The following is a 102,237-nucleotide window of genomic DNA, read 5'->3' on the forward strand; positions in this document are numbered from 1 at the left end:
GCCATAAAATCTGAAGAAAACATCTGATTTTCAAGCATCCCTCTATTTGCGGGCATTATTTCCTGCACTTTAAGAGTGCAAATACGCGGGTGACTGCGCGTTTCCAAAAGAACTTGGCTGCAGTAGGCGCGATGGTACGCCAAGTACCCAGAGGTGGCTACAACACACGCTCTAAGCCAGCCCATGTTACACGCTCGCAGAATGCCTTCTAGTCGCACTCAAGGCAGATTCGTGGGTGCAAAGCCTGTTTTCAGTCGCTCAGAAGACAGAAATGTCAAGTTCTTCAGCTTCTCGGCGCTATCTATTACGCGTCCTGCCGGCGCAAGCAACACACTCCCGTGTTATCACTCTCGACAATCGCTCGTCGCGTTTTCGACAAGCCTGAGTACCGAAATAAGGTATATGTTGTTGCAGGGCCATAAAACGCATCACAAACTTGTCCCACTAAAATTCAATATACGCATAACTAACTCACCACGGCCGGCTTGCTTTTTTGCTAACAGCTTCACAACCACAGGCGCGGCGAGCATGCCTCAAAAGTATCTCAAAAAGTTACGAAATACAGTAATTTTTGGGGTCGGAGAATACGTCACGAACTTCTCCCAGTAAGATTCACTGCACGCGAAGCTAACTGCGGCACACAACCGAGCTGCTTTTCGCTAACTGCGCCTCTATGGCGAGCGCTTGAGGCGAGCGCCACTGTGCTTGAAAAGTACCCCAAAATGTAGCGAAATTAGTTACAATAACGTCTGGGGTCAGAGAACGCGCCAAAACTTGTCCCGGTAAGATTCAGTAGACGCGAAACTGCGTCACACGGCCGAGGCGCTTTTCGTCACAAAGCCAGGTTTGGCGAGCATGCCAAAAAACTACCGAAATAAGTTATAATAATCCTTGGGCTCGTAGAAAGTGTCGCAAACGTCTCCCAGTACGAGTAATTAACTAAAATTAACTAGGCTGGGATGGCGGAGCTGTTTTTCGATAACTGCGTCACTAGATAGGTTCAGCTTTGTGCACTAAGCCTAAATGTGCTTGAAGTGTGTCGCAGACTGTAAAACTAAATTCCGCACCTTGCTATAGTCCAGTAATGCAGCGGTGCTGTGTCGAAATGGAGACGGAACACAAGAGAACACCGGGAGTCCAAAAAACTGGCTAAATCCAAAACAGACGGGTCGCCGCCGAGCATGCGAGCTTCACATGCGCAGCTGGCCTCGCTCGTTCCTACGGCTTGTCTGGCGCAAGACGTATGCACGCCCGTCTGGCGTGCCACTAGCTTGTTGTTAGGCAACGCAAGAAAAGTAAGCTGCAAAGCTCCATACACGCAAAACGTTCTTGGTTTTAGTGGGAAAGAAAAAAAAAACGTTGTCTGTAAGTTCATTTCACATTCTTTTCTTCTGGTGCTCGCGTCAACTAACGGATTGAGTTGAAACTAGGCGTGACGTGTTTCTTGTTGCCAGTTTTTGCCGAGTGTCCACTCTTGTTGAATCTCTGTGCTTAAGCCTAGGATACATGGAGCGGAAAACCGGCGTCCAAGCGACGATATTCGCGCAGCGGCGAATGCTTGCCCCTAGGCGTACGAAAATTTTACTCCCGCCGGCTACCCGGTCCTATAGGATAACCACCGCCCGGCAAAAATCGCCGTTGGAAGCGGCGGGAGCACCTCGCGCGCTCATCAGGCGTCGCGATGACCAATTTCCCTCCAACTTCAGGCAGCTGGTTAGTTTTACAGCCAAGCTGTATACCTCTACCGTCCAAGGAAATTTTCATGTCGTTGTGGTAAGGAAAGCACTCCTCATAAGTGGACCGATCCCGAAGATAGTGCAACGCCGGGCTGACCCGCGGCGCAGGTGAAGCATGCGTTAAGCACTCGCCGTACGTGGGTCGATACCGAAGATGGTTGCAACGCCGGGTGACACACGGCGGAGGTGTAGCTGGTGTTAAGCACTCCCCACGCCTAGGCCAATCCCGAAGATAGTTCTTTTCCGGGCCGACCCGTGGCGGAGGTGAAGCAGGCGTTAAGCACTCCCCATACATGGGCCGATCCCGATGATAGTGCAATACCTGCGCCACCCGCGGGGGAGCTGAAGCAGGCGTTAAGCACTCCCCATACATGGGCCGATCCCGAAGATGGTGCAATGCCGGGCCGGCACACAATGGAGGTGAAGCAGGCGTTAAGCACTCCCCATACATGGGCCGATCCCGATGATAGTGCAATACCGGCGCCACCCGCGGTGGAGGGAAGCAGGCGTTAAGCACTCCCCATACATGGGCCACTCCCAAAGATGGTGCAATGCCGGGCCGACACACAGCGGAGGTGAAGCAGGCGTTAAGCACTCCCCATACGTGGGTCGATCCTGATGATAGTGCAATACCTGCGCCACCCGCGGCGGAGGTGAAGCAGGCGTTAAGCCCTCCCCATACGTGGGTCGATCCTGATGATAGTGCAATACCTGCGCCACCCGAGGGCGGAGGTGAAGCAGGCGTTAAGGACTCCCCCTACGTGGGTCGATCCTGATGATAGTGCAATACCTGCGCCACCCATGGCGGAGGTGAAGCAGGCGTTAAGCACTTCCCATACATGGGCCGATCCCGAAGATGGTGCAATGCCGGGCCGACACACAGCGGAGATGAAGCAGGCGTTAAGCACTCCCCATACGTGGGTCGAGCCTGATGATAGGGCAATACCTGCGAATCAGGCGAATCAAGGACCTCGTACTAGACGCCTTTGGCGGACCCCGTAGGGATGCGTTGCCGGCGCTCGAGTGTCTTGCGCGCGGTTTGGCACTACATTACGTTCTTCCTTTCTTTAGATCACTATCTCTACATTAATGGCCTTCCCTCAGCTCCATTGGTCTCTGGTGTTTGCGATAGCAGAGGCACCCATAATTTTTTCGTCTACAAACCTATCTGAGATGCTCACTGAACATAACAATTATAGGTGCGGTGCAATTTTCTTTCCAACACGATCGAAGAGAGAGAGAGTGTGTGTGGTTGTGAAGAGAAAGATGCGCTATTTTCTGCAGCCCTTGAGGGAGCGTGACTCAGCGCCTAGTCTAAGGTTCCATGGCAGAAAATAGTGTGTGCATTGTACTGATTTTCCTATTGTTTCGTTTTTTGTGGGTGTGGTGGCGCGCACATGGGTTGGGGTATAGGGACGAAACGGTTTCTCGTTCGCGGCGCCCGAAGCTGTCTTTTTTTTTCTTTTCTTATTCGCTGTCGTCACCCGTGCTCATAAAGTTTCGTCTTGTGTTCCTATGGTGAGAAATTATCCCTACTCTACTACAACCAAAAGTCCCTTCTGCTCGAGTGCTTTCAGGGAAAAGTGCGACGATAGATTATAGTTAGAAGCCGAGGATACCTGGTCTTCTGGCTGTTTGCTTCTGTGTGGGCCCAGGTGGCGCACATAATGCCTGGGGCCCATTTCACGCCAAATATCGACAATTATATCCTCTCCGGCTGCAGTTCTAAGTGCTTGTTGTTGGAGGAGGCTTTAAAACAGCAATTGGAACTGAATTGGAACCACAATGAGTTTTCACACAAAGTAAACTAACGTAGCGGTTGGAGAATCACAAAACCCTCTACAACGCCACCGCTTGACGTAGGCTGACGGCGCAATGCCAGCCTGCTAAAAGGCTTACAGCTGTTGCGACCTTGAGGTGGTCCCGTAGCGCTCGTCACCCGTTTCGTGACAGAGCGTTGGTAGCGAAGACTCCGAGTCAGGCGTCGGTGAGATTAACAAAAGGGACTTTATACACTAAATACAGGTCATTATACAGCACAAGATGGGATCGGCACGGGGGCCGAGAGCTAACAGTAAACGCGACTGTTTCCGCACGGCGACGTCCGGTGAGACTCCAACGCGTGACACATCTCACTCCACTCGAGAGCGGCAGTCGGCTCACGGTGGTTTGGTAGATCCGGTTTTCCCGGCGGCGGCGTCGGGGCTTATAAAGCCCCGAGAAACCATTGTCACTCAAACGGCCCAATACAAATACAGCACTCGACGGTCGTCCGAGTGGTCCAACCAGCGACCGCGCTGGCCACCCGCTTCGATTTTGCCGCGCGCAGTGATCTCCAGGGGAAAGGAAATACGGCGCCGGGCTGTCTAGCACTTTGTTGCACGTTTGGACATGTCGTTCGCCGATGCTCGTCCTCAGGACGCCGCTGCCTGGCGGCTGAGCATCTTGACTTGCCAAGGGAGAGTTAGGGCGCTGTGCATTTCGGCACAGCCCCGGGTTTGTCCAAAGGGCGTTCGCAGGATAAATTCTGCATCTTGTAGATTCGGAATCCGGGCTGGATGTAGGGGCACAACACAGCGCAATGAAATGAGCGGGAATCGTTTGTAAGCGCCCCTATGAAACCTTTTTCCGAATTGTTTAGCCATTAACAACCGATATTACAATGAAAAGCCTATTTACTATTTTTTCTTATCCAAAAACACATTTCTAGAGTGTGCAAACACTAACCGATATGCGGCGAGCGCGCGGCGGCATCCGCCTGTGTTTCGCTGAATGTAAGCGATGCCTGCGAACCATCAGCGTCCATCCCGCCGCGTCTACTCGTTCCCGGCGAAGTTCGTCACGATAGTTCGCTCCATGTATCCAGCGGTTTATACTCATAGCCACTCGCCATCGCCCCTAGCCGTGATCCGCGTCCCGCACGCGGTGCCGCCGACTGACCTCAGCAGCCGACGTCACGCACGACCACAGCCGTCCCCACCTCAGGCCACCTTGACAAGCGCAGATGGAGCATGTTATTTACTCTCAGATGGCAAACTTTTTAGTATCCAATAACCTCTTTCACCCAGCTCGACATGGCTTCCGTAAAGGTCTTTCATGTGACACCCAACTAGCTTTATTTTTTCATGATCTAAGCTCTAACCTCGACTTGAACGTACCTGTAGATGCTATTTTCTGAGGCTTTGAAAAGGCATTTGACAAAGTTCCACACCAACGGCTACTCCTAAAACTTTCCCGTCTCAAGATTAATCCATTTGTACTAGACTGGATACGTAGCTTCCTCACTAACCGACAACAGTTTGTATTTGCTAACACACAGTCATCTAAAAGATCTTCTGTCCTTTCGGGCGTACCACAAGGCACAGTTCTCGGACCACTACTCTTTCTAATTTACATTAATGATCTTCCTACTGAGATCTAACATTCGATTGTTCGCAGACGATTGTGTAGTTTATCGACGCATAACTAACACTTCAGACATGCATTTGCTTCAAGATGACCTAAAACGCATTGAATTATGGTGTAACAAATGGTTGATGTCTTAAAATACTAAAAAAACCTCGCTAGTTTCTTTCCATCGCAGACAGCATCACCAATCAGGGAAATACACCATATACGGCACCGAAATCTCATCCGTAGACTCGTATAAATACCTCGGCATAACCTTTTCAACTACCCTAAATTGGTCACATCATGTCATTATGTCATCATGTCACCCTCGGTTTTCTCCGCTGGAATCTAAGACTTGCTCCCCCATCAGTAAAATTGTTAGCTTATGTTACATATGTCCGCCCTAAGTTAGAATATGCATGCTCTGTCTGGGATCCTCATCAACATAACCTATCTAATACACTGGAATCAATTCAAAACCCTGCAGCCCGGTTTATCTACTCTGAATATTCTTATCATGCAAGCGTGTCTGAACTAAAATCCCGTGCCGGTCTTACTAATCTAGAATCGCGACGTCTTATTTCTAGACTGTGTCTTTTTCACAAATTCTATCATTCACCACTCCACATTTCAGCTATATTACCAGCTCATCGTCAGTCCAGCCGCATTAACCACAGCAAAGCAGTGTATCCTCCCCCGGCGCAGACTACCTCTCATCTACGATCATTTTTTGTGAAAACCGCCAGGGACTGGAATGGTCTGTCTGACGACATCACGCACCACTCCGACACTCATCACTTCAAGGCTGCTCTCGAATCACTGTTTTGTTGAAGCCCATCCCTCATGTAATACCCCATCTCTGGTGCCTTTGAGGTATAATAAATAAATAAATAAATAAATAAATAAATAAATAAATAAATAAATAAATAAATAAATAAATGTGACCGCCTGGGCGGCGGTGGACGCTGTGGCTGTCGGCAACTCAGCGCATGCACAGGCGGCTTCCCCCTGCGCTTTCCGCGACGAAAGCTCCTTCATTTCGCGCTGCGCTCCGCGCTCGCTTTCATATTTCGCGGTGCTCGTTCGCAGTGGCGTAGCTAGGTCGTCTGGCACACGGGGCCCATAGGTCTTCTGTCACTGCCCCCCGCCAGGTGTAGTCGTGGAAGGCGAGGATATCGACAATTTTCGGGTTTCAGCACCACAACAGCGGCCTTGGATACCGCTCCCGTCCCCCGGGTTTCCCTCTCCTTCGCTTTCTTTCCCAGAGCTCGCCAATGCAACAGGTACACACGCTGTTTTTTCTGCGCCAAATAACTCGGGGTACTGCACTGATACCTTGTGATAAGTGCATGTGTACATCTTCTGTCAGGCTGAAAGGCTTGGCAGCCAATACAAATGCGGCATCGTGGAAAATATGGCTCACGTTACAAGTAACAAAAAATAACTTTATAAAGTTTCAAGTACCAATTTTAGCGGCAATATCACATTTGCAAAATTGAAGCCCGACTTTCATATCTTGCCTAACTGCAACTACACAAAAATCGTCGTAGTTACTATGGCACGCAGTATTTTGGCTGTGGGCAGCCGTCAACAAAAATGAAAATAAAGTTTTGTATCAGTGACGCTGATCTCCCTACCCTATTAGAAAAACGGAAAACGCCACCTGCCTCCCCGCTGCGTGGGCGTCAATGCTATGACATTTACGAGTTCTCTTCATTCTGATCAATAAAGCCTTGTTTTTATTTGCTGCTATACGGACAAACGTGATTATCCGAGCTGCGGTACCACCACAAGATTGGGAACAGAATAGAGCACGCTTCGCGTCGACTCTTGGCGTCACCATAAAAAAAAAGAAAGAAAAGGGCCGCGATTAAGCCCGTGTCAGCGAAAGCTTGCACTACTGTTGGTCTGCACTCCCAATGGAGAGGATTGAGGGATCAACATCACTGGTCCACTATTTCATAGGTCGAGTCATCGCCAAACTCTTCGGCCGCACCGAGTCTGAAGACGATCCAGAGAGTCGCATTCGCGACTTTTGACGGCCGCACTTATGCAACGTCGCTCTCAACGAACGCTTCGCGTTAAACGCGAGCGCCTGGCGCGCTGGTTGCCCTCTTGCTGCTGTCTCTGTTCGCTGCGCGTTCTGAACAGAAGAGGGACGCAAGAGCCTTACAACGCCTGGCTGTATGTTTAGCGACGCCTGCTCCCACCATGGACGCATGGCACCGAGCGCACCCCACATTAAAGGTTCCGCTAAGGCGAACAGTTTAGCGACAGCTTTGCGAATTAAATTTTTTAGCCCGCACATTCGTGCAATTATTTCGTGGGTTGTTCATAGAGCTGCAGCCTACAATTCTGCGGCGCAACGCATCGGGTACATGAGCTCGGGCTACTGGATACCGGAGCATTCTTTGCCATTTGCGCCCAGCCAAGCCTGGGGAAAGAGGGCTGTCTTCAGACGTATATGACACCCCCGCCTCCCCCACTGGCCCCTTGCACCCGCGGCCCACGTTACACATGCAATCAGATTACACAAGCTTCGGTGACAACCGAACCAACACTAACAGTCGAGAATATTTGAATACGTGCGTTCGCATCCCGCGCCGAGCGATAACATTTGTTAGACCAGGGAAAGCGCTCATGCGAGAAAGACAAGTAGAGGTGTCAACAGTGGCGTAGCCAGCTCGTCTGGTACCGGGGGCCCATAGGTCTTCTGTCACTCCCCCCCCCCCCCCCGCTGGCCCCTTGCACCCGGGGCCCACGGCACCCCCCCCCCCCCCCCTGCTGCTACGCCACTGCGCGTCAATATATATTCAAATTTTCACAGGAACCAGGATAGACATGCTGATGCTGACCTTAGTCCGTGCGTTTATTATTTATTTTATGCTTTTATTGATGAGGCACCTATATGAATTCCCAGCGCGCGCGCCAGATTGAGGTTCAAATAGGCTCGAACGCATTTACCTCAATCAAGCGAGAGCTAACGACATGCTACTTCTGGCAGGCCTTTTAGCGAAGGTTGGCCTCAGCACTGGCCCCAGTCGCCGAGCCTCATTCTCTGCGTAGGCGACCTTGAAAGTACGATGTCTGCACACCTCACGTCTTCGGCCTACTGCGACGTATTTCTCTACTGCCTGGATGTTCGTGACGGTGCTCTGGGTGCAGCGCAACCGCTGCTGCGGCTGCTGGGTGGCTCGTTGTCTTCGGAAACGGCCTGGTTCAGGCACTGGGCGGCCGTGTTCGTGTACCCCGACGGCAAGGCGCTCTTCTGCGACGCAAACCCGGAGCCAGGCAGCGGCTTCCTCGTGGGTGCCGCAGCCTGGAGGACCACGCGACAGCTCGCGCTCATGGATGTGCCCAAGGTGCGTATATCTTGGCTCGCCCCTCATGAGGCAAGAACTGTTGCTTGCGCAGTACTTTCACGTAATGAGATACAATACATTATTTGCAAGACATACTATCTTTGATCGTAAAGTGTCTAATCTGTTATATCAAAGCACCGACTTGGCCGGATCTCGCCAGTCCTTCCTGAAGATGATGATTAATAATAGAGTTTAATGGAAAAAGAGTACAATGACCATAGGAGGCAAAACAACAATGAGCTCACGGTAAAGATAATAAACTTATCATTGGTGTCCGAAAGAGGGATAAATCCAAGAGTCTATGGCACCATGTAAGAATAAGAGAGAAAGCGAGAAATATTTATTTACAGAAAGGCAGAGAGGTTGGCCTGAGTTATCTCTGACCTGGTACTCTCCACGTGGGAAAAGGAACGGGGAGGGAAAGGGCTGATGAATGGTGATGAGGGTATGAGAAAGAAATGCGTATATACAAGTTCGCAGAGTGGTCGCATCTCTAAAGCCGTGCGTCCTGTGTTCTCGCCGCTCTTGCGTGGCAGCGATGGACCGCACGTAAGTCACTTCGCTCGCTGCTGCTGCCACGCTTCCTCAGACCAGCGTTTTGAAAGCGAGTATACGCGTTTATCGAGTGTCATGTGTTCATGATTGCTAGTGCGTGCTGACATCATGCTTGTTCATTCAGTTAGTAAGTGAATGTTTCGAAGTTTATACGACCGGTGGAACTACTGTCCTTGCTTCGTATAGCCGTGAACAAGTTTGCTATTGCAATCGGTGCTTCGCCTTGCGGTTGAAAGTGCGACTTTTGTTCATATGTTGCTAAACTGCAGAGAAAAGATTGCGCAGGTAAATTGTTTTATTTGTTTTTTGTATATTACATTTCTTTTGTACTTTCGAGGGGTTGGGCGGGTAAGGGGGATTTTAAAATCTGTGGTATTATAGACAATTTATTGCGTTTTCGTGATACTAACGATCGGTCAATTTATAGCAACGCTGCCATCTAACCTTTGAGAAAAACACAGCTACGGACTTCACTGTAGTACTTAGGGTCATTTTCTTCTGCCAATTTTGAGAAATGGTTCCCACCCAACTGAACTTCAAGTTCATATGTCAATAAAGTTGACATCTGAAACTGATCTGCAGACGATCACATAAATATACACTGTGGGGATCAAGGTGCCTACATGTGCCTCGTTCCCCTAGCTCGTGCGTTGCGCTTAGCTCGATATCCGGGAACCGCCGCCGTAACGGCAACATTGCGGCCACGGCGAGCGCGCCGGAGCTAATTTCCCCAATTTTCCCGCGCAAATCCTGCTTCTCCCTCCCGGGTCGAATCACCGCGCTAGCAAGTGTCACCTGGACGCGCCCTGATTGGCCTGCCGAGTGTACCCCATGTGCCTTATCGGAGCCACTCCGCTTAGGTGCTGGCACAAACTTGCTCGCCGGCCTCCCTTCGTCACGAGCGCCTTTCTCGGATAAATTCACCGCGTAGCGCGAGCTCGCTCGCTGGCCCTGCTTTGTCCCGTACGCAGTTGGATGTCCGGTGCGCCGCAGCGGAGCCTCCCTGCCTCGCTGTTGTTGCAAACCCGCTCCCTGGCCTCTCCTTGTCTCGAGCGCAGCTTGGTAGGCAATGTCGACCGCGAGCCTCCCGGCTCAATCGACAATGTCGCCGCACTTTCCGACTACCGCTTGCCTCGTGCGCAGCTGAGCGATATTTTCGACGCGCGTGAGCCACCCCGCTCCGCCGTCGATCCATTCGCCCGTGGTGTGAGGCCTTATGCACCTGCCGGAGCGCCAATTCAGCTCTCCTCTGTGCTGTTTCTAGCCCCTCAGGGTCTGGCGTGCATTTGGGAGAACAGGAGCTGGGTGGCCCTTCTCAGACTCGCGCGCCTAGTCCGGAGCAAACGCCGCTGCACACCGCAGCCGCACAGCTTCTCCAAGTCCTGATGGAAGCGGCGCACTCGTAGCCTAGTGGTCTGAAGTCCAGTCCCCTCAGCCAGGCATGCCAAGCGGCCTACGGGTACCTCTTCCGGACTACGGCAGTTATTCGGATTGCATGAGTGCTACGGACTATCTCGAGGCACTACACCGCTATCAATAGGCAATGCGGCTGGACGACAGCTTGATGCTAGGTACTGTATTGCCCGTCGCGCTAACAGCCCACGCAGTACGGTGGTACCGACTTGTCGGACACCAAGCTCGTTCGATGGAGGAGTTTAAGACACTTTTCCGCAGCGAATTCCTCCCTACTGACTATGAGCGCCGCATGCGTCGCGGTATAGAGCTTCGCACCCAACACCCCGACGAATCTCTGCTCGAGTACGTCAGGGCTATGCAGGAGCTCTATGTTCTTGCTGACCCTTTGGCATCTGAAGCCGAGAAGGTGGAGCGGGCCATTCATCATGCCCATCCAACCTTCGCTGCTTACCTTCAGACCGCCCGTTAACGTGACCGAAACAATAGGCCACCGATGCGAAGCGGGTTCAGGACGACATACTGGCAGCGAGAGCCTACCGCCCGCCGCCCGCCGCCAGCGCCGTCTGCCTCTCTCGAGCCTCGTTGTGCGTGGGCTGGTGGTGACACGTCACCCTGTAACTCTCCTAAATACGAGGCAGCTGCGGCCATGAGACAACACCAAGATGCACGTTACCTTTCTGACCGCACTCTAGAACCGTACTCGCACGCTCGCGCACGTTGTTCTTCCCCGCACGGCCAACGAGAACGCGAACGCCGTGCCCTTGTGCACGAGGGGAAATACGATCGCGGTGCCTCTATGGTTAATGAATGGAAGCTAGCTAGCGCCCAAGACGCGCCCAGGCCCCCTCACTCGGACCGAGGCGTTGTCTGCTATTGTTGTCATGAATTCGGCCATATTGCCCGAACATGCAAAGAGCACCGCCCAACGCAAGAGCCTCCTCGCACGTCGGAAAACGACGTGAGCTGCCGGTGAGTTCCCCCTCGCTGGTGACGACAGCAGGAGCGCATGGTAGTCAAACGCCACCTCTGGCTTCAATGGCGTGTCGCACTGGAACTCACTCTTCCCCCACGCCGGCGTCTTTTATCGCCCTTACGATGGCTGGTCGACAGTTTGTGGCACTGCTGGATAGCGGGGCTTCGGTCTCACTGTTCGGCGACGAGGTCATGGCTCCTTCGCGCCGGAGTTCTGTCCGCATTAGAGCCTGAGATACCGCCTTCCACCTCGCCAGTGGCATCGCTACCTCGCGTGGCTCTCTGCCGTTGTGCGCTGAGAGAATCGCGTGTCCCTTCAGCGCTTTGTGCATTTTCCGGGTCTTTCCATGCCCTCGATACTCGAACGCGACTTCCTCGCACGCACGAGTATCATGATTGACATCGCAAGCGGAGGTTACAGGGCAGGCCCTCCTGACCCCCTGCACCCGTGGCATCCGGCGGCCACTCAGAAGCCGGATGCCACGCGAGAGCAGGAGGAGAGGGGACTTAGCGTGCCCCTTGGCCGGCACAGCGGAAAACGGCCGGTGCGAGCCACTTTCTCACGAGCATTGCGCTGCTACGGCGGTCAAGGTGCCGGCTACCCCAGCGACCACCCCGTTAAGCAGCAGCTCGGACCGCTCACTGCCGCCTTTGTATGACAGCTTGTCGGTGTATGAGAAGGCACTCTTGTCGTCGCTGCGGCCTCGTTTCAGCGCGATGTACACTGAACGGCCGGCTTGCACCTCTCTTGCGCGACATCGGATCAACACAGGCGACGCACAGCCGTGGAAATGCAATCCTCGTCCGGTTAGTGTGGCCAAGAGGGAGGCAATCGACCAGGCATTGGATGAGCTTATTGAGACCGGCATTGTCCAACGCTCAAACATTTCCTCGAATTTACCGGTGGCAATGGTCCCCAATAGAGGCGGCTCTTATTCACTCTGTGTAGACTACCGCCGGCTGAACGAGCGCACGAGAAAGGATAATTACCCTGTGCCTAACCTGGACTTAATCGTGGCTAATCTAGGCGATACGTGCTACTTCACCACCCTGGCCGCAGCTACCTGCAGGCTCAGATAGAGCCGGCTGAGGCGAAGGAAACTGCATTCACCTCTCACCGAGGCCTTCACCAGTTTCAATGTTATGCCATTTGGCTGCTCTGGAGCTATAGCAACGTCCCTGAGATTGATTTACCGCATTCTGGATTTACCGCATTTACATCTTAGTTGAAATCAAGAAAAAGAAATGGACATGGACAGGACATGTAATGAGGAGGGAAGATAAGCGATGGTCATTAAGGGTTACGGACTGGATTCCATGGGAATGGAAGCGTAGGAGGGGGCGGCAGAAAGTTAGGTGGGCGGATGAGATTAAGAAGTTTGCAGGGGCAACATGGCCACAATTAGTACTTGACCGGGGTACTTGGGGAAGTATGGGCGAGGCCTTTGCCCTGCAGTGGGTGTAACCAGGCTGATGATGATGAAGTGGCGCTATGCGCTGACATACCTCGATGACGTCGTCATCTTCTCTTGGACGTTTGAGGAGCACTCCGCCATCTGGAGGACGTCCTCGAAAGGGTGCGTGCCGCCTGGTTGAATCTAAACCCGAAGAAAGTCCAAATTGCTGAGACTTGTATTTCCCTATAGGCCTTTACAATCGACAGGGGTCGTTTTCTGCCGTGCGAAGAGAAGGCGCGAGCTATCCTCGAATACCCAACGCCGGCGAACATTCAGGGCCTTAGGTTCTTTTTTGGAAACGTAGAACTACTACAAACCGTTCATCCCGAATTGTACCGCTCTCCAAGCGCCCTTGACCGCACTGCTGAAAATGTCGGCATGATGGAGCTCAGGGCCTGAGCAGGAGGGTGCCTTTCATGCACTATCCCGAGCTCTAGTGGACACAGCCGAACTGAAGCTGCCTGACCTCAACAGGGAGTTGTCCAACAGTTCATTGTTTAAGCTAACACGAGTGACCTGGGCCTTGGAGCTGTACTGCTTCAGGAGCACGACAGCGTTCTCCGACCAGTCGCCATTGCCAGCCGGTCGCCATTGACCGCCGAGCGCAACTACAGCGTGACCGAAAGGAAGTGTCTTGCTATAATTTTTTGCTCCACGGAAGTTCGACTGCTACGTAGACGGAGTGCCGTTTGTGGTGGAGATGGACCACATGGCACTCACCTCGCTTGAGCGCTTGCGCGAGCCCTCAGGCCGCCTCGCGCGCTGGGCATTGACACTGCGGTGGTACAACTTTGTTGTGCGCTACCGAAAAGGGAGTTCGAATGTGGTGGCTGAAGTTCTGTACCACGCCCCCGTTTCGGCGTCTGACCCTTTGGTCCGTCACTCTCATGAGCATTTGCACCAAGTAGAGACCGGAGCCTGTGTCTGCAATGACTTGAACGGCGCGACTCCCGATGGTGAAGCGATCCCCAAATCGCCAGCATCGGGAGAGTGCGTTTACCTGGTTGACCCCGTTACTTCTTCGGGTATCGTCTTCAGCAGGCAAGAACTACTTAAGGCACAGCAGTGCGATCCATTTTGTCGACAAATCGTTGACGGGCTCAAAGAGGAGCGGGGCGGCAAAGCCATCAGGCACACACGGACAGCTGCTATTGCTGCTGGCACAGAGTGCGACGCAGCTGGTACGGTTGCTGGCAAGTTCGATACGTACCTGCTTGACGCCGATGGAGTTTTCCTGCCCTATGTTCCATCTGCGAAGGCTCCCCAGGAGTCTTTTAGGTGGTGATGTCCCGTAGTCTAAGGAAAACCACCTTGAGCTATTTGTACGACTTGCGGTTGGCCGGACATGCGAGTAGCCTTAGGACTTTCCAAAAGATGTGCCGCTCTGATAACTGGCAAGGCCTGAAGCGTGATGCTCTTCACTATGCCCGCTGGAGCCGCGTGTGCCAATGCGTGATGCCTCGCGCAGGCAAACCCCCCGGGCTCATGCAGCCAATCTGACAGCCGCTACCATGGTATGTCGTGGCCTGTGACGATACGGGACCTTTTCCCAGACGATGGCGAGGCTACGTTTTCCTCGTGGCTATCACAGATCGCTTCACGAAATGGGCTGAACTTTTTCTCTTCGGAAGTTAACGGCACGCGCACTCAGAAACAAGTTGACCGAGATCTTTAACCACTTCGGCTTCTCGGCGAAGCTGATAACACACAACGCGTCCTACTTGACGGCCAAGGTGTTTGTGGATGCGTGTGCTGCCTTTGACATTAAGCACCGCAACAGAACCACATATCATCCACAGGCAAAACCGACAGAGCGGATTAACCGCAACCGCAAGCCCTTGCTCGCGATCTTCACCCAGCAACACAGGGATTGGGATGCCTGTCTTAATCAGATAGGCTTCTCTTTGGGGTCCACGGTGAATCGTTCGAGTGGGTACACACCCGCTTTCCTCAACTTCGGGAGAGAGCTGCCAAACCCTGTGCACAGCGTTCTGCGGACCGGCAGCAGGGCATGCGTCACGGAAGCTGGCTTTTCCGGCTACGCGGCGGAACTGCGCTCACGCATGGACGCGGCCCTTGGCCTGGCCCGTTCCAACCTGGAAAAAGCGCGTGCTTGCAAGAAAGCCCAATGCAACCGTGCTCACAGGGACGTGCACTACGGTGTCGGCGTTCTCGTCCCGAGACGCACCCATGTCTTGAGTGACGCTGCCAAAGGCATCTGTGCCTCCCTGTCGGCCAATTGGTCGGGCCCGAACCGAAATTGGTCGAGCCCAAAATTTCCCCTCTCGTATACAAGCTGACTGGCTCCCAAGGGAGACCAGTCGGTGGTCGTCCAGTTCACATCTCGGACCTCATACCTTTCGTTGCCAGAAGCAGCGACTGGGGAGAAGGGCAAGCGGTCAACGAACCGCAGGCAAACTGTGACATGGCTGGCCCCAAGCCACGCCACCGGTAGAACCTGAGGAAACGCACCTAGACAGCTTTTCTCCCACCATATCCTAAGCGGACTTCGTTCCCTACCAGGCAGGTGAACAAAGAAATGCCGCTACAGTGCAAGGGCGCACATCGAAGCGGTGACAGACCCTTGTGGCCTAGTAATCACTCTTATGTGTTGCCCAAGACTCAGCCTGGCAAACGCCCCTTCTTGGGCAACAGCCGGTCGGGCACCTTTCTGGCAAGTCGGCTATGCCGGTAGGCTTTCCTGCCTTTTCCCCAGCTTCGTCGAGTCTTCTTGCTACGGCTGGTTGCTCTGTGCCGCTAGTCTTGCTGAGAACGAGGCCGCTGTCTCTGGTCATTTCGCTGTGACAGACGCCTACTTTGGAGGGGCACGAACTTGTGCAGCCTTGCCTCCTGCTGCCTCGGCCGCTGCTCACTCCGGCTGGTGCTCCCAGTTAAGCGCTAGCGCCTGGCTGAGGGCGGTTTCTCCGGCTGCTGTTGCTATAGCCTGGCCGCCAGTCATCCCGGATGGCGTTCCTGTCAACACGAAATTCGGGGTGCCCACTGATTTTAGTGCTGGCCGCTGCGCCAAAATGGCAGCCACGCCTCCCAGGCAGCTCCTGCCCGGCAGACCTGAAGCGTTGCTGGCTGACCGACGGTGCTGCCCCACCCCGTCCTTCCTTGGCTGGCAATCCTTCCTCATGGCTGTGGGCCCTTCCTGGGGTGTGGAACTTTTGTGACCAAGGCTGCCCCCCCCCTGGCTTCGTATCAACAGAAGCGACACCTTCGCCTCTTCGACTGCTGTGGCACCTTCTCCCTGACGATGACGGCGACACCCTCTTGCACTTTGCCGTGTTGGCTTAGCCCAGTTTGGCTGAGTCAACCTTTCCACTTGGCCTCGGTCAGCTTCCTTTGCAGGCTAGCCTCGGTCTTTAGGAGGGGAGAATGTGGGGATCGAGGTGCCTTCCCGCGCCTCGTTCCCCTAGCTTTTGTGTTGTGCTTAGGTCGATCGGTGGGAACCGCCGCCATAACGGCAACATGGCGGACACGGCGAGAGTACCGTAGCAAATTTCCCCCGAAAACCGTGCTTCTCCCTCCCGGGGTCGAATCACCGCGCGAGCAAGTGTCACCGGGACGCGCCGTGATTCACATCGTGAGTGGCGGCCCCCGGGCGCCCTCTCCACACGAGCTTTCTTCCGGTGAGCGCTTCATTGCCGCGTCAGATGCTCACAGGCCCACAACGAGTCCGCTGCATAGGACCTTTGCTGCCGCGACTCCTCGTTGTCGGGATAGGTGTACCGCTTACCGGTTAGCCCTAGCGCAGTGGGCGCGCGTACTCTATCGGTCTTGCGGTGACGCTTTGCCGGTAAGCGCCATGACTGTCGCACTGTACTGTATCCTTGTTGAATAAACCCGCGTTTTTTTGCCGGTCTGAGTCTGGAGCTTTCTCTGCGCCGTGTCGGAGCGTCGACGAACCCTTCCGTAGCGCCTTTGCGCGTTGGGGAGTGGAAGAGCGTCGTGCCCTTTCCTGACCGTCGCTCGTAGGGTGAGCCTTCCGTAAGTGCATCTCCACAACACCTGGAGTGTTCGAGCCAGTACTGTAGGATGACACCTCATTTCAACAATGGCCATTGTACAGCTCACCACTCCGTGCTAAGCGACGCCGTTCTCCTGAAGGAAAGCAAGCAGTAGATCACCTATGGTCCGTACCTGAAGCGTATCAGCAAGGTAGCTATCCAGGACACACTGCCAACAGTTTTACACCCACACAGACCCTGCAGGGAATCAAAGTTCCAGAAGTAATGGCAGGATATTACGGAATAGAACAATTTTAAAACAGGAATGTTGTGTACGAAAGCTTGTCCCCTGTAATTCTTGAAGGACAGGTCGTCCATCGTGGACCTCCATGTTCAAAAACATGATTTATATTGCACGAACGTTTTGGGATTTCTCTAGCATGAAAACAAAAAGAAAAGAAACGATGCACACTCCTCTTTGTAACTAGCGTCAATATATAGCCGCTGACACTTTTAAAAACAATTTTTTATACAACCTTGCTATGGCATGTTACACAATCATTTATGGAAGCATGTTACCGCATGTCGGTACTAAGTTAACAGCTTCTTCTTTTACACTCCTATCACACCATATTTGCAGGTGTCTCTCGGCAGGCATCGCGTGACCCCGGACGCTGTGTCCGCGGTACTGAAATCGATGTGCGACAGCGGCCACTACCATCTAACCAACAACAACTGCCAGGAGTGGGTGCTTGAACTGCTTCGCCGGCTAGACATCAAGATACCAGAGGACTCACCACCAGCGGCGCGCAGGGTTGTGAGAGAGGCAGCAGGGCCGCTAGCATTGTTTGGTGCGTCGTTGCTGAGTGGTGCCCTCCTGCTCGCCGGCCTCTTGGGCTCCAGTGGCGCAAGAAGGCGCCATGCACAGCTGTGACTGAGAAGGTTTTCACAATGCCTAAAGTCTTTATTCACTAATGATGCATGCCCGCCAAGACAAAGCTCACCCGCTGTGTAGCCCCATGAAGCCGAAATGCTTCTGCTATTTTATCCTCGAAGTTTGCAGAAGTAGCTGCCTGCAAAATTACCAAAAAGTTTCGTTGCGGTGGTGCGTTGCCACATGGCTCCTGGCGCACACTCTGTTGACAAGAATTGTGAGTTGCTAGCATCAGATGCCTTCTAAAGTATGACTCGACTGACCTGCATGGGCAAATGATAAAAGTTCGGCAGGTGTTACACTTTCGTCGCACGAGAAGACGAAAGCCAGCTGGACATTTGTTAATACATGAAGTTATACAATCGTGGTTTAGAGTTCTTTGTAAGACATATTGTTAAGGCTCTTGGCGCACACTGTTTTGACAGAAATTGTGAGTTGCCAGCATTAGATGTCTTTTATAGTATGACTCCAATGATCTGCCATGGGCAAATAATAAACGTTCGGCAGGTGTTACACTTTTGTAGCATAAGTGTTCAATCGGGGCTAGACTTCATGAAAGACATACGAGCTGCAATGTGAAGTACGTGTAGCACTAAGGCGCAGTGGCACGTGCTTCTTCCGCAGTGACATACTTGGGCGGACGTTCTCGCGATACGCAAGAGCGTGCACACTCCTACATCGCTTTCCCACGCTACGATTGCTTAGTGGCTACGGTGTTAAGCTACTAAGCACGAGGTAGCGCGATCAAATCCCGGCCACGGCGGCCGCCTTTCGATTGGGGCAAAATGCGACAACCGCTGTGTGCTTAGATTTAGGTGCACGTTAATGAACCCTACGTATAACAAATTACCGGAGTCCCCCACTACGGCGTGCCTCATAATCAAATAGTAGTTTGATTTCCCTAAAAAAAAAAAACCCTAATTTCAATTTTCCATCGCTAGCCGCCGACAACCAGCGCTATCGCCGAGCCGTCTGTGACTTGATGCGCAGAGCGCTCTTTTCTGCACATAAATACCTGGCGTGACAGCAATTGTTAAACGTATTCCGCAGGCACTTAAGACTGCTTAAGAGTGCGAATTCCAAAGCATTACACGATTTGCAGACCTCGCAACGTCATCAACGCGCCCATGTTCTACACCCATAACGTGGCGCAACCATCTCCGCACCATCACGTGCGCCGCCCAATGACACACACTAGTCAGCAAAATGGCTGTCACCTGACGTGTGCATTCAGGCACGCACTAGGCGCACCTTTAGGGAGCCATATTCGTGGAGCAGCCGTGGCGTCAAAGAAGTGTGCTCGTCTTGCAGCCCGGGGGCCCGGGTTCGATTCCCACGCAGTCCGAAATGGGCCGATTATTCTTTCCGAAGCATATTAACGTATTTGTAGGAACGTACCTACAACGTACCTAACGTGTTTGTAGGAAAGTACGTATTGTAGGAACGTCACGGCAGTTTCGCCGATGTCCCCACCAACACAAACCCCTAAGCCTTTAGCCTTAACATGTGAATGACTTACACGTACATAGCCTTTGAATTTATTTCGCCACAATCGCTAACATTGTTAAGACACACACATACCTTAGTATATGTGATGGCCCTGTGCGCATTTGCCATGGAGGACTTGAGTATAGAATGATATGCTATCATTTACACTCAAAAATAGGACAAGCGAAGGTCCATTGACTACTGCGAAAATCCAAACGACCATTGACTACTGCTTAATGTCGCAGGGGAAGTATAGCAAGCTCGCAATAATTGAAATAGACGAAGAGGGGACGTTCAGCCTCGGAAGTGATCATAAGGGTATTAGTCTACAGCTGGGAGCCCTGCTCAAAAGAGAAATGCAGGGAAGTCAAAAAGAGTACGCAAAATAAAATGACGAACAAATAGCGCAAATAGCGGCAGGCATAGAGGAAGCAATAGAGAAACATCCCATGGAAAAGTGGGATCATAATCAGCTAGAACTACTCATTAGTACTAAAATAAAAGAAGTAAAAGGTGTAAAACGCTGGAGAGGAAGGAGGAAGCCACGAAGTTCGTGTAATAGGAAAATTAGGGAGGCCATCGAACAGCGATGTTCGGCATCACAGGAACACAGAAAAGCAAGCAGGGCGCAGTTATCTAAGAGGAAATAGGCCAAAAATGGGAATCTCATCGACAAATGAAACAGCAAGTGCAGGTCCTCGTCCAGGCTAAAATAAAGCTGTCCTCTGATCACTGGCTGGCTGAAGTTCGCGATGCAACTAAAGGGGGTGAAGAAAATTCTGGAACGATATAAGCTGGCTGGCTAAAGCGAATCACAGAAAGCAGGAACAGATTCACGATGCCGAGAGAAAGTGTTTAGAGGGAGGTGACACTGTGAACTACATCAGTTTATTTATAATTGAGTCATTTAGGAAAGACGATAGGGTAATTGCCCCAAATGAGCGAGCAACACAGGATAGCACAATAGAAAACACCGTAGAACTGACCGATTTTAACTGGAAAAAGGCGAAAGGAAATGTTCCAAAATGCACGTCCGCAGGGATAGGCAAAATTCCAATCAAGTTAGTTAATGAACTTGGCCCAAGAAGCAAGGAAACGCTGATAAAAGCATTGGAGGCAGTCATAACAAATAAGCAAATTCCGCACAGCTGGGAACAGAATAAAATGAATTTCATTGATATAGGGAAAGGCGATAAGACGAACTTGAAATCTATCCGACCAATTACGATAACATTAGTTATATATAAGCTGAAGATGGAGGTGGTGCAATTAAAAAATGTAGTCATGGGTAGAAAGTAATAAAATACTCGGAGAACTTCAGAACGAGTTCAGAAGTGGTTGGTGCTTAGATGATAGCTTGTTCGTGCTTACCCAGTCCACAGAAATGGTTAAGGCGGAAAATAAACCTCTGTATTTAGCCTTCCTGAACATAAGCGGTGCATACCACAACATGTACAGGGTACTCCTGTGGAACATATTAAAAGGTGAAGGTATCGGTCATGAAGTAATTGGTTTCCTACAGGAAATATATCGAGAAAATAATGCTGAAATAACATGGGAAGTAATTAGGAGTACGACAACTGTCGAGGTATACAAAGGATTAAGCAAGGTTTTCTACTATCACTGCGGCTGTTCATGCTTTATATTGTAAGTATGGAAAGAAGGCTACAAGGAAGCAATACAAGGTATAATCTGCCGTACAGATTAAGCGGAAAGGTTCTTGAGCAATGACTATCAGATTTAATGTATGCGGACGATATTGTACTGTTAGCAGATAGCCAGGAAGATTTGCAAACATTGGTTAATTATTGTGGAGACGAAGGACACAGTCTAGGTTTCAGTTTCAGCGCAGCTAAGTCCGGTGGGATGTTTTTCAACAATACAACTCTTCAGGAGCTTACAATGCAAGGCAATGAAATACTCCGAGTGGCCGAATACAAATATCTCGTGGTATGGATAAACAAAGGGCAGATCTACACGGAAAAGCACGAACAGTCTCTCATAGCAAAAGGGCGAACACATGCCGGGATAATGGGATAGGGCATTGTGGGGGTACAACAGGTATGAAGTACTGAGCGGTATTTGGAAAGGAATAACTGTGCCGGGGCTTACTTTCGGGAATGCAGTCCTGTGCTTAAGGGCAGAAGTTAAGCTGAGACTAGAAGTAAATCAGAGAGCTGTTGGAAGATTAACACTAGGTGCACACGAGAAAACCCCAAAGGAGGTAGTACAGGCGGATATCGGCTGGGCATCGTTCGAAGCACGGGAAGCTCAGAGTAAAATCCTATACGAAAAATGCCTGAGTAAATTGAACGATAACAGGTAGGCAGCTCAGGTATTTAAATACCTATACAGAAAGAGCATTGACTCACACTGGCGGAAAAGACCTATGAAGCTAACCAGTAAGTATGCCAACCACGAGGACGGAGAAAGACAGAGCATTAAACGACAGGTTAAGAACGCGGAAGGTAAAAATTGGATAAATTCAACGGAAAAGAAGCATAGTGTTGAACTATATCGATATTGGAAACAGCAGGTCAGGAAGGAAGCGTTTTATGATAACTCAAGAGGCAGTGCCCTACTCTTTGAAGCTAGGTCAGGATGTCTTAGAACGCGCAGCTATAAAAAGAAATTTAACGAAGAAGACACATGTACTGTGTATGGTAAATCTGTAGAAACGATAGAACACCTTATACCAAAATGTGATGGCATCCATCCCGATGTCGATGCGGGCACAGTCGCGCTTTCTGAGGCCCTAGGGTATACAGATGTGAATAAATGTGCGGTGGAAATTAGCAAAAAGCGATAGGAAGATTCGTGGCTCAAAAGCAGAGAGGTGACAAAAGTTTAAAAGTGTAGGAAGACGTATCTTAATAAAACAGCGAATTTTAATAACTTACAACGCAGTTAAACAGAAATAAAAAGCTGAGCATGTTGGCAACTGCCAAAACCCCGTTTCAAAGGGGACGCTCTTACCATCCATCCATCCATGCACTTGACTTGAGCTTTTGGGGCGGCTGGACGTGCTTCTTAGGGCTCCGTGGCAGCAACAAAATTATGTTTTTGTGCATGCTTTGAGTTTTCTTCTGTTTTCGTGTGCGCGGTTGTGTTTCGTGTACATTTTGTTTTGCTGGGTAATCAGAGCGTCCTTTCGCACCACGTACTTCAACACGGGCAACCGGGTGGGAGGTTGTCTTTATAGTCTTTAAATAGTAGCTTGGAAGGGGCAAGAATAATAACTATTAGTGGTTTTACTGTGTGTGTGTTAGTAGGAAAGTGAGAGCGGGACCGCCATGTTGAACACGTGCGAAAACGTGTCACACCTTAAGTCTGTGCTGCATTGATTGCTTACTTTGCGATATCTTGAAGATTTGGATCCTGTGCGTATCGGTTTTTGCTAGAAGGCACGTGCTCTGCATAATTAAAATATTATAGTATTATAGTATTTGCAGTAGAAAAAACTGGACAATACATGGGAAGAAAGCCGGGCAAGCGGGAAATGTGCGCGGGGTCCCTCAAGGAAGATGAGGGGATGGATGAGAATGGAGAGGGAATCGAGTCAATCTGCACACACTGTGATGTTGAGGCGAGGTTGAAGAAAATGGAGGCTTTCCAGGAAGTCAAACAGCTTGAGGGACTCAAGAATGAGCTATATAGGGAGCGTGATGCACGGAAGGTGTTGGAAAAAAGAGTTGAAGCAGCCGAGGAAAAGTTGAACAGGGCCGCCATTGTCTACGAGAATGGTCGTTGCAATGGAACGCAGTCCCCTGACGTGACAGGAGAGGGAGTGCCAGCAAAGTAAGAGGAATGCGGGCTACGTGGTAAGAGGTTAACTGGAAAGAGCGGCGCCTACCTTAAGGCCGCCACGTGTAAAAAAGCAGGAGCGCATGGATCAATGACCCTTGTCAAGTCCGAATCACGCGGAAAATGACAAAGGGAAGCAGGGAGAGGTAGGAGAGAGTGAAATGGCGATTATCGCGGCAGACTCAAACCTGGGTAGGTGCTCAGAAGCAATTGTGGAGAGGGTGAAAGGCGATAAAACAGTGGCGGTAGGGACATTTCCGAGGCGGACGCTAGGTTCTGTCATGGAGCGAGCAAAAGCCAAGTTCGCGAAAAATACCTACGTGCACAACCTTGTCTTAGTGACAGGTGGGCTAAGTGACGTCCTAAACAGGAAAGGGACAGGACTAGCCCAGTACTTGGCGAAGGGGTGGACGACTTGCGTGAGCTGTCCCCTCAGGTGCAGATCCAGGTGTGCACGGTGCCGGAGGTGTCTGTACGTGAGAGTCACGTACAAAGCGCCGTAGTGACTGCTAATGAGGCGATATGGAAAATGAGCCGAGAGAAAGGCTTCGAGGTTGTCGAAGTAAACAGGGAAGTGAGAAGGTGTGGTGATTTTCAACGAGACGGGATCCACTTAAATTACAGGTTTGCACAAGAAGTCGCTGGCGACTTGCAGGTCGCGCTGTTGCTTTTATTGGGGGCCCACTGGCGTTCAGGAGGCCTAAGTGGGAAGTAATGGAAAAGGTTCTCTAAGGGAACCTCAGCATAGCATCGGCGTCAAGACCATCAAGAGCAAGTCGGCTCCGGGCCCCGACAACGTGACCAACAAGATGCTCCGGAACCTGGACGACCAGGCAACGGGCCGCTTGATGGACTACATCAACGAGTGCAGGCATAACGATGGGATACCCGACGAATGGAAGAGGTCCGACGTGATCCTCATCCCCAAGCCGGGTAAATCCTTAGAAATACAGAACATGCGGCCGGTCTCTCTCACTTCCTGCGTTGGTAAAGTGATGAAGTACGCTCGCCTGTGTAGAGCTAACGGCTACCTGGAGTCAAACGACCTGTACCACAGCAACACGATTGGCTTCAGAAGAGAACTCTCTACCCATGACGCCATGATACAACTCACGGAGCAAGTCATACACACCACGGAGAGGGGATTGAGGGCAATACTTGTACTTGATCTAAAGAATTCATTCGACAGGGTCAAGTGGCCATCCTCGACAGAGTCACGCAACTCGGCCTGGGAGAACAAACGTATAATTATATCTGAAATTCCCTTATGGGAAGAACAGACAGAATCAGACTGGACGAGGAGGAAAGCATTCAGGTGGACATCAGCAGCGCTGGCACACCGCAAGGGTCCGTCGGGTCAGCGATGCTCTTCAACCTCGTCATCATCGGACTACCGGAAAGATTGGAGCGAATAGAAGGCGTTAATCACACCGTTTAAAGACATTACGATTTGGACCACGAAGGATGCAAGTGAGGGCGATATGGAGAAGAGACTTGAAGGGGCGATGCAGGTAATCGGAAATTATCTGGAGGGCACCGGACTAGAATGCTCGCCGGAGAATTCGGAACTGCTGCTTTACCGCCCAGGAGGCTAGGTGAACCGTCCAGAGACGTAGGCGAACTACACAAAGTGGGAATCACACTAACCGCGAGAAAAGGCACGAAGGTACGTGTGGTCCAAAAGATCAGAGTCCTGGGTCGCTGGATCGAAGCCAGGGGAACAAACGCGGAAACTAAAACGCGCCTGGAAAAACAAGTCACAGCGACCGCTCTGCTAATACAGAAAGTCTGCAACAACAGGAGGGGCATTAATGAAAGAAAATTCGTACGGCTCGTTCAGGCCTCCAGGATCAGCCACGTAGCGTACGTGGCGGCATTCGTCCACTGGAACAAGGCTGAGAAAGACAAGATACTATCGGGGTAGATAAACACGCTGGAGGAAATCGCGGAAGCACAGAGGATAGCGCAACTCGAAAGACACTCCGGAACTAAAGCGGGCAGAAAAATCATGGAAAAGATCGGCAGAAACTACTACGAAATGAACGGCTCCAAGACGCAGATTAACCCAGACGTCCCAGCCGCAATAAACGCGCAAGGTATCCCGAAGAACATGCACCCCGTGCACAATAACGGCAGAAGAAAATGTTGCACGAAAACCATTCTCAAAAGCCACGGCGCGCGGGAAGGGGTGCACTTCGTAGACGCTGCCTGGTACCCCCGAAACCGGGACGACAATCGTGGTGTCGGCGCTGACAAAGGTAACTCCCTCTTCGCAATAGCGGCCGTATGCACGAAAGGAAAGACCGTGACTGCGGGCACCGTAAGGACCAGATCGTTGGAGGCAGCGAAAGAAACGGCAACCGCATTGGCTGTAATTAACGGTCAGCTACAAGACAGAACTATAATCGGCGACTCCAAGACGGCTAATAGGAACTTCACAAAGGGCTGGGTCTTCACCGAGGCGGCCGAAATCCTGAGCCGCGGAGCAGAAGAGCACAAGAACGGCAAAATCACACCGAAATACCTCAAATGAATCTCGGCACATATGGGAGAAGTAACCACAAATGCCCCTCCCAACCTCAACGAGAAGGCCCACGGAGCCGCGCACCAACTAACCCACCGCGGCTCGGACAGTGCCGGCCCAACACCCCGCAACCCCCGGGCAAGGGGGAAGGACTGCGGCGGAGGCGATGGAGAACACGGAGGAGGCGGCGACGACGAACTAGCAATAAAAGACGACAGGGACAGACTAGCCACGTACCACGACATACTGACACACTATACGAAACAAAAAGCAGCATGACCACAACCCCCCAAACAACTCGACAGGTCTCAAGAAACAGATTCGTGAAGGTTGCGAACCAGGACGTTCCGAAACCCAGTACATTCAAACAGAGTAAATTCAACACAATACCCAGACGTGAGCAGCAAGCTCTGCAAGCACGAACACGCAGGCATGGCACACATCTCATGGAAGTGTACAAAGATCCAATCAATATATAATAGCGGACAACATAAAACCGAACCCTCTCGAGGAGCGATGGCTAAGCGCACTGACTAGCTCGGAAATACACGACCAACTATCGGCTATGCACCGGGCCCGGACAGCGGTGGAAAGGCTATGCCTAACCGCACATAATGCCCACGTGGCCTGAGCCCGGGCTGGCAACCTCGCAGGTCCTTTTCTCATTAGAGTTTTTTACGTCCGTCCGAAGCTTCGTTCTCGCTGCTTCAAACGACGCGCCACACGTAAAGAGAACTGTTCACTTCTTTTCAGCTCTAAAATTTCGTTAAATAGACGGCTATCTGTGTTTCTCCGTGTAAAAAAACTCTGTGACTAACAACACTGAGTTCACCTTTGGCGTTAGATGTACTGCGTCGTTCACCACTGATAATAACAAATATAAGACTTACTTGTTTGATGTGTTTCATTGCGAGTTGAGGCTTCTATTGTTAGCTGGCGAGATAAACCATGTTTAGCCATGTTAGGCTATCGTATACCTGAGCACTGCCTCAAATGGCGGTAAAAAAACACCCGAAACAAGTCAGTGAGAAACATGACCAGTCCGACCAGCCACCAACGCCGACGTCATATTGCCAATTTCGTAATTATGAGTATATTATTCCTGATTTCATCAGCCCCATTCCTCGGTTGCATGTTTCAACTGACGACGCAACCACTACATTTAATTCCGTTGCCCTGTGGAAGTTACACTTTAGATTCTATAGATTGGCTGTAAGTGCTCTATGGTCTTACTGATTCTTAGTCATACACTTTCTTTGGTGGTGGAACCTAGGACATTTCGTTAAATTATTTGCCCTCGATGCAGCTATTCATCCTAACGGAGCAGGGAAGGGTTGTCACATATGTCGCTAAAGCCTAATGTTTAATCACGAGAAGCTCACGCATGTAGGATACATTAAGAAATCCCAAAATATTTATAAAACCAAACAGATGCAACCGAGCGTTGATACCCATGCTGCCTGCAGGAACGTCTATCCAAAGCGTCATGAGTGCCTGATCTTTTTGGGTGAAGGCAACTGGTCAATAAACCTACACATGCTACCTGAAGGCATTGTTGCTAAATTAGAGACCGTCGTTATGTTATGAACGAGAAGAAAGGGAGTTAACCGAGGGGCTAGATTTTTAATAATCATATTGTCACGTTGTAGTGACTGTGAAGAAAGCAGCCAAACTGAGATAAATGAAACGCGTTTTATTGGGCGAACTTGCGCCCTCAAAAACAGGCTACACTCAAAGAACGGCGACAGCGGCTAATACAGTCGGCGATCGTCGAAAATCTGATCAGCGGGTCAAGCGCGTCGGCTTTTATAGATCAATCGTCGAACTTTCCAGAGTAATCGCGGGTCCCCACGTTACTTCCACAAAGTTCTACACCATTCGCGTTGCGCATACATGCAATCAGTTTACACAAGGTTCGGCGACAGGCAGCGGATGGAACTATCGATAACATTCCAGAAACTTCCGAAACACGCAGGCGCGTCTTGCGCTGTGCGATAAGATTTGTTAGGTGGTGAAACGTGTCGCCCGATAAAGACAAGTACACGTGTCAATACCCCCTTCTTAAAAAAGCATCGACCCGATGCAGCAAACAAACGAAAGTAATAAAGAAGCACTCGCAGCAAAGAAAACAACAAAATAAGGAAAGTTCGTCAGCGTCCGTAAAAGGGTTTAAGACGCACCACGTGGACCACTTCAGATCGTGCGCGGCGCCGCTGTGAATGCAAATGCCGTCTGGCACGACCTCATAGTCCAGCACACCAATACGTCGGATGACCTTGTAGGGTCCGAAATAGCGTCGCAATAGTTTATCACTCAGTCCTCATCGGCGTATCGGGGTCCATACCCAAACACAGTCGCCGGGATGGTACTCGACGAAGCGTCGTCGGAGGTTGTAGTGTCGGCTGTCGGTATACGCTACTGGTTCTTGATCCGTAGGCGGGCGAGCTGTCGGGCTTCTTCGGCGCGCTGGAAATATGTAGCGACGTCAAGATTCTCCTCGTCAGTGACGTGCGGCAGCATGGCGTCGAGCGTCGTCGTCGGTTTCCTACCGTAAACCAACTTGAACGGCGTGATCAGCGTTGTTTCCTGCCCCGCCGTCTTTAAGCGAAGGTTACATACCGCAGCACCGCGTCCCACGTCTTGTGCTCGACGTCGACGTACATTGCTAGCAGGTCGGCGAGGGTCCTGTTCAGGCGCTCCGTGAGACCATTCGTTTGCGGATGGTAGGCAGTTGTTTTCATGTGGCTTGTCTGGCTGTATTGGAGAATGGCTTGGGTGAGCTCTGCTGTAAAAGCCATTCCTCTGTCGGTGATGAGGACTTCTGAGGCACCATGTCGCAGCAGGATGTTCTCGACGAAAAATTTCGCCACTTCGGCTGTGCTGCCTTTTGGTACAGCTTTAGTTTTAGCGAAGCGGGTGAGATAGTCCGTCGCCACGACGATCCACTTATTCCCGGATGTTGAGGTCGGAAACGGCCTCAACAAATCCATCCCAATCTGGTGGAATGGTCGGCGAGGAGGTTCGATCGGTTGTAGTAATCCTACTGGCCTTGTCGGTGGTGTCTTGCGTCGCCGACAGTCTCGGCATGTCTTGACGTAACGGGTGAGTCGGCGGTCAGACGCGGCCAGTAATACCTTTCCTGTATCCTCGACAGCGTCCGGGAGAATCCGAGGTGCCCAGCGGTTGGATCGTCGTGGAGGGCGTGCAGTACTTCTGCACGCAGCGCCCACGGTACAACAAGAAGGTAGTTGGCGCGGACCAGCGAGAAGTTCTTCTTCACGAGTAGGTTGTTTTGAAGCGTGAACGAAGACAATCCGCGCTTAAATGCCCTAGGGACAACGTCGGTGTGCCCTTCCAAATAATCGACGAGGCCTTTTAGCTCCGCGTCTGCTCGTTGCTGTTTAGTGAAGTCTTCCGCGCTTATTATTCCAAGGAAGGCGTCGTCGTCCTCGTCGTCTTGAGGCGGGGATCGATGGGCGTGCGTGATAAGCAGTCGGCGTCAGAGTGTTTTTTCCGGACTTGTACATTACGGTGACGTCATATTCTTCCAGTCTGAGGCTCCATCGCGCCAGCCGTCCTAAAGGGTCCTTTAAGTTAGCTCGCCAACAAAAGGCGTGATTTTCGCTGACGACTTTGAATGGCCTGCCATAGAGGTAAGGGCGGAATTTTACTGTAGCCCATATATGATGTCGAGGCATTCTTTTTCAGTCGTAGAATAATTGCCTTCCACTTTTGACAGCGACCGGCTAACATATGATATCACCCATTCAAGTCCGTCTTTCTTCTGGACTAGGACGGCACCGAGGCCTAAGCTACTGGCGTTAGTGTGGATTTCGGTATCGGCGTCCTCGTCGAAGTGTGCAAGTACCGCCGGCGACTGCATGCGTCGTTTCAGTTCTTGAAATGCGTCGGCCTGCGGCGTTTCCCACTTGAACTCGACATCACATTTGGTTAGATGTGTTAGCGGCTCCGCGATGCGTGAAAAGTCCTTGACAAAGCGCCTATAGTAGGCACACATGCCAAGGGATCTGTGCACTGCCTTCTTGTCGATTGGCTGCGGGAACTCTGCGATGGCAGTTGTCTTCTGCGGGTCGGGCCGTACTCCAGATTTGCGGATGATGTGCAGTAGCCCACGAGCCAAGTACATGTGTCAATGCCGTTTAAGGGGGGGGGGGGGGTATTGACACGTGTACTTGTTTTTATCGGGCGACTCGTTTCACCGCCTAACAAATCTTATCGCGCAACGCAGGACGCGCCTGCATGTTTCGGAAGTTTCTGGAATATTATCGAAAGTTCCATCCGCTGTCTGTCGCCGAACCTTGCTTAATCTGATTGCATGTATGTGCAACGCGAATGGTGTAGAACTTTGTGGAAGGAACGCGGGTCCCAGCGATTACTCTGGAACATTCGACGATTGATCTATAAAAGCCGATGCGCTTGACCCGCTGTTCAGATTTTCGACGGTGGCCGACTGTGTTCGCCGCTGTCGCCGTTCTTTGAGTGTAGCCTGCTTTATTGGGCGAACTTGTGCCCTCAATAACAGGCTACACTTCGAAAATCTAATCAGCGGGTCAAGCGCGTCGGCTTTTATAGATCAATCGTCGAACGTTCGAGAGTAATCGCTGGGACCCGCGTTCCACAAAGCTCTACGCCATTCGCGTTGCGCATACATGCAATCAGATTACGTAAGGTTCGGCGACAGACAGCGGATGGAACTATCGATAATATTCCAGAAACTTCCGAAACGTGCAAGCGCGTCCTGCGCTGTGCGACAAGATTTTTTAGGCGGTGAAACGTGTCGCCCGATAAAGACAAGTGCACGTGTCGATATCATAAGTAGTCAACAAACAAAAACACCAAGTACAACATAAGGGACATTACTTGTACTGAATAATTGAATTAAAGAAATCATCAATTATTGGCAACGAAAGTGGATGAAAAAATTGCAGGACGCTTAAGCTTCGCCTTCAAGAGTGGAACGCAAAACGCAAGGGTATTGCGGCATCGTCACACCGGTCCCAGCACGGCCGCAATGCGCTCAAACGAGACGAAGGGGAGAAGTGCGCGAGTGGCGCGCCAGCTGTCGGGGCAGCGTCGTACATTGCGAGGAGGGGGTCTTCTGTGTTTTCGGCAAGATGGCTCTGCATGTGTGCCAAGTGCAGAAGAAATGTAGCGGAAACGTACTTCGCTACTCGTTTAACTGTGACTTCTGTAATTTCCATGCTTATAATTACCGATATAAACCGCAGTATAACTTTCTACGGCACGTTTCTAAGGCAACACCGCATTCACTAGAGCCGCTCTTGTCGCGTTTTGAACCATCAATCTCATGGCTGAGTGGTAGCGTCTCCTTCTCACATTCCGGAGACCCTGGTACGATTCCCACCCAGCCCATCTTGCAAGTTGTTTTTATTTATGAATTGCCTTCCGGGATTTTTCGCGCACGGCCAACGCCACCGACACCGGCTTTTCTGTGACACGAGCTCCTTAACGCTGCGTGTTAAAATCAGTTGCCGCAGGTGGGGAACGATCCCACGTCTTCGCATTACACGTGGGATTCTCGAGCTAATAGAGCTGCCACGGCGCCGTTTCCCGATCTACTTTCTTGGGTATTTATGTGTTACTACTATATCTTAAGTTAGCATGTGTGCGTTTATTGACCAGTCGCCTTCACCCCAAAAAATCACGTACTCTTGACGCCTGCGGTAGAAAGCATGTCCCACATCCGCCGCCAAGGTTTGTGAGGTGGCGCTGGCTGACACTCCCAAGGTTAGTTGCAGTCATCATCAACAGCCTGGTTACGCCCACTGCAGGGCAAAGGCCTCTCCCATACTTCTCCAACTACACTGGTCATGTACTAATTGTGGCCATGTACCTGCAAACTTAATCTCATCCGCCCACCTAACTTTCTGCCGCCCCCTTGCTATGCTTACCTTCCCTTGGAATCCAGTCCAAAACCCTTAATGACCATCGGTTATCGTCCCTTCTGATTACATGTCCTGCCCATGCCCCCCCCCCCCCCCATTTCTTTTTCTTCATCTCAACTAAGATTACATTACCTCGCGTTTCTTCCCTCACCCAATCTGCTCTTTTCTTATCCCTTAACATTACGCCCATCATTATGCACCCATTACACTCATTACACCCATGCAGTAGTAACACATAAATACCCAAGAAGCTGGACGGGGAAACGGCGCCATGGTAGCTCATTTGGTTAGAGCGTCGCACACCTAATGCGAAGACGTGGGATTGTTCCACACCTGTGGCAAGTTGTTTTTTCATCCACTTTCATTGCCATTATTTTTCATTTCATTAATTGGTAAGTACAAGTAATTTCCCCTAAGTTCGGCTTTGGTGTCATTATTTGTTGGCTTCTTATGATCTGATTAATAAAAATTGTGCCCCTCTGTTAACCTCCTTTCTTCTCGCTCATTACATAACGAAGGCCTTGAATCCGGCAACATTCATGTCTTCAGGGAGCACGTGTGGGTTTATTGACCCCTTGCTTTCACCCAAAAAGATAACGTACCCGTGATCGCTGCGATAGAAAAGATGTTCCATATTCGCCGCCAAGGTTTCCGAGTGGTGGCGCGGGTTAACACTTCCAAGGTTAGTTCTAGTAGCAACACATAAATACGCAAGAACGTGGATGGGCAAACGGAGCCGCGGAAGCTCTACTGGTTAGAGCATCGCATGCGTAATGAGAGGACGTGGGATAGTTCCATGCCTGCGGCAAGTTGTTTTTTCATGAGTTTCATTGCCATTATTTTTTATCATTTCTTTAATTCATTTAGTAAGTACACGTAATTTCCCCTATGTTGTCCTTGGTGTCTTTGTTGGCTCCTTATGATATGGTTAATATAAATCGGACCCCTCGGTTAACCCCCTTCCTTCTAGTTCAAAAGGTAGCGATTTCTTTAGGACGGAACGGTGTTGCCATCCGTCACCACGCGGCTTATTCTACCACGTTATATTTTTCACGTAGCAGTTACAGATAACGCAACGTACAGCTGCAAGCAGTGTGCGCGCGATCTTAGGCTTGCTTCCTTTATAACCAATAATCAATCTAAAAGAAGACCACCTAGATAACGCTCAACATTTTGTGCCGACGGAAGAGAAGGTGCAACGAATCTCTACAGTCGCATTGACTTATCGTGACTCAGGCAAACGAGATTAAAAGGACTACGATATGCCTCAAATGGGCAAAATACCGCAATGCATGCCAATCAATGATGTAATTTCTGTTGCATCAGCAAGAGCGCAGCAAACCTTGAGCACAAGCGCTTGTGCGTTGAAAACTCCTGCAGATTCCCAGTGTGACTCTTGCTCGAACAGAAGTCGCCTTCACGAGAGACGTGCGGTGCATTCAGACTATTGTGGCTGTGATGAAACAAACTTGTTAGCACCTCTTTTACGGACACTGCGTGCGCTGACGTGATCGATGCCAGCCACGAGGTGGCACTGGTTCTGCGCTTCACTGCGACAGTGAAGCCAGCCACTGTCTGTTCCACTGTCTGTCCACACGAACAGACAGTGGAGATACAATGCCAAGAAATACCTCGGGTAACAGAATATAAATACCTTGCTCTATGGACAAACGAAGGCAATAGATATATGGAAACACAGGAAAAAACCATAACAGTAAAGGCGAAGAGACATGCAGCTATAACCAAGGTATGTGGAAAGGTGCAATGGTTCCAGGACTTACTTTTGGAAATGCAGTTGTTTGCATTAAATCAGTGGTACAATCAGGACTCGACGGGAGCCAAAGGTCAGTGGGTCGCCTCGCATTAGGCACTCACGGGAAGACAACAAAGAAAGCTATGCAGGGTGACATGGGCTGGACTAGTTTTGAGGTGAGGGAAGCTCGCAGTAAAATTGAGTATGAAGAACGGCTGAGGAATATGGAAGAAAGTTATTGGGCTGGGAGGGTGTTCAGGTATCTGTACAGGAAAACCATTGATTCACAGTGGAGGAGAAGAACTAGGAAGCTTACCAGCAAGTATGCGCCCTGTATGGTGGGCAACAAAGCAACAAAGAAGGTCAAGCGGAAAGTGCGAAAGGCTGAAATAATCTCATGGGTGGCGGCAATGAAAAATACACCTGCCATGAGTAACTACTTGAGAGGAAAAAACGAAATCAGGAACAAAACCATTTATGATAACCCAAAGGGATGCTCATTACTTTTCGAAGCGAGATCGGGATGCCATAAGACACGCACGTATAAAGCGAGATATAAGAAGGAAGAAGAAGCATGTGCTTGCTGCGGTAAAGCTAGGGAAACGACGGAGCATGTTTTATTGGAATGTGAAGACGTCTACCCAGCGGTCGATTTAGGCACCACTGGCCTCCTTGAAGCGCTTGGGTTCAGCGGGAGCAGTGGTAAAGCAGATATGTCCGTAATAGGCATTAGTAAGAGGTGATTGGAGGATTGGTGGAAGAAAAGTAGGGAAACGACAAATGACGGAGACGTACAAAAGCACAGTTTGCAATAGGGGATCAGAAAATTTGGGCGTGGTAGTTCATAGTGTTTTCTTTTTCTTTTTTCATTGTTTAACCTAGGTAGGACATTAGGCAGTATAATAGCAAGAGCTTGCTGGCGCAACACACCGCCCCGTTCCGAAGCGTACGCTCATGACATCCATCCATCCGACTGCTGCTCACGCTCGTAGGTCCTTGTAGAAGGCCAGCGCTTCCACACATCCAACCATGCACCCGAGAAACGCTTCGGGCACGGCTGCACCACTGGCCTCGTGACGTGGCTGCCGGTGGTTCAGCGGCACCGACGTTTCACGCGGTACGAGCCCTAGCTTCGCTCCTATTTTATTTTGTTGCTACGAAAAGTTTGTGCACGAGCACCCAATGTGCTCAGAACCTCTCAACGTTGTCCCGCTGGCAGGGCTCATCGTCGCCCTCTGTCGGCCGCTGCTTTCGTTCGTCAAGGCTGGCGCTGAGCGTCTCAGGCAGCAGGAACGGAGCGCCCACGGCCCACGCTGCCAGCACGACCGCGTATGCCACTGGCAGCTGTCGGCCGAGTGCGACGCGGGCAAACGGCTCCAACGATGCGGCTGCCCAGCAGACGCACTGGAATGTGCTCACGCCCAACGCGCGCACGCATGTCGGGTACGACTCCTGCACGTGCAGCATGCACAGCAGCACCTGGAATAAAAAGGCCAGGCTTTCGATGTGTGTAGCAGGTCTCAACATATGTCGCCAGACTAGCGGATGTCATCACAGCTTTTGTTAGAGCAAGTTCGTCCGCTGCCACCACCATTAGGACTTCTTAAGATTAAGACCGGCAGCTGCATCGTTGTGAATTCATATTTTACGAACAGCACATTCCGCTATGCGCTACATGCAGGGCAGCTAGTATAGTAGTTCTGATATTTATAAACGTGAGGCCGAAAGTCACTGATGGTAATTATCGTCAAAGTGCAAAGCTTGTGCTCGACGGTGAGGCTCTCGTACTAGCGTTTCTTGAACGCCGTTTTGCCGAGGTGCTTGGGCGCGACGCTCTCCGCATACGCCGTTTTCTATTCTGCACATACCACAGAGGAAGGAAATAAAACTCGGAGGGCGTATGACATCACTCAGCCAGCCTCTTCAAGCCAACCTCCTCTGTCTCCGGGGCACCCACCTGCGCGAGGGTTCCCCAGAACAAGGTGGCCGGATAATTCGAGTGACTTATTTCTGTAGTAACATTTAGCATGCTTTTACGAGCTGACAACCGCCAGCTTCGGACCTATCAAGTTCTCATCCTGTACCGTTTTGCCATCGCCAAAAGATACTTGTATTTGCTTTAGATTTGAGTCATGATGCTTCTAGAGCAAAGTATTAGCAACACGTGGACGGGCTTTTCCAGTTCCATGCTTAGTTTTCTTAAGGATTAGGATTAACAAGAGCGGCTGTATCAGCTGGACATGACTGTAAGAGCTTACGGCGCTATGTACGGAAACCAAATCTGAGAGACCATACATTACCAGCACTTGCTTGAGCGATCATCATGATGTTATACATCACCAGCAGCATCAGCAGATCTCTATGCCCCCTGCAGCTTCGAGGCGTCTCCCAGCGATTTCCAATTACCCATCCCATACAAAAATGCATCCTTGCTTTCTTTAGACGTCTTTTCAACTTTCTATTAAATTCATTAACATCCTATGTAGTTGTACTTCCTATTAACGCATGTTACAAGAAAGTTGGTTGGCTTTCTAATTACTTTCGTCTGAAGCAACTTTGTTAAAACAAAGTTTTAAAAAACTTGGTAGGCTTTGTTTTTATATTTTTTTGAAGAACGTGTGTTAAAAGAAAGTTTTGAAAAAGTTCGTTGGCTCTGTTTATACTTTGGTATGAAGAAAGTTTTTACAAGAAAGTTTTGGAGAAGTTGGTACGCTCTGTTTTTACTTTTCTTTGAAGGAAGTTTGCTTCAAGAAAATTTTAAGAAAGCTGGTGGACGCTGTTTTTGCTTTTGTTTCAAGAAAATTATAAGAATTGTATTCCCTTCATTGATTTGTTCACTTAATTGTGGGATAAAGAAGCATAATATGCAAAATTGGTAATGCAATAATTAGTACGAATACCACAGTGGCATAGTGATAATTCCTTCCTGCAGTTTAAAAGAAGGGAATGATAGGGGACTGAATAATGTTTGGCTGCGTATGGGCATATAATCAGTAGAAGCAAAGGTAAAATATTATTGCGATATTATCGGTAGATACCCGAGAGACGGGCCGCCGCGAGAACGACGACGAAGTGGATATGTGCCCTTGGCGCGAGTGACTGTCGGCCTGGCGCTCTGGCTCCAGTCCAGTGTAAATAACCTGTAAATAGCCTCTTTCGTCTGTGTCTTTCTACACGTAACATTCTGGTGGAGGTCACCGATCCCCGTCCTCGCCACGGAACCACGGAGTGGTCGGTACATCGAGCTTGTCACCATGCCTCCCGGTGACGAGCCCACCTCTGCAACGGCTTCGGCTGGTTCGACTGCTTCAATCGTCACGGTTGCTCAACATCGCGACCCTGGTGTGTTCTCTGGCCTGGAGGGACAGGACGTTGACGAATGGATCAAGCTATATGATCATGCCAGCGCTAATAACAGGTGGGACCCAACAATTATGCTCGCCAATGTCATCTTTTATCTTGGCGGCACCTCACGCGTGTGGTACCAGACGCATGACTATGAGATAAGCAGTTGGGACGCTTTCGAAGAAGAGCTACGGGAACTGTTCGGCGACCCCATTGGCCGCAAGGTTGCCGCGAGAAAGGCTCTTGCGTCTCGTGTTCAGACATCTACAGAGCCGTACGTTTCATACATCTTCGACGTCTTCGCTCTATGTCGCAAAGCTGACGATGCTATGTCTGAATCAGATAAAGTGTCCCATGTTCTAAAAGGCATCGCCGACAACGCCTTTAATTTGCTTGTTTTCAGCAACGTCTCGACAATCGACGCCATCATTAAAGAATGCCGTCGCCTTGAACAAGCCAAGAGCCGCCGTTTCACGCACCACATCACGCGGCTACCCAACACCGCTGCTACGTCGACATGTGAGGATCGACCGCGTCAGGCAACCATATGTGACGACGTCACCCGTATTGTTCGCCGCGAGCTCGAGGCCGCCTATTCGCGAACTTTCTCCACGACGCCTCCCGATCCGCCAGCAACCACGATTGCCATGATTCAGGCCCTAGTCAGGCAGGAACTTGAGAATATGGGTCTGAACTCCGTGTGTTCAACATCTACACCCAGCGTACCCCAGTTCTCTACCGGCTCTCCTCGTCCCCGACAGTCCATTTCTACCACATCTCGCCGCAACCCGTCCGAATGGCGTACCCCTGATGACAGACCAATCTGCTTCCACTGCTGTCGCATCGGCCACGTCGCTCGTCACTGCCGCAACCGATGGCCACCGCCTCCGGACATACGCCGCCACTTATTCCCGCACCTCTGGACCTTCTGTTCCCTATGCCACCCGCCATGAACCCACTGCCGCTGATGCCCCTGCTCCCAACCTCCGCTACAGCCGCTCGCCCTCACCTCGACGCCGTCAGTCTCGTTCGCCCCAACCCCGCCGGTTCTCTTCGCCGCCTATCGCCTCCCGGGCCCAGCCGGAAAACTAGGCACTGCAGCTTCTGGAGGTGAAGCTGCATTGTCGACACTGCCCTCAAATCGTCTGCTCACGTTAAACACGAACCAAAACCTTCTTGACGTTGACGTTGATGGCTATCCTGTCACGGCATTCATCGATACAGGGGCACATCTTTCTATTATGAGTGCTGCCTTCCGACGACGACTGAACAAGCTCCTCACACCAGCGTCGGCACGCGTCGTCCGAGTTGCGGATGGCGGTACTGTGCCTATCATCGGCATGTGTACGGCACGTGTTAGAATCGCCGGCCGCCACACTCCTTTCCTCTTCACCGTGATTGCTCATTGCCCCCCCCCCGACCTCATTCTCGGCCTCGATTTTCTCTCCGCGCATTCTGCTCCTATTGACTGCTCTGCCAGTACCCTTCGCCTTGAGTTGCCGATTCTCGCAGAACCTTCTGACGCACCCCAGTGCGGCATACGCCCCACCGGCTTTATTCGCCTGCGGCCAAAATCGATAGCCTATATTGAACTCTTGTCTTCCCCACCAGTCCCTGATGGCGAGTACCTGGTCACTCCTCTGCCCGACATTCCACTACAGTATGACGTTACCGTGCCTCACAGTATACTTACTATTACTGCGAACCGCACTCGCATACCTATCTTTAGCTTTGGATTGGCAAAGCAAATTCTACCGCAAGGTATTTGCCTTGCCAACGTTGATTGTCTTGGCGACCATCCCGTGGCAGCGTTATCAACCGATGCTTCTTGCGAGCTTAGCAGGCCCATCGTGGCAGCCTCGGCCGCCGATACCAAGATACAGAAAATTGTTGCGACGGACCTGTCTTCTGCGCAGGCTGAAGACCTTTACCAAGTATTATCGTGCTACAGCGATATTTTGAACTTCGACGATCGCCCTTTAGGCCAGACGCTCGCGGTTAAGTATCGGATTCTTACTGGCGATGTTACTCCTATTCACTGACGACCGTATCGAGTTTCTGCGTCGGAACGCCGAGTAATTCAAAGCGAAGTCAACAACATGCTAGACAAAAACATCATTGAGCCTTCTTCGAGTCCCTGGGCGTCACCTGTATTGTTGGTTAAAAAGAAGGATGGCACGTGGCTCTTCTGTGTAGTCTACCGCCATCTGAACAACATTACTAAGAAGGACGTCTACCCGCTCCCACATATAGACGACGCCCTTGACTGCCTCCACGGTTCCAGCTATTTATCTTCTATCGATCTTCGTTCTGGATACTGGCAGATTGCTGTTGACGATACGGACAAAGAAAAAACCGCGTTCATCACACCTGATGGCCTATACCAATTTAATGTAATGCCGTTTGGATTATGCAACGCCCCTGCCACCTTTGAGCGTATGATGGACTCCTTGCTCCGTGGTTTCAAATGGTCCACTTGTCTCTGCTACCTCGACGACGTCATCGTCTTCTCGCCCACGTTCGACATTCACCTTGAGCGTCTAACAGCTATACTTGATGTATTTCAAAAGGTGAAGCTGCAACTTAACTCGTCGAAATGTCGTTTCGGCGACCGCCAAATTACTGTTTTGGGCCACGTCGTTGATGCTTCCGGAGTACAGCCTGATCCCGACAAAACTCGTGCTGTCCGAGACTTTCCGGTTCCGAAAACAGCCGCAGACGTTCGAAGTTTTGTCGGGCTATGCTCGTACTTTCGTCGTTTTGTTCAAGATTTTGCGGCAATTGCTACACCCCTCACTAATCTTTTGAAGAAAGGTGTACGATTCTCGTGGGGTACTGCAGAAGCCGCCGCCTTGTCTCGTCTCGTCACTCTTCTCTCCTCACCACCCATTCTCGCCCACTTCGATCTTGATGCCTCTACAGAATTGCGTACATGGCGGTCATGGCGTAGGTGCCGTCTTAGCCCACCGTCAGCGTGGCCAGGACCGCGTTATTGCTTATGCAAGCCGCCTCCTCACACCATCGGAGCGCAACTATTCCATTAGGGAACGAGAATACCTTGCTGTAGTCTGGGCGGCTGCGAAGTTCGGTCCTTACTTCTGCGGTCGCCCTTTTTCCGTAGTCGCTGACCATCATGCTCTCTGCTGGCTCTCATCCCTAAAACATCCTACAGGCCGGCTTGGTCGATGGGCTTTGAGACTACAAGAATTTTCTTATTCTGTGGTCTACAAGTCTGGCCGCCTGCACCAAGACGCTGACAGCCTGTCGCGTTACCCTGTTGACGACCCTGACTCCTCCAATATTACCAGTGCTGCTTGTGTATTCTCTGTGTCGCAGCTGCTTCATTTCGCCGACGAGCAACGTCGTGGCGCCAACATCAGAGGACTCATCGGCCGTTTTCAACACTCTCCGGCCGACGCCACTCTACGCCTCTTCGTCCTCCGCGACGGTACTCTGTACCGTCGTAACCTTCATCCGGACGGCTCTGAGTTCCTACTTGTCATACCTAAACACCTCCACTCAACCGTTCTAGAAGAGCTTCACGACGCACCAACGGCAGGACACCTCGGCGTATCTCGAACCTATGACCGAGTACGTCGCCGTTTTTTCTGGCCGGGCCTTGCCCGTTCCGTACGACGTTCCGTCCCCGCTTGTGAACTTTGCCAACAACGCAAGAAGCCTTCCCAGCCCCCCGCGGGTTACCTGCAGCCGCTCGACATCCGTGCCGAGCCCTTCCATCGTGTCGGCTTGGACCTTCTCGGCCCATTTCCGGAATCTACATCAGGGAACAAGTGGGTTGCAGTCGCGGCTGACTACGCGACCCGGTACGCCGTAACACGCGCTCTTCCGACCAGTTGCGCAACTGATGTTGCGGACTTCCTCCTACATGATATTATTTTGATGCATGGTGCTCCGCGTCAATTGCTAACAGACCGTGGCCGTACGGTTTTGGCGAAAGTCATTGACGACATCATGCGTGCCTGCTCCATTAAGCATAAATTTACTGCCTCCTACCTCTCCCAAACGAACGGCCTCACTGAGTGTTTGAACCGCACCCTTAAAGACATGCTATCCAAATACGTTTCCGACGACTACCATGACTGGGACCTGGCTCTACCTTACATTACCTTTGCATACAACTCTTCCCGTCTCGAAACTGCCGGCTTTTCCCCGTTTTATCTCTTGTATGGCCGCGAACCGAAGTTACTGCTAGACACCGTGCTTCCGTCCACCACAGCTTCAACTAGCGCTTATGCCCGTGATGCAATCGCCCGTGCTGTCCATGCTCGTAAACTTGCGTGCGTTCGTCTAAAAGGCTCTCAAGACAAACAGAAGCGACGCTACGACCTCCGTCACCATGATGTCCATTTTGTGCCCGGCACCCTCGTGTAGCTTTGGTCACCATCGCCTAAAGTTGGCCTTTGTGAGATACTGCTTTCCTGTTATACCGGCCCATATCGCGTGCTCCGCCAAGTGACCGATGTCACCTATAAAATTGTTCTAGCCACGCCCACTACGTCCTCCGGTGTGACAACCAGTGACATTGTCTACGTCACCCGACTCAAGCCCTACAACTCTCCACGTGCCTTGGATATTTAAAAGCACCGTGAGGGTGCTTTTGCCGCCGGGGGGTAGTATTACGAGATTATCGGTAGATACCCGAGAGACGAGCCACCGCGAGAACGACGACGAAGTGGGTCTGTGCCCTTGGCGCGAGTGAATATGGGCCTGGCGCTCTGGCTCCAGTCCAGTGTAAATAGCCTGTAAATAGCCTCTTTCGTCTGTGTCTTTCTACACGTAACAATATATTTGCCCGCCCGGCAAAACTGTCTATTTAGGATGTTTCGTCTACTCTAAAAAATACTATTATGCATTTGAAGTTCCTTTACTTCTCCGTATGAGGCAGAGACGCTACCTCTTCTCTATCTAAAACAGTGGAACTGTTGGACTTCTTGAGGTATTGTAAGGCTGTTTACTTTTGTTCGCGACGCTTTCTTCCTTTTTCTTCTTTTTTGACATAGGCTTGTTAAGAAACCTTACCTCTACTATTGCATACAAATTATACACAGAACTTGTCTGTCTCACGAATGCAGTACCTGCTGTCGCTGTTAGAAGCGTCTTTTTTGTCATAACTACGGGTAATCGCCCTGTTGAGATTGGCGGTAAAAGGGTAGTATGGGCAGCACGCATCCCGTAAATTGTTTGGGCGCCGAACTGAATGATTTAAAATTGTCACTTGGCTGAATACTGAAAGTTGTGCACCTAGCACGACCATACCTGTTTGTTTACGCATGCGTGCAAATAGTACGCTTGTTGCACTTGGGCCGAAGCTCCAGATGCTGAAACACGCCAGCCATCGCCAACTTTGGTCGTCGTTATTCCTGACGCTAATAGGAAATATGGTTTCACCAATTCAAGAAAGCACATATTCTCGAAAATACGACACTTAGCGCCATAGGAAGCGTGTATCTGGGCGGTGATTATGAACTTGTGCTCCGTAGGTGTGAAAGAAGCCCGCAGGCCGTCCACCATTGCAGGCTGACGGAGCTGCACGGACGGTGCGCTGATTGGTTCCTGTTCGCCAACTACAGTTTGTTCATGGTTCGGCTTAAGTCCCTGTATATGCTTTATAAATAAGGAAGCCTACCAAGTTATGTAAGCCCAACAATTGGGGCCTAAATGCTTGCCCTCCTCCCAGCTACACCTTCCTTTGAGTAACAAAATCTAATCTCGGAGGCCGTGCTTTTGCAAGCTGCATGCGCCTGAAGCGGTATGTATTTTATCGTAATGTTTTCTCTCGCAATTATTTAGAGAGAGTAAATCCTTTCATAGCCTTTTCCAGGGCAGCAAACAGAAAATGTGTTCCAAGGCAGCAAACAGCGTGCGATCATAACGAAGGAAGTTTCCTACAGTGCCTACGCGCTGCATCTTTCTATCGCAAGAGCTACAGCATCGCTCGTACCTTAATCTGAACTTTTCGCAGACGCTTCGAGCAACAAGCGCGCACAAATAAATGTAAATAAAGGCGAATTTTTTTTTTCTTTACACACGTGCGTTACTTCGCAATTACTCATCCAGTGCTCCTACATCAACTTCATTGCTCACATTTAAAAAACGCACTCGAGCAGGCTCAGCACATTGCGAAGCGTGCTTGTATCGGTGCAGGACATACAAAATACCGAAAGTAGAAATGAGTTCGCGATACAACAATGCTCTAGAACAGGATTTTGAATTCATAAACGAACCAAAATGTTTGGTTAAGCTGACCTGCCAAATCTCTCTGTTCCACTTGTTGAGTCAAGCGGAAGGCGGACGTCTGTTAAAAGGTGGAGATATGGATGGTACATAAGCAGGATGGTTCGCAACGTTGTTTTTTCTGTTACTAACGAAGCGGCGGCTGCAGATGCTTGAGTTTTCGCATGGTTACCACGGTCCTCCGTCACGGCTACGCAACACAATTACAGAACAAAATTATCGCACTTTCTCATGCGAGCCGCTGTGTTGTGGGGAATGCAAGTAATCCGATTACCCAACAGGTTGAACGGCCCGTATCCAGTGCTCTCGCATTTCCTCTTCATACGATCGCGATGGAAATCGGTAAAACTGAACGTTGTTATTCCGTCCTTCACGTTCATGGCAATTTACAACACAACAGTAGCGTCGATTGCGGCGTTTCTTCGTAGCACGCGGAGCTACCGCGCTTGCCGTCGTTTCCGCCATCAGTCTGAAATATGAGCCAGCAAGCGCTTTATGGCAGTTCGGCGGCGCGTCCGACTAGCGTAAAAATTCATAGCTCTCTGTCTGGGTGTTAAATGCACAAAACACTCGCAATATGGACCAAAATCTAGTTAAATCGTTCTTTCGCAGTCGCTAGCTGCATAGGCAACTTAGCAAGGGAGTCGGGCTTCGCGCTACTCAATTACTGGCTCTTCTCACCGGCAGGTGGCGCTACGCGTCTTGCGAAACTCCAGAGTCTGACGTCCATAAGGCGGTAGTTGAATTATATATTAGAATTGCCTAGACAAAATGTGCTCCTTATCGCGTGCATTGACCATCTCAATACCTTCCGGACTCGTGTAGCGCCATTAGTTTGCTGTGTGTTTTGTGTTATCCACCAGTGTCTACAGTGAGTCCCCTAATACAGCGGCCGTCCGAGCTGCCTTTCTTCTGCTGATCTGCCGGCCTACGCTCTCTTCAAAAGTTGGGTACTGGGGCTTCAAATCATAGTGTATGGAAGACTTTGTTGAAGGTTGTGCTTTTGTGGAGCTGGGTTTCAGTGGAAGTTCTACTGTGCTTGCGCCAGAAAAACGTCGGTGCCATGGTACCTGTGAGACGAAGGAGTGTTTGGTGACTACGTTTTGAAAGGTAAGCAAGTATGGCGCTTGCACGCATTCTTGAAGCTTATGGTTCATGTGACGAGCGTCGTGTAACTAGCTAGAGCAGAGTGCTTTCTGATCGTAGGTTGCCCACGCTGCTGGGCTGATTTAGCAAGCAATTTCACGAAAGACACCTCTGATGTTACAGCGTACTAGTATTCTTCTGTGATGTATATGCTACCCGCCTTGTCCACTATGACTGAATGGGCACACAATTATGAAAACACTGAAAGTTGCTGTTTGCTCGGTAGTTTCCCGCAAGTACAGCACTTGTGTAATGTATACGGTGGTGTGTCATGGGCTTCGGGCTTTGGGACACGATTGCTAAATGTGACGCTTGAGCAGCTATAACCTTGTGTGAAGATTTTTGTATCTATACAGTTCGGTTTGGAGGTCTGCGTCGTGAGAACCTTTGTGTATTTTTTATGTTATTGAGTGTGTTCGTGTATTTGTCTATGTTGCCGAGCAAATATAGGCCGATATTACCATAAGAAGGTTTCTTTTTATTCGGGACATGTTAAGCAGACGCTGGCTTTTATTGCATATATATATATATATATATATATATATATATATATATATATATATACACACAAGAACAAAAACGTTTCTGGATCCGGGACAATATATACGGTGCAGTAGACGCGTAAATGAAGCGATTGATTGACGGTTCGGCCGGGGTCCGGCCTTCATCACGCTGGACCGCTGCCGAAACATCAATAAATCGCTTCATGCGCGCGTCCACTTCACTGTATATATATATAAAGCACAGGATATCAGCTCGTGCAATCGAAAGTAAGGGCAGTGCATAAAAAAGAAAGGATTGCAATTGTGTAGCAATACTGCCCACTCGGTTCTATACCTCCCTTGTCGCTCACCGCTAACGGCTGGCTGTTCCAGTACGTAGCATGGGCTGGGGTGTCGGTCAGACCACTAAGGAACAGTGAAAAAGAATAGCATCGCTACAAGATCGCGGCCGAGCTTTTGTAATGCTTTTCATGTGCTCAGTATTTTTTTTCTTAATCCAATACTCTGTTTGACTATATATTTGAGTTTTTCGGAGAGCGTCCTGGGAGTCAGTTGTTGCTGCTGATTTCGTTCTTTTCTGATTTCATTCCTTCCTGAAATTTCGCCTGTTACAAAATAGCACTGTAACCTCCTGAGATATACCGAAGAGACATTTGTACAACCAGACGCAGATTGACGCAGTTGGCTATGTGAGGCATGCGTTGCCATTCCACGTGACACTGGTAAACAACAAATTTCAAACTTCACAGTTCAATAAATAAGCATTTCTTACTGCTGAAGGCTATGCGGATTCTGGAGGCATCCCTACAACCGGTAGGAACCTGCTGCACTGCTGGATGCTGGTGAGCACAGCGATAAAGCACTTGGTCTGCGTGCTTTCACAAAGGTTCGTACAAAACTGTCTCTACTTTGTCAATTGTAGGATACGTTGGTGTAATATGCAATCATTTTACTTCATGGGCCATTTTCAGTATTTTAGTGGCAGATCACTTGAATTTTATCTTTTGGTGATCTGGAGTGCCCTCAGTTTAAGCAACTTACCAAAGTAGCCTCCTCTTAGTTACATAAAATTGGGGGGCTTCAATAATAAGGTGTCATATGTAAGTGCCGCGAGGCGCCGCTAGAAGATCGGAACGGCCACCCTAGCTCCATGAAGAACAAAGAAGAGGAACGGGTGCACGAACAGGGCGGCACTAGGGCACGCTCGCAGTGTGCGAACCAGGCGGGCAGCAGTTCTGAGCTCCTGGGCTGAACGAGGCGAGGGCGCCTGCCAGGCGAGACGTCCGTGGCAAGGTGGGGAGCCCAGCAGGGATGTCCCAGGGCTTCTGCTGCCAGTGCTCGAGACGCTGGCTGACCCGAAGGCCACCGGTCCCTGAGCTGCCGCACCTGAGCTGTGCCGAGCAGCGTTTCAGTCTGGCACAGATGTTGCTGTGCTAGACGAGGTCCTCACGTGCGACCGCCGCACGTGGACTGCGAGCGGGGTACGAGCTGGACACCGAGGTCGTACTGGACGTGCGACTGTAGCACGTCGGTCACGAGCGGCGTCCGAGCCGGACATCGAGGGCGTGTGGAACAAGGCTGGCTGCTACCGCTGCGGCTTTTTGGCGTGCCGAGCCCGAGAACCGTGCTGAACGTAGCCTGAGCGTGTCGTCGTCACAGCCAGCACGGGTTAACGCACGGTGCCGTGACGACCGAACTGTGAGCCTCGCAACCCGGGACTGTTTCAGCCCGTTTATTCCAGTGTGCTGTGTGTGTGTGGACACACTGACTGCTCTTAAACAGCTATCAACTCTCTGTATATATACAGATTTTAAAGGTTGGTTTGATTTTTATACCTCCACATAAATGACTCTCTTTCTTCCGCATCACTGCGCACTAGTAAAAGTGCCGAATAGTCCTTAACTCCACATAAGGCATTGTAGACTCCATACAGGCTCTATGTTAATTTAGCCAAATCGCCTTTCTAAGAAACTCGTTGAGATGCATAAGGTGTCCAGACATGTATCATTTTTCTCTTTCCGTTATGCAGTCTCATGTAGTTGAATTCTCGTAGTATTGCGTTTGTGCTTATATATTTCCTCCCATCGGCCACACTAATGTATTGCATACCATACTTCGCCCCCTTAAAACATTTGCATAAAACAATATATTTTGTAGTTTTATTAGGTAGCTGCTGAATTCCTAGTCCCAGTATGAGAGTTCAATTCCTCAAGCTTATAACAAATCATTGACCTTTTAATGTTAGAAGCTCACTAGGAGTCCCAAGTGCAGGTTCGCTTCAGGCTGCAAACGGGACTACTTCATACATTACAGACATTTGAGGTAGCAACGTACTATAGGAAACTGCTTAATCATATAACTATCAGCCCAGCGCAGTAGTTGCAAGCCATACTATGACAGCACAGCTAAATGCTAAGCATTCGCTGTTACATTGCCGTATTTTTTTCTACATTTCTTTGCCCTTCTGCCACTCGCCGTGGTTGCTCAGTGGCTATGGTGTTGGGCTGCTGAGCATGAGGTGGCGGGATCGAATCCAGGCCATGGCGGCCGCATTTCGATGGGGGCGAAATGCGAAAACCCCCGTGTACTTAGATTTAGGGGCACGTTAAAGAACCCCAGGTGGTCAAAATTGCCGGAGTCCTCCACTACGGCGTGCCTCATAATCAGAAAATGGTTTTGGCACGTAAAACCCCAAATTTTTTTTGCCCTTCTGCCTTTCTACATTTCCTTGCCCTTTTGCAGTTGGCGTGGGATACAGCGTGGTATTTGCAATTACTTATCTGTCATTCGAATAATTTATTTTACTTTCCCTCACATTTACCAAGATGTCTCAAGGAAGCTTGCTTAAAGCTCAAGCTGGCCTGCACTTAATTTTCTAAGTATTCACTTTTCAATACAGTGAAATTATTTGTTGCACTCTTAGTGAATTGAGGTTCGGTACTGCGAATAATGCACTCTAGAACGCCCAAAGAAAAAGTGTTCTACCACCGAAATATATGGTTTAGGCAAAAAGTGTCGTAATGATTTCGCACAAAAGTGCTATCATCGAGAGTTTGATGGAAGCTTGTCTGGTCGGGATGAAACATGACAAAGAAAGACATAGACTAACCAACTGAAACATTGAAAGCTACATATTTTGGTTTGCATCCGAAAGCCTTATTCACATTGGGGCAATAAAGTAGATGTGCCTATGTAAGCAGGTTTTAGCAAGTGACGCAAGCGGCGCGCATAAGACAGGGAGAAGATTCCTTCGTTTCGATAAGCGTGTGTCGTGTTGTGTTTCTAGGGGCCCCACAGGTACAGGCGTGGCTCCCAGTTTCTTTGCTGGCCAATTATACTAGAGTTCATCCAGTCAGTATTGTACTTAATCATTGCTTCGTGCTCTGCCAAAGCATTTGACTCCACAAGTTGCCATTTGCTTCAACCAAAGTGATTTTCAGCTGCCTGTCTGCCATAGTTCAAGCTAGCGAAGCAAAATACAAATTTACATGCACATTATACTTGCACATTATACTTGTGAGTATAGGGCAAGTAATTGTGGAACCTTTCTGTAAAATTACATATAGATTTCTTTCATGGCGCAGTCTGTGCATTTAATTTTTTCAGTCTGCAAGCAAGAAGATATAGAATTTCGCAATTACTGCTTGTGAAATTTGTTCATAACTCTGTTCAATATGGAGAATTTCTTCTAAATACTTGTTCACCAGTAATCTGTTGAATAAAATGTAGAATTCTTTTTGTAAGACACAATACTTATGTCCATTCTATATGTAGCTGAGTAGCCCAGACAGCTACGTTTACTACTGATGAGTTTACTGTTCATAAATAGAAGTAAATTATAGTAACAAGGACTGTTTGAAGGACCTTTCAAGTCCGTCAAGTTGTATACTGCATAAGTGATGTCATCGCATTTATTGACAGTTAGGCATGTCTGCCTGAAGCCGTTCTAAGAAGCTTGAATATCCTTGCTGCAACTGATTTATAACTGATTTACACAATTGTATGATTCCTACATGTAACAGGTGCATATTCTGTGCAGCACTACCACATCATTCGCTTTTTGGGTGGTGTTCCAATGCCCCCAGTGACGTCACCCCAATAGAGGCCTTGGGCTTCAGATGTGCAAATGTCCTCCTAAGCATGTAGTGCAAGGCAGTCAATTAAAATCTTCACTTTCATTGCAGGTCAATTGAAGCTCTTGTGCATGACTGCTGCATAGTGTCCCGTCCACATATATTGACACAAAGCATCAGGCTGTTTTAACAATTTTTGCATTTTTCCTCCCTTAGGCTCACAGCAAGGCATCTTATCACTACGGGGATATGAAGAAATGAATTATAGCATTTTACGTGCCAGAACAACTTTCTGATTATGAGGCACGCCGTAGTGGGGTACTCCGGAAATTTAGACCACCCGGAGTTCTTTAACGTGAGCCTAAATATAAGTAGACGGGGTTTTTCGCATTTCGTCCCCACCGAAATGCGGCCGTCGTGGTGGGCATTCGATCCCGCGACCTCGTGCTTAGCAGCCCAACACCATTGCCAGCAGGCACGTACCCAGGATTTTTTTTCGGGGGGGGGGGGGGGGGGGGGGTGGGCCCAACCTAAGGTAACTTTTCTATGCAAATGAGGGGGTGGGGGTCCTTTACTAGTACAAATGTGAATAACGCCCACCATTCGCCATAGAACGCGTAAACCCACAAAAGAGAAATGAAATAAGGTGTATTTTACAGGTACGCCTGTGCGATACACCTCTCCTTTACTTGGCAAAGAATGAACCACGCCAGATGGACTTGCGCAGGAAGAGCACTGCCAAGAACAAGTAAAGAAGTGAAAGTGTAAAATAAAGATTGCTTTAGTAGAATATAACTTTAAGAACAGTAGCTAGCAACAAAGGCACACGGACCGCGCGGAGTTGTGTTACTCGGCCATCCAATGACAGAAGCAAACAAAGTCGTCGTAATGCGGCGTTTTCAAAATGAAGTCGTACTTGATACCTCCGGAGCGCCTGCTGTTCTTCAAAACTTTTTTCATTGGCGGAAACAATGAGGTGTGCAACAGACATGGACAAAATGTATCGAGTCTGAGCATTTCACTCTTCAAAAGTCTGCTGTGCAGTTTATTTCGCTGCTGAACCTGTTTTACTCATGAAATTTCACTGCCAACTGAAGTGAAACTTCACAACAAATAGTTGTAGCGAAGCAAGCACGTTATTTCAGTTCAATAATGAATTACGCATTCGCCATTCCACTATAGTAGGCGAGGGGAAAGGTATAAAATTACACGCTAATAATTTTATTTTTGTAGTTACCGCCTTATTTGGGTAACAGAAGAGGTTTGAAGTACGAATTATTTGCAGCCTCGCGGAGGAACAGTGGCTGGTGGTTATGAGGGCGTGGGCGGGGCCTCATTGCAGACTTAAGAGGAAGCTTTAGCTCGGGTGCTCCTATCTAAATACATGAGAATTCGTTTTTCTCAGGAGAATTCGTTTTTCTCAGCAACAACTGCACCAAATTTCACAAGATTTGTTGCATTTAAAAGAAAAACTTAAACTCTAGTGATTGCTGGTTTCGAATTTTTGCTTTATGTTGTAAATTGTTTAATAAAGCATATCAAATATCGAAAATTTTCAGAGAACGAGACTTTCAAGTTTACAACTATGTCTTTCGGTAACGAAAAATGATATCACAATTCTGTGAATTGCATCTAATAGTACACTTAAAGCGGGCAAAGGCGTTGTTACATATGAATCCCAAAAAGTTTAGAAATATGATAATACAACTTTTGCAGAACGCTTGTAAACAACGTGAGAAAATGTTTATTGGTAGCGCCTAATGCGAAGGCACAGCGACCGGGAACGGCGAGGCAGCCCGAAGCACTGTCCAAACGGACGCCAGCAATCAACAGCGCGAGCGGAGACGAGCCGCGCGTTGGCGATGCGGCTGTGCCGCGAGGCGCGCCTTCTTCTTCACAATCTCCCCCCGGACAAAAAGAGCCATCCTGGCGCCTTAAGAATCGGGAGGTAGAGGGTCGTGGTAGGGCTTGAGACGCGAGACGTGGACAATGTCACGTCCACGCCAGCGCAAGTCTTCAGGTGGTGACAGGGGCTCAATGAGAAAATTCACCGGGTATGTTTGCTCCAAGACTCGGTAAGGCCCTTCGAATTTTGGGACGAGTTTCGAGGAAAGCCCCGGCGTTTGGAAAGGGACCGACAACCACACAAGAAGGCCTGGAGCGTAGGTGGTGTTTGCAAGCGTGTCGATGCGGTTTTCTTTCTGGCGCTGCTGTTGCTCTGCCGTAAAGGAGCGCGCTAGCTGGCGGCATTCTTCGGCTTGTCGGGCGACGTCGGACACAGGTAGACACTCGGAGGCGTCAGAACGGTATAGAAGGAGCGTGTCGATGGTATGCGTAGGCTCGCGGCCACACAGGAGGAAGAAAGGTGAAAATCCCGTAGTTGCCTGGATCGCGGTGTTGTACGCGAACGTGATGAATGGAAGGATGCGGTCCCAGTTACCATGATCAGATGCCACGTACATAGAGAGCATATCACCAAGTGTGCGGTTAAATCGCTCTGTGAGCCCGTTAGTCTGGGGATGGTATGCCGTGCTTGTCCGATGAATAATGTGGCATTCCGAAAGCAAACTTTCGACGACTTCGGAGAGGAAGGCGCGACCTCGATCGCTGAGGAGTTCTCGAGGTGCGCCGTGTCGAAGCACGAAGCGATGTAGGACGAAAGAGGCTACATCCCGCGCTGTAGCACTTGGTAAAGCAGTAGTTTCGGCGTAGCGTGTGAAATGGTCAACAGCAACTACGATCCACCGATTGCCGTCTGGCGTCATAGGAAGCGGGCCGTATAGGTCGATGCCGACGCGATCGAAGGGTGTGGCAGGGCACGGGAGCGGCTGCAAGGCACCAGACGGGCGTAAAAGCGGCGATTTGCGGCGTTGACAGTCAAGACAGCACCGAACAAACTTGTGTACAAAATTGTACATGCCGCGCCAGTAGTAGCGGTGGCGAATTCGTTCGTACGTCTTGAAGACTCTGGCGTGGGCACACTGCGGATCGTTGTGGAAAGCGGCACATATTTGAGACCTTAAGCTGCGGGGAACTACCAGAAGCCACCGACGACCTTCAGGAGTGTAATGGCGTCGGTGCAGCAGCTGCTCACGAATGGCAAAATGAACTGCTTGGCGTCGGAGGGTTCGGGATACAGCGATGGTCGATGATCCAGAAAGATAGTCGAAAAGAGAAGCGATCCACGGGTCACGACGTTGTGCGGTGACAAAGGAGTCCATGTCGAGAGATGACACGGAATATGCGGAAGTTGTTCCGCAGGCCGAGTCTGGAGGTAAAGGTGAACGAGACAAGGCGTCTGCGTCGGAGTGTGTGCGTCCGCGGCGGTATACGACGCGAATATCGTACTCCTGGATGCGTAGTGCCCAACGGGCTAGGCGGCCAGTGGGATCTTTCAAGTTGGCGAGCCAACAAAGCGCATGATGATCTGGGACCAAGTCGAATGGGCGCCCGTACAGATATTGTCGGAACTTGCCAAGTGCCCATACTAAAGCCAAGCACTCTTTTTCGGTCACGCTGTAATTGGCCTCAGGCTTCGTCAGCGTGCGACTCGCATAGGCGACTACGTACTCGGGGTAGCCCGGCTTTCGTTGGGCGAGGACGGCGCCGAGACCGACCCCGCTGGTATCTGTATGTACTTCAGTTGCAGCTGACGGGTCGAAATGGCGAAGAATAGGTGGGGAGATGAGAAGACGACGCAGCGTCGCAAAGGCGGAGTCACATGCAGGGGACCAGCAGGAGAGGGCGGCGTCACCGCGTAGAAGCTGAGTCAATGGCGCCATGATCGATGCGAAATTTCGAACAAAGCGCCGGAAATATGAGCATAGGCCCACGAAGCTTTGAAGTTATTTGATGGTCTGAGGCTTCGGAAACTCAGCGACTGCTCGAAGTTTTGCAGGATCGGGTAGAACGCCATGCTTGGACACAACGTGGCCTAAAATGGTAAGCTCTCGCGCGGCGAAGCGGCACTTCTTGAGGTTGAGTTGAAGGCCAGCGTTCGTTAGAAAGGTCAAAACTTGTCTGAGGCGGAGCAGGTGAGCAGGAAAATCAGGCGAGAAAACCACGACATCGTCGAGGTAACACAGACATATAGACCACTTGAGGCCACGCAGCGTGTTGTCCATGAATCGTTCAAAGGTGGCAGGGGCGTTACAAAACCCGAAAGGCATCACCTTAAATTCATATAAGCCGTCAGGTGTAATGAATGCGGTTTTCTGGCGATCGGCAGCAGCCATCGGGACCTGCCAGTGCCCTGAACGCAAGTCAAGGGACGAGAAGAATTCTGCTCCCTGAAGACTGTCGAGGGCGTCGTCGATGCGCTGCAAAGGATAGACGTCTTTGCGCGTTACCTTATTTAACCGACGGTAGTCGACGCAAAAGCGAATAGACCCGTCCTTCTTGCGAACGAGAACGACAGGAGATGCCCAGAGACTGTGCGAAGGTTGAATAACATGACGGCGCAGCATATCTTCGACTTGCGTGGTAATGACACGACGCTCTTCGGCAGAAACGCGGTACGGTCGTTGACGTAACGGCTGATGTAAACCGGTGTCAATGTAGTGCTGCACTTCCGACGTGCGGCCCAGGCGAGGTTGTGAAACGTCGAATGAATTTCTAAATTTGTGCAGGAGATCAAGAAGGTCGGCGCGTTTGGCAGGTGTGAGGGTATCGGCGATGGCATTCGAGAACGCATCCCTGGACGTTTCCTCAAGCGCGGACATCGAAGACCGTTGGCCGGAGTCGACATCGAAAGAGTCTCCAGCGACGTAAACCAAAGACGAAGAGTCGAAGAGTTCCACGAAGCCAAGGCATTCGCCAACGAGCAACGTAATAGGCGCACAGAGGGGATTGTAAAAGTATATATTGCTGCAGCCGCCAGCCATGTCAAGCGTCGCGAAGGGTAGTGGGAGAGATTTACGGCTCATGAAGACGTCGGACGGTGTGAAGAGGACCGTTGCATCAGCGATGGCATCGCAAGAGACAGGTACGAGGGCGAAGGAGCCAGGTGGAATATCTGTGTCCTCGCGCACGGTAAGTTTAGAAGGGCGGTTGCAATCTTCGTCCAAGGGTGCGTCACAAGGGGAAAATTCAACTTCGGCGCGTGCGCAGTCGATCACCGCTTTATGGCTGGATAAGAAGTCCCATCCGAGGATGACGTCATGTGAGCAGGTGGGAAGAACAATACACTCGACGATGTAAACAATGCCGTGAATAAGCACACGTACAGTACAGGCTGCGTGAGGAGTGACGTGCTGCGCGCTTGCCGTACGAAGCGACTGTCCAGAAAGCGGCGTGGTCACCTTGCGCAGCGAACGGCACAGTTTGGTGGCTATCACAAACGGCTGCGCCGGTATCCACAAGAGCGAATGCAGGAACACCTTCTACACAAATTTCGACCACGTTAGCAGGAGAGGCGCGAGGACTTAGACAGCTCGAATGGGGCGCAGTTCTTGCCTCTTGAACTGCGACGCTCAGTTTTCCTGGTCAGGTGGTGCGGGTCGCCGACGCATTGGGGAGAGCGAGCGTGGGCGAGGGGATGGCGAGCGACGCGAAGGAAATTCTGGGATTTCAGCACGAGCGTACGGTTGGGGGAAGGAGCGGCGTATTGGCGAAATGGCTGGCTGCCGTACTGGAAGGGCCGCGAGGCGTCGCCGAACGCTTGGGGGCGACGGCGGCAATATCGGGCGACGTGTCCGGGAGTGCAGCAAGAATAACAGATAGGTCGATTGTCAGGTGTCCTCCAAGGATTAGCTCGCGGTGCGGTCCAAGATCTAGCATGGGTTTCCGGTGGCAGCGGTTGGGACTGGGTCGCGAAAGACGCCTGTGGAGGCCTGTGTACTGCCTGCGCGTACGTGAGAGGCGCGGCCACAGGCAGGACTGGCTGCGCATCGGTGAGAGGCATGGCGACAGGCTGCACTGCCAGCGCAGAGTTGAGATTCGCGGCTGCAGGCGGCTGATGGTGTGCGGAAGGGACAACTTGGGCGACCTCTTGGGAAATGAGGGTGCGGAGCATGTTTGGAATACGGGAGGTGGGCTCCTGAGTGAAGGGGACTAAAGAAAGTTGGCGCGCAACTTCCTTACGCACGAAGTCCTTGACCAGCTGAAGGAATGAGGATGGGTCGTACATGTTGTCAAAGCTCGCCAACAAGTCGTCGCTTCCCAGAGGACGCCGAGTCGAAGCGCGTTGCTTCCTTAACTCATCGTAACTTTGGCATAGGCTGACAACTTCAGACACAGTGCACGGATTCCTGGCTAGGAGCATCTGGAAGGCGCCGTCGTCGATGCCTTTCAGTATATGGCGACCGCTCAGCTTCGGGCATTGCGGCGTTGACTCGTTTACAAAGGTCCACGACGTCTTCTATGTAGCTTGTGAACGTTTCTGCCGTCTGCTGTGCTCGGGCGCGCAAGCGTTGTTCGGCGCGCAGCTTGCGAACAGCGGGTCGGCCGAACACTTCCGTAACGGTTGTCTTGAAGAGTGACCATGTGGGTACGTCACTTTCGTGGTTGTGAAACCACAGTTGGGCAACACCAGCCAGATAAAAGATGACGTGAGTTAACTTGGCTGGATCATCCCACTTGTTGTGTGCGCTCACCCGTTCATATGACGCAAACCAGTCTTCTACGTCTTCGTCGTCGGCACCGCTGAAGATCTTGGGGTCCCGTTGTCGTGGAACGCCGGTGCAGGTGATGGACTGTGGCGTCGGTGCCGTTTGGGATGAGCTGTCGGTCATGGCGGGTGGTAGCGTTCTTGATCTCAGCTCCAGGGTTTCAAGCGACGGGGTTTGAGTCCCCGCACCTCCACCAATTGAGAAAAGATTTATTGGTGGCGCCTAATGCGTAGGCACAGCGACCGGGAATGGCGAGGCAGCCCGAAGCACTGTCCAAACGGACGCCAGCAATCAACAGCGCGAGCGGAGACGAGCCGCGCGTTGGCGATGCGGCTGTGCCGCGAGGCGCGTCTTCTTCTTCACAAACGTAACAATTCCCATAATATGTAAAATGATATATTGTATTTGTCCACTTTGAATGCTCTAATGGATACCGTTTACAGAACACCGACATCTGTTCTTGTTGCAGAGCTATGGATTTGTAAACTTCGTGCTTCTATTTTTTCCAAACTGTTGACTATTTGAGAATCTTTTTAACAAAATTGAGGCATTAAATCGAAATTCCGCTTCAAACAGTTACTACAACTTAACGGTATCTCTCAAATACAACATATTTCATTAATGTCGCTCCAGGGGTTATCTCAGAAAAAGTGTTTGCGTTTTACGTGTATTTGAATTTGCCGCCTCGGAGTTGGGCCCGAGCTAAGGCTTCCTCTTAAATTGTATCCGGCTATAGTAGCGTTTCTTGAATTATCTCTGGAAGAAATATACAGAAATATATATTAGCAGAACAACCACACTTCTTTTGGATTCTCATTTACTGCTCTAACAAGTTAAGTGCCGCAACCGACTCGTATTGTTATTTGGGAAGTTACGTAACGATGTGTGGCCGCCAATCCCGTACAACCGCGTATGGCGCAGGAAGCTGCGACTCTACACTTACTGCGCCCACCGCGGAAGGTTAGAAAACACCCCTATTAGCACAATCGAGAAGTGGCAACGTTAAGCGGCTCGAATTACAACTGTAGAAGCATCGTTCAGAACACACGAAATTGTCCTCCACTTCCGGCGGTGTTTTATATGCTTCCTTATTAAATAAAAAGATTTTGATCCATGAATGTTTTCATAAACAACGGTTAAATTTGTTAATTTTCGCTTTTCCTTCCTGTTTGGCTGTTGCCTTGGCTCTCTCCCTTTGTAGATCGCTTAATTTCTCAAATCCTTGCGACTCTTGATTCCAGTTGGCAATGTTGCACGAAAATTTAAGAGCTGTACAATTAGGGAAAAACTAGACGAGTTAAAAGGTGACAGTCATATTGCCTATGAGGTTCAAGGTTATTGCAGGGATTTATGATGGATGCTATCTCGCATTATTTTATTTTCCACCTTATCTAGCCCATGTCACGGGTGTATGGTTCCGAGGATCTGTCAGCGTCGCGGCGAGCCGTCACTCGAGGAAATAATGAAACAAAAAGAAAAGTTAAACGCAATTGGCATTTTGTCTGGCCGCAGCTCGTTGCACGTGCATACAGACCAGTTGACCACGAACTGAATCTATTTCCTGGTCCCTGGATCAGTCTAAACGAAGAAGGTTGAATTTACGAAGCAACAACGATGGGCGTGACCATTGAATAGACGGCAGCAACTGAATGCATCTCGAGTTAATCGCGCGGGCACCGAATCGATGAGCAAACTGGCCATCACATCCCAGGAGACGCTGATAACTACTGCCATCGAAAAGGACTGAAAAAGGCAGCAAAATGTTGACCGCCGTATAGCTGCCAAGTCTCAACATTCATTGCGCGGCGCTTTAGGAATGTGTGTGAGAAATGGTGGCGTGGGCGGGGAGCGGGGTTAGGGGGGTTATGAGTCATAGGTTCGGGGGGGGGGGGGGGGCGGGCCCCCTTGGGCCCTCCCCTTGGGTACGCGCTTGATTGCCAGTAAGCAACCGCGGCGGGTAGGGTGACATGAAGAATGCGTTATCGTCGCTACTTGCTTGTGGCTTCGAAAGACATGTATGAAAGCGTTGCAAAATAAATATCAGTGTTTGAAAGTATTATTGCGTTTTGCTAACAGATGCATTTATATTCCACTCATGTGCAAGGTTACATCAGGACAGTACCAGAATACTTCAAAAAATCCTGGAGAAAGCGGGAAATGTCACCAGGGTACTTCTGAAATGTACAAGAACAGCAAGGATGTTGCTAAGGTGAGCAACAGAAAGTTGGAAAAATGTTACTAGGAAGTTTCTAGGTGGAGAAATGATAATTTGGTAGAATGTTACTATAAAGTTTCTAAAATGTATGAAGACGGATAGTAAATCCTGCTTTTAATGTTTGAAGCATGTTCATTTATCGTTTAAAGAAAGTTCATAAATAAATTTTTATTCAATATCGGTTGCCAATAGTCGACAGAATGTTGGTATTAAGTTTGTAGGAAGTATAAAAACGGTTTGATAACATTTACTAAGCCGCTGGTAGGCTCTAGTAACATTTGTCTAAAAAATTTTATTCGAAGTTAGTTGAAACTTCTGTAAGAGATGTCTTACGCTAGCTGACTCCATTTTGCATATGCAATTTTCTAATTTCATCACCCACCTAAGTTTCTGATATCCTCACCTGTGCTTCGCTTCCTTAATACATATTATATATAACAATAACAATGCAAGTATATTGGTCCACCAGTTATCTGCCCTACGCAATACATGACCTGCCAAGCTCCATTTTCTACTTTTCATGTCAACTAAAAATATCGACTATAACCGTTTGCTCTGTGATCCTCACTACTCTCCACTTGTCGCTTTTACGCCTAACGTGCTTCTTTCTAACGCCATTCGTGCGGTCCTAGGTTGTCGAGCTTCCTTGTTAACCTCCAAAATTTCTGTCGCATATGTTAGCAAGAGAAGAATGCAATCTTATTTGCAACGGCAGTGGTGAGCTTCCACTCAGTATTTGGTAATTCCAGCCTTCTGGATGTGCGCTACATCTTGCGTGATAGATGGTGCCAATGTATTTTCGAGTCCAAAGGTAGGATACTGTACACTACTGCTTTCCTATCAGGCTAGGAGGGCTTACTTCTGCTTGATATTTTTACGACTAGGTTTCAGCATCTTTACCTAGCCCTCGTTCCTAGTTTCTAGTTCCTCCGTCACACGAACTACCTCTACACAAAGCGCGGACCGCGCCTAAAAGGCGTCACCTCTTGTGCATGCGCAGCCCCACCACCTGCTGCCTTCGAAAATGCTACGTCGACGCGACCTTGACGATAAGAGGGCACAGGCGTCTGAAGTGACCCTGCGGCCTAAAATTGCCGCTAAGTGCACTTTGCCGCAAAATCTTTGTGCCCATATCTGTCTCCTAGCACGTACACTCCTCACCTGAAGCCCGTTTTCCGCTGCTATGAGAGTTGTTTTAGTTCGTTCCAGAAAATTAAGAGAGCTCCTTGAAATGTGAAACTTGTTGGATTTCACATGAAGTATATGTTACATACTAAGTACTTTATTACGGCCTCTTAGCACGCTGAAGTACTACTTTTCATAGTGACCGACAACCATCTCCTGTCCCCGATCTGAGTAGCTGTATATTGCTTCTCATAAAAAAAATATCGGCAGCATGTTACACTTTCTGTAACACTTGAAGGTGAAAGCCTGCTGCACACTTTTCAATGCATTAGAATATGTAATCGGGGACCAGACGTCTCGCAAGGCATAACGAGCCACACTGTTAAAAAATTAAAATTGAATTATGAGTTTTTACGTGCCAAAACCACTTTCTGATTATGAGGCACGCCGTAGTGGAGGACTCCGGAAATTTCGACCACCTGGGGTTCTTTAACGTGCACCTAAATCTAAGCACACGGGTGTTTTCGCATTACGCCCCCAACGAAATGCGGCCGCAGTGGCCGGGATTTGATCCCGCGATGTCGTGCTCAACAGCCCAACACCACAGCCACTGAGCAACCACGGCGGGTAAGGCGCACCGTGAAGTACACGTGCGGTGCTTTTAGATCAACCTCCTAAACGACACATGCGAGCCCTCCACGCACTACGTAAAGGAAGAGCATGCATGTCGCTAGTAATGGTTGCGTAACACGTGCCGAACACAATTACGTTGCATCCTCTTAGCAGGGGCAGGCAGTACTCGCGGCCGCCGCTTCGTACGTCACACCTCGTTCCGCGCTTGCGAGCATACTCGGCCGGGCCTGCCCAGCAATCCGCTGGAGCCCGAGGGAGCGCCCTTCATTGCTGGCTCTGACGCCTCGCACTCGACTGTCCGCTCGACGGCCGCCGCGTGACGCGAGCGACGCAACACCTGTATTTCTTAGAAGAACTTCTTGTTGCGCGAGTTGTTTGATATTGACAAACAGTTTTATAACTGCGCAAACAAGCGACCCCAGAAAGAGAGCACACAAGGACAGGCGCAGTCCTTGTGTGTGCTGCTCGTTCCGTCTGCACACGCTCCTCGCCTGGAGAATGTTAGCTCGCGAATTGGACCCCTCTTTGCTCCTGCCGTGTTTCTTTCAAGGTCACCGCGACACGAGGGACTTAATAACATATTGCATTAAAGAAAATAGCCTGCGGGATCACAAGAACTCGTTCTTGAGGGAACTGGAGAATTCGATTGCATGTGCAGATGGCATTAGTATTTTCGCCACGACTATCGAAATATTTGCAGCAGCATTACACTTCATGGACTAAACAAGCAGATGGATGGAACAACCCTGTCGCCGTGCCATTTGCACGATGAGCAGAACAGGTCAATGAGCAATGTAAAGAAAGTTAATGTCTTCCGTATGATGACAACTGCGCAGAGCGCAGGACCCGCCCACATGCATCGGAAGTTCAGCGAATGTTATCGACGGTTCTATCTGCTGTCTGTTGTCACCGAACATTCTGCAATCTGAATGTTTGCGTGACAGTGTAGTACTTTCTTGAAGACACGCTGGCCCAAGCGAATACTCTGGAACATTCGATGACTCATGTATAAAAGCCGACGCGCTTGACCCGCTGGTGTCAGATTTTAGCTGATCGCCGACTGTGTTCGCCGCTATCGTGCTTTGAGTGTAACCTGCTTTCGTGGCCCCAAGTTCCCCAAATAAAAAGTCAGTTACGTCGTTCACATTTTTGCGACAATTTTCTTCATTCTCAATACAACGCCACATCTGGTGGAGGCGCTTTAGCGTTCATGTACTGGACGCCCCCGTTAACCCCACGCACCCAAGACAACATCAGCGCCACCTCAGATCATCGACCAAGCCGCATGCTACAAAACCTGACACCGGAGCACGGACATCAATCTGAGCTTTCTGGAAACACAGTGCTCAATTAAACAACCACAATGGCAGCCCTATCGTCGCCCATCGCGCTGCAACAGCCCAGGAACCACCAACATTCGACGGATGATCGTTTGAAGACACCGAAAACTGGCTCGAAAGCAGGAAAGGATCGCTACATTTACCAACGGGAACAGCGACGACAATCTGCGATATGTCTTATCATTGGAAGAAGCCGCCAGGACGTGGTTCGAGAATAGAGAAACCACGTCAACGACGTGGGACCCATTTAGCTGCGAATTCATACATATTACATGTTTACTGTAAATTACATTGACCGCAAATAAAGACGGGGACAGTGGAAGAGAACACGAAAACGGCACGGACTGTCTTCCGCTGTCCCCGTCCTTATTTGCGGTCAATATAATTTACAGTAAACAATAACTAGCAAACTGAAGTGCTTCTGAATTTCTAGAGACCTTCACGAGCGGCCTGCGCAAAGAGCGAGTGCAAGCTCTGCCGGAAACCCGAGCGCAAGTGCCCAATGAGACCATCTCCATATTTAAGAAAGAGATGACCGCCTTTTCCGACACGCCGACCTAGAAATATCGGAGGAGAAGAAAGTCCGCTTCCTGATGCTGTGCGTGAAGCAAGAACTTTTAATCGGGCTGATCCGCAACTTCCCGTTGACCATAGCTAAATTTCTGGCAGAGGCAACGACGATTTCACGTGAAGACGCTGCAAATACGCAACCGCCAATACTACTGCTAAGTGCTTTCGGCGAAGAGCAATAATTAAGCACCAGGCTCCGACGAGCTCCGAGACCATCGGAACCGTCGTACGCGAAAAGCTGCGTAGAATGTTCCCTTCAAGGCAGCCTCAAGAAGCATTCATTGCTGACGTCGGCCAAGACAAGATTCAGCAGTCATTTGGAGTCCCGAAATCGCCACCTTCTCAACCGGAAGCGATGACCTAAGCCGCCGCAACCCGTCGTCATGCTACCTTTCCGCGCTGGCGCCAGGGCCCGGTAACGTTGCAGTTGCGTCGTTCACCGCCGCCAGCTCGCCCTCCCGTCACCCAGCGCAGCTACCCAAGGAAGACAGATGTAGGGCGCGCTCCAGACCACCGCCCCCTGTGCTACCACTGCAGAGAAGCGGGCCAAGTATATCGCCGGTCCCCATACCGCGACTTGGCACTGTAAGGCTTAGCCATCAACGCCTCTATAGGTTGGTGGACGGCCTCGTGATATCTCCGACTACATCGCCTCAACAAAGTGGGGACCTCGACATTCTTCGCGTTCACCGTAACCAGGACGCTACCTGTCGCCGCAGCGCCGACCGTATACATGACCATCGCGTGGCTGCTCCGTAAGCCCATATCGGGAAAAGTAAAAGCTGCAACCAGCCGGGCTGCGTTGCTGTACGTCGAAATACCAAAGATCCTCCGCCGAAAACGACGTGGTTTCAAGGTATATCTCGACTACGTAGGAACGACAAACCGCCATCCCGACGAAGCCTCGAGCACAAGCATACGCCAACAAAAGAAGACCTGACGACGACACGTACCAGCTACAGAACAACGTGGTGCAGCTCTGATACGACACCATGACAAAACTGCAGTGCTAGACGACAAATCATTGACCTCGACGTGCTTCTCGACGGGAAAACATCACCGCTCTAGCAGACACAGGAGCCGACAACTCCGTCATCAGTGGCCCCTTCGCCGGCAAGCTGATGAAAGTCAAGACTAAATGCGACGGCCGTCACATCCGGGAAGCTGGAGGGGACCATATATAACACCAAGTTATAATGCCAAGTGGAATCTGCACAGCAAAATTTACAGCATGTGACTGGACTTTTCCTGCAACGTTCCTTATCTTTGGTGTACACCCGACGTAATCATAGGCACTGGCCTTCTGAATCAACATGGCGCAGTCATTGACCTAAAGTCGAAGTCGGTAACGCTGTCCACATATCGAGCGATACCATCGCAGGCAACTTCCAGTCAGCGTGCCTTGAGAATACCTGAAAACCAAGTCAGCATCCTTCCTCGCTCCAGCATTGTCATTTCCGTTGGCACGGAAATACCCGCAGGCGTAAAAGGGGTGATCGAGGGCGACCAATGTCTACTGCTCTACCTTGAAATTTGCGTCCCAAGTGGGATCGTTCAACTGCACGTAAGAAAAGCGAAAGTGATGCTGACGAACTTAAGCCACGAGTTCAAGCACATCAATAAGGGCAAGACGATCGCATACAATGAGTGAACTGTGGAAACCAGTAATGCGACAGTCCTATTGGATTCTGCCGCATCGACCTCGATGACCATCAGTTCAAGACAGAGATTTCGACTTGAATTCAAGTCTCCCCATCATTAAGCGGAAACAGCTCAAAAGTCTTCTTCGACGGCGCAAAGACTGCTTTTCGAAGTCATCGAGAATTCGACAAACGCCATTGGGAAAGCATAGCATATTATCCGAAGAATGCGGTTGACTACTCCGCCAGACATTTACCGAGTTTTGACGCGAGAACGAGAAGCTATAAGGCAACAAATCGATGAAATTCTGCGTGACCACATCATCCAGCCGTCGAAAGGCTCGTGGGCATCTCTTGTAGTCTTGGTGAAAAAAAAGGACGGCATCCTACGTTTCTGCGTCGATTATCGTAGACTGAACAAAATGACAAAGAAGGACTTATACCCCCTCCCACGTACAGAAGACGCTTTGAATGAGCTCTGCAAAGCTAAACACTTCTCGTCGATGGAACTCAAGACTGGCTACTGGCAAATAGAAGTCGACGAGTGGGTTCGCGAAAAGACCGCCTTCCTGAAGCCGAACGGCCTCTATGAGTTCACAGTCATCCCATTCGGACTGTTCTCGGCACCTGCAACATTACAGCGCGTGATGGACATGGTGTTTCCAGGGTTGAAGTGGTAGACTTGCCTCGTCTGATTAGATGACCTCGTCATCTTCATCGCGAATTTAGACGAGCAGCTTTGGTGGCTTGGGACAGTACTAGAGGCCATCAAGTCATCAGGGCTCTTTCTGAAGCCGGAAGAGTACCACTTCGCTTACGGCCAGCTTCTGTTTTTTTCAAAGTCATCAACAAATCTGGAGTCCTCCCTGATCCGCAGAAGACATTTGCCTCGCTAACTTACCACAGCCTGCCGACAACAAGGGAGTGCGCAGATTCCTTGGCTTTCGGGCCTATTACAGACGTTTCCTCAAGAACTTTCCCGCATCGCAAAGCGTTTAACTTCTCTCACGAAACTGGAAGTCGATTTCAAGTGAGAGGCGTCGCAGGCCGCAGCCTTCCAAGAGCTAAAACAGCACCTGAGGTCACCACCTGTGCTCGCCCACTTCGACAAAGACGCCGACACCGACATTCACACTCACGCAAGTAGCCTAGGTCTCGGCGCCGTCCTAGTTGAAACAAAAGACGGATTTTATAGTCAATGCTTGCGCTAGTCGGTCGCCCTCGAAATCTGAAGGCAATTATTTTACGGCCGAAAAGGAATGCTTTTCCAACACGTGGGCTACCATTAAATACCGCCCTTACCTTGTGGCAGGCCCTTTAGAGTCGTAAGCGACCACCACGCCTTGTGTTGGCGGGCAAACTTAAAGAACACTTCGGTACGCCTAGCACGATAGAGTCTGAGAGTCCAGGAATTTGACACAATCGTCCTCTACAAATCGGGACGGAAGCCCTCTGATGCCAACTGCCATTCACGCACCCCCCATAAGCCACCGTCGCAAGACGACGTGGATGACGGCGCCCCCCTAGGAACAATAGGCGCGGAAGGCTTCACTGAACAGCAAGGAGCAGACCCGGGGACAAAAAAACGTCATCGAGTATTTGGAAGGAATCACCGACGTTGTCCTTTAGGCCTGAAGCGAGGATTGTTTTCGTTTTCCTGCAAAACGATGTCCTCGTAAAGAAGAACTTCTCACCAGTGCGCGCCTTCTATCTTCGTGTTGTTCTGACAGCACTCCGTCCGGAAGTACTGCACGCCCTACATGAAGATCCAACCGCTGCACATCTCTGATTTTCCTGGACGGTATGGAGGATACAGGAAAAATATTATTGGCCACGCCTGACCACCGACGTCTCCCGTCAGGGGATCAGGTGGAAATGCCAAGACTCAACGAAGCTAGAAACTGCAAACAAGGCCAGCGGGATTACTACCGTTTAAGCCCCCTTGTCGATTAGTTCAACAGATAGGGATTTATTTGTTAGGGCTCTTTCCGACGTCAACATCTGAACCATAACGAGCAGAATTTTGTGGCTAGCGATTTCCTTACCTGCTACGCCGAAACGAAAGGTAGTGCGGGCGAAGTTGCTGAATTCTTCGTCGAGTGCATCCTGCTGCGACATGGCGTCCCAGAAGTCATCATCACCGAGAGAGGAACGGCCTGCACTGTAGAGCTCATGCAAGCCATTTTGGAATAAAGCCAGACAAGCCACAGGAGGACAACTATCTACCACCCGCAGGCGAATGATCTGATGCAGCGGCTGAACAAGAGCCTTGGTAACATGCTGGCAGTGTACGTCGACGTCAAACAGAAGATGTGGTAGGCCTTCGTTCCGCATCTAACGTCCGCTGACAACACGGCAGTGCCAGAACCAACTTAGATCACGCATTTCATGCTGTTTCACGGAAGGAAAGTGAGGACAACTTTCGACGCCATGCAATTCGGGACGGAAGCACTCTGATACCGACTGCCAATCACGCACCCCCCTTGACCCACCGCCGCAAGACAACGCGGGTGACGGCGCTTCTCTAAGAACAATAAGCGCGGAAGTAAACACGTCAATGAAAAAGGCAGCCTCGTGGTCACGGCCTACCTCCAGAAGGCCGAAGAAGCCTGACAGCTCGCAGGCCTGCGCATCAAGGGTCAACAGAGGACCAACAGCTGGCATTACAATCTTCGACGACGCAAGGTGGAATACCAGCCCGGCGTCCCGTGTGTGGGTCTGGACTCCGATAAGTCATGGATGACTTAGCGACAAACTGTTACGACGCTATTTCAGACCCTACAAAATCAGCCGATGTAATGGCGCACTGGACTATTACGTCTTGCCAGACGGCATTTCTGAATCAGAGCGGTGCCACACACGACCTGAAGTCGTCAATGTGGTGCATCTTATAGCTTACTAGGACCGCTGACGAGCTTAGGGACTTTCTTTCTTTGTTGCTGGGTTGTTGCGCTTTGTTTGTTATGTGTAGTTTTCTTACCACTTTTGTCATTGTAGCATCGCGACGATGCTTCTTAAAGGGCCTTTCACCAAGCCGCGTTTTCACAAATGCTAGTAGGTACAGCGGGGCGTGACTCTTTTCACGGCACTCGACGTTTCTGCGAAGGCGCGAGTAAGAGCGGGTGCGAGAGAGAAAATCTGGGGGCCTTTGGATCTTGAATATGTGAGTCTGCCTAGGCACAACGAAGGAGGTTCCTTAACGCGTGTTGTGTGCGTTATTGCGCTAGGCATGCCGGCATTGCGGAGTGCGGTCCAGTTTGTTTACGCTCCGCCGCTGGCTGCCCACGCGGTGAGGCAGTGGGCAAGGACACCCCACTTCGGGCTCGCTGTGTCTGAAGGGACAAGGTTCTGACTGGTGTTGTATAAGTCGCGTGCAGCTTTTTTCATCGCAACGCTTGGTTAGGATTTTTACAAGCACTGCTCCAGGAGGACATATGTAACCGGCATACGGAAGCCTCAGGGGATCACCTGAGGTTATAATAAAGCAGAAGGCGCAGGATCTCCGCGGCACCCAAGTGGTAGCGTGGGGATCAAAGCTGGAAGCAGGGCGGCCCGTAGTTTGGGGCCGCGGAGGCCGAAGCGTGCCAGCAAGTATTCGCATAAAAAATTGTTGGCATAAAAAACCACGAACCAGCCCGGGTTCTAGCTTTGATGTCCTGGAGGCGTCGCCAATATTGCGAAATAGCGACACGTTGTTTTAATAAGTAAAAAAGACAATTGAATAAATATAATTGCGTTGAGCCGCCAACTTGCGATGCTATGTTCAGCACTACCGCGCCCCGCGAGTTCTGCTGGCACGCCTAGGGACAAGCGCATACAACACGCGCTAAGAAACTCCTCCGTAGTGCCTAGGCAGCGTCGTGTATTCGAAAAGCAAAGGTCTCCACATTTCCTCTCTCGCACCCGCTCTTACTAGCGCATGCGCGCCAACGTCCGTTGTCTTCGCGTACGGTCGAACACAGTTCAGCCGCACGTGTAACAATATTATTTTGCGCACATGATTTGGTTATGTTGTGCATCTCTTCCAGCTCGGGCATTTTACACCTAACAATGAATTTAAAAATAAATTACAGACAGACTTGACCAGTGAGAGCCGATTTCAACAACGGACGACTGTGCTCGCTGCAACGATAGAACTTTTTAGCCCGAGAACTTGAACGAGAGAGGACAAGGGAACGACATACACAGGAGCTGGGCTTCCATGTAAAGGTTTGTCTTTGGAAGATTTTTTATACGTGCAAGACCATGCGCATGATCCATAATACTGGCCCGTCGCAAAAAACCCGGAACATAGAAAGAAATGTCAGCCGCAGGCGAGGCCACTGCTATGGTTCTGTTTTCAGTGTTGCTTGTTTTCGAGGGGGCAGGTTCAATAATAGAAGAGTAAAATATTTCAACACATACTCTTGGCAGTGCCTAATAATGGACCGTTACAACAACATTGGAAGATTTTCTGTACAAACTGAGAGGACAGCTTACTACCCTCCGCGCCTTGTGCAACGGGTAATTGCGAGTAATAAAAAGAAGTGAGCTAGGACTGGACCACTGTCTTACCTGCGAGCTCACCAGTCCTTTGACGAGCACTGCAGAAGCTAGATGGAGCGCGTAGCGACCCGCGGCGAGCGCTAGCAGTGCATGCGCAGCAGCAAGGGCCAGCGCTAGCAGGGTGAGTGACAGGCGGCGGGGCAGCCGGCTCACCACCGCGCAGCCGACCAGGTTGCAGCCCAGCTCGACGATGTGCAGCAGCGAGAAGTCCAGCTGTGGCCTGCTGCCAATTTCGGTGCTGGTCAGCGATGAGCTGTAGTAGGACATGCCCAGGGCGGCCCCCTAGCAAAAACAATGGAGCACACGAAGCGCTTTGCTAAATTCTACGCCACCTCCCTAAAGCGTCAGATGGCCCGCGGCATGTGGCCCATTGAAGCGAGCTTTGCCAGAAACGATAAACGGGAAAATAGCCAGGCTTGTCATACAGTTCCCAAGAGTTCTAAAAAGTGGATTATTACTGCACGCATGCATTTCCAAATCACGGGAAAGGGCGAACATCTCTCCTTTTCAATGAAACTAATAAAAGAAACGTGCCATTCTGTCTAAACCACTTTGACACAGCAGCCATCTAGATGTTTTGTGCAGAAGATTGCGGAAAGAAAAACCCTTCGAAGATTTACGCCGATCGCAGATGGCGAAGCTGTAGAGAGGCAAGTTTTCACAAACTTCAAAGTAGGAGGGGTCTCGCTGCTGGCGGTGCCTAGTGATCATTCATCATCTACGTTGCCTGCGCATTGACTCAGATGTGTTGATCATAGGGCCGTTTCGGGGTTCCTATCTAGGCTGTGTTGCTGGACCATATCGTCACTTTTCACTGTCGCAGCCATGTAGTACCTCAGCTGACCTCCAATGTGGAAATAGTGGAACACGACATGAGAGACAAAATTTACGTTTAGCTATTGCTAGAAAAGCCACGCGTAAATGTTTTATCTATTCGAGCTGGAGATTCGACGCAGCGTACATTACAGACGGGATCCTTTTTTATCCAACAGTGACACTACCACGTGTATGCACGGGTTTCGTCAAGTTGTTCTTGCCCATGCATATATTACTACTATATAGGGGAACTTTTTCCTGTAAGAAATATCTTACGAAAAAATGTAGTCTCAACGCTAAAATTGTTAGTAAGAGCGACACACTTGCGTTGATGCCCGCCCTTGGAAAGACGAGCACTGTAGCCGCGAAAAAGCGTGTACCGTAGTAAACTTCAATACTTGAACGAGCAGTAAGCGTCAGTCTATTCACAAATCATGAACGACCCTTGCTGCTGCCAACGTAATAATGAATTTCTACGAGAGGAGAGTAGCTCTCTTATGAACATACTTAACACTACCTACGTCACTCGCGCCGACGCGGGTAAGCGAAGGGACGTGCTCTTGTGGGCCATTGGCCAGAGGCCACGACTGATAGCCAAGGATGGCGATTGACTTATTTTTTTTTTGTGGAGCGCTCTGATTTATCCTCCCACAGTGCACTGAGAAGTTCTATTGCACAATTGTACAAGTTGAGCCAAGCAAAAAAAAAAAAAGAAATAACACGAGGACAAGAGAAGAAAACGAAGACACAGTGCTACTAACAACTATTCGGTAACCATGTGCAATCAAAATTCAGTTGTTAGTAGCGCTATGTCTTAGTTCCTTCCTCTTGTCCTCGTGTGTTTTTTTGCGATTTGCCTCAACTTATGCAGTACCAACTAGCCCACCAGTCAGTTCTCTTGAATTGTAGAAGGTGTGCGCTGCTGTTCAAGGCATTAACATTATTGCTGTGCTGTGAATTTCTGCTTAAAGTCTCAAAGGCTGTGTTTCTCAGTGCACGCAATAGCTTGATTTGTCATACTCGTCATGAAACTCTATTGGGTGGCCGCAGATATAAGTGTGGTGTCATGTTCTGAAAAAATTGAAATCTGTTGTATCTTGAGCACTTCTATCACTTTTTTTTTCTGGTTCGAGCTTTCCCTCGCTCGCAGAGCGGCGGATGAGTGTTTTTTCAGATGTATTTTGAGGATCTAATTCTCCATGCTAGATGAAACAGCGAAAGACGGCATAAACATTAGCAAGTAGCAAAAGTTGGTGCTGTTACCCAATGTGCTATCGTCATTCGTGCTGTTAGCCTCAGCCTCCCATTATATTGCTCATAGTTGCAATTGAACATCCCGAACCGATGTAGTGTCTGAGCCAATGATTATGCTAATCATGCATCTTACCGTGTGATCAGACGTTTGGACGACGGATGGCAATCTTGTCTATGATACGGAGCGGGACGGCAATATCATGACATATAAAAAAAAAAATGATCGTACCACCATTCATAGGAAAATTACCTGGACTGCTCAAACAAGCGCGATGCTGTGAAATAAAATGTACCTCACCAAGGGAGCGAATAACAGTTGGATGGGTCCTCTTGCAGCCCATCGTGCCAAAGGAAAGAGATCGAATACTCTTCTCTGTAGGCAACAGCTTTTGAGCGGACAGAACCTGTCGGGTAGGTCCATATTTCTCCATGCTCATGAACGGCAAAGATCGATGCCGCCATGAAGCGTCGTGTAATAGGCCAGCACGGTGTCATCTTAAATGGACTGCGATCCGCTATATAGAATGTGACATGACGCCAATGTTTCACTGTTCCAAATTGTTAAAAATCATTCGGTCCCTTGGTTAACCGAGTGGGCCCTAGGTTAACCTAACCCTCTTTATTCTCCTTCATTACATAACGAGGGTCTCGAATCCGGCAACATTGATGCCTTCAGGTAGCACGTGTGGGTTTATTGACTGGTTTCCTTCACCTAAAAAGATCCCTACTCGTGACGTCTGCGCCGGAAAGGATGTTTCGTTGATAGTGAAGTCGGCGTGTGTGCTGGGGGTTGTGCAAATTTATTAACTAATTACTTTCGGGTGAGTGTTTTCTAAACCGAGTGACTGAGCTTATAGCTAATCTCTAATAGCGCAAGGACATGCTTCTCTTTGGTCGGTTGGAATGATTTCAAGAGGAAGGTAAAATGATACGTGTCGAGGAATCAGCAATATTACAATTTAAAGGAAATAATATGTACAATAATTTGTAAAGACATTGGACGAACTGCATGAGCTTGAATGATTCCATCTGGATCAGTACATTTAGGTATTCATAATGCCAAAGTGCCGTCGCAAGCTTTGGACAAAGAAAAATAGAGAGGCGCAGCATTGCGTGCATTTCTTGAAGAACAGCCTTACAGTAGGCGCCTTGGTTATTAGCGTCGACGCGCGCTGTCTAAACGAATATGGATATAGGGTATGGTGAAATCCTTGGTAATGAAGCAGACAGTAGTAACTAAAGTATTTGTCTACCATAATAAAGAAAACGTGCGTCGCTTACACTATTGGTGCAAGGCAGCAGTCAAAGCGGAGCTTGAGATCACCTAGTTTTACGTCGCTTGCCTAAAAAGTTCGTAGGCTTTGCGAGGTCATGGTAGGCTTGGCTAAGTGGTTTCTAGGTTTTGCGAGGTTATTCCTGGTTTTGCTAAGTTGTTGTCTCGGCGGGCTCGACGCTGGAAGTTTTCGAGCAGTCGCAGGCGAGGATCGCTTTCTCGGCGACGTCAAGCGTTCACGCGCTGACTCTTGCGTTCCCTAGATTGAAACTCCGGATCCTCGACTCGGCGTCGCCTCTCCTCAGCCGCAGCTTCGGCGCGGTGTTGCAGATGAGCTCGGCGGGGACGCATCGCTTCTCGCTTGGCAGTAGGTGCTCTTCCTCGTAAGCCGCTTCTTCTTCGCTCACCCGGACTTTCGTCGCACTTCCCGTGGCAGCAGCACTTGCACACGAAATAGAGGAGGCGAGAGGTGTGCCACAGCGCCGGCTGTTTAGAGCTTTTACGTGCTTGTGACGTCGCGACTCTCCCTAAGCGCGTACAGTGTGAGGAGGTTACATGGCACGGTCCTAACGCAGGTGGTTGCTAGGCGAGGGGAGACGGCGCAAGTTTTCTGGTAACGCTCCACGGCGGAACTAAAAGCATAGACAGTTCCGCTGTTAAAACTATTTCGACGACATAAGCCATTGGATATACATGTGTTTGCGAAGAAATTTCTATCGTTGCTGCCCCAGTTCAACCAGGATGATTACAATTATACGTATGAAAGCGTTCATATCAATGAAGTAACTGCTTGCTATGATTCGTTGGCGAAAGCAAACACACCTGGCCCCCATAGGCCATCCGCGATACAAAGGAATTTTATCAGTGCTCTCGTTCGCTTTTATCACCATTCAGGAGTACCGTGATGCTTTGGAAGTAGGGTACCTGCCTACCACAATGTACGAAAGGCGCAGTGCCCTTATATCCAAAAGCAATGATACGACTAAATTGCAGAATTTAATGCATATGAGCGTGTTTCTTTATGCAACGTGGATTATACAATTTCTTCAAAGCTATTAGCTAAACGCTTGCAAGTCCAGATGAGATCTGTGATAGAGGATTATCAACCATGTGGCATCAGATGCTTCTCTATTCAGTCCAGCATTTATGTTGCGAGACCGGTGCGAGAGTGCGTAGCTGAGGGGGTTGGGCAGGTAGCAGTGGTTCAGCTAGATTTTGGTATGGCGTTCAACCGCGTGGATCACTATTCCTGTTTAGCGTACTGGAACATATAAATATTGAATACAGGCTCCTTAGAGGTGTCAGAATGTGTTGTGCTAATCGCTCGACGAGACTGATAGCCATCGGTTAAACGGTTCTATTTTCTATTTCATCAGGCTTTTACCATACGTGAGACAAGGATTCGCATATCACCGCTTCTGTTTTGCCTTTAATAGAGCCACGTTGCCTGCTGATTCTGAAAGAGCAAGATTTCCAACAGTTTAAATGGCCTTCGAATGACATTCGAGCTCTTGCATATGCAGCCGACGTGGCCTTTTTTTGTACTGGTATAAAGAGTGTAAAGACTGCTGTTGCAGTAACAAAAAAATGTTGTGTGGCTTCTGGTGCAAGCATTAACTTTGAATAGAGTTGAAGTTTCCGATTTGGGCTCTGGGCCACAATGCCTTCACTTTGTGCAAGCGTTTAATGGAAAAAGGTATCTGCGCTATTTGGGAGTTCCTCTCTCACACCGTCGAAATAGCAATACTGACTGGCCGGGAGGCGTTGGAAAGATTATGGCGAGAGGATAAGCGAAATTATGGCAAGAGAGGAATTTGTAAATGGTACTGGCCCACACAAGTGTGCAATGTGTATCTTAGTTTTCCGTCTCATGTATGTACTGCAAGTACTGCCCTGCTCATGTCCTTGCATTGCGGCACTGCATCGCGTATTGGCAATGTTTATCTGGAGCTTGAGTGCTCAATCGTTGCGGCGCGATAATTTGTTCCTCCTCCTTGATCGTAGTGACTTAGGATGTCTATCTCTTCGATAGTCAAATTGTTTCTCTCCTGTCTTTCTTTCAAGACAGTGGCCATCCGTACTTGTTTGATAGGGTACAGCTCTAATTAGTTTATTATCTTCATTATGAAGTTGTGTCATCAGATGGGAAAGATGGCCGACAGATTTCGAGGGGCTTACTGAACGAGGTCCGTGATTGAGACTGATGTACATTTTCCCTGCGAGCAGAAAAGCAATTTCCCCTGCACTGGTGGACTAATTTTTTTCCAGATCCCTTGTATCGTGCATCGTATTTAGGTCATCCTTATAAGGATGTGCTTATACGGGTCCGGAAAACGTACGTACCTCTGGTAGCTAAAAACGTTTCTTTAAATCGCATTTGGAAATACTTCCTGTTAAAAGCTGATTGAACTCGAAGGGCTGCGTTGTGCCACGGTCCCCCAACTGTCGACTCTGTCCACGTGGCAAGACCATAGACTACTGTTTTACAGATTATATAGACTCTATATTTGTTGAGAATGTTCTACAACGGAGACTTAGAAAGAATATTGACACCATGCCACACTCAAACAGGGTTTCTCCCATTTAAGAGTATTGGTGGTCCTCTTTAAGGCATCTTCGCAACACTGCGCCTATACAGCCTCTGGAGATCCAGACTGTGTGACAGGCATGCCGAAAGTCCGAAATCTACAAGATCTATTCTGTCGGGAAAGTGCAGCGTATGGGAGAACTGTGTACGCTGAGCAGGAACCTCCACCTAATTGGATCCACTTGTTGTACGCACGTGTGTTTTAGCCCCAGTTTCTTGCTGGTAGCGATGTTCGCTGAGCAATTCATTCTCAGTTTGATTTTCATTCTTATCAAGAAAATGATTTCGGCTTTGTGTGGCAGTAAAGTACTCGGCCTGTGATCTCTAGGTCAGAGGATGTAATTATAGTGTTGGTAGCTTTTTGTTTACTACTCTTTCTTTATTGCATTTCAAGGCTCTGTTGCCTTTTTGTTTAAATGGAGCCTGAAATGGTTTTGACGATTTTGTACAAGCGTACTGAGTCGTTAGGATGGACCCTTATAATTAAGTGAGGCTTTAGGCGCTCCGCTTAAAGCGGGTAATGCATTAACAGATTTTAAACATGTGCATCGCTACCTATCGCAGCGGCACCGCTACCCGGAGTTTTGAGCCACCCCCTCACAATTGACGTCGGTTGGGCGAGCAATCTAATTGACTGCTTATGTCGGGTTATCAATAATTCTTCCAACTTATGGTGAAGAAATATGGTTCCTAATAGATTGAATGCTGTTTAATTTCTTTCTACAAAAGAAAGTAACAAAAAGATAGTACCGAACGACAATTTATCAGTACACTCAAGCACTTCCGGGACACAGCAAGTGTCGTCTGCTTGTGTTTCAACGTTTTCTTTGTTGGAAGAAGACACCGTTCGAAATGGCTGCGCTCGCATCGGGCTCCGCATGTTTGGTTTTTCGGGTCAACCACCTTGTGGCACCGGCTCGAAACGATCGCCACCAAGAAGTGGTCCGGCACCTGTGGAGGGCAACGGCAGGTCAGTCGGACCAAATTTAGGCGTGTTAGAGCCGATTTTCCGCGTTCACAGCGTGGCCCGCTGCTCAACCCTGACGTCGAGAAGGGGAGCAATGCCAGCGAGGGCACACTCGACAATGGCTGCCTTAACGACTCCGGCTGCGACATTGAGCCCGTGACCAATTACAACCTCGCGACTGGAAGAAGAGATGGAATTCACTCCATATCAGGCAGGTGGGATAACCACTCACCGCGACAGCAATAAGGCCACTACGATCAACAATGATATGCAAACAGCTACCGTAGGCGACCAAACTAAAGCAGAATCTGGATGGGAGCGCGTTGTTTCCCTTAAGGAAAAGAAAAATCTCGCTCAGGAGCGATGCCCCGCGCAAGGAAACGCACCGCCACCAGGTCCGACTACCAACTCATCCAAACCCATGGCGTGTTATGGATGCCCACGACGCAAGCGTCTACCGCCGCTACCGTAAAGTGACCTGAAGGCGGTCGTCAGACCCCGCCAAGGGCTACCACTCAAGAATGTTAACATTCAGACCCTGGCAGGAGCCGTAATGGAGGCACGCCAGGCCAGAACCACCGACAACAATTTTATTCTAAGAATTATCATCATCATCATCAGCCTGGTTACGCCCACAGCAGGGCAAAGGCCTCTCCCATACTTCCCCAACTGCCCCGCTCATGGACTAATAGTGGCCATGTTGACCCTCCAAACTTCCTGATCTCATCTGCCCACTTAACTTTCAGTCGCCCCCTGCTACGCTTCCCTTCCCTCGGAATCCAGTCCGTAACCCTTAATGACCATCGGTTATCTTCCCTCCTCATTACATGTCCTGCCAAGGCCCATTTCTTTTTCTTGATTTCAACTAAGATGTCATTAACGCGCGTTTGTTCCCTTACCCAATCTGCTCTTTTCTTATCCCTTAATGTTACACCTATCATTCTTCTTTCCATAGCTCGTTGCGTCGTCCTCAATTTAAGTAGAACGCGTTTCGTAAGCCTTCAGGTTTCTGCCCCGTACATGAGTACTAGTAAGACACAGCTGTTATACACTTTTCTCTTGAGGGATAATGGCAACCTGCTGTTCATGATCTGAGAATGCCTGCCAAACGCACCCCTGCCCATTCTTATTCTTCTGATTATTTCACGCTCATGATCTGGATCAGCAGTCACTACCTGTCCTAAGTAGATGTATTCCGTTACCACTTCCAGTGCCTCGCTACCTATCGTAAACTGCTGTTCCCTTCCGAGACTGTTAAAGATTACTTTAGTTTTCTAGAGATTAATTTTTAGTCCCACCCTTCTGCTCTGCCTCTCCAGGTCATTGATCATGCATTGCAGTTGGTCCCCTGAGTTACTAAGCAAGGCAATATCATCAGCGAAGCGCAAGTTACTAAGGTATTCTCTATTTACTCTTATCCCCAATTCTTCCCAATCGAGGTCTCTGAATACCTCCTGTAAACACGCTCTGAATAGCGTTGGAGAGATCGTATCTCCCTGCCTGACGCCTTTCTTTATTGGGATTTTGTTGCTTTCTTTATGGAGGACTACAGTGGCTGGGGATCCGCTATAGATATCTTTCAGTATTTTTACATACGGCTCGTCTACACCCTGATTCCGCAATGCCTCCATAACTGCTGAGGTTTCGACTTAATCAAACTCTTTCTCGTAATCAATGAAAGCTATATATAATGGTTGGTTATATTCCGCACATTTCTCTATCACCTGAGTGATAGTGTGAATATGATCTATTGTTGAGTAGCCTTTACGGAATCCTGCCTGGTCCTTTGGTTGACAGAAGTCTAAGGTGTTCCTGATTCTATTTGCAATTACCTTAGTAAATACTTTGTAGGCAACGGACAGTAAGCTGATCGGTCTATAATTTTTCAAGTCTTTCGCGTCCCCTTTCTTATGGATTAGGATTATGTTAGCGTTCTTCCAAGATTCCGGTACGCTCGAGGTCATGAGGCATTGTGTATACAGGGTGGCCAGTTTTTCTAGAATAATCTGACCACCGTCCTTCAACAAATCGGCTGTTACCTCATCTTCCCCGGCTGCCTTCCCTCTTTGCATAGCTCCCAAGGCTTTCCTTACTTCTTCCGGCGTTACTTGTGGGATTTCGAATTCCTCTAGACTATTCTCTTTTCCATTTTCATCGTGGGTGCCACTCATACTGTATAAATCTCTATAGAACTCCTCAGCCACTTGAACTATCTCATCCATATTAGTAATGATATTGCCGGTTTTGTCTCTTAACGCATACATCTGATTCTTGCCAATTCCTAGTTTCTTCTTCACTGCTTTTAGGCTTCCTCCGTTCCTGAGAGCTTGTTCAATTCTATCCATACTATACTTCCTTATGTCAGCTGTCTTACGCTTGTTGATTAACTTCGAAAGTTCTGCCAGTTCTATTCTAGCTGTAGGGTTAGAGGCTATCATACATTGCCGTTTCTTGAACAGATCTTTCGTCTCCTGCGATAGCTTACTGGTATCCTGTCTAACGGAGTTACCACCGACTTCTATTGCACACTCCTTAATGATGCCCACAAGATTGTCGTTCATTGCTTCAATACTAAGGTCCTCTTCCTAAGTTAAAGCCGAATACATGTTCTGTAGCTTGATCTGGAATTCCTCTATTTTCCCTCTTACGGCTAACTCATTGATCGGTTTTATAAGTACCAGTTTCTTCCGTTCCCTCCTCAGGTCGAGGCTGATTCGAGTTCTTACCATCCTGTGGTCACTGCAGCGCACCTTAGTGAGCACGTCCACATCTTGTGTGATGCCAGGGTTAGCGCAGAGTATGAAGTCTATTTCATTTGTAGTCTCGCCGTTCGGGCTCCTCCACGTCCACTTTCGGCTATCCCGCTTGCGGATAAGGTATTCATTATCCGGCTGAGAATGAATACCTTCTCAGAATACAGTCAGGTTCAAACATTGCCGTAATATCCACCCCGAATCGGGATACGGCCAAGGTCATGCAGGCCATTAAATCATTAAACATCAACGGACGACCATACCCGGTCAATGCGTTCGTCAAGGCAGAAGACGATACGACGTGGGGAGTAATCCACGGGATTGAAGCCCACACGCCTTCTGACGTACTGCGATGGAATCTACGCATTCTAAACCAGGAGCTGGAGTTGGTCGACGCAAGAAAGCAGGGCGACTCAGAAAGTGCTTTGCTATCGTTGCATGGCAGCCAAGTTCCAAAGTGTTTTTATTAATTCTGGGGAGGTAAAGTCTGCACCCCTACCGAAATGCGGTGCAATTCTACCGTATTTGTTGCATCGTGGTACACCGCCTGGACGCATCTCCACAGCTCGATGTACAGGTGTGCCACTCCTGCGGGGTGCGGGAGCCTGGTGATGGACACGCGTGCATCCCCAAATGCGCCATTTGTGGGGGAGATCATTCAATGGGTGACCGCACGTGTCCCAAAAACATAAGCCACTAAATCTGATATCAAGATCACGGGCAGATAAGCAAACAAACATCCAGCTACGGTGGTTCACCACCGAAGACGAGGACTTCGAGCTGGAGTTCCCTCAGATAATATAACCCGCTCGCCGTTGCGGAGCCGAGCTTGGTACGGGCAGCCGGGCTCACGAAAATGGTCCGTATCCCGACCCAACGTGCCCCAGAAGCAACAACAGCCGACAAAAAAGAAGGAGGCCCCATGAAGCATGTCGCCAGGGGTACTACTGGCACGCAGCGCCGCTTAACATTATCATGTGTGCTAGGCACAAGTAGCGTCTCCCACTGCCAAATCTAAGAATACACAAACAGCGATCGCACTAAATCCAGAGTACAAGGAAATAGTAGAAGAAAGCAAACAACTTCGCAACAATTTCGCCGCGCCGCGAGCCGAATTTGACGCTTATAAGCGCATGGTAAATAACAGGGCATCACAGCAACCCATGCAAATGGCGGACCATACTTTCAAAGCACCACCGCAAACATCGCTGAAACAAAGTACCGCCTCCAGCGCTCAATCGGTAGCTCTGCAACAGTCAGCACAACACATGCAACTAAAGTTCACAGAGATACGAAAACTCGAGGGAATGGCAGAGGATATGCAAACAAAAGCAACAGAAGTACCCCGAAAGAGGGTCAGCGAAAGCCCAGGAGCTCCTACTAGGACACTGAAATCCATATAGCATAATCATAGTGACGGTAACATCCATGAATAAAATAGAAAACAACACAAAGACCGGAAATATTGAAATCTGGCAATTTATTTGCTGCACCCTTCGCAAGAAATCGACTAATTTCACACACTCAAAGGATTTCACGCACTCAAAGAATTTCAAACTCAAAGGATACGAGCTTTATGTTCACTCAGATTACCCTCAAGTAGTTGCCTTTGTTAAGGAGGATGTCGCGAGTGGCGCACATTATTTTTCTTTGGGGGGGGGGGGACCTATTTAGCACCAGATAATCATGATTTCGCCGCTGAAAAGGGGTAAACCTAAAAGAAATATTGCCAACTTTTATAGTTCTCTCAAAGGAAAACACGTGGATTTGGAAGACGTGGTGGCCACGCCATGATGCGACTCCCTCCAGTTACGGACAAATTAGGAGGCTTGAACGCACAACACTCAAACTGGGGCTGCAGTAGAGACAATCCCAAGGGCATTTTGTTAGGAGCCGTCGTGAAGCACTACGGACCTTCCCGGCTAACCCAAACGGAACTCCCAACGCGAATTGAAAACAGCGTGTCCAAGGGCACTTCGCCCGACCTGACGTTCGCCAGCAATGAAAGTGAGACGCGATGGACGAACCTAGGTGAAAAGCTATAAAGCGGTCGCTATATTTTAAGCATATCTGTGAATGCAGTCAGGATGTGGAGAGCCATTGGTAAGGTAAGGATATCCGAATGGACCAAATTTTGTTAACAAGAGAAAACGATCGGCATCATAAGAGGCATGGTGATGATTCTGCGGGCACTTTTGGCAGGACCACGCATTGAAGCTCACCATCGGATTCGTGAGGTTAACCCGAATCGCTGGATACCTTTGGACAAGGTGGGCCAGCATTTTTTGGACTTCTACAGCATCTTTTCTGTGCATCGCGCGTGGGCGCCACGCTGGGCCTAACGCCACGTAGGTCTAGCAAGCCCGCCAAGCCGGCATGGCCGATATGCGCATGGACGACGAACTCTCCTCGGAGACGGAAGACGGCGAGGAAAAAATGGGTTGGCAGGTGGTCACCAACCGAAGATCGCGATCTGCGAAAAAGACCTGGGGAGCTGGTGGAGCCGCGAATTCGATCCAAGAATCACAAGGAAAGCAGATCGCCAACAAAAGTGCTGCCGGGGCCGACAAGCTGAAGCGCCGGATTGTGAAGGCGTCAAGAATGCCGCAACTGCCGGAGGAGCACAGGAAAATCATCGTTAGGCCTCGCGGAGGCCTCAACCTGAACAAGGTCAGCACAGCTATTGGAGAAGCGATCGTCGAGGCAGCCGGACTTACAGCAGACCAAGCGAGGGAAGACATCGTCTGCCCCAACTTCACACAGAATATTGTGGTGGTTAGTACACCGGACTCCTCACATGCTGAAAGGTATGTGAGAATCAAGTCCATTACGATCATGGAGGCAGAATATGAAGTGAGCGCTTATGAAACAGCCCCCCACTCTACGTGCAAGGGGGTCATTAGAAGAGTGAACCTCAATGACAGTCAGAGTGTGATCACGAAAAAGATTGTGCATGAATACAACCCAACGGCGTTGGCTGCACAACGTATCAAAGCTACGGGATCGGTTATTGTCCTTTTCGACGGATTCAGGGTGCCCAACTTCATCAAATATGGGTCAACCCTCGTGAGGTGCTATCTGTACAGGAAGCAATTTGACGTATGTTACGCATGTGGAAGAATCGGACACAGATCAGACGTTTGTCCAACACCTGATGTTGTGCAGTGCAGAGGATGTGGTATGCAAGACCCAGGGGAGGCTCATATCTGCTCTCCCAAATGCAAGTTCTGCGGTGAAGATCACCCCACAGGTGACAGGGCGTGCAAGCAGGGGTACCAAATACCATATGTAGTAAGAGTAAGAAGAAGACAACGCTCCAAAGTGGAGACCGAGATGGAATCGGCCCAACCGACAAAGGAAACCCCTCCAGGCGCCGGAAGGCGCTCACGCTCGAGAAGCACATCAAGATCAAGACAGCGCTCAACATCGAGGGGAAGAAACCGTTCCAGGTCTCGGGAGGCGCAGGTGCGCTTCGAGGAGCAGGAGCTGAAGACAAACAAGAAAAAGGAACCAGGAGCGACCTGGGCCGAGAAAGTCAAAGGCACTGTGAAAGTCACAGGTGCGCTAGCCTCGCAGGAACAAAGTAATGATGCCAGAGTAGAACAGCTGATCAGAGAGGTTATATCACTAAAGAAAGCAAATGAAGAACTTAAGCAGCAAATTCAGGAAATGAAAAAAGGGTTGAGGACAGAAAGCGGCAGTGTGGCAATAGCTAAGCTGGTGTGTATAAGTAACAGCCAGGAAGAAGACACACCGGCGCCCAACAAGAGAGCTGTAGTTCCGGAGGCAGAATCGATGTGCTCGGTTCTGGAGGAGATTAGGAATGCGATTAGGGATCTAAAGGACACGGTAGACAGCGTTAACCTTAAGGTGGATAAAACATGGAAGTGGAAGTTAATAGCCGAGAAAAGGTTGAAAAAACTAGAGGCCCAAGGAGAAGATGAAGAATATATGCCCTTGGAAGCCGAAAGCGCTAGAACACCCCCAGGAGCGGCAGGTGGTACAGTCAAGCGAACAGTGACAGGGGGTAGCAAGTCAGGGGGCAACGGCAATAATAATGGATAACAGAAATAGACTTAGTGTGTGGCAGTGGAACTGCAGAGGATTTCAGCAAAAAAGAGCGTCACTAGCACAGATAATCAAAACGGTTGAAAATAGGCCGAAATTAATAATGTTGCAGGAAACTCTAGCGGAGGAGATCGGGCTGTCCGGCTTCAACTCGGTCTGCAAAGGCAAAGAACCAGGCAGAGGAATTGCCACCCTAATTGACAAGAAAATTCCTTACATAGAGCACGATCTAAAATTAGGGGTGAGTAAAATTGAATACGTATTTATAGCAATGGTCCTAAAACGGCACAGAGGTAAAGCGCAAAGCTTGTTCTGCCTCAACATATATAGCAGTCCCAGAGAGATGAGACAGAGCTTCAGAGCCATTTTTAATAAGGCCATGAGGGTAGCCAAAACTGCGCCACTCATAATAGGAGGGGATTTCAACGCCCCACACCAATCTTGGGGTTACCGCTGGAGTAGTAAGAAAGGGGATGGAATCTGGCATCTCGCCACAGATTTAGGCCTTTCTCTTATCACGGACCCAGCCTTTCCTACCAGGTGTGGCAGTTCCACGTGTAGGGACACTACCCCGGACTTATCCTTCACTTATAACTTACCCAGGGCAGACTGGATCAACTCTGGCACGGACCTAGGAAGTGACCATTATATACTACACATAATGGTAGAAACGACGGGGGGGGGGGGGATGTAAAGCATTTCACTTACATAGACTGGGATCACTTTAGAAAAATCAGAAAAGACAGAGCAGACACAGATAGAAAGGGGCGCATCAGACTACAAGAGTGGGTGGCTCAGCTTAGGGACGACTTGAATGCAGCAACTAAGGCTATAGAGACAGAGGAAGAGGTCGAACAAATTGATAGTAGATTGGCGCATTTGATCGAAGCCAAGCAATCGATTTTACAAAGATGGAAATCACAACGCTTAAACAGGAGACTTAGGAAGCGAATTGCTCAGCTCAATAAGAATATAGAGGAACACGCACGATATTTGCAGAAACAAAAATGGGATGAGGTGTGTAAATGTGTAGACGGAAGGATAAAACGTGGAGGCAATTGGAGTCTGCTCAGGCATCTGCTCAACGAAAAAGGCACTAAATCGAATAGACGTACGGCAGTGGCGAAACTGGTACACCAGGAAAGTCAGACTGCAAGCGCAGAGAGCATAATGGAGCGACTGGCTGCTAAATACTTGCCTCTCAGGAAAGAAGATCAGAATGTGAGTTATCCCGATTACTTAGGGTTAGAGTGCAAATATATGGATCAGGAATTCACCGAAAGTGAGGTACGCACGGCACTGTATGATCTGAATAGTAGGTCAGCAGCTGGCCCGGATGGCATCTCTAACAGATTGCTTAAGAATTTGGACGACGAATCAATAAAATATGTGACCACATACATTAATGAGCTATGGAAAGATGGGGTATATCCAGAAGAATGGAGGACGGCCAGTACTATCTTAATACCAAAGCCGGGCAAGCAACTCAACTTGGATAACCTGAGGCCAATTTCGTTAACATCATGTCTAGGGAAGACAATGGAGCATGTCATATTGAACAGGTTAACGAAATATGTGGAGGACAATGACATCCTACCGTACAATCTGATTGGTTTCAGATCAGGCTTGTCCACACAAGATGCCATGTTGTTAATCAAATATCAACTGCTATTGGCTAAACCAAAAAACACTCGAGCTCTCTTGGGGTTGGATGTCGAAAAATCTTTTGACAGAATTAAGCATAGAGCAATACTTGAAGTGATTTCCGAACTGGGATTGGGGAGAAAACTCTATGAAGTGGTCAAAGCCTTTCTTGGCAATCGTTCAGTTCACCTTAGATTCGGGGATATTAAATCAAAGAAGATTGATCTCGGTGACAGAGGGACACCACAAGGGTCGGTCTTGTCACCTATGCTTTTCAACCTGGCCATGTCAAAAGGGCAAAGGGACTAAAAGAGATAGAGGGCATTCACTTTACCATTTATGCAGACGATGTGACTATATGGACCACTGAAGGAAGTATGGGACATGCGGAAAGCAGACTTCAGAAGGGCATTTATGAGGTAGAGTCTATTTTAGAAGACATGGGACTCAAATGCTCTGCTAATAAGTCTGAACTCCTTGTACTCAAGAACAGAAGAAGGGGTAGAAAACCGAGGGGATACGTTCCCGAGGAAGAACCCAGGTTAGTACTAACCACGAAGGCAGGCGAATCTATTAAGCAAGTAGAATCCATAAGAGTCTTAGGGTTATTCCTGGAGGCAAACGGGGCAAATGGAAGAACAATACGACACATCACTAGCAAGTCTGTGGAGGTAATAAGACTGCTAAGGAGAATCAGTAACAGACACAGAGGGCTGGGAGAGGAGAGCGCCATGAGACTGGTCCACGCTTTCGCCTTGTGCCACTTCTCATATGTAGCTGGGATGCTCAGTTGGACACAGACAGAGCTAAACAAGTTGAACAGATTAATTAAAAGGCTAGTCAAAACAACAGTGGGGTTACCGATTAACACCCCGGATAACAAATTAATGAAACTGGGGCTCCACAACACAATAGACGAGATAATAGAAGCTCAGCAAATTGCCCACAGAGAGAGGCTCTCTGGAACAAGGCCAGGTAGAGCAATACTAGAAGAGGTAGGATGGTGTCCAACCGAATCCAAAATGTCAGGTGAAGGCACAGTAGAACTAAAAGATAGCATAAGAGAGATAATCAAGACGACTCCTTTCCCCAGAAGTATGCACCCGGTGCACAACCTGGAAAGACGAAAGGCAAGGGCCAAAGCTCTCCTGCAAGAGATAGAACACGACAGAGAACATGCGGCATTTGTAGATGCTGCGTGGGTCAGAGGAAAGAAAGCCTTTACGGCAGTAGTAGTAGATGCAGATGGTCTCACTCGGGATGCTATTACTATCATGACTAAAGACACGACAGTCGCGGAACAAGTAGCGATAGCATTGGCTTTAAGGAATAATAAGTGGACGAAGATTTACAGTGACTCTAAGATGGCTATTAGACACTTTACCAATGGCTTTGTAACCAAAAGGGCTGCCCAGCTGATCGGTGAGTTGGACAGCCAAGAGATCGAAATCCGCTGGTTTCCTGCGCACATGGGGTCTGTCGATCCATCTCGGAAGAATTTAAACGAGATGGCTAACGCAGCTGCACGAGGACTTACTATCCGTGCACTACGCGACCAGAACCTTAATAATATACAGGAGGAGAACAGGGACCAATTACTTATATATAATGAAATCACGAGGCATTACTACATGAACAGAAGGGAATTCCCAGTGCCACACGCTAAGCTCAATAGAGCTCAAGCGGTGACTCTGAGATTGTTGCAAACAAGAACTTATCCAAGTCCAAACTTTATTAACAAGATATATCCTGAAAGAGAGATACCAATCAATTGCGAGAAGTGTAATGGCATCATTACTCTGGATCACATGCTTTGGCAGTGTCCTGTGACTTTCACAGACTGTGTCAAGGAGAGAGACTGGTGGCGGCGAGTCCTACACAGTGGAGTTCTTTCCGATCAAGTACAGGCCGTCCAGAAGGCCCATGATACGGCGGTAAGGTTAAACCTTACTGTCCCGACGTGGGAGCCGCCTGCGTCAACCTAAGGGTTGATCTTCAGCACATTAAATAAAGTTCATCATACCATACCATACCATACCATAAGAGGCATGGTTTCAGAGTTATTCGTACTGGGGTCAAGAAAGCAATTAAACAACAATGGAAGCTGCAGCCGTAGACCGTCATCTCTTGCATCTCTGGGAAGACCGGAGAGGGTTCACAGACATTTGGAGAAGGCAGAAGCTTAATCACTAGCTCAGGATACAGATAGCTCAGCTGGTACAGGAAGCCAATGAATACACACAAAAGTTAAGAGGCAGCAACTGGCGTCAGTTGAGCTACTCGCTCCGGGGCACTTTGACTACAAAGAAAACCTGGCATATTTTTCGAGGTATGATCAACCCGGGAGCAACAAAAACAGTCGCGAACTACACACTCAATGTGCTGGAAAGCGAATTTAAAAGTCGGCAAGAAGAAATGGTAGACAGAATCAAACAGATGTATGTAGGAATTGTTCCGACTGGGCAATCCACTAGACCAGTTTCAGAGGTCAGGATCAACCGGAACTGGACGCTCTTATAACCTTTGATGAGGCCTATTCAGCGGCACATTCCTCTAGGAAAAACACGGCCCCAGGTGTAGGTCAGGGGAGATAGTCTGTAAGAGTCCACCTAGTAGACATGTCCATTTCGTCTGCTGCTGAAGTGCTGATTGGCTGTGGCGCCTTGTTGCTGCAGACGCGCAGCCCAGCCCAGCCAATCACAGTTTCAATAGCAGACGAAATGGGCATGTCCACCAAGTGGGCTCTCAGAGAATATCTACCCAGGTCACAAACCTAATGACTCGTAATCTAAGCGACGACACGCTAAAGAGCTTGACCAAGGGCTCTATACCGTAAAGCTATTCCAAACTTTTCTATTCCAATTCTGCAATCAGCCCTCCGCGATCGGTGAAAAGCTTTTTGGGACCACCCACACTTTGCCTGTCGGTCACGCGACATCACGAAAACCGCGATAGCTCCCCATCTGATGTGGCGTTTACACAGAGATTATGCATGATTGGACGGAACAAAAGAAAAATAGTTATTTCTGATTCGACGCATTTTCGCATAGACCTCGGCTATTGGCCAAAAGTTTAGGGCTGCACCAACTTCACCTTTCTGTCACGCGACGTCACAAAACTGCGAAAACTCACCGCGTCAAAGATGCTTTAATATGCCGAGCGAAGCTGAACTTTTTTTGCCCCATTCCGAAAGGAATAAAAGATGGCTGCCGCCGATCGATCAGGCACTGGCCACTCGCACCTGCCGGAGAGCATTGGGTTTATTGGCGTACGATAAAACTATTCCCGTGGTAGCGTAACATTTGCGAGCACTTTTGGCAAGTTTACGACCAAGCTCTGCAAACTCTTATGTACTGAGGATCTGTTTTAGTAGTATTTTTAAATTTCCGTTGCATGCCGCCGCGATTTTCGACCAGCCACCGCAAGCAAAGTAAGGGAAGACGGACCAATCGCAGACGACGGCAACGGCAACCACTCACCCATTCGGTTATCAATTTTCAGTGCACTTTCTCGGCCCCATCGAATCCCTCTCCACTTGAGCATGCTCCTCGCCTCTTGTCAGCCAAATAAATAAGACAAGTAGGTCAGTGTATGGAATGTTCTTCGCTTTGGAAGCAAACAAAGGTGACTTCCTATAATTGAGAAGAGCGTTTGGTTGGTCTCTTCAAACAACCCTGAGGGCCACCGCCTGATGCTTGCGTCGGCTGTTATGCAAATTTGACTTCAGGAGAATGCCATAAAAACATATTGGAATAGTTTTACGTTTTGCGCCTCAAATTCGTTAACGACAGGGCCTGGACAGATGACGGCGTCCTTCCGTAAGAATGGACGGAAGCCAAAGTAATCCTCATTCCGATATCGGACAAGGCCCGTAACATCAGCAACCTTCGACCCACCTCCCTAACGTCGTGCGCAGGGAAACTCCTTGAAAAGGTTCTAAACATACAAACTGGGATACATAGCGCAAGAAAGACACAGGGACAAGCAGGAACACGGGACGAGCGCTAACTTTCAACAATTGATTTATTGCAGCTGGTGAGCATATATATATATATACTCACTGGGACGCCCCCGCAATAGACACAAGAAGGGAAGGAGGAAAAACAGTCATGTGACTACTATACCCAAAAATTCCAGCTCTTTCTTTGATAAAAGTATAGACGGCGTGCTAACGCAATCGTCACCTGCTCTGTCTATCTCAGCTGCTTCGACAATTTCCCTCGTAATCTTATTCCTGTGGCGATAGACAACAACAGTTTGTTTTAATAGAGGGAAGCACGGTGCCTTCGCGTCTTGCGGAGCATAGTAACAAACTGGAGAGCGTCGCAATAGATGGGCATCTGGCTGCACATTGTAGAAAATGTGACGCGAAGGCACCGTGCTTCCCTCTATTAAAACAAACTGTTGTTGTCTATCGCCACAGGAATAAGATTATGAGGGAAATTGTCGAAGCAGCTGAGACAGCCAGAGCAGGTGACGATTGCGTTAGCATGCCGTCTATACTTTTATCAAAGAAAGAGCTTGAATGTTTGGGTATAGTAGTCACATGACTGCTTTTCCTCCTTCCTTTCAGTGTGTCTATTGCAGGGGCGTCCCAGTGAGTATATATATATATATGCTCAACAGCTGCAATAAATCAATTGTTGAAAGTTAGCGCTCGCCCCGTGTTCCTGCTTGTCCCTGTGTCTTTCTTGCGCTATGTACCCCAGTTTGTATGTATCCCACCAACACGCCCGAACTTCTTCCCTGCTATAGAACTAAACAACATGTTCCCCTCCAACATGTTCGGTTTCCAACCCCACGTGTCAGCGCAAGACGTTTTTTATTACTTCTTTATCGTTTTTATCCTCTTATAGCAATGACAGGAGTGAAGAGGTTTTGGACAATCTCTCTCAAATTTAAACAGCAACAGGAGAGAGACTAGCGTCGTATTCAGACGCATACATACACAACCTGCACCACCTACACCGAATACACCCCACGAGGTCCATTGACGAATGCCCGTAGTGCAGACACACCCACACTAAAGCACATCAAATGGGAGTGCCCCAGGAGGTCGCCGCCCATGGACAGCCCCATATTACACCAACTTCCACTAATGAGGAATAGGCAGTGGAAGGCATGCCTTGCGGACGAGGGCCGGGAGAGCCAATTGGCTCTCCTGGACCAAGCTTAGCGAACCGCTCATATCAGTGGGGCCCTGGAATAGGGGCCTCGACCATCGTGCCTTATTTTATTTATTTTCAAGATAAGTTTTTACTCCTTCACTCTCTCTTTGTTGACGCACGCAGCACGGTCAGTGCTGGCCTTGAGCGCTCTTTTTGCGAGCACCGTAGAACGCTGACGTTACATTTTTGGCGGCAAATCTAGCATTCGGCGGCATATCAGTCTGCGACAGCATTTCCCTCTGCAAGGCAACATTCGAGCGGAGTAGCTGCAGCGCATAGGCCTTTTGGTATCCGATCGCTACCAGCGTGTACGCGTTTGGGGCCGTCACTTCACGCCGAAACATTAATACAACCACAATATAGAGTAAGCACGTGCAGTATTCGGGTAAACCAGGAGTGGTGTTCAGCGTTGTTTGTGCGAGCGGCTACATGTAACGGTCACGCGGTGTGTTCAAAAGAGACACTTGGTTCGACGGCAAGACGACATCGGAGAGTTATAGGCTTCGGGGGGTGGGGGAGCCGAGGCTTACGGGGAGCGCGTAAGCGGGTTGACTGTGAGTCGGGGCGTTCACCTTTCGGTTGGCGAAAGTAGTGCCGCGGTTTTGAAGATAACCCCTCGCCGCTGGACCGCACCCACACCGAGACATTCCGCAAACGGATCAGATGACCCAAAATCCGTGGGAGTGTTTTCGTGGGGGGGAGGCTGTGTCTTGCGAGGTTGTGAGAAAAGGGACCCGTTGCACTGCAATGAATTTGTGGCAACGGCCTTGACGTACTCAAACTCCGGACAGTGTCACTTTGGAGCCGCTTTTGTGCACACTGAGGGCACCGCAGTGGGATTGGACGAACGTTGGGGGCAGGGGCATGCCGGGGATGCTTCTAGGTACGTGCCGGGGCGTTGGAGCGGGATTCGATGGAGATTCGGCTAAGAGACGAAAGACCAAAATTGTAGCATCATTGTAACCTTTGACTCGTCGTCTGATGTCTGTGTAGATAGTTTCCATTCTATTGCTTGCTTATTTTATCTTATTAAATATTTCAGCCCTTGCAATCAGCGTCAGAGCCTTGCCTACTGCAATGTGACTTCGCGACATTCACGCCTTCAGGTTTCGCTGACCTACATCGAGGCGAACATCAACTCCAGGCTAAACGCAATATCAGGCTGACTGGATGTTTTACCGGACGACCGGAGTCGCAAACGTGAACTTCCTGCACGGTGCAGTTACCCTTTTCCAGAAATGTGAACCGGAAGAGCATATAGCTAATTTGGCAGTAACGAAGTGTATTTTACTTTGCTCCTGGTGTTCGGCGACAGTGCACCGGGAACACAGCCTTAGGGCCTCATAACGTAAAACTATTCCAACATGTTTTTTTCCAATCTCCTGATGCCAAAGTTGTGTAACCGCCGACGCAAGCACGGCGCGGTCACCCGCAGGGTTGTTTGAAGAAACCAATCAAATGCTCCCCTCGTTCATAAGAGGTCACTTTTGTTTGCTTGAAAAACGAATAGCGTTGCTGCACTGAGTGGCTTGTCTTATCTAATTGGCTCACAAGAGCCGAGGAGCATGCTCAAGTGGAGAGAGATTCGATGGGGCCCAGTCACTGCACTGAATATCGATAACGGGATGAAGAGGGTGGTGCCGGCGCCTGTGATTGGTCCGCTTTCCCTTACTTAGCTAACGGTAGCTCGACGACAATCGCGGCAGCATGCAACGGAAGCTTAAGAATGACGCTGAAACGGATCCTCAGCAAAAGAGAGTTGGCAGAACGAGGTCGTAAACGTGCCGAATGTTCTCCAAAACGTTACGCGGCCACGCAAAAAATTTTATTACACGCAAATAAACCCATGCTCTCCGGCAGGGGAGAGTAGCCAGTGCCGGAGTTATCGGCGGCAGCCATCTTTATTCCTTTAGGAATGGGGTAGCTTGCGGCTATGCAGAAGAAAAATTAGTTTTGTTCGACATATTAATGCATCTTTAATGCGTACGTATCACTTTGACGCGGTAAGTTTTTGCGGTTTTGTGACGTCGCGTGAGAAGCAGGTCAAGTGGGTGCAGCCCGAAAACGTTTGACCAACAGTTGAGGGCTAATGGCAAAAAGGCGTCGAATCAGAAATAGCTATTTTTGTTTTGCTCGGTCACATTCTGCATAATCACTGTGTACACGTCATATCAGATGGGGAGCTATCGCAGTTTTCGTGAGGTCGCGTGACAGGCAGGTTAAGTAGGGGTGGTCCAAAAAAGTTTTTGACCAATCGCGGTGGGTTGATAGCAGAAATGAAGGAGAAAAGTTTGGAACAGTTTTACGTTATAGCGCCCATAAATTTTTCCTGTTATAGTGCAGTCCATGCCACGGATCAAACGCTGCGAAAGACTGATTCGTCCGGTAAATACGGCTGCTATCTTATTATCTTCAGCCGTCGTTCGGGTGGCTAGCTGGCACATGTGTGTTCCATAGAGAAGTTGGCTACGACAGCGGCGCCCCACCAGCGTACTTAAGGAGGACCAGCTGCCACTACACTTCGGCGACAGGGAACATGGAATTTTTCCTGTTACACTGCAGGTGAGGCTACTTGCTATGCTGAAAGAAATCTTTAATGTGCTTGCACTGTTGCCGAACACAACGTGCGCCATGAGTGTCGCCCTTGTTTCCCTTTGAACGAGAGCCTACTGTTGCTGTCCTTGTTTCCTTACCCTACCTGTCTTAGTTGCCCACTTTCGACTGAGTTATGATTAAGGACGCCAAAGATTTTTTTAAGGTCCTTGATGACTTGAAGCGCGCACTTCGAGCTGACCTCAGGGCTTTGAAGGAAAGTGTGAAATTCTGCAGTGACACATGTGACGGTGCAGATGATATTAAGAAAGAGTTGAAGGAACTGCGAAAAGAATGTCAAGGGTTAGTGAAAAGAAATGAATAACTTACACCCGAGAACCGCAAATTGAGCAACATAGTCAAAGAGCTGGAACAGCATTAGAGATCTAACAATCTGGAAATCACAGGTGTGCCAATAGAAGAAGATGCTACAGAGGTCGTTAAGAAAATTGGCGGCGTCTTGGTTGAGCCAATCGTTGAAACAGATATTGACGTTTGTCACCGCGTCACTGTACACAACTAAGACGATAAGCACATATTGGTTCGTTTTGTCCAGCATACCAAGCCAAATGCAATCCTGCAAAAAAGGAAAAAAACAAAGGATCACTACGAAAGGCCTTGACTACGGAGGCGGAGCTTCTTCGGTATATGGGAATGAACATTTGAGCATTTTAAACAAAACGCTTCTGGGGGCTGCGATCGCCAAGAAAAAGTCTGCAGTATGGAAGTTGGTGTGGTGCTCTGGAGGGAGAATCCTTGCTCGAAAAGACGAGGCACCGATGCTACCAGCATGACTAGATCGTCTGATCTGGAGAACATAAACTAACGATAATCGTGCACCTGTTTGATATGCTTCAGAAAAATGATGGCAGGTTAGAATGTTTGCCAGTACTACGATTGCCAAACTTTTAACCAAAAGCACAGGTTAAATAAAATTCAATTTTAAGATATGCATAAAAGCATGTGGAGCATAAAAAATAAGGTGCACAGTCTTCAAGTACTTCATCATTACCAGAACTTTAAGTTTTCTTTAATAGTAATAACAGAAACTTGGTTAACATACACAGACGCGGTACCGCACCTTCCTGATTACAAGTGCATAAGCCTTAGTAGGGATATAAAAAGGAGCGACGGCATAGCAATTGTTGTAAAGGAAAGCGTACAGTATTAAGTGGTGAGCGACCTGACTACTTGTCGATGCGATCAAGATATTGAAAGCCTCTTTGTAAAATTGCCGAACGTCACGGTTGGCGCGATCTACAGACCACCCGCAGGCAAATCGATGGAATTTATCGACTGCATCGACAATGCTCTTTGCACTTTACAGACTGTAACAAAATCATTTATGCTTCTTGGTAGCGTCAATATAGACACCAGATCAGATAGTCCATGTGCAAGAGACTTTCATGACGTACTAAACTCCTATGTCTGTTTTAATCTAATAAAACTGCCAACCAGGTTCGCAGTTCATACTGCTACGTGTCTTGATGCGTATGCCACCAACATAAATGATACAAATGTTACGGTTGGGGTTCCCAGATATGACATCGGCGATCACTTGCCAGTGTTCTGCTTGGTGTTTCCTTCTGAGAAAAATTATGTTCTTCCTCAAGAAAAACGTTTGTATCGACCAATAACTGACAAAACCTTGATGACGTTTCATAACTATATAGCAGAAGAGAACTGGAATGATGTCTTGAAGCAGCGCAGTGCCACACTGGCTTACCAGGTGTTTGTAACGAACTTTCAACTATGCTACCCATTTGTCTTTCCACTCCGAGAAAGTGCCCAGAAAAGCAAACGGATTAGTAAACCATGGGTTACTAGTGAGTTGTACAGAAGAACATAAGAAAAAGAAAGGAAAGTTTCTAGTTTCTGAAAACCCCACACCCATACGTACTCAATGAATCCACACAACTGAGAAACGAACTGAACTCGGACATAAAATACGCCATGTCCAGTTGTTTCCAAACCAAATTCCAGGACGTTCAAAATGACAGCAAAAAGACGCGGAAGCTACTAAACAACATATTAGCAAGAAACCAAGCTGGCTGTGGGGTGAAGAAAATCTGCATTGACAATGTGCTTCTAAGGGGCAACGGTTTAGTAGAAACAATGAATCGGCACTTCGTCAAAGTAGGTGGTTATTCAGGATGGCATGACACTTCCAGTGACTTCGTAGGTATAAATAGGTTGGTGGAGTCAGTCATGCTTGCCCCTAGCGCGTCTCATGAACTTGAAAAAAAAAATAATAGTAAATCTAAGAACCATGGCGCTTGTGGTGACGATAGGTTAATATTTTCCCTATTAAGCATCTTGTATGCTTCATAAGCCCCATATTATCGCATATAAGAAATCAGATGCTTCTTAGCGGATATTTCCCAGACGAATTGAAGATCGCAAAGGTTACACCTGTCTACAAAGGCGGTGGCGAGACCAACAATAATAATTACAGGCCGATTTTAGTTCTGACAGTGCATTCAAAGGTAGTTGAATGCGTGATCAATCGCAGGCTAAGCGGTTTTTTTAAGAAGCACCGAGTAATAAGAGAAGCTGAATACAGCTTTCAAGCAAACAAATCAGCATAGATTGCTCTCGTTAACATCAAGGATAAGATAATTGAAAATATAAAAAAAATGCTCACTCTTGCCTTATGTCTACATTTCAGCAAAGCCTTCGGTACTGTTCAGCATTATATTTGGTAAGAAAATTAGAAAAATATGGCATTAGAGCAGTGGCGCTAAAACTGATTCAGAGTTATCTACAGAAACCTTATCAGTATGTATGTAGTAATAATTGATCATCCAGCAAACTCTAAGTACAACACTAGGTTCCCTAGGGCTCTATTCTGGGACCCATACTTTTTTCTTATCTATATAATTGATATTATAGCAATACATGGATCCACGCCATTATTAATGCATGCGGACGTTACTAATGTTTTTTTCACAGGAGAAACCGTGCAATATTTAGAGACCTCTGTTAATGACTACTCATTACACTTATCTACACGGCTTCGTAGAAATCGCTTGAATCTAAATATAAATAAAAGAAAGTACGTCATTTTAAGGCAATAATAAGCGTGACTGCTACCCGGTTAACATTAGGTTTGAAGGACGCTTGCTGGTACAGGTTACTGAACAAAGCTTTAGGTGTCTGGTTTGCCCTAACCTCTCGTGGAATACTCACTTTATTCAACTAATATCAAGCCTGTCTCGAACCATTGGGTGTATTTACAAAGTACAACATCTAATACCCAAACGTTTAAAGCAGGCATTACACTACTCACTGGTTTACTCTAGAATGAGCTATGGAATCTTGACTTGGGGAACAACAACAGCTACTCACTACTACAAACTTCATGTAGTAGAAAAGCAAATATTGCGCATACTGGACGATTTTAAAGGCAACAAGCAGTCATTGAGAACGTAGCAGTTATTTACAAAATATAACATGTTGAAGGCTGAACAGCTGTACTTCTTTAAGCTATTGCAATGGATCCATAAATAAAGTTACATATTTCCACAGTGCCCAGATCAAGTTCATACAGTACCCGAAACCCAAAACGAAATATGCTGCAAGTTAGAACCAATTACGGTAGGCAAGCATTACCTTTTGAAATAACCAATGCTCTAAACAAAAAAGATATGCAGGTAGACTTTAATAAAGGTTTATATGTATTTAAGAACTACTGTATGAAGTTTCTTGTGAACATCGACATTATGTTTTCATTACCGTAAATTACCTCAAAAAGTGCGCTTTATTCTCCCATGCCATGGTCTTCTCAGCTACTGCAATTTTGATACATGGCTGTGAAATCGTGCTTGGTTTTTGTGATGAGTATCATGGCTATGAATGATGGTGTTAAACGTGGTGGCTGGTAACTGAAATGCTGTGCTCTTTATCTATGTTGCATGTCGCGTTTGTAAATATTTTGTACCAATTATTTGCTGCGATGTCTTCATATCCAAGCAGTGACTAGTCCCCTTTTAATATTGCTTACTGTCTGAGCCTATGGCGTTTGTCAGACTGAACTTTGTTGTTGTATTTTGCCTGTGTATATTGTGAAAGGGGGCCGGGGCCCTTGTCAGGTGCTCTGTCGGCTTTAGCCTCGGACCCCTTTTAGACTGTCTCAGAAAAGAATAATGAAAGAAATAAAAAGAAAGAAAGAAAGAGAGGTTGGTGTTCGAAAAAGAATTTGTAGTGCCTGGTTGGACCACTACGGTGCTTAAAGTGAGGCTTAACGTGATTCCCGTTTTAGGCGCTTGGAATCCTAACGTTTATCGCCTGAAAATCCGGCGTCTGCTGATGACATCAATAAAAGTGTTTGATGATGGTGGCCTAAGTTATCGTCGACACGTTTTTGTAGACCGCATATGACGAGGACAATTTGATGAAGATGGTGATGGAAACGGCCCTTTCGCAGCGGCATCATGACCGAAATTACATGACAACCTACTGAGAACAGTGTGACGACGAGAACATGACAATGGCTGCTCGCCTACGTTTTTTTTCTCAATTAATTTTCTCCACTGAAGCTACTCTTCTGACAGCTCGCTTTAGAAATGTGCAAATTCCTAGAGCACATTGTGGAAGGGTGGGTCAAGAACTCGTTAAACAATGAAGAATAACGAAAAACAAAACGAAAAGAAACTAACAGCAGTCTAGGTGCCTGCTGCTGAATTCACTATGCGTCCAATGACAAATTGTGGAAACTGTCAACGGAATTAGCTCTTGCAAACAGGAAATTGCACCGGTAGTTTTATTTTAAGTCACGTTTACGTCACAAGGAGGTTTGATGGTAAACCCGGCTGATTGTGTAATGAGGAAAATTTAATGTAGCTTTACTGTAGTTATTTCGTTCTACATGGCCATTTCAAAACGCAGAAAGCTCTAACTATCGTTTTCATGATGATTTCCTTCAACTTGTAAATTTCTTGCGCCAATATAAAAGATTGTGTCATTAAGTTTCTAACTAAGAAGTTCATGAAGGAAATCAGTAATTACTGAAATGATCGTTTCGGTTTTTGAGACAAGTGATGTTCGCCTAGGCAGATAATTCACCTGTAGCGACCTAATTCCAGTAAAGCTTGCAGGTTTCTTTTCATAAGTCTTCAAAGTGAAAGCCATAGCACAGTCTACTGGTTCACAGGAAATTAGTGGAAGCCACTCCACTTTGCATTTGCAAGCAACAACCTGCATGTCAAGCTTTACTTTGCCGAAGCTGGGTGTGGGACCGGGCTAGTTGTATTCTATGCTGAAGTGACTAGAGCAAGAGTGAACACGGGACACTAAAAAGGCCACAAGGGCAAGCGCAAACTTCCAACTTTGCCACTTTCCAGACCTTGCAATCCACTTTGCCAGCACCTCGCTCCAGGATAGTGCTGTAAGCCCATGCTCTTACTGCTGAGAAAATCGTCGCAAGTTTGCTGCGTCACGAGAACACAAGTTTCGTGCTTAGCGGGCGACCTTCGAGACAGCGCACGGACTGGTGGACTTGCTTGCTACTGTCTTCGTTTTTGTTCTTCGTGGGCTCTTCGGGGCCGTGTTTCAAACTTCGCAGAGTTTCATCGCGTGCCTGTAAGATAACTAAATTTCGATAAGTGTCATCACTAAACTTCAGCTCTGACTTGTTTCGCAGCACTTATTTAAGCCAGGGCGGAAGCAGGCAGGGGGAATGTCAATTTCAACTAGCCTCAAATGGATTAATCCAAAGCCAAAAGCAGGTTCACAGACAAAGGAACAAAGTGCCAATAAGCACGCGAATTATAAAAATGGGGCCTCGAATCAAGGCACGGCAAGACGTTTATTGCAGCTTGAGCCGTAAAATGTCGACGTAAACCAAGCTATTTAAACGCTGCGAACTCAAACATCACGTTCTATTTGTATTCTTTACGACAGTGCAAACTTCTTAATTCCAATCGCTTGCCTAACAAAAGTGACCTTTTCCGCACATGTGCAGTTTTTTTTTTCGTGTATGTACACTGTTTTTTCAGAAGATTTGTTGTTTTAGTATGCTTCGCGCTTATAGAGGGCCAACAAAGGGACTGGCCAAAGAGTGGCCCATTGAGGCCCACCTGAAACCACATGAAGATTGTGTAGGAACGCAGTTTGCACGACTGGAAGATGTGCTGTTGCGGAGCCGCATCGCCTTCCTCGCAGCCCAATCCGTGCACGAGCAGTTGCACCTTTCCACGGGGCAACCCGTTGAAGCGAGCCGTGCGGCGAACAGCGGCGCGGGCTTCCTCGAGGCGCCCGCGGCTCAGCAGCCAGCGGGGCGACTCTGGCAGGAGGCCCGTGCAGGCGAAAACGATGGCCGCATAGACAAGCATGAGTGCATGTAGGCTGCGCCACGTGGACAACGTCGGGGTGAGCCAGGCGGCGCAGATGGCGCCCAGCGAGAAGCCAAGCGAGACGGCCGCGGTGTCCGTGCAGCGCAACGCAGGCACCAATGACTCTACCAGCAGCACGTCCAGGGAGGGTGCCGACGCGGCGCCCAGCGAGGTGACCAGCCGGGAGAAGGCGTACACTGCGGCGCTGGGAGCGGCCGCCGCGGCCAGGCTGCCGGCGGCGTGCACTCCGGCGCCCCAGAGCAGCGCGACGCGCCGACCCCATCGGTCGGCGATGCGGCCGAAAGCGAGCGCGCCCAGCGCTAGTCCCGCCATTGCCAGGCAGTGGCACGAAGCTGCCAACCAGCGCCGGTCGCATACCAGCTGAAACTCGTTCACCGCCGTGTGGGCACCGTATACGACCGAATACTCAAACTCCACCCGGTTGCAACCACCCCGCCGCAGGACTTCGCAGGGATCGTCCGACGAGTTGTTTCCACATCGGAAGGACAAACCCCCGGGTAGGACGAATGCCGATCCAACTGTGTTTAGCGCCAGGAAGAAATTGCTGCAGGCGACCAGGAAGGCCAGCAGCCGTTGCATCGGCGCCAAACCCCACTCGGGGATGGCGTAGGCCGACATGTCGCTTCGTCTGTGCGAGCGAACAAGGGCGGCTGCGGGACGCCGATGCAGCATTCGGGCACCACTTTTCTTGTTTAGTATTTTGCCTTAGGCAACTCTTGCACTTAGCGCTTGCAAAGGCCTTTCAGGAAAGCGTTACAAAACAAATTCACAAGTGCGATTGCACCTTGGTCCAAAGGCAGGCCTTTTGTTCGGCGGCAGCGAAGCGGACACCTTCGGATTCCTTTCGTGGAACGGCTCGGATATACAATGACTTCTGTTCGAGAGAATCTTGTTCCGCGCGCTGCATTCAGAAACGCGCATAAGAAAATGTATCATAGGAGCTCTACCAACAGGAACTAGCGTTCTTCATTTTAATTTAACGGTTCCACTATGTTATTACTACTGTGTGTTTAAAGAAATGCGTTCGAAATTTAATATTAATTGAAAGATTTCCTCAGCATTGCTTATACCATACAGACATTCATTCTGCACACGTGCTAGCAATTTGAGATGTATATTTAAAATACGCTATCATTTTAGATGAAAAACGCGGGCCTAATGCTAGCTGTGTTAAGTCCATCATCATAAGTGCTCGAAAGTGGTTGGGCAAGAACCTGGAGCTGCCAATTTCTCTAATGTAGTGACTTGGGGCATATTTCCCACAGAAAAACGAAAATTCAGAAGAGCGCTACTGTGGCGCCCCTAGTGGCTTGACGATGTACGTCTTACCGTCGGACGAGCATAAAGCAAGCTATCATCAGGGAAGCTAGCGAACGGTGAAGAAGCGGGTGGAAAGACCGATAGATGAGAGGCATCTTTAGGTACCGATTTCCACCAGTCATCACACCTATTGCAATTCTATCCAGACGTTGTCGCATACCAGTTTTGGTTATTTGAACAAAGTTACTGTTGAATTGAATTGAATTCTTAGATTTCACATATCAGTACTTCGCAAAATTCATGGGTGTCAGTGTAATAGTTTAAAGCAACAATTTATAGGAGTTTCAGGTCACATTACAACAAACGGTGCTCTCAAATTTGATGCCGTTTCATCTAATTGACACAAGAACACCTGAATGTTAACGTGCCTGTCAATCTAGGAAGCTGTAAGAAATGCACTTGTAGCACTTGTGGTCTTTCGTGCACGTGGGTGACAGCTGGTCTAAAATAAAGACTATTACGAAAGGGGCTGTTTTAATAAATATTGTTCCTTTGGCGTACTTTCCTCCAGTGACAGCTGCTGGAGTACAAGATAACGAATATTTTGAAGGGTTGCTTGCAATTTTCGCATGTTGTCACTTTAACATAACGAGAAGACAGTCTCGTTGTGTCAAGAACTTGTAACGCTTAACGTTATTTGCGCGCAGGGGCTTTCATGGTGCTCTTTTTAAGGTGAACCAATCTGCAAATCCTCGCGGATTTTCCTGGGTGTGGCTGCTAATAGCTTCAAAGGAAGTGACTTAGGTTCCCGATGGAGGGATCGAGCCTCTATCCCTCAAGACAGCAGACAGATACCCTAACCATTAGCCCGCAAGTTAGCCCACAGTGCAGCCGCAATACGTGTGATATTTCCGTTCAAGTGGCTTTCTTTAAACACGCACACCCTCATCAATAAAGAAAACAAATTCAGACTTAGAACAAGGAAGTTCATCTAATACGGCGGGCGAGTATGGCAGAATCGCACTTGCCCTGACAAGTACAGTTTTGATATGTTCGCCGTCACAATGCTCAATTGGCACGGGTGCGCGAGAGCAGCTGCGGAAGGGCTGTGCTTAGAAAGCCGTGGATGACGTGCTGTTCGTGAGGGTTTTCGGTACGACCGTGCACTGACATTGCCATAGTGCTAGACCGGCCGCAATTTTTAATACTTACTAATCCTTATTCTTTTATGTCGCACGAAAACTAGTAACAACCAATTGAGCGTGTTGAAATTTTTCCTTTAACTTGCATGCTCGCATCCTGCGTACACTGACAATAATGGAGGCCACGTATGGCAGGAGTTAGGTTTGAGCATATAAACGTCATACAATCTGTGTCTCATGTATGCATGATTCCTATACCTCTTGGAACGGATGTACTCAGCCGATTTCGTTTACTTTCACGAAAAGTAGGGCCCGGTTGAACTTGTATCTAAGTCTGTTGTTCATAACTGTGTTATCTCCTACAGCATTGTAACAAAGAGAATACAGCTTCTAAAACATATTGTCACGTGGTCGCGACGTCAAAGAACACAGTAGCAATACTGTGACACACAAAAATAACTTTTATTGGGCGAACCTGTGCCCACAAAAGAGTCTACACTTATGGCACAACGATAGCGGCGAGCACGGTCGGCGATCGCCGAAAATCTTATCAGCGGGTCAAGCGCCCCGGCTTTTAAAGAACAGTCGTCGAATGTTCGAGACTAATCGTTCGGACCCGCGTGCCTTCCACAAAGTTCTACACCATTCGCGTCAGGTGATGAAATCAGATAACATAAGGTTCGGCGACAACAGACAGCGGATAGAAGCATCGGAAACTTTCCAGAAACTTCGGATACATTTGTTAGGCGGCGAAACGTGGTTGCCCGATAAAGATAAGTACACGTGTCAATGTAAGGCGTTCGAGATATTATACACCACGTTAAGAAAATGTGACGTCTGTGAAAAACATGAAAAATACAGCAGGAACCAATCTTGTTTCTTTATTCTTGGTGCGATTTGTACGGCACAGAAAACAGAAACAACGCGGTGGGGGAACAGATTTTCTACGCCGTACGTAGCGCAAGAGCAACGAGCCGGCTGGCCTCATACATTCCTCTGTCGAAGTGTTTTCACGTAATGCCGCTATGGCTGCTCCGTCATAGCTTGCAGACATTCGGTGAACACGTTTCCATTTATCTCTCAGCCTGTGAGAATTTTTAGGAGGTGTGGAAAGCATCGGGAGAGTGCGCCTGCACCGATAGGGGATCTGCTTTAAACTATTTGCTGCCCTGCGTAAAAAAAATATCTTTCGAGGTCAGCGAATTTTGGGGACCCGCGGCATCTTATTTATTTTATTTATTTATGCATACTGCAGCCCGTTCGGGCTAGGACAGGAGCGGGTGGACATGCGAGTAAAACTAATTATGATATGCAGAAGTGAGACCAAGGGACTTCTCGATTTCTCGATTGCCCTTTCTTGATTGCTGGGGGCAGGGCAAGAAACAACGTTTGCACAACGCGGCATGAAAACCGTTTCATGGCATGTGTAACACAGGTTGTGTAAAAGTTCCTTCTCACATGCGAGAGTTTACATAGGCCGAACCGGTCGATGTATTAATGGCGCCTGCGGGAGCACCACTCTTCACTGCGGTCAGAAAACGGTGAAAACGCGCCTCACCATTGCAATAAATGTGGCTGTCACCAATTGTTCAGCAATGTACCGATTCTTGGTAGGGGCAAGGGCAAAGAAGAGCGAAAAATCCTGGAAGCTCTTTACATCAGTTCATTAGGTGACGACTGCATTATTACAACCACGGCGCGCTTACTTGCAAAAAGAATTTGCTTTTTGAGGTCGGTCACGACGTATGCGATATCTTGTCTTTCCATGCTTTGTGATTAGTGATGCTGTTGTTGTGCATGCTCTGCTGGCCGTGCTGGGATTACGCCATTTCTAATAAAGCTCAGTTTAGAGTCGAGTCGTTGTGGTGTAAACCTCTCTTGTCTTTTGTCTTTTGTGACTGGTTTTTTTCCATCAACTATGTACCAACTGGGCCTGATTTCAACCCTTCTCCTTTTGTGAAGTATGCTCAAATTGCACGTGAAGAGAAGTGCACTCACCAGAATTTTTCCTGTCGCACATAGCCGATCGTGAAGAGCTCGTAGAAAATTACCTTGAGGTGTACGTGATCGAAGCCGACGTACAGGTCGGTACAGGTCGCGTGGCTCGTGCTCCGCGCAGCGCCAGGCACGGAAAGCGGAGAAAACCGAGCGCACGGGCCGCACATGCCGCGCGCCGTCTGCTACCAAACGAGCTCGTCGCTTTGCTTGCGCGTGGCGGCCCTGCGGTGCAATCCGACGTCAATGGGGCCCACTTCAAGGACAAACATTCCGTGCACTGCCATCCGTGAGACGTAGAAAGCCCATAAGTGCGCTCGCTTCAACAACAGTTTTTTTTTATTGCGATAAAGACTTGCCCTTAATGCATAATTCTTGGTTCGTATGTGTGTATTATATGTGTTCTGTGAGGCCTGTGTTGTGTATGAATTGAATCAGTGTTTTGTCGAATCTGTTGTCATGTATCCAGCGGTCATAGCTGGTTGTCACAATGAAGCGGAGGCCGGCTTGCAGTAGGAGACGCTAGTGTTCCGATTTTAAACGAGTACATGTCCATATTAGGTGGTATACACATGCTTCCATCACAGGAACGGTGTAGTATGGACACCTAGCACCCAGTGGTAAATGCGACCAGTTCCACCTTGAGATAACAGCCGGTGTAAGGGCCACCCCGGCCCGAAGCCTCTTAAGCACAACTTCCTCCGCCCTAGTAAGGTGAAGGGGAGGGAGCAGACACACGGTGGTATAAGCGCGTGTATCCTGCCAAAGAAATTTTTTACGGGCTTGGAGCCATTTAAGGGGTTGAGGTGGGAGGGGAGTAGGCGGAAGACATTAGGATGGCAGTGTGCCTGCTGGTCAGCAGCAATGTTGTGAGGGTTCGCTGAATGGCTTTGCATCCAGTGTACCTTGACGCAAGTAGCTGTTTTACTATTCATAGTGTGTATTGTCTTGCAGATTTCCATCGCCTTATCAACCTTCTTGAGTGCCTGAATAGCCGCTAAAGAATCAGTGAAGATTTCTAGTTGCTTGATGGTAGGCAGCTTAGGTGTCGTATCTTGCACAGCGTCGTGCATGGCTTGAAGTTCCATTACTCGAG

The 102,237-nt window shown here is 49.0% G+C and overlaps 2 protein-coding genes across 2 annotated transcripts; one reads left to right on the forward strand and one right to left on the reverse strand.

Annotated features, from left to right (window-relative positions):
- The first annotated feature begins 8,209 nt into the window (after nucleotides 1–8,209).
- Nucleotides 8,210–18,290, forward strand: LOC140216614 (uncharacterized). The gene is made up of 2 exons (XM_072286992.1): nucleotides 8,210–8,488; nucleotides 17,482–18,290. The coding sequence occupies exons 1-2, from the start codon at nucleotides 8,210–8,212 to the stop codon at nucleotides 17,773–17,775; spliced, it is 573 nt and encodes a 190-aa protein (XP_072143093.1). The 3' UTR covers nucleotides 17,776–18,290.
- A 15,667-nt stretch (nucleotides 18,291–33,957) lies between these two features.
- Nucleotides 33,958–97,505, reverse strand: LOC126535817 (solute carrier family 22 member 16-like). The gene is made up of 3 exons (XM_055072505.2): nucleotides 96,469–97,505; nucleotides 67,279–67,551; nucleotides 33,958–34,750 (listed from the first exon to the last, which is right to left on the reverse strand). The coding sequence occupies exons 1-3, from the start codon at nucleotides 97,414–97,416 to the stop codon at nucleotides 34,460–34,462; spliced, it is 1,512 nt and encodes a 503-aa protein (XP_054928480.2). The 5' UTR covers nucleotides 97,417–97,505; the 3' UTR covers nucleotides 33,958–34,459.
- Between the last annotated feature and the right edge of the window lie 4,732 nt (nucleotides 97,506–102,237).

The sequence above is a fragment of the Dermacentor andersoni genome, chromosome 3 (genome assembly GCF_023375885.2).
Source record: "Dermacentor andersoni chromosome 3, qqDerAnde1_hic_scaffold, whole genome shotgun sequence".
In the NCBI taxonomy this organism is placed as follows: Eukaryota; Metazoa; Arthropoda; class Arachnida; order Ixodida; family Ixodidae; genus Dermacentor; species Dermacentor andersoni.

Excerpts from the sequence above, each read along its gene's own strand:
- LOC140216614 (XM_072286992.1), top strand. The coding sequence starts at position 8,210 with ATGTCTGCACACCTCACGTCTTCGGCCTACTGCGACGTATTTCTCTAC. Across the intron at positions 8,489-17,481 it reads CGCTCATGGATGTGCCCAAG|GTGTCTCTCGGCAGGCATCG; the intron begins GTGCGTATATCT and ends CCATATTTGCAG.
- LOC126535817 (XM_055072505.2), bottom strand. The coding sequence starts at position 97,416 with ATGCTGCATCGGCGTCCCGCAGCCGCCCTTGTTCGCTCGCACAGACGA. Across the intron at positions 67,552-96,468 it reads CAATCTTCATGTGGTTTCAG|GGGGCCGCCCTGGGCATGTC; the intron begins GTGGGCCTCAAT and ends TGTTTTTGCTAG. Across the intron at positions 34,751-67,278 it reads AAGGACTGGTGAGCTCGCAG|GTGCTGCTGTGCATGCTGCA; the intron begins GTAAGACAGTGG and ends TTTTTATTCCAG.